At 40.0% G+C, this 126,628-nt stretch overlaps 5 protein-coding genes and 1 long non-coding RNA gene across 8 annotated transcripts; 2 read left to right on the top strand and 4 right to left on the bottom strand.

The window, feature by feature from the left end:
• Window positions 1-11,301: 11,301 nt before the first annotated feature.
• Window positions 11,302-41,835, top strand: LOC111216326 (ectonucleotide pyrophosphatase/phosphodiesterase family member 1-like). The gene is made up of 23 exons (XM_022737826.1): window positions 11,302-11,784; window positions 16,848-16,917; window positions 20,977-21,037; window positions 23,095-23,192; window positions 23,276-23,355; window positions 25,088-25,207; window positions 26,094-26,203; window positions 26,308-26,373; window positions 26,488-26,560; window positions 27,252-27,360; window positions 28,388-28,519; window positions 28,628-28,659; window positions 28,798-28,925; window positions 30,423-30,492; window positions 32,863-32,950; window positions 33,584-33,768; window positions 34,595-34,634; window positions 34,741-34,901; window positions 36,437-36,572; window positions 37,293-37,367; window positions 38,650-38,782; window positions 39,884-40,028; window positions 40,180-41,835. Exons 1-23 carry the CDS (start codon window positions 11,650-11,652, stop codon window positions 40,330-40,332), a joined length of 2,400 nt encoding a protein of 799 aa, XP_022593547.1. The 5' UTR covers window positions 11,302-11,649; the 3' UTR covers window positions 40,333-41,835.
• LOC111216328 lies at window positions 28,576-31,209 on the bottom strand. Its single transcript, XR_002664905.1, has 4 exons — window positions 31,063-31,209; window positions 30,804-30,906; window positions 30,713-30,718; window positions 28,576-28,653 (listed from the first exon to the last, which is right to left on the bottom strand). It is a non-coding gene; the product is annotated as an uncharacterized LOC111216328 (long non-coding RNA).
• A 220-nt stretch (window positions 41,836-42,055) lies between the features above and the next one.
• sytl3 (synaptotagmin like 3) lies at window positions 42,056-53,028 on the top strand. Of its 2 annotated transcripts, none has more exons than XM_022737828.1 (13): window positions 42,056-42,076; window positions 45,404-45,662; window positions 46,073-46,288; window positions 47,514-47,581; window positions 48,297-48,348; window positions 48,464-48,530; window positions 48,624-48,696; window positions 49,105-49,232; window positions 49,733-49,855; window positions 50,079-50,248; window positions 50,361-50,457; window positions 50,565-50,735; window positions 51,291-51,808. In XM_022737828.1, the coding sequence occupies exons 2-13, from the start codon at window positions 45,565-45,567 to the stop codon at window positions 51,441-51,443; spliced, it is 1,416 nt and encodes a 471-aa protein (XP_022593549.1). In that variant the 5' UTR covers window positions 42,056-42,076; window positions 45,404-45,564; the 3' UTR covers window positions 51,444-51,808. The 2 variants fall into 2 exon arrangements, with proteins under 2 accessions (XP_022593549.1, XP_022593548.1); XM_022737827.1 differs by lacking the exon at window positions 42,056-42,076 and adding an exon at window positions 52,661-53,028 and having other exon boundaries at window positions 45,517-45,662; window positions 51,291-51,366.
• A 3,658-nt stretch (window positions 53,029-56,686) lies between these two features.
• Window positions 56,687-85,756, bottom strand: ezr (ezrin). Of its 2 annotated transcripts, XM_022767604.1 has the most exons (14): window positions 85,708-85,756; window positions 83,895-84,015; window positions 77,493-77,576; window positions 72,095-72,190; window positions 69,512-69,786; window positions 68,123-68,206; window positions 67,831-67,977; window positions 64,477-64,573; window positions 63,737-63,900; window positions 62,255-62,385; window positions 61,135-61,295; window positions 59,102-59,194; window positions 58,533-58,772; window positions 56,687-57,492 (listed from the first exon to the last, which is right to left on the bottom strand). In XM_022767604.1, the coding sequence occupies exons 2-14, from the start codon at window positions 83,904-83,906 to the stop codon at window positions 57,328-57,330; spliced, it is 1,749 nt and encodes a 582-aa protein (XP_022623325.1). In that variant the 5' UTR covers window positions 83,907-84,015; window positions 85,708-85,756; the 3' UTR covers window positions 56,687-57,327. The 2 variants fall into 2 exon arrangements, with proteins under 2 accessions (XP_022623325.1, XP_022623317.1); XM_022767596.1 differs by lacking the exon at window positions 85,708-85,756 and having other exon boundaries at window positions 83,895-84,093.
• A 3,117-nt stretch (window positions 85,757-88,873) lies between these two features.
• On the bottom strand, window positions 88,874-92,977 carry rsph3 (radial spoke head 3 homolog). The gene is made up of 8 exons (XM_022737856.1): window positions 92,769-92,977; window positions 91,832-91,913; window positions 91,587-91,728; window positions 91,354-91,499; window positions 90,984-91,187; window positions 89,834-89,996; window positions 89,563-89,649; window positions 88,874-89,020 (listed from the first exon to the last, which is right to left on the bottom strand). The coding sequence occupies exons 1-8, from the start codon at window positions 92,876-92,878 to the stop codon at window positions 88,941-88,943; spliced, it is 1,014 nt and encodes a 337-aa protein (XP_022593577.1). The 5' UTR covers window positions 92,879-92,977; the 3' UTR covers window positions 88,874-88,940.
• Window positions 92,978-98,225: 5,248 nt separating this feature from the next.
• LOC111216464 (T-cell activation Rho GTPase-activating protein-like) lies at window positions 98,226-120,060 on the bottom strand. Its single transcript, XM_022738004.1, has 14 exons — window positions 119,971-120,060; window positions 115,123-115,208; window positions 108,867-109,037; window positions 106,114-106,278; window positions 104,241-104,282; window positions 103,733-103,817; window positions 103,559-103,612; window positions 103,053-103,113; window positions 102,638-102,792; window positions 101,994-102,155; window positions 101,134-101,243; window positions 100,611-100,797; window positions 100,214-100,295; window positions 98,226-100,068 (listed from the first exon to the last, which is right to left on the bottom strand). The coding sequence occupies exons 1-14, from the start codon at window positions 120,043-120,045 to the stop codon at window positions 98,891-98,893; spliced, it is 2,613 nt and encodes an 870-aa protein (XP_022593725.1). The 5' UTR covers window positions 120,046-120,060; the 3' UTR covers window positions 98,226-98,890.
• Between the last annotated feature and the right edge of the window lie 6,568 nt (window positions 120,061-126,628).

Here is a 126,628-nt window from a genome sequence, read left to right as displayed (position 1 = left end):
GTCAGCGTAACATCAGAAAGAAGTTGGACTCTAACATTGGACAGATGTTACGTTTTGATTGGAAAGGAAAATCAGATTGATGTGATAATCCAACGGTGGCTAATTGACATTGTGAATTGTGGTTTTGCTAACGACTATAGAATGTTTTTATCTTATATATGTCAAGACGGCGTAGGCGCGACACGTTTGGAAGATGTTGCACTGTGGTCACTTAACAACACAACTTAAAACCAACAACATAGCAACATCAGCTGTCGTCAGTATTCTACCTCCAATTGCCGTTGGTATGGTTTGGTCAGCTGACGTCACAACCTACATTCAACCAAACACCAACGTCTAACGACATTGGTGGCCAGCTGTGTGCCTGCAGGGAAGATATTATGTTTTCCTGCAACACCCAGGTGATCGAAAAGAAATAAGAGACCACTTTGCAATCTGCCAGACCAGCAAAAAAAATGTTTTTAATATGGTGCTCTGTTGCGCGTGTGTGTGTTATTTTTTACTCAGGTTTGCTCTGGGTCCCCATGTGAAATAAGACAATCAGTCTCAGCTGTAGAGTCCTGCAGACCTGCGGGGTTTTAGCTGTAGGCCGGTCCGCTCTCTGCATCTCCTCCACTGCGTAATCACCAATACATCCTCATGAGCTCGAGCACTTCCTGCAGCCACTGACCCATCAGACAAAATTTTCCAGTGGCAGGTTCTGACCCAAGGCTGTTTGAGCAGGGGATCGAGCCTGGACCCTCATTACTTCAATTTTGGAGAGGCTGCAAAGTCCATGCTGAAGTCAGAGCTTTGATGTAGTTTAAATCTCGTGGGTGCTCAGAATGGAAACCTCCAAAAAAAAAAAGAAAAGGAGCACACTGCTGCCGAACTGAAGTTCCCAGTGGCAAGTATCCACTGAGAAAAAAATGATGATTAAGTAAGTTAGATATTGATTTTATTGTTGTTTTATTTATGTTCTGGTGCTTTAAAAGAAAAACATCAATTTTTAAAGACTCAGCTGTAGAGGGAATCTCCGTAGTGCACACTGTAAATGTGAGGTGATGCCGCAAAGTGGCATTTACTAATTGCAAAAATAAAACCCTTTGCAATATTTACCGAATCTCTTCTAAAGCTTTTGCGACTTCTGTCTAAGATTACACTAGGAAAACCCAGCATCCATTGTAAGTGTCACACTGTATTAGCTGCGCATCTCTAAACTGTGATTTAGCTGTGATTCATCCCCTCTCACATGAACAGGCCTGTGATATGTGTCCTGTGATACACAAAGACACTCACATCATCTCAAGGCGCTCAGGAGAAAGTTAAGAGGGAGCAAACAGTAGACGCAGGCAGGTCACCAGGCACCATGTGTGACTGCGACTGAGCCGCGGGAAAAAAGTGTGACCTCGCAGTGAAGTTAGCAAACCTCATCCTCACTTTACACGACACTTCGCTCCTGGTTTTTGAGACCCTATGAGGTCCTTTAAATGCATGTGTCAAAAAGAGACTCACAGAATCCACATACTGTTTATCACAATCTGCGCTGTGGAGCATGATGGTAAGGTGTCTTTACGCTGACGGTCAAACCACAGAGAACATGGACGTCACACCAACATAGCTGGATTAACCTGCTCGCTTCGCCTCTGTGCTCCATGTATTCTGTCACGTTTGAGTAAACAAATGATTTTATTATTACTGTCTTCATTATACAGCTGAGAGTAAACAGGAAACAGAGAGAGAGCGAGATGAGGAGTGACATGCAACAAAGGGTATCTGCTGTACAAGAGCCAGGGTCATTGGGGATCGTGGTTAGCTCTTCAACCTGTACGCCACCAAGGTGCCCTGCAAGGTAAACCCAATTAACACAACCCCATGTCGGTTCTGAAATGATTTTCTGTCCTATTGACCAGCCAGTTAACAGAAAATTACTTGGCATGTCTTTTGATAAAAGAGTCAAGCAACAATGCCAAACATTCAGTAGTTCCAGCTTTGAAAACGTCAGGATTTTCTTTTTCTCTATTTTATATCATCATTGGGTTTTGGACTGTAGGTCATACACAAAAAAACGAATCTGAAGATGTCACCATGACTGATCAGTGCCATTTTGCATTTATGCATAAGTTTTACCAAGCCGCAATAGTAGGCTGAAACCCGTTGCCTGTGGTTGGCCTGGCCGTGGATCACTCAGAAAACAGTCAGCCAATCAGAAGAGAGGCTAAGAGACCGACACAAAATGCCCTGTTCTTGCTAGACTCCAGAGAGAAGCCTGAGAGAGAAGATGTAAAACCATATTGAGATGATTTTTGCTACTTAAAACCACCAATATATCTTTCTATGCATATAAAGACTTCAAATAAAACACTGGACAATTCTAAACTATGGGATCTTTAATGATGGATGGTGTCGTATGTTATAGAGATTGTAAAAGCCTCTAAAGTCTAATTTGTGATTCTGGCCTTTGTAAATACAGACGACTTGATTTGTTAAAAAATAAGATTGAATTATTTGTTTAACACTCATGAATAGAGAGAGAATAATTTATTGGTTTGTCTTTATCTGCAGCTAGTGAAAACAGAGAGGTTACAAAATAAGTTGATTCTCTTCTTCAGTCTCTTTAAACCAGTCACTGACAAATGACTGATCAGTTTTCTGTTTTCTTTCTGTCACAAATTCCCAGTTCACTTTCTTCAGTACATTATTGGCAGACTGATAAACTCTGGGCTGAAAGAAAATCCATACCTCCTGGAGAAATAATGCACATTGATTCTGAGGCCAATCAGGCAAAACAACTCCAACTCTCTCACCAACATATGTGTACATCTACACACGCACACACACACACAGCTTGATGTTAACAGTTGCACTCGTTGGCAGGCCTCAGAGTGTGTAAGCCTGACTAAACATTACTGGAGAGCACATTACATAATGCCATGATATGAGCACATCATTAAGGCAATGCCATGGAGAGAGGAGCAACTCACCCCCCACACCCCATGCCCCACCTCCCGCCCCCAATCTGCACCCCCGCCTCTTCCCTGCCACCAAAGCATCCTGGGAGGGGTGCCCTTCAGCTGCCTACATCTCATTACATGAGGTTCAACGTGGCCTGCAGCTTCCTGCTGACATTCAATTAAAGTCTTTCATTTTCCCGTCATTTGCTCCGCCTCCATGGCTCTGCTGCTGCTCCCACTGTCATTTGATAATTATTCCAAACATCCCTCCAATTAGAGGTGAATCTGTTAATTAGCCTTTGCACCTCAGTGAGTGGGAAGCACCTGTGTTGCTTTACAGGGTGAAAGTACTGGGAGAGCAGCAAATAGGCATCATGTGTCTTCACCTTTGACCTTTGACCTTTGCATATTCGTTATGGTTGAGTTGTAAACCTCTGGACCATGTGACTCGGAGTTAAACTTAAAGTCATTATGCATGAAATTGACCAATTTCAGAATTGATGGAGTTGGATTATTTATTGACTTGTCAAGATGTGGATGCTAGACAACAAAGAACCACTATACCCCGGTTCCATACCATATATACGTATGTTTGATTGAATATAAAGAGAAAAATTGTTCATTACGTTTGGTCACTGAATTCAATCCGCCTACAATTTTGTTACTACTTTGTAAACTCATAAAATCTGGGAGCAGTGTTGAAGGTGTATTAGTTAGTTTCCCGTTTTTAGTTTTCTGAGCTGTCACAAGAGATGTTATATTTATATAGTATAATATTTTGTATATATAATATTTTTTCCAGCCAGTCCATCAAAACCAAACTCAAAAAACTGATGCTTTAGTATGCATGTTGTATTTTTCAAGTTTTTGTGTTTGGGATACTATTGCCACTAGGCAATACTGGAATTTCTACAACATATGTAAACAAAAGCACATGTAGCTTGTCTGACCTGCGATTTACATAATAATGTATGTATAAATTAATGATTTTGTCATTAGTACAAATGGTAAAAAATGCAATATTAATTTTTTTTTCTTGATTAATCAATTAACCATTTAGTTTCAGAATGTCAGAAGTGAAAAACACCTCTCACAATCTGAGCACAAGGTCACATCTTCAAAGTTGCATATTTTGTCCAACCACCAGTCTAAAGCTAAAAGATATTCAGTTTACAATTACAGAAGCTGTAAGTAGAGGATACTTAATACTTAAAAATGTAAGATTTTTAATTGTTAAACTGTTAATCACTTATCAAAATAGCTTTGATTAATTTTCTGTCCGAACCCACTCCTCCTCTGCTGCTCTAACGATACACTTGTTTTACTCAGATTTAGATGAAGATATCTCCTGACTTGTCAGCCCTCAGTCTGTCCTTCCTAACAAGTCAACCCTGCTCCCCGCATTACTGCCATCCACTCTAATGAACTCTGTCACATGTCTGTTGCGTTATTACATAACACTTGTCTCTCTATATGAATATTTCAGCGGTGATTATCCACCCTGTCACCAGCTTTTGCTTCCCATAGATCCACAATAAACATTGACAGCATGACCCTCATTAAACCTAAAGTGAGAAAGGTCATGTGTCGGCTCCGAGCTATTGATTTGATTGCAAAATGGATCAATGGCACAGAAAATACCAGGGAAACATGTATAAATCATCAGCAGATGAGGACACCAGGAGCTCTCCAGGAATGATCAGGGGGGAGAATGTGGGTGATATGAAAATGCTAAAATTAACTTTGCTTAACAGGCAATTAGATATAATTAATGGTCATTGAAATTACAGCAGGTATGAATATTATCTACCTATTTCACTTTTGATGCCATGGAAAGGAAAAGCTATTTATATACAATGAGATGGATCTCAGTTTCAAGTCACTGCTCTTAATATTTTCTACATCCAGAATCCAAGGCTAATGTAATCCGACGAATAAAAGCATAAAAGAATAAGTAGCAACCTTTTCCGACATCTCAGAAAGTGCTCTGAGGTTACAGCGTTTGATCAGACGGCCCCTTCTGTAATACTGATGGACCCTAACGATTGAGAGAACAAACTTGGGGTTCCTGCTGCAGCTCGACGTCCTGCGGAGTGGCACATCTGACACATGCTAATGAGACACTTAACAGCTCCTTAGATTTCCAGCTGCGCTTCCTGTGGACTGGACATGAGAGTGTCTGTGTCTCAGGTCATTGTTCTTCACTAAAAAACAAAGAATGTCCTTCTTTGTGCTTCCTCAGATATTTTTGTCAAGAGGTTATTGCCACAATCTACAGTTCACAGTTTACATTACATGTCAGACAATACAAAAGCATCGCCCTTGACGGATGACTGCACTTAAGAGTTTGTCTTCTTTCCAGCTGCTGCTGACTCAAGTTACATTGCTTCAGTGTTTGCAAAGCTTTTTCCACAACAGAAGTAGTTTTTGCCTCATATAAAAGATTTAGATCAGTAATTCTGATCTCGTCAGGTTCTTGATCTGACAAGAACAGGAAGTGTCTTCGAATAAACTGAGTCGATCAGGATAACTGCTTGAATTATGCATCAGTTTATTCATTGGTTCATTTCACTGGAACAGAGAGCATAATAAACACTGCTGTAGATGTAGCAGTTACCCAACAAGCTAGTTTGTTTTCATCTGTATCATCTGATTAAAGTAAATTTATTCTACTTTTTGATCCCGACAACACACTTGTTTGATCCCGACTTCCTTAATGGTTCAGTGATTGGAAAAAGGTTGAGAGGACTGATTTAAATGGAAAACATCCTCAGTTCAGTCTGTGTTTGTTGTACATGGAGCACAGTGTAGAACAACATATTTTCAACAGGGGGCATCGTACTCACAGATTTCAGCCAGCTGATTTTTTTCAGTGTTTACATTTGTTGTTCTACATTTCCCAATACAGTATCTAGGAAAATTATATATCTAAGAAGTTATTATTAACTTATTATTATTAAGTTATAACAGTTAATAAATGCTTTTTAGTCATTTTTGTAAATCCCGTCACTGTTTCCAACATTGTACTGAATGAACTATTTAGTCAGCTCTGTCACTGGCAGTTTTCATTTCCCTATTTTACTTTGTTGATCTCTGCTTATTGACAGTGACCTTAAGTTCCTTCTCTAAGGACCCTGTAAAAAAAAAAAAAAAAAACTGTCACAACCACCGTCTCTACCATACGTGATTCATATAATTTTCCAACGGCAGCAAAACCATATTGAAAATAAATTTGAAGAACTGTGTGGTTAGCATCAGCATGACAAGCAGTCGTCATTGTGGCTCAACAAACCCTACAGTGCTGATTGGAGAAAAAGATCTACTGCTGAGGTCGGGTAATTCAGTGCATTAACACCTAAGACACTAAGGCGAAATACAACTTAAATAAACAAAACCCCATTGGCAGAGCATTTTGACTCAGATTCCAATAATCACAGTTGTTCCACAACTCCAAAGAAAGGCCAAGATCCAATCACCTGGTTTTGAATGTTTATTAACATCTTCCGCATCCATTCAGCTTCTATATTTACATCGTCTGATCTTCTCTCAAAAAGGGAACATCTGGAAAGACAGTATGAAACCGGTTCTTGTTCTTGTTCCATGTCGGACTTTATGCATTTTAGTAGCACCGCGGTTTATCTTATTCAATATATCATATTTTAAAACATGAACCCACTATCCAAACAGCAAATAACTAGTTTCCACTAAAAATGAGCAGTATAATCAGGATCATTCAATTCTCAGTCCTGTGTAAAAATATGCACAGAATAACAAACTCAATCATATGATTCATGGTCAATTTATAATAAACAAATCTAAATGTTCTGCCATCTCTCCTCGCCTTACTGCTCTGTGTTTGTGTTTCATGGCTGGTTGCCCTGACCTCTCTTCCCACAGTCTGGCTGTCAATCATATTCCATGTTCAGTATTTTATAAAGTCACACATGCACCGGTCTTAAGGGACCATGTGTGAGTGAGTCACACTTGTTGGCTTGATTGCTGTCTGCTATCGATTGTGCTGCTGTCCTGTTCCCCCTCATGGCACGCAAGTTCAGCACATCGCTTTCTTTTTTTTTTCTTTTCTTTTTTTAACGGCGTCACTAAATGTTCAGAGGTTTCACTGTACAAAGACTGCTTTGACTTTCTCAATCTCAATAAAAAACACTGCAGCTACACTTCTCTGATGATCACAGGCGGGTTAGAAGAAATCGTCTTTAGGTTTAGAAGCCAGAGCACTGAGGAGGCTGGATGAAGAAAGAGAACACTGAGGATGACTGGTATTAAGTATATATATAAAAAAAAAATGTTCCTCCTGAGCAGGGTTGGCAGGCCGTATGACACAATATAATCCTGGGCTGAAAATGTTTGCAGCTGCAGACACTGACCATGACTGCAAACACAGATACAGTTATGTGTGGGGAGATGTTGGCTCACCACTGTCTCTTCGTAGGTGTCCCACACTGTCACTTTGCACTGGGTGGATGTGGCGTCCTGCTGTTCTCTCTGCACTGGGGTACATTTCCAAAAATATATCTTGTGCAGTGACAGATAACTCTAGTGACATTCACCTCATAAGATTTTTTTTTCCAGTTGGGGGTGGGTGGGGGTTTCTGTTTGGTTTTATCCTGTCGTAAAACAGTATATATGTAACATACTTGCAAAAACACACATTACACATTAAAAATATATTGCATATACATTATATGGATCTGTTTAACCTTAGGGAAGAACATTGGGCAGTGTGCTTTGAAATATATTCTATTCTATTCTATTCTATTCTATTCTATTCTATTCTATTCTATCTTCTTCCTTGTGGACAGAACTGAATCTACCCGAACATCTGGAGCTCTTGCTTTCTGTTTCATCACTGTTAGTTTCAAGTTGTGCTTTCACCATTGCTTTATGTAAAATAAAACATGTCAATTCGAAATTCTAATAATATGATATTAGAAATAAAGTAGGCCGACTCGAGATGAACTGCTAGCTAATGGTAAAATTAACTAAAAGTATTTTGGTTTCAAACTACTGAAGCTGATAAAACTTGGGTAAGGCTCACACGGTCAAAGCTTTGACAGCATCTCCACAGCTTTGTCTCTTTTTTAAGCATCATGCCACCTCAGCATATTCACAGCATCATTAGCACGAACGCTGCTCACAGAGGCTTCAACACAGAGCTGTAAGCTGTAAGCACCAGCAGTCACTCCCCCATCATGTTCTTGAACAGAACAGGCTGATGTCAGCTTGAATAAATAAGCCTTTTTTTTGGGCTGGTAGTGGTGGTGGTGGTGGGGGTGGGGGGGCTATTACACAGTAAAGTAACTTTGTGAAATATATTTATAAAACATACAGTTCACATTTGTAGTGATCTGTATGAATACAGAAAATGTACAACACACCTTTGTATAAAAAAATATGTAAGACTCATGTTTTACTGTCACATGTCTGTCAATCTTTACATCAAGAGCTCAATCAGCATCCACAACAATGAGAGTAAATCAACATATACATACAGGAAGTCAGTGGGTGGGCAGCGCTATTTCATGTTCCAGTTGTGGGTGAATGTATATCAAAAGCTTTGAAAGGTGCTCATTATTTCAGGACAACAACAAAGCAAACAGCAGACCAAAGACATTCCGATCTTCTGTAAATCCTGGCTGACAGGTAGTCAGTGACAGATATGTCTGAGAAGACAGAGGCTTTCAATATAATGTGCTGAGGATTGTGTCATGTTGAATGAATAATTCATGGCAGATTTACAAGCGCCTACAGTAAATCTCACGGGGAGGATGTGCCCATAACTATCAGCTGATGAATTCTTTAAGCACACCTACTGCTGCTCTTCCCTGATGTATTATACATAAGTCACGACTCACTCTGGGTTCAAGCCACTCCACTTCGCTTTAAGTTTCGCCAGCAGCTTTGGATTGTTCCAGCAGTGACGTCTAATTGATTTTTATAGCTCCAGATTCAGATGGCAGAGACTGAAAAACTGAGAATTACTGCATCACTTGTTGCTGTCACTTGTTGCAGATGAATGAGAAAAATGAACTTTTTATGTTCCTTATGGGTGATATTATCATTAGTGGACATGTTCTTGAATAGACAGTAAATAAATAATGCAAATGCAAAAAATGCAAATGTTTCAAGAACAACAAAGGAACCACTAAAAACTAAATTAAATATGCACTACACCATAAAATATAATATATTTGCAATAAGCCACTCATGCTTTTACAATATTTAACTTCCTAACCATCAATGTTCTCAATTATTCCAGCCAGTGTTTCCTTTCTTATCTCTTCAACCCCCACAGATTCACCATTGTTTAGATTCATGCTTCACAGGTCTCCATTTGATGCAGAAGAGCAACCATAAAAACTGCATATGTTAGTGTTGTCACTGGATGTTAGCATGATATACTATTTTCACTGAAGTGTTGGAACAAACCGAAGCAGAATAATACAGTACATGTGATGTTGTCATATACTCTGGGGGGAACGAATAATCCTTTTTTTGTACCTTTGAAGCTCCTTGTAGGAAACTGAAAGAGGTGCATTCAGAGTTGAAGGTGTTGCTACTTTAAATACAGCAGCTTTTAAGTCAGTAAGTTTTTTTTTCTTATACACTCTACGACAAAGTCACAAATATAGCAAATATATATATATATATATATATATATATATATAAAATAAAATACATTTTGTTATATAATGCAATAAAATACATAGTATATACTGAGATATTGTTGTGAGGTGAGTGTCATGCCTCAGTTTGCCTTTGTTGTAATGCCAAGCCACACAAACAGGTGGACAGTGTGAGCATCAGGAGCATCATGTACAACGTGTCTTGAAAAGACCAAAAGAAACAGGCAGGAACATGAGGCCAGTAAGTGCTACATGTGTAGGTCCACATTTAAGGTCATATTGAAATGTCCAGCTGGGTTGGGGACAGCTGTAGGGAGACACTCTGCTGAGAGACGCACAGTTCACTGAGCAGGACACACACACACACACACACACACTATATCTCACTGTACCCACAGCCAGACACGAAAAAACACACTCAGACACGGACACCCTTGTAGCTTAAAATGACAACACAAAATCAGTTTTAGTTTCAAACCCATACACTAAAGGTACACACATATGTACACAGAAACACACACACACACACACACACACACACACACACACACACACACACACACATACGTACACAGAAACACACACACACACATGCATTTTGAGACAAAGTTAAACAAGCAGTCAGAACAGTTCACCCTGGGCTGTTTATGAGTGCAAGGCGGAGGTCAAAGGTCAGGGGTTCCAGCCACATGCGATCTTCATTATTGCACTGTGGGAGAGAGCACTGAATGTGAAGGAAACCTGGACCTCACAGAGCTGAAATATGGCTGTGTTAAAGCTGTCAGGGACGAGAGGCAGCATTATGTTGTATTAATAACACTTCTTTAAGTAACATGAAAACATCCCCACTGCAGGGAGGATGTTTCACCGTCACCGTAAAAGTGTTGCAACATCCCCATCTTGTGGCTGGTTTAGTAACAGTCTGTGTGAATTGATTTGTAATGAAATGAGCTGCACGTAATGCATTCTGATTCAGTTCATTTTGCATATTTGTTGTTTTCGGATTTGAGAATCATGCATGCAAACATCTGTTGCCAGTGGTTAAATTTAACAAAGTCCATGTACTCAAGCACTGTACTTACGCTTGAATGTGGTCATTTCATGCCAGTTTAAATTTCAACTATTATTCAGATTATTAAAGTTTCTCCTCCAATAAATTTATTTAACAGTTATAGTTACAGTTATATGCATACTGTACAACATGAGTTTATGAAACATGATGCATTGTTATAGATTTAACTTCCCAACAATGTGTGGTTTAAACTAATTTCAACCACAACTGTAAAATGTTACTTACAAATTACTGCATTAATACATTGAATAATCTTACTTTGCTGCTGATTGGATGGTGAATAACAGGACGACCGGTGAGTCAGTCACTGGCAAACAAACAAGCAGCATGGTTAACTGAAACTATCAGAAACACAACCGTCAATATTGCACCAATTTTTAGATAAATGGGCAACACTTCATAAAGCCTGACACAGACATGTAACTGGAAGTTATAAAATAAAAACGCACGTATTTAACACACGTAGGCTACATAAATTCTGCACAAAAGTTTTAAAAAATGTCCTTCTTCAATACTGCAGTCTGACCACAAGATGGCGGCAGCGCGCAGTCACCATACACTAAAAAGATTTCAGTTCCTCAACAGCTGGTTTGATTGTTAGTTTGTCCTTGTCTTTAAGCTGAGAGTTAAGCCCCGAGACATGACTTTTGAGACACGTTTAAAGACAAATATCCAGGGTGAGTTGTTGTGTTTTTAATTTAAAATCACACCTCGCTTCTATAGTGGCTGCAAACGTCAGATTTACTGATTAACAGAATTTCCTGGAAAATGACTCTTGAGCCAAAGTATTGCGGTCCGCCGCCTCCTTCTCTCTCTCTCTGATCAACCTCATGCTGCTGCTTTACAAACTTGTGGACGTCGAGAGAAACGAGGCGGTGCTAGTCTTCAGCAGAGGGTCATATCCCAGCTCACAGCATTTATTCCTCACCGGGGGAGCTCCGTCTTTCACTCAGTCCCTGCTGGTGAAAACAGTGGCTGGAGTAATTTTGCGTTCAGCAGCATGGAAGTAAGCAAAGGAGAGGAGCGGTCTAATGAACAGGCAGCGACTTTATTTGGGACACCAGAGCTGGAGGGTCAAAGGAGAAACACTGGACGGGAGAAGAAAAGGAGCATCCGGTGTAAAATCATTGCTGGGGTATGAAAGCAGTAACACTTACCTTTTCCCTTTATCTGACCACCTAACTCCTCTCTGACTCACCAGTACAAGGACACATGGTGTTATTTACCTCCACACTTTTACAATACAGCTGATTTATGTGTCAACGTGCCTTTATCCCATTTTAAGTGAAACTGAAGGGGTCTTGCTGTTCTTTTAACCACACAATCCAAACTAAAATATCCTTGTAAAATTCTTCACAGTAGTTGACCTGCGGTACTCAGTAGACTTCATTAATCACCTAATTATCATTTCTATCTTATGCATCTTTATAAGGCTCAAAAATGTTCCTGATGGACCTTATGAACTTGAAATGTGTCCACACTGTGTTAGAGTGATCAACTGACTAGCTGAACAACAGAAAGATAAACTGCAACTATTCTGATTTGAGTTTCTAGATTCAGTTATTTTTCAAGCAAAAACAGTGAAAAAAGTCCAAGCATTCTCTGGTTCCAGCTTCTTCAATGAGATCACTTTCTTTCGGACTGGAAAGTACATTTCTTTCATTTTTGGACTTTTGGCCAAACAAACAAGACATTTAAAAATGTTTCACAGCCTAAACAATTCATTAGGTAGCTAATCTTGTGGATAATCAGCAGATTAATTAAAAAAGGACCATAATCGTGACTTGCAGCCCATGTGATAGTATCTGACTTTATCATAATCTCCGAAAATTAAAAACCACAGTCTGCTTTTCTACACTGTTTACTCTCAGTGCCATGAGTCCACAGCTGACACACAGCCGAGACCAACGGTGTGAGAGTGGAAACTACATGTTTTCACTCCAATGCAAAGTCACAGAGGCCAGAAGTGTCATCTACAGGTGGAGATGATCTACAGTTGTTGATATAAAGCACAGACTTGACCTGTAAGACCACAATGAAATATGGCAATTGCATTAACCCAGAGCACCATCTTCAAATAGCTTGTTTTGTGTGACCAAAACCCCAAAATATTCGATTTGCTCTAATGAACAAGCAAGAAAAGCAATGAATTGTGACATTTGAGAACCTGGAACCATGAAATGTTTGTCATTTTTTGCTTGAATAATAGTTTCAGATTCATTTTCTGTCATTCAACTGTTTTGTTTTGACATCTTTAGCCACAGCACATTCCTGTGGTCAGAGAATCAGTGGGCATGATACATAAGAAGAGCACTGTAAGGTTATTTGTGGAGTTGAGGGCATATCATATAGCAGGCTTATCCTCTTTTATGAGACTTCTCTTGTTTATCTTGTAGTTAGTGGGGTTTTTAAGGTAAATATGGCTGCTTATGGACTGAAATTTGCTGAACGTCAGTATTTTGTGCCACTTTAAGGCCAAAAAACAAGCCCAGTTATCTTTTGATTTACTACTTCTAGCTATTTTATGACCGGGATGAGATTCTATTTGGACATTTGAATTATTATCCCCTTTGTATCCTGTAAAATTGTATTGTTGTCACGGAGAGCAAGTCTCAGAAAAAAACAGCAGCTTTTTATTGTTCACAGTTCTTAGTGTCTTTGAGACCAACCACACATGGACGGATGGCAGCTAAATCTGGGATACATTTGGGGATTTACAAAAAGCTGACAAAAACCATAATTGAAAGAATTGCAAGGAAAAATTTGATTATCTGTTTGAAATAATGCTTTTATGTAGCTGTGGTCAGGGATTTGTCAGAAAAAAATGTTTGTTACCGTAAAACTAATTGTATTTAAATCAAATGGCAAGTTATGAGTTAAGAGTTTGTGGAATCTGCCTCATCACTGAAATGTAAACTGTGCAGATGGGAAAATCATCTCGCAGTATACACACCTTTTTAAACTATTTACTTGCAAATGCCAGTTAAAACCACAGGACCTCGCATTTTCAGCTGCTGTCTGCTTGGCACTGATTAGATGCACATGTGGCAAAGTCTAGACGACAATCTAATCTGTCCTGTCATGTATCAGCCACCATACATTTCCTAGTAGTTGTAATATTGGTATTTGTTATACCGCTGTGTTCTTTAAAGACTAAAGACGAAAAGCAGGGTTTATTTTTAACATTTTTCAGATTATTAGTCACTGTAAGAAGACATTTTTATGCTCGTGTCCTCAGCTTGTGCTGCCCAGTCTGACTCCCAACGGTCTAATCAGATCTTTACTATGTAGACAATAGTAATAGAGTGTGTTTTCAGAGTCAGACGAGTAGGTTTCCACCAGACTGTTTACTTTCACAGCCCACAAAGACCACGTCTAAAGGCTTTTCCCAAGAAGCCAGGTCTCTCTCCCTCCCTCTCTCTCTCTCTCTCTCTTCACCTATAGCTGAAAATAAGTGCACATACGCAGAGGCCGTGCACACACAGCAGCATATTTTCATACCCGTCTAGGAATTCCAAGTGTTGCGTATGTGAATCACACTAAATGGATGACTTATGGCGGATGATGCCCACATTTCCCAGTGCTTTTGAAACTTAACTGCACAGTACTACAGCTTTCTAGTTGGGAATAATTAGAGGGCATGATTGACTACAGCATGGAAATTATCTAAACTAGTGCTGAGTCAGAGCATCTTATTTGTCTCAAAACACCAACGTCTTCATTTTTCCCCCTGTCTATATCAACATGTTTAAAAAGCTTCCTTTAAATAAGTTTTTGTTAGATTTATGTTTATTATTCAGATTTATTATAAATCTGTCAAATAGAATTCATTCAAATCATTAAAAAACTTTTTTGAAAACTGATGTATTTCACTACTGGCAGGAAGATAAGATAACGACAGAAAAGATAAATAAGATGAAACTTTAATGGTTCCTGTGACTTGCTAACAGATGGATAAGATTAATATCTTATGACCTGTGTGAGGAAACGGGGTTCTCCCAAAAGCAGGAGGCTAAAAACAAAGAAGAAAACAATGCAGAGTAAGTTAATGTTTTGTTTTTTTTTTAAATTTTTTAGGCTCGCTCTTAAATGATTGCTTTCAGTGGTGAATGTCAGTGTCATGTGGTGAGTCTGGCGGCAAGTGGTCACCAGATGAGGCGTCGCAATATGGTTTAAAGGATAAATAGAATCTATCTTATATAAACTGTGACAAAGGTGAGGTGTCACAAGCCAAAACCTTTGAAAACCACTGAGTTTTTGAGGACTACCGAATGTTTAAAACAGGGAGCACACTTTTAAATCAAGGTTTCAAACCAGCTCTCAAACGCCATTATAATTAAACAGCCATGATAACCACTGCAGGCCTGGTGCGGGTGTAGTGGGGGCTTCAAAATAAACAGTGGTGATTAGACTACTGAACAACCTCATCTCTCAATAAACTGGTTTTAGATTTAGGGCTGGACGATATAAAACGATAACGAGAATTATCCCGATATAATTTCCCTCGGTAAGTGGTAAATAAATGTTCGATGTGATTCATTTCCATGCTTAGATAGCATGCGCAGAAATGAAATCACAAACAGCCAATCACGTCGTAGGAATGGAGATATGCATTGCTCAAGTTAGGTTTCAGATTACTTAGATTAGATTTTATCATTATAATTTTTCTGAATGTCCTACCTCAGATTTGCGACATGTTCTGGCCAGAGTTTGTCATGTTCTTAACAAAAAAAAAAAAAGTTTATAACCACAGTTAACTGTCAGTTTTTTCAACTTTCACTAAGGAGCAAAAATCTGCCTTTAAACTTGAAAGAAATAATGATCTGACATTTATCCTGATAATTATGGATATCGACTGATCTGAACATTTTTATTGTGATGACATTTTTAGCCACATCGCCCAGCTCTATTCAGATTTCCTTGAAAACGCCCCTCTAATTACAAACCCCTCACCCCCATCATTTGATATAATATGATAGATAGGAGCAGCAGATAAATGAGAAACTAGGCCTCCCTCCTCGTTTTACTTTTCAATTTCAGAGGGCCAAGATCAACATTTGGACAGTTGGTGATGGTATATGAGGGAAGGTGGAAATGATTAGAGTCAGGTTTAAAGTATGAATAACAGGCCCCCGTTGCTCAGCACTGCAAGACCTTGATCCTATCTTCAATAAAGATTAAAGTCTCAGCAAAAAAAATAAGAATGAATGAGTAGATCAAAGGCTGGATGAATAAACAAAATGACAAGACTGAGAGTCGTCAGCCAGGGTAGTAGCTCTGTGAGGCTTTACTTAGGCACAGCGGTGCTTTGAGCTGAATGCTGATGGGGCTGTCATTAGTTTTTCAGGTATTTTGGTCATAAACCAAAGTATTAAAGAAAGATTTTGAGTTACTGCAATTCATCCTGAGGGGAACATGAATGTCTTTCATGGCAAAGTGCCAACCTCGTGGTGGCAGTCAGGGATCACCGAAATCATTACAGTTCATTCTCTCTGGATCATGGATGTCTGTACAGCATTTTGATTCAATCCATCCAGTAACAATCCATCCAGTAAATACTTTAGTGGATTAGTGAAAACATTGACCTGCTGGTGGTGGCACCAGTGATATCTTTACCAAATTTCACGGCAGTCCATCCAATAGTTGTCAAGACACTTCACCAAAAACCAATCATATCAACCTCATGCTGTTGCCAGGGGAAAAGACAGGGGATCATCAAAGTTATTTGGATTCAACCTCTGGGGAGCACGGATGTTCAGTCTGGACCTACAAACCAACATTACCATCCATAGAGCCAAAGCTGCTAGCATGGAAGAAAAAGAGTCTTTCTCTGTGTAGTTACAGCACACATTCTGTTTGTCTGTATGATTAAAGAAACTTATAGTTCTGCCGAATGTCCTGATTTACGTCTTCTCTCAAGGAGCCAGAAGTCTGTAGCAGTATGTTTATATTATGGTCACAAAGGCGTGTAGCTGACACTAAAATATGTCTGGAGAGCCAGTAGATTAAGCTTCAAATTAAATGACATTTTCACCACTATATCAACATGTTGAGATTTCATTCTTTTCTGTTCACTTTCGGTCGTCATTTGGAGCATTAGTCTCTACATCTTAAGTCATGTTTGTTGTGTGTGATTTATGTTCAGTAACTTTTTATGAAAAAACAAACATATCCTGACATTTGGTCTCTGGACTTTAGGTTCTGCTGTGCCTGCTGGGGGTCATCCTGGCTGTGGCGTTATCTGTGAGAAACCGCAGTGATGGGACAGGTGGGCATCTGTTATTGAACCTACATAGATACAGTTCATTATTTCTTTCTGTCTTAATTTAACTACACAGTTTGTTTCTGCATGTTTTGACACCTTGTATCTGTCAATCACCACAGTCTCCACCAGCTCAAAGTGGGTGCTCATTTGAATTAGGCCGCCATTCTATATAAAATAAATTAGATATCAATGAAGAATACAACAGTATTAAAGCGCCCCACTGTTCTGGGGAAGTAGACGCTGACCATGTAATCCAGACAGGCCCGGCTGGAGGCCTTTCTCCACCTCTCTCCCCTTGTTTCATGTCACCTCTCTACTATTAACTAACTAATTAAAGGTACAAACAGAGTCATGTTTACATCGCTGTTTGTCTGTCAGCTGCTCTGTGGGACAGTGTGAAACCATCAGCAGGACTGTGCATCATCTGTCACCAGCTTGCATATGCGTCCTTGTTGACATGCTCAAGATACTTGGTGACCCACTCTTAAAAACACTGCTCCATTATTGCGCTACTAGTGTCCACAGGGTACCTTTTAAAGCATAAAATACCCCTCAATAAATGTCAAGTTGAGTATTATGTCCATATTCTAAAATCTGTAAAGTAGTATTTTAAATTTTCCCTTTGCTCTATTTTCAATATATTATATTCAGTTCCAGGAAGAAAAAAATAATGGCATCAAACTTGACAGATAGTCACATACAAAATATACAAACAGGCGCTTTAAGTTGAAAACTCTGTGTAGTGCCTGTATATGATATGTGAAGGAAAGAGAAATTGTGATGCAACAGTCCGTGCACAGATGTCAAAATAGCCAGCTGCACATCGTTTCGCTCAACGTATAAATGTAAGAGACACCACTTACTGTTTTTCTGATTTTAGTTTTCGTGAGGCATGGATTTCACTCCTGAACATACTGTTGACAGAGAATCAAGATACTTTGGCTGCAGCAGCGAGGGACGGACAGAAATAACCATCTCAGATTACATTTTAGAGCACTTATTCAGTAAAGGCTGGTGAAAATACACACTGCACATCGCCAGTGGGCCGAGGAACAAACAAGCCTGCAAACTGCTACTGTGTGGCTACAAAACCTGCTGTTTGGACTCCCAGGAAGTCTACGTGTAACTAATGTAGAGCCTGCTAACGTCCCACTGCAGCCTCTTCAGAAACTCTAAAGTGGGAGCGTTCAGAGTAGCGGTGAAGGAGACTCAAGTTACCGAGCAGCTTCTAGAGGAAGAAGTGAGAGTGAAAGTGAGACAGAGAGGTGTATGTTAATTTCTGAGACTGCATACGATTTGTTGAGAGGATATGTTTCTCTCAGGGTGGTGCGATACGTCCTTTTCTTTGCCCACGGTTACAAAACATGTCATAAACACACATTCGAGTGAGACAGGAATGTTCACCCGGGGTTGGCATATTTCATGCAGCTATAGATTCCCTCTGGTTAGACGTGGGCAGTGGCGTCAGTGTGCGCTTTGTTGCAAACCGCCATGCCAAAACACCCCTCTTCCATTTCGGTGGCAGCCGTGGTGAGTGTGGGCAGCTGTCCCCAGCCTGGGTGGGGTGCTCTCTCTCTCTCTCTCTCTCTCTCTCTCTCTCTCTCTCTCTCTCTCTGCTGTGGCATTTCCCCTTTAACTTATATTCCCTCCCCAGCTAACATGAAAGCCATATGGGAAGAATAAATTTCGAGATTTCACTCACCCAGTCTTGGCGTTATTCACATCTATGCAGCTCTGGCAGAACTTCTACATCTTTCATAATGCTGCTTTGTTGGTGAGGTCTTTGGAAACAGATAAAAAGAAATAAAAATAACCCAAGGGCTCGACTTCTTCCTAGAGGCTGACAGTGTGTAGAGTAAAATGCTGAGAGCGGGTTTTCCCGTGGATTACAGACCACAGCAACTTGTCTCCTGAGACGGAGCATCCCCGTGTTCGGTCCAAACCGCAGCTGCCTGGCCTCGAGAGGCAGTGAGGAGGGGCTTTCTCACCAACATGCTAAGACTCCCTCTGTCATGTATCCAGCCGGCAGCAGACTTGACTGATGTGTTGGGACGGCAGTAGCTTGAAAAGCGAAAGAGGTGGCCCAAAGCTTCTTGTTTGGAGTTACCTTGTCCGTGGGAAAGTCCTTGCGCAAGACGAAGTTTGCTCAAAATCCTCCAAGAGCAGCAATAGACAATATGGAGTGTGGTCACTGGGAGTGATGAACCTACAGAGAGTTATCACCTGACTGTGCAATCTTCAGCTCTACAAGGTGTTATAGTGTCTTTTAACTAATTTTGTTCTTTCAGCCCTGCAGCTTTACTGTTTCATTTCACTCTCTCCGCTCTCATCACCATCATCGTCATTTCCAGCAGCAGCAGGCGGCGGTTTTCAGTGGAAAAGCTCAGATGAACCTACTGTACACTATTTACCCAGCACCAACCCAGATAGCAAAATTATTCTGGCCACATATCTGTGTTTCTTTTGGCCCAACAAACACCTATATGTCAGGCAGTCTGACCCACATACACACCATGATTGTCGAACGCTGCTTCCACATATGGGCTGATTCTGGCTGTTATTCGTCAGTGTTGGCTGACGGCCAGCAAGATTATGTGTCAGTGCGCCAAAATTGGTGAAGCTTGTGAACAAAGTGGAGCATTTAGCTGCTAAATATTATTATAAATAGATATTTCCCTCTGGAGGTGGTGGACTGAGATTTGCCAGTTAGAAAAGCAATCCTCTGTGTCTGCAGTATGTGTGAATAGTGCAACTGTTTTGCTGTTCACTGTAACAAATGTTAGTTTATTGCATTGACCCCATTTGACCAAAACCTCAATTAACGTAGGTTTTAAAAATCTGCACATGTTGTGTGGGATACCGTTGTCCTCTTTATTTCACTTTCACTGTCTCAGATTTAGCAAATGAAATGAGTCTGGGGGAGTGATGTTCCTTGTTTAGAGTTCATGTATGGCCTTAACATGTAAATATGAGGTGGTCACAAGTTAAATGATAGAACTGTTTGTTTTTTTCTCTTCCTACTTTGTTTCCATGAGAACAAACTCCAGATGTTTTCTATTGTGTGTGGACACATGCTGTCCAGCACAAAATCTGGTGTAAGAATTTGATGGTTGAGTGTTTTTTTATTTGTTCATGGAATCTTTCTGTGCTGTTATCCATTTGTGCCTTTATGCAAAATACCCATGACATGAGGTTCACAGAGTTGTGCTCACTGGCCAGGAAACACCGGAAACTTTCAGCCTCCTTCTGTCTTTTGTCATCCTGTGGATATGTGGATGACGCCTTGCTGCACATTTCTAAACTTTCACATCCTGTTTTATGCCAGTCAGATCACTTAACAATCCCATTTATTTTGACACTAAAGGCCGTGACAACCCTTTTACCTTGGGGTCCCAACATGTGATTTTCTGTCAAAGGGAGACCAGTGTTAGGTGATTTCTGTATTTTTTATTTCAGTCCTTGATTTTTCTCTGTTTGATAAAAGGCGGTGTCATATATATTTTGTTTTTTTTGTTTGCACCACTTTTTTTTGCACACACTCACAATGAAAGCGGAGCAATATTTAAATCAAAACGTGTGTCACAGCTGCGGAGTTGCCTGGTTATGTTGCCAGAATTGAAACCTTATCCAACCACACTCACACAGTCCTGATGAAGCAGCGTCTGTCTGCTGTTTGGTGCTGAGTAGGTCGTGTACAGTGTGACTTTTGGGCTTTTTCCCTTGAAACAGCTGCCGTCTTGCGGGCAAATACAAAACCACGAGAGCAGGTGTTGCAGGATGACAGCTAAACAATGAGCTGAAACTGACTGCAAAGCTCCAACAAAGCCGAGGGGAGCTGCAGATTCCCGTGATAATTCTTAACTGGTTCATCACTACACGCGACCGCTTTCACCTCAAGTGTTTCTAAGCACAGTTCTAACACTTTATGTTCCAAAATAATGCTGGTTCCTTTGATTTTTGGTGTTTGCTGACATCATTATTGTGTCTTAAAGTCATATCATCTCTGAAAATCGTATTATTAATGTACCTTTTTTCACTGACAACACTCCTGTTTTCCTGCAGAGGGGAAGAACTGGCTGGAGGAAGTGGCTGAGGAAACTCAACAGCCACAGTGTCCGCCTGGGTAATACAATACTCTTGTTTCACTGTTGTAATGTGAACTTCAATGTGGTTTTAAAAGAAAATAATAGCTCACATCTCAATCGGCCTAGTTTGGATTACATCAGCTCCCGTCCTCCTCTTTGTGTGATAACATTCTGCATGTTTTAGCCCTCAGAATGAAGCTATTCAGCTGTGTCGCCCACAGTTATCCTGAGTTGGGACATGATTGCCAGTAGGCAGTTCTTAGTGGAAATAAAACTGTGACTACAGAGAAAAATACAGACTTTTTTTTTTTTGTCACAGTCTGGCAGTCGAGTCTCTTTATCTTAGTTTTTTTTTAGAAATGTAAAAACAACCCAAACAGATGAGTCTTGTGTTTTTACGATGTGGTTGGTTTGTGGAACAAAAGTAACTGTCTCTATGGAAAATGGGCTAATAACTCTGAGTAATCAGGCACGTGTGGGTGAGTGGGTGTGTGTGTGTGTGTGTGTGTGTGTGTGTGTGTGTGTGTGGTCATATGTGCGTGTGTGTGTTTCTGCTTTGGTAGGGGAGTAACCCCAGACACACTTATTAGTCTATGGAAAAGAAAACCTGTGGCTCCAAATGAAGCTATTTTTGTTTTGAAAATGTATTTAGAGAAATGAATGTTGTCTGTATTTTGATATATAAAAAGTCATTCATTCTTTTGGGTTTGTTTATAATGTTACTGTTGGAAAACCACACTTTAATTTAAAATTGTGGTTTGGGCTCTACGTGCAAAGAAGCCTATTTTCTGGAAAATGGTGATTGCAAAAGTTTTTTTAAATGTTAAATTCTTAAAAATACAGATTATTTTGCAAGGACCAAGTGTCACATTAATTTTAAATGAAAACACAAAAAGGAGAGCTAGTAAAAGTAAAAACAAATGGAAAATGGAATTGCCCTCTCAATTTCCTGATGAAAGCCTTTACTGTTAATTCAGTTGAATTCAGTTATTCGACTTCATTAAAGCTGCACGTGGCAGCATAGCAACCAGCTGGTGAACATGGTGGAGCATTTAGCTGCTTAAGAGTCACATATTCTTCTCAGAAGTTGGTTAAACCCAATACAGAGTTTGAAGAGAGTGAATGTCGGCCTGAAGCAAGAATGCTAATGTTAGTTTGTGTCTGCTGAAAGTGTGAATAGGCAACTGTTTGCTAACGCATCAGCCATAACAACTAAGGTTTTAACATATGAGTGTTTGTGTTTTACAGCTTGTTCTGCTGCCCTCAAATGACCAAAAAAAATCTACTTTAGCTGTTGGTTCTTTAGGGCCGGGTGTTGTTTGACAGTTTTACGTAGTGGTGCTGATACGATTCCTGAGTTTCAGCACTGATACCATGGCAAAACTTTCTTCTCTCTACTTTCTTAGTTTGGGGAAAGTTTTCATTCAGCACAATATGCCTGACTGCTCAGTGCTTCTGTATTAAAAAAGCAATAAATATATAGTCTAAAGTTAAAGACGAGTTATGCTGTAGTGGTTTAGTTTAGGAAATATCTGACCTGACAGTATATGTAATCTGATCAAAGTGTTAGAATATGACCGAGCGCTCAGTGTCAGCTTTGGATACAATTGAAAAAATACTGAGGTTTGATCCCTACGATATGTTGCTATGATACCGTATAAATAACTGTATAAAATAATGGTAGTGTTGCAAGCCTGTAGCTCTTGCATGAAGAGGGTGGTGGAACAAATATGATTAGTTTAATACTCCCACTGAAAGGACTGGGTATGTGTTTCACTTCAGGTAACAAAGAAATCTGCTGATGCTGCCAGAACTGTCTGAGTCTTTGATTCGTCATCAGCAGAGTCACATTTCTCTTCCTCTTCTCCTCCTCTGTGCGTCTGTGTGGTCTCTGTTTTTGATTTCATTTCTCCTCTTTCAGGCTCAGACAAAGAGCTGCTTTGTATTCACTTACACACAGACCTGCTGTACAAAATGACCTCCATGCTGCTGGTGCCAGAGATAGCGGTGTCTCCTGCTGAGTAATCCTCCGCTCACAGACGCACCTCGCTGTCCCCCTCAAAGCATCACACTTCCTCTCTGTCTTCCTGCCCAGTTTCTCCAGGTCCCCTCTCATCCTGGTGTCCTTGGACGGCTTCAGAGCGGAGTATCTGAAAGATCACGGCAGCCACATTCCTATCATCAACAAGCTACGTAAGTCGCCGGCACCGTTGACTCCGCAGCTCTTTACGGTTTTACAAGGCATCCTGGTGTGACTGAAGGTTACTGTGTTGCAGGAAATGCTGGAACAACAACACCATACATGAGGCCTGTTTATCCCACAAAGACCTTCCCGAACCACTACAGCATTGTGACTGTAAGTTTCTTCTGGTCTGTTGACAGAGCCAGAAGTTGATTTATAGGATACGAATTGCCAGACTGTCTGACTTGTTTTGCTAGCGGTGGAAGAGCAACTCATTGTGCTGGTACCAATACCACAATGTAAAAATACACAAGTCAAAGCATTCATTCTGTAGAAAAGTGGCCCCCACGGCTGATATACATTATATATTACATTTATATATAAAATGACATGTACTGTTGGAGTTGGTTGAGTTGGAGCTAATTTTAACTTCTTTATATACAGTTGAGTAGATTTGTCCATTGATTCCCATGTTGGGGCTCAGGCCCCCTCAGAGGGTCACGAGATAAATGTGAGATGACAAAACAAAGTTCTGTTTGACAAATTTGTATTAATTTTCGGACTCAAATCTAATCTCCTTTTTGTGAAATATTGGATGATTTTTTTTTCTCTGTAGAAGCCATCTGAAAAGTTAAGAAGGAAAATCTTTCATGGAGCTGCTGCTAAATACTCTGAAATTAGTCCTACTTTGTTTTTAATCTTGAGCTTTGGCTCCCTCCAAAGAACCACAAAATAAATCTGAGTGAGATTATTAAATGCTTAATATGTCACTTCTGCTGTTAAGGACACTCTCAAAAACAAAACAATAACAAAATACGGAGTAAGTGACGTCAGGACATACGGTGGCAGTTGTTGTCTTCACCACTGTTGCCATCATTGCAGTCAGAAACTCCCAGCGAGGATTCCTTCAGTGTCGTTCAGGGGGTTTTTACCAGGAGCTGTATTATCAGAGGTCTCCTCCTCTCCAGAACAAATAAATCAGGTCGTGTAGGGCCTGGGAGCCAAGTTCCTGCCAAAGTTTGCTCAGCTTGTTTCTCTGACTTGTGATCCAGACGTCTCATGACTAAAATCCTTCATCCAGTTAAAATATAGCGTCAGAAATGACTAAGATCTAAAAAGTGTATCACAAGAATGTGGCTTAAAACTGGCATGACTGACCGAGGCGTGCACGAAGGGGATATGACGCCACTGACAGCTGACCAAATGAAAAAAGACCGTTACAATGATTAAAATGAAGGATTTCTCTAGGTTTGAAAATTAATGGAAACATATGGAATAATGTAAATACAAAATATATAACACAGGGCTTGTCTTTTGACATTTTAATGTGCAAAAGTCACATTTTAGAGCTTTAACAAGGTGAGAGAGAAGAAAAACAAAGTTCTGTGAAGCAAATGTATATTTCTAATAATATGTTTGGTTTTTTTTTTCAAACTACCCTAAAAAGTTTACTATTAACCAAAGCTGTGAAATACATACGGTGAAGTTACAAATACAATATTCAAGTAAAAACACGTCAAAAAAATATTTTACTGTGTAAATGTAATTACTTCTTTCCACCACTGCTGTTATCAGACGACAGTTCACTGGTGAACTTCTACATGTGGAGGCTTTTCCATGTGATTGTGAAGCCAGTGTCTCTTCATTGAGGCCTAATCACTTACATGTGCTTGTGAATTGAACCACATCAGAACTGGGGGAGGAGGGGAGGGTGGGGGCTTACAAAGTGGATTTCCCTTCTGTTGGTTGAAAACAGACCCTGCAATTAAAATAAACTGTTATGGTTACCAGTAATATTTAGGCTAGGAAGATCGAAGAGAGGAGGTAAGCACTGTAAATCCCTGCAGCCTCGCACCAAAGCATCTCACCTCGACCGTGTGTTTGTTTTACCTCTTGATTCCTACAGGGTCTTTATCCCGAGTCTCACGGCATTGTGGACAACAAGATGTACGATGTGACCCGAAACGCTCTCTTCAGCTTGAAAACTGATGAGAAATTCAACGAAAAATGGTACCAAGGAGAGCCAGTAAGTGAATCTGTGCAACGACAACATTGTTATTGCTGTTGAGCAAGAATTAATCTTGTAAAGATACAACGCCCCAAAATCAAGACCTAATAAAAACACTTTGGATCGTGTCGGCAGAATGCAGTCGTCGTTGAGGAGGGCCACAGCGGGACAGTTCAGAGAAATCATTTCATAACATTTTTCCCCACACATCTGAGAGTCGGAGCCACTTTCAGCTTGTAAAAGTTAACACACCCTGATCCTGTGTAAGAAATATCTCCCCGTAATGAGCTTCTTGATATAATTATGGATTGTGCTTGTGTTGCAATTGACAGCTTGTGAGGGCTGCGAGGTCGTGCTTGTTTAGACGCTTTGTGGTTTCCGTCTAAATGGGAGGCCTCTAAAATGTCATTCTTCAACTTCGTGACAGACTGCTCCTCTTGAAAATACACCATGCAGCGGTCTATGAGGGAAGGAGAAATAGATGATGCCGACTGAGTGATTTATTCTGCAGAAATGTAATTCCTTCGTAATGACATTTCATCCAATACAACTAAGTGCATCTACCAAAATATGCTTGTATGCCTGCTGCATAAATAAAACACATCTGATCGGTTTAATAGGTATCGACTTCACATAAAAATAAGCAGTTAGATTTCCATCAGACTTGACTCGGCTGTGATGGATCACACTTTTCTACTAATGGACTAAACGCTGTGGCAAATGAGTGAGCTATTACTCTGCTACAGTTTACTCTGCCTGAATTAATCATGAGCTGAAAGATGACACTCTCACCTCCTTCCCTTCCCTTTTCTACCATTTCATTTTCCTAATCTTGCTTTTCTTTCCCTTCCCTTTCCTTTTCTTTCCTTTCTCTCCTTTCTCTCCTCTCCTCTCCTCTCCTCAGATCTGGATCACTGCCATGCGTCACAAACTGAAAACAGGAACCTTTTTCTGGCCGGGCTCAGACGTAAAAATCAATGGCACCTACCCTAATTTCTACATGATGTATGACAAGTAAGAACGATGCCGTTACGTTACATACTTTTAAATTCATGACGAGAATTTTTATGGCATAATACGGTGGTGTAACTCACATGGTGCTTGTTTTTGTTTCACAGGAACATTTTATTTGAGAACAGAGTGTCGAAGGTGTTTGAATGGCTCAGTTTACCTCAGGGAGAAAGGTATTACAGTTTTTTTTTTTTAATTATAATGTTTTATCATTCAAAAGAACATGTTGTGAGTCACCATCAAAAAGTACTGAACATCACACTCAACTGTTCCCTCTGTGATTTTAGACCCGACTTCTACACTTTGTACCTGGATGAACCTGACTCATCAGGACATCGTTACGGACCAGGAAGCAAACAGGTTAGTCACTGGCTGAACAGTAAACCTGAAACTGTAAGCTAGTAGCATACATAAGCTAAATTAATAGTGTCAAATTGTTCATTACCTAAAAGAGCACAAGAGCAGACAGAACAAGTGAGGGTCTAGTTAAGTCAAGACTCTTGAGTTAGGATTGTTATATCAAAGTGAAATTCTGCTTATGGAGCTGTGCGATATATGACTAGGGCTGCAGCTAAATATGATTTTCATTATTGACTATTCTTTTGATTACTTTCGGTAGGTTGGACTGTTTTAATTTGGGAGGTGACATCTTCAGATTGCTTTTTTTAGTTTGTCCACCAGTAACGAAACACAAAGATCTTCAGTTTACTGTCAAACAAGACAAAGAAAAGAAAGTTGGAAATCTTCAAATTTGAGAGAAGTTGATCTTAAAAATATGACACAAATGGATAATCTCTGTAATGTAATGATTACAGTTGATATTGAGTGGCAGTTTGAGCATTTTGTAATAAATAACAGTTTTTTTTTTCATTTTAAAGCAAAGGCTGTTTAACAACATCAGTGCTGACAAAGCCATTCTAGTTCACATTATTTTACTAATTATTTCTTTGCTGAAGCAAGGTGTTCTTACATGATAGATGTACAGTATTCATGAACATTGTTTTCGTGCCGCAGTGACACATTAACTTTAACTGCTGTTGTGTTGTGTCAGGTTGTTTGGGCCTTGGAGAACGTGGACAAGATTCTGGGCAAGCTGATGGATGGCCTGACAGAGAGAAACCTGCACCACTGTGTCAACCTGATGATCGTATCTGACCACGGTGAGACAACCACACACACAGACTGTGATACAGTCTACAGTAGATTTTACAATAGAAATGAGCCAAATAATCAATAATAACAGTTTACACAACTTTAAACAGTAGAATTAAAAAGAAATTTTGACTTTTAAGCAATACAAAGAGTATTATTTTTCTCCTTTCTTTGGATTCCATTAAAAGCTGTTTATTGGCTTAAGAACAAACATGGTGTCTCCTTCCTAAATCTCTGTAGTATCACACGAGCAAGACACAGCATCGTTTTGGAGCTGCTGAGGGGACTTTGTAGGCTTAGTGTCAGCTTCAAATGTTTAACTTGGTTGAGTCACTGCACCTGTTGCAGGGGAAACTGCCGGACCATGCCAGAGCGTAATCTGATGAAAAAACGAGTCTGTTATCAGGAAGTAAATTGGTGGGGGAAAAAAAACTGTTCTCAGTTGTGTGTTAAGAGGACATTTTGTGCAGAGGCTTCTGTAGACCCGATGGACATCTGGAGACCCGATGTTTAGGCTTGTAATTTGCTATATTTAAGATCAAGGCAGGGGAGAAAATGGGAGTGGCCCAGTTCTCCTCATCAAAGACATCATCATCATCATTTCCAGGACGAGATTTTGACGTTCTATGCCAGTTATTTGTCTGCAGCTGAAAGGAGGATTCATCAGAGTTCATGTCACACACAAGGCAATGAAGAAAAATGTTACACTAAATATAATTGTACAACTCTAGCTTTACATGTGATGTAAATTTCAAGGGTTGGGAAAGTGGATATGAAAGCATAAGTGCTCACATCTTCAGGCGCATTTCTAAGAAGATTAACCTTTATAACGCTTCAGGGAAAGAAGTTAAGCAACATCACCATGGAACAAAGACATGAAAAATCATTCACAAAGAGTCATGGTCACTAATCATCATCACTAATGGTGCACAAACTCCACATTTTTTCATGCTATCACATTTTCAAATTCAAATACAAATTCTCTCCATTTATGAAAATAAACAATGGACAAATGAATATTTTCTTGTTTAACAGGCATGGAGGAGGCTTCCTGTGAAAAGGCAGCGTATGTGGACACCTACCAGGAAAAGACTGACGCCTTCACTGTCATCCAAGGCCCAGCAGCTCGCATCAGACCCGCTCGCCTCCCAGAGGATTTCTTCTCCTGTGAGTTCCTGTTGTTAACACCCAGCCCTCCCAGAAGATGCAGCATCACTCAGTGTCAGTTTGTTTGTAACCAGCGTGGCTAATCCCGTCCTGTGTTTCTTTCCTCAGTCGACTACGATGGCCTGGTGAAGAACCTGTCGGTATGCGAAGTATTCGAAATGCGACTCTTGTATTGATAAGAAGAATGAAAAATTATCTGCCTACTTAGCTTCACATCAAACAACCCCATTCCTCGCTCTGCGGTGTGTTGATTCTCCTCTTCTGTGTCTGTTCTGAAGTGCAGGGCCCCTAACCAGCCAATGAGGCCGTACCTCAAAGAAAACCTCCCCAAAAGGATGCACTTTGCCAGCAACAAACGCATAGAGAGAGGACATCTCTACATGAAGCTGGGCTGGCAGGCAGCACTGTAAGTGAAGGACCAGTTTACTTCTTTTTTAAACCATAATTCTGGTTCATTGCAGCTGCAGGTTTAAACAGTGTGTTTGTGTAGTTTTGCCATCATTCCTATTGGTAGTGAGAAATCAAATTTACCAAAAGAAGTGCTGAGATCCAACAGTGTAGTAACATCACTTCTTTATAACAAACCCTGCCTGAGCCAAATTCATTTGGAAAAGAAAACAAAGGTAACTTGATACCTGATAGAAATCAAATCCATAACTTCAAAAATAAGGACAAAGCTGTGATAAACTGGGATTATCCTTTATGTCACCTCTGTGTTAACACAGCAGTGGCAAGAATGGAAGTGAGGGCAACTTGTTAAATGCAATAGAGTCAGGGATTTGTATTGTTGTAAGCCTCTTAAAGGTCCCATATTATATAAAGTGAAACTTCCATGGCTTTTTTTGATAAAGCAGGTCTAGGTTCTATATTAATATAGTAAAGTATTGAAATGCTCAGTCCATGGAAAAACACACAGCCGGTATTCAGAGACTGAGCTATAAAATTAGTCATCAGGACTTCTGTAACTTTGTGATGTCACAACTATACAGTCACTGCCCTAGCACGGCCCAATTTGACCCACCATTCAACTTTGCAGGATTTGTTTTTTTTTGAGCGTTTACCTGAAATCTGCTATATTTTTATTTGATCACCCAGAAAACAGTCAGCCAAAAGACAACACTGTGGATCAGTAAGCCGACAGCCAACATAATAAGCTATGTTATTGTAGTACTCACTTATTTCCAAAAACAAATGTTATACTTGATAATCGAATGGAGGATGTTTGGGCAGGGATGGGCAAGTAAAACAAGCTCTGTAATTGCATGGAAAGTTGAAAATAACCTCAGCAGCTCTCCATGTTTTGGCTACTGTATTAACCATATCCTCTATTTCCCAGTAATGCTTTGTAATAACCATATGTCAATATAGCTGGTTTGTTTTGTATTCTTTAATTGAATTGATTTGAATTTAAAGAATAGTTTGAAATTTTTTGGTTGAGAGCATTGAGAAGATCGATACCATTGTGTGCTCAATATGAAGCTACAGCTAGCATGTAATTAGCATATCTTACAATCTTTGTGCTAAGCTGATCTTGACTTCTGGCTATAGCTTCTTATTTAGCGTACAGATGTGATGGCGTTGTTGATCTTGCAAAGAAAGCAACTGAACGTGTTTCTCAAACTGCAGGAAAATTGCTTCAAACTGAACAATTTAGCCCATCAAGTAACAGATGCAATCAACAATAGAATGTAGCTGTACAGTCTTACAACTCGTGTTTACTGCAGGTTACTGTGCCTGACCCTGAAATTGACATTATAATTTGGGATGAACGTTAAGAATTCAAAATAAGATAGAAAAACATGTCAATAACTATCACAGTGGTGCTTCCTTTACCTTTCATCCTTCATCTTTTTGTCTCTATGTTTATTTTGATTCCTCAGCTAAAATATTTTTATTTCCTCAGTAACCGAAGGGAGATCAAGTACTGCACGGGTGGATTTCACGGCTCAGATAACGTCTTCACCAACATGCAGGTCAGAGGAAGGAAGGATGTGTGTGTGTTTGTTAGCAATGATAAGCGTTTTCACTATATCCTGGTTCGGAAAAAAAAAAAAAAAGGCAAAAAAGCATCATAAGCCATCCTCCATCGAGATAAATGTTTAGGGGGATTCCACGGCTCAACATCTTCACCAACATGCAGGTCAGAGAAAGGAAGGATGTGTGTGTTTGTAGGCAACAGTAAATGCTTTTTACCGTATCCTGTTTAGGAAAAAAAAAAAAGAGTACTGTCAGAAAAAACATTTATAGTCTGACAAAGCTCAATAGGCATTTACGTGGGACTTACAGTATGTCACTTCAAATAGGCTACATGGTGATTAACCCTTCAGGCAGCTGATTGGACGAATGCTCACTCTGTCGTTGGCAGCCTTCGCTTCTAAATTTTCAAACTGATAAAACATTGTGAATGATTGTTAATTAGCTTCCAAACAGTAAGTGCGGAGCAGACCACTGGAGGGTCTTCCAGATAAATCAGTTACCTAAAAAGACTTGTGATATTTTTATTGATTGATTAATAACTGATACAAGCAATAAGAAAGTGTTACCTTCCAGCCTCAAGTTGAGTCGTAGTCCTCAGTCTAAACTACCTCCTGTCATTTTCTGATCAGCCGATCAGAAAAGCAGCTGTCCAGAGTCCTGTGATTGATTTGGGCAAGCAAAATGTACTTGCCACACTCAGCCCCACCCCCATCACAGGTTTGTTTGTGATTTTCCTTTTCTGGGTTGTTTAGTTTGAATTCGGGCTGAAGAGGCAGAACTGTCCAGGATTTCACAAGAACAAAGCAAATATTGGAGAAAACTCTGAACCAGTTGTGTAAGCCAGTCCCCAAGGCGTGATTACGTTGTAGCAGCTGCACATACAGTAGGTTTTCTATCAAAAAAAGGAAAAAAAAAAAGGGGAATCGTTCTCCCAGTCCCAAAAATTCAATTCAAATTCAATTCTATTCAAAAATTCAGTTAAAGTTCAATTCTTGTAAAGTGAAATCACTGATATGCTTCCATGTAGAGAAGGTCTGTGAGTACATTTAGTGCCTTCTCCTTTACATCCCCACCACTGCAGTCATTCATATATCTTAGCTCACAGGCTCAACAGCAGGTCTCTACTGCCGACCGCTACGTTCAGAGGCTCCGCGTGGGGTTAAGGGATTTGCTCACGGTCAGCTTCATGCTAGCTGAGGAACGAAGAAGAGCACTTATTATTCACTTAGTTTCATTTGAATTGTACCACGGATTCAAGTCAGTTTTACTCTTTAATGTTTAGGATGTTGTTGCAGCTTAAACTTCAGAATGACCTTAAAGCAAATCATCTTCTTAAATAAGACACCATCAGACAGAGGGCAGAGAAAAAAAGAAAATATTTTACTCAAGAACAAAGATTTTTGATTCAGTTATACTTTGGTCAGATCAGGCAAAACTACATGCCAAACACTGAGACAAAGTTTTGCTCGTTTTTTTATGCAAGATCTTATTCATTACAAGATTTTGTTTATTTTATATAGATTTTATTTTCTTCACATTTTTCTATACAAATCCTCAGTTTATAGATTTCATTAAGATTATATCTTATCTTTGACTCTTATACAAGATTGTGGAAGCAGCAGTAAAATTTTATGAAAGCTTCAAAATCTGTGTCAAAATAAGCTGATTGGTCTTGTCTCTAGATTTAGGAATGAATGTCTGAGTCTGAGGGAAGAGTTTCTGTGTTTGCTGTTTAAGTTCTGCAAATGAAACCATAAGAGCAACACATCTAAATTACTCAAATAAGCTAAATACTGTGTTAGTTTTAAAACATTGCCCAAGTACAGTAATTACACTTGTGCTAAGTTGGTCTACATCTACAAAATCTCAGCCTTGGACTGAGTTTGCTTGTGTGTTTCTGTCTGCCACCTTCATGTTAGTCATTACAATATTTCTGTGTATGTTTATGGATGTGGTTCACACTGGACTTTGACTTGGTATAATTAACTGACAAGGTTGCCGGCGTAAAAAAAAAAAAATGTCTGTGAGTCAAGAAAAGCCAACTGCTATCAGCCTGCTTTACAAACAGCAGAGGAGAAAGGCAAAGTGTGCTTGAAATAGACAGTTTACACACCTGCAAATATCTCCAGGTCCCACCTAACCAGTGACTTTTCCCAGAATATAAATCCTTAACTTCAAGGTTACGTGGGGTCATTTTACTGCTTTAGTTCACTTCAAATATTTACACATGGCCTAATCATGGTATTGAGTGTTTGACGTCTTGTTATTTACAGTTTAAATGAAGGTTTCAAGTTGTGCAATGTTGTTTGAATACTCCAGAAACACAAATGAGTGTCAGTATATTAATGTGTATTTGATTTTCCCAGGCAATCTTCATCGGCTATGGTCCAGGATTTAAAAACAAAACTGTTGTGCCGCCTTTTGAAAACATTGAACTTTATAACGTCATGTGTGGTAAGTTGCTTTGTTAGAGTATTAGTTGACTCTGACTCTAGTTGAAACTGAATGTTTAATTAAACTGTTTGTTTTTTTCCAGCAACACAGAAAACGGTGTATAGCAACAGATCTATTGCTGTTCACAATTCTAGTTTTAGTCATCGTCTTCCTCTCAGTCATGAAAGCTGAACAGAACTGCACTAAATTTCCATTTGTTGCCTGCAGCAAAAAATGGTCGCCATATCAACCAGATTTAAGAAAAGTAAACTGCATTGAAACTCGCAAAATAAGCATCAGCATGTTACGAGAGTGTGTGTGTGTGTGTGTGTGTGTGTGTGTGTGCAGTGAACTGTCACTAATGATTTACTAAAAAAGAAAAACGTAAGAAGGAAATGAGTGAGTGCTCGCCTCAAAGATTCTTAAAGGATTTCAAGACACTTGATATAAAGCCCACCAGTTGAGCCTGTTCCTTCCCTTTTTCCTAACTGCACCTCTGTATCTGTGTGATGAGGCCAGTGAATAAAACAGCGTTGTAACTGACAGAAATCTACAATGAAAGGTTGTAAAACGTTGTAAGACAGGTTGTACTACCGTCCCTCGTAGTTTCTGAAATTTATGCCCTCTTTTTTTTAATCTCTCTTCTTCCTCCAGATCTCCTCGGTATCCGTCCCGCTCCAAACAACGGGACTCACGGCAGTCTGAACCACCTCCTGCAGCATCCAGTCCACCCTCCAGTTCACCCAGCGCAGCTCTCCCATGAAACCCCCTGTGAGGCCAGTGACCCCGTCCCCACTGACGACCTGCAGTGCACCTGTACGTCCCAAAGCAAGGCAGCGGTATGTGCTAACAAGCTATTGAGGTCATGTGTTTGTTTTTAACCATAACAGCGTTGCAGGCCTAGGGATGTCAGTGTCCGTTGATCAGTGTCATTCTCGGTGCCCACTGGATGAGCTCTAATAACTTTGGTCATTTCCTTGAGACTTCAAGAGGTTAACACTTGTGGTTTGCGGAGTTTAAATGTCTCAACAATTTTTGAATGGATTTCCATGAAGAGTCATCAGAAGGAAACCGTACCTGCAACCTCATCATAAAAGTCAACATCCGAAGTCTGCAGAGCAACATCTGGATAAGCCAGAGTCATTTGCCAACTGTTAAAGCTTGAGTGTGGAAATATTCAGCTTTGGGGTGGTGTGGCAGCTGGGAAACATTGCACAGAGGGAGGGAAGAATGGGTTCCAGAAAATATCAGCAGATTCTGGATGCAAATGTCCTGCAGTCTGTGAAGAAAGTGAAACTGAAAAAGGTCTGGCTTCTGCAACAGCAAACCTCCAAAAATCCACCGTGAACTACTCAACACAAGCTGAAGCTTTTGGAGCAGCGCTAGGAGGGAAGAACATCATTGAAACTCTGTGGGTAAATCTAAAACATGCCGCGTGTGCAGGACAGCCTAAAAATATATGGGAACCTGAAGTGATCTGCAGGAAGAGAGAAAAGAAGAGAAAGTCTGTTTTTTTTTTAAGCTTAGATATCTGCCAAAGGTGTGGAGGTGGGGGTTCATGAATAAGAAGCAACATTGCATTAACCTTTTGAAGAAAGGCAGCAGGGGCTGTGTGTACTTCTTTGCCTAAAACTTTATTAACAAGAAGTGTGTGTTTCTTTTCAGGAGACGGATATGTACAGACGTCTCATAACGACCAGTTCCAGTCAGTATCTTTTTGTTTGCTGGTTTGTTTGTTCGTTTGCATTTACAATGTTTTTTTTTTTTTTCTTTTGTGTGACGTTCTTTTGTGTGATACATTTCCCCTTTAGGTGCTAAAGTCAGCTTACGTCGCCTCCACCATCCTTTCGGCACCCCTCGGGTCGTCCAAGCAGGCGCCAACTTTTGTCTCCTGCACCACTCTGACTACCTCAATGGATACAGCAAAGACCGCCTCATGCCCCTCTGGGTGTCGTACACCATCCAGCCTCTGGTGAGTGAGTCCGCTGCTTGGAGCTGTCTTCTATCTCTAAACATAGCCTGTTTTCCAGGCTATATTTCTTCAGTGGTTTGGGTTTGGCAGTCGATTGTAAGAGGTTGTTTAGGATCTGAAACCTTTCTCTAAGCAGCTGTTACTCATCCTCTCGGCTCATGTCTTTCTCATTACGTGGTTGAACTTTAGTGAAAATCATGACCTCAGGCAGAGCGATACATTCCCAGGAGAGCTTACACTGTTATGCTTTACTGTCAGAATGATAGAGCATGTGAGGATGTAGATTTATTTTCATTCAAGCTCTATTCAAATACAGTACAAGCTAAATATGGTTTGTACTGTATTCACTTTGGCTTGAAAGAACCATGGTTTACATTGTGTTTTGTTTTATAACATACAGTGTTCTGCTCATCCCACTTGCACACCCACAGATAACTTCCATGTCACAGCTTGTCAAAGTTAACATCTCTATTCAAGCTAGTCTGCCTGCTACAAAATAAGTTCATCAATGAAAAGCGTGAGGCCGTGCTGCTCATCTGCCCTCAGAACAAGCTTGCGTTTTCTAGTCTTGTTCAGGATGTTGGAAATGTGCATAGCTTTAAATGCTGCATTTTATCTGCCTGTAATCAGGGACAGAACATTTTTTAACTTTTTATTGTACCAATCTGTAATTTTCAAATAATTTCACAATATTTCACAATAAGATTCCTGGAAAGAGAATTTGTATATAAATTAGTTGTAATTAAAGGGAAAATAAATGATTGCCCCTGAAAGAAAATCTTCGTTTAAGCCCAAGAAATTATTTCTTCAAAGAAACCTCTACATCATTCAGTCCTGTCTGTCCTGCTGTGTCTGTGAATGTTAGGGCTCAAGTGAAATGATGTTCCTTAAAAGAGCTACTTCTAAGTTTCCAGCAATAGCATTAACAGCTGTTAACTTACCAGTCGTTAACTTAGTCACAACATTGCTCACCAATCAAACTTCATTCTTTTACTCACCAAGAGCTGCCAATAGAAAGCAACGCCAGTGTTACATCTTGTCTGTGTCACGTCTTTTCTTCTACTGAAGTTAGCACGCTAACCAGCTAGCCGCGGTTCGTGTCGTCACTTTTCGATAGCGACTCACTGTAGCCTCCAATCTGCCCCGAAGAGGTAGCGCTGCTCAGAGGGCATGTTATAACCTCTTGTCTTGTAAACACAACAATGGCCAAAGCTCTTGTCAAGTGACAGTCACCGCCACCTGCTCCTGGAGAGAACACACATTTTTTCCCTGTGATTGGTACCAAATTACATCCTTAGTGTTACTGAATTCAAAAGTATCACATTTATTCCCCAAAATGTAACATTTTCTTTTATGAGGGGAGTGAGATGAGACTATTGTTGTTAGAGAGCTCTTCAGACAGAGAATGCGATGCCCTTGCTGACCCACAAACACAGGCGGAGCCAAATCAAGCCAAGTGATCTTACACAACTCCCAGAGAGTTGGCCTGAAGTCCCACTCCACACTGTTCACCACTGACTGATCCTCTCTCTCAGACTGGAGCCCGACCTCTGAGCCCAGAGTTGGAGGCGTGTGTTCGTGCTGACGTCCGCATCCCACCGGCCGCCAGCCAGCTGTGTCTTCGCTATAGAAACAACTCCTATCTGTCCTATGGCCTGCTGCATCCCCCCAGTGAGTGTGTGTGTGTGTGTCCATGTGTACGTGTGTGGTAGTGGGGGTCACAGCTCTTCGTCCCCAGCTGGGTGTTGAATTCAAGTTGACGTGTTTTCAGAGCCACATTCTCATGTAAAAAATGCAACCGTGCTGTAGGGCTGCAACAGAGAAAATGTCCCACCCACCCCCCCACCCCCCCCAATTGAGACACTGTTGATTCACTGTATTTCTAATGAAGTCATGGTCGCAGGTGGCTCCACATGAGGAAGTGACAGAGTGAAAGAGAGAAGTAAAAGCTCCCCTACAACAGTGTTAAAGTCACACTCACCAAAATTAGACATTTTATCTTGATCGTCACTCTGATCAAGTGTGACTTGTGCAGTTCAGTGACCTTAGAGCACCAATTATTAGTCGATTAACAGGTTAGTCGACCACCATGAAACTAATTCACAAGTATTATGACAATTTATTAATCATTTATTATATTTTTTAAGCAAAAAATGCCAAGCAGTCTTTTGCAGTGTGAGAATTTGTGGAGTTTCTTAGTTTTTTTCGTTGTAAAGTGATTGGGGGGATTAATTGATTAATCCAAAAAATAATAAGCAGATTTTGAATCGAACATGTTAAGCTTTAGCCAGTAAAGCTTTATTCCTTATTTTCACCGTAAACATCAGATTTTTGCAACATGCCATAAGTGTTTTAAGTAGCTGACACGTTCCCATCTCTCATTTTTTACAGATCTGACTGTCGACGGACCTGAGACTGACTCTTTAATCACGAGCAATATGGCACCAATGTTCCCTGCATTTAAAGGTGGGTCAGTCTTTCAAATATTTATTGGCTGCTGGTTTTTCTGGCTGCATCCAAAGCTGGAAATGTGAGTCCTGGTGATGAATGAGTTAAAATAAAATCCCAGATCTGTCAGAAGGGGTTCATCTGCCAGCTGGATGAAAGAGCTTTTGAGCTGAACAATTTAATTAACTAGTGACCTGAAAAGGTTACTCTGGATCCCAACTAGACATGACGCCACGCTGTTTTGTGAAATTGTTAAACACTCAAGTTTTCCGAGAGCAGGTATTGTGGTTCGCCTGCTCTTGTGAGCCAATTTTTATTGCTCAATATTATACTTTTCAAAGCTGATTTCCTAAAAACAGGCTATATTTTTAACCCAATTGGTTCTTAAATATACATAACAGGAGTCCAAAGATCTAACCGCTGTGATTATATGGGACTACTGTACTTTAATTTAGTTGAGCGCTTTCTGTAAAGTACAATTAAAGGTTTAGTCAGGGGATGTTTTCCAGAGTTAATCCCGCTGCCATCCTGCTGCAGACGCCGCAGTTTCCTTCACAATAAGATTCAGTTTAAAGGTGGTTTAGTTTTCAAAGTGATTGAGCCGACTCACCAAACTGTGCTCGAAACAACACAGTCGATTAGATCCCACATGAAATCTCTTGTGTTTTAAATGGTTGAGGTTGTATATGAATTTAACTGTTGGTTCCCTCCCTTGATTTTTGTGCTTTTGCTCATACACATGTGTTGCTTAATTCTGCCTTAAATCCTTTGAGGATTATGTCTGTACCTGCACATACTACACACTATTACAAAATCACCTGTGTCATTTGTGAAAGTATGTGTGGCTCAACATGACGTGAAAATGCCGTGGCCTGCACAGCTGCATGAATGAGCCATGCATTTGTTGAAACTTGTTGATTGTGTTGGGGGGGGGGGGTTGATTCATTAAGGAGTTGTTTTAGCCAACACAGCTTTGGTTGTGTTTCCACTGGGGCCACACATGCTGTAGATGGAAACTCTTTCTCACTTGTATGAGCTACCACTGGTAGAAACACCTCCTCTAAATACTGTAGAGTGTATCTGTTGGAAACCTAAATATAAATCAGCTAACAGATGCTGCCCCCTGGTGGCACATTACTTCTTATACACTGTGTATGACCCTTCCTGCAGGGATCATTTCCACATTAAAATATATTTTCCTTTTATTTCTACATTTAAATCACATGCATATTATTATCAGTTGTGTATATATTGGTGGAGTACTAACATGTTTTTTTGTGTGTATTCTTTCTAACCGCAGATGTTTGGACCCATGTCCATGATGTCCTGCTTCCAATGTACTCACAACAGCTGAACGGAGTCAACGTCATGAGCGGGCCGATATTTGATGAAGACTTTGACGGAAACGTTGATGCATTCAAACCAATCTCAGGGTAAATGAGTCAATCAATCAGTCAATTAGAGGTGCAGCCAACAATTAGCTTTATTTATCAATGAACAGGATATTTATTGATTTAGTAATGATAATTCTTATGACAAATGAGCGTCGTATCAGATGGATCTATTAAACAAACTATCCGAAAGTCGAAGATGTTCAGTTTAGTATCACATGTAAAGAAAATTCGCTAATTCTCACTTTTCAGAAGCGAGGGACAGTGAATATTTGCTATTTATTATAATCAATCAGCAATATAAGTTAATATTTATTTTGGAAATGCAGCTCAGAATCTGCTGTCCTCTTAAAAAATACTTGGTTGAAAAATGCTTTGACATGATGTAAGGGTTAGAGAAGAAAGAGGAATCTTAAGTCATCTGTCTTGAGTAAATTGTGGTTGATAATGAAACAGGTTTCAGTTTCCCACGAATTCCTGCAGATGTAAATACTTAAATCTCAGAGCTTGTGATGGCATCAAGTAGACCAGACACATACACATGTACACATTTGGAAATGGAGGATTTTGTCAAGATCTCTTTTCGTCACGAATTACTCTATTTAGCTTTGTGTCATGAGCTCAGTAAACTTTCCAGAAATATTCGCTCTTATGAGGAATTATACTGGGCCATTACATTAGTATTTATGCTGCGTTTACCCTCTCAACACTGCTACATTAAAGGCCCTGAATGCATTTCCTCAATCAGCTTCTTACTTTAAACAGCCAGTTCCTACACGAACAAACGGTTTTCTGCCAAAGTTGGAGCAGTTTTAGTTGTTTCACTTGAGACGTCTCTGTCTCTCTTTTGTTTCGTCTGAATTCCACTCTGTTGTTTGAGTGGGTGGGACTCAGTTTCAAAATTATCTTATTGTGGCTAAGGGTTTGTTTTTGATTTTTACTTAAGCTTGGTTGTAGCAAAAAATACTTTGAAATAATAGATAATTTGAAACCACATTTTCATCAGTTTTAACATAACCAGCGAACCTGCAGTTTTGACCAATCCTCCATCAGCTTAGGTTTTATAAATGAAAGTATTCGGGTTGTTTTTTTTCTGCACGCATCACAAGTTAAAATGAGAGCTGTGATCTCTGGTCTCTCCAGGAATGAGGCTCCCGTCCCGACACATTTCTTCGTGATCTTAACCAGCTGTGGCAACTCGACCTTCAGCCCCGTCAACTGCCAGGGACCGCTGCAGGCGAAGTCCTTCATCCTGCCCCACAGACCTGACCACACAGAGAGCTGTGCTGTGAGTAACACCACAACCACGTCACTCTACTTCTGTGGAAACTCGCTGACAAATCCCACAGTGGAAATAATGATCAGACCTGATAAGTTTTTAATAGATTTCCCTTTCTCTTCATTCCTCCTCCTTTTCCCCTCTTTTTATCTCTCTTCAGACCGGGTCGGACTTGACGTGGGTGGAGGAGTGGCTACATTTTCACACCGCCCGGGTCCGAGACATCGAGCTCCTGACCGGACTGAGCTTCTACCACGACAGGTTATCAGTGGAAGAGACGCTACAGCTCAAGACGTTTCTACACACTGCGTAAAATCAGAGACATTATCAAAGTAAAGTTTAAATTTCCAAAGGAAGCCCTATTGGTCTGCACAGCAGGCCTCTGTCTATGTGGACACACAGTTAACCTGCTCTCAGCGGGTTTAACAGGTGCCTCACCTATAAACATTTCCTGTTTTCAGACCATATTAATCCCAACGTCCATCCATTTTTTTAGAAAAAAAAAAAAAGTGTAATATATCTGATTCCAATTTTACAATTATTCAATGTGTGAAAGCCATGCATTTGTTTTCGATCGTGTTTTTAAAGACGGCTGTACAGAGAAAAGTCAGAGGGTGTTTTTATAAATGAGGCTTTGAACCAAAGACAACGTCACATCCGCTGAATGACTTTCCTCACATGGGACTAAAACAAAAAGGGAAAAGGAAGCATTTATCGAAGGAAGAAGTATTTATACCACAGATTCTTTTATTTCAGGAAACGCTGATGATCTGGAAACATATACGTCTGCTGTTTTTTTTTGTTGGGGGGGGGGGGGGGGTTATTTTTTATTGAGGGAATCCTGCCACACATCTGGACAACTAACTGCAGCTGCAGGACACACACCCAATGACAATTTAAGAAAGAAAATAATAAGTTTTGCTTCTCAATAAGAAATTGTTTTGACGTTTTCACCTGCCAAATGTTGATTGTTGTTATTGTATTTCCTTTACACAGCACCAATGTTGTTCTTAGTATTGTGTAAATTTTTGGTTAATGACATTTAATAAGAGATAATTATTCAGTTGAGTGTGTGTGCGTGTGTGTATGTGTGTGTGCACGTATGTATGGACCGATATGTGATTATTAGTTTGCCCTTGGGCACAGACGTGTAAAACCCCCACCGCCACCTCTCCGACACAGGAGCCTGACACCCAGACTGAAAGAGACACAAAATGACTGTCATTTCACATCTTTTTGAGTGTGTGTGTGTGTGTGTGTGTGTGTGTGTGTGTGTTGTGTCTGTCTTTGTGGTCGTTTTACAACTTTTTGTGGACACTTTGAAGTCGTTTTTTTCTATCTCTCCATGGCTGTTTGTGTCTTTTTTTACTGCTTTTGTGCCTCTTTGTTGTCATTTTGCCTCTGTGGTGGTTTGTGTCTCTTTGCGGTCGTTTTGTAGTCGCTCTCTTCTTTGTGCGCGTCTGTGTCAGTGACGTTCTGCAGGTGAAGCAGAACTCTCAGGTTCTGAACTTTAGTATGTAGTTGTAGAGATGAGAGCTGAGAGATGAAGAGAGGTTGTCTGCGCCCGGCGTGGTCTGTTCAGTAATCTGTCCGTGACTGTGTGTGTAAATGTGTGTTTGTGGTTATTATTTGTGGGATCAACACACTCTTTGTTCAGTCTTTGATTTGCCACTTCACAGCAGCTGTTTGCAAATAATTTGTGCAAAATGAAAAACTCAGATTTAGGTATTTCCATTATGTTATATATTTTTTTCCAGTACTGTCAGAAGTGGTAGCTATGGACAAATACACAATTTCATATAAAATCTCTTCTATACTGACTGTGTGGCTTCAGTTCTTTGCAATTCTTTGTTTGACTGCAAACACACTCTCTTCACACTTACAGCGGAGCAAAATATGAATTATAACCAATCAGCAGTCGCACTCTTAACCGTCTCCAGACTGCAACTGTATGTGTGAATGCACAAGGAAGGAAACTGAGCTCTTAATGTTCTCTTCAGTAAATGCAGCAGCGACTTCCTCTGGCTGACCAAACCGGTGGTGCAGGGAGCCTGAAGGTAAGACCTTGCAGCTTGTTCGCTCTGCACCTCTTTATCTTTGCAGTGACCTATTTCTCATGTCTCAAACCAGAGCTTGTTCTCTGTTTCGACGCTGATGTAAGATGGGCTCGATTGTCACATTATTATTCAGACATTGCGGTTGAGATGTAGCAACGAATGAGGAGAGTTGAGTAAAATGTTCTTTGTAATTACAGCTCTTTTTTTTTAGTCAAGTGAGAAATCCTGTGATTTCTTTTAAAGTGAATGCACTGTATGAGTGGAAATTTCCTTTTCTCCTTATTTGCCTGCAAACATTGTGCTGGCTGCATCAGGTGTATTGACATTCGGCATTGTTGTGTAACATGACAAGAGCATTTATGTTTATAAATCTGTACATGTGGAAGAAAATATGATCATATTCATAACTTCAGGTTTGATTCATGTGTCTCAAGTGCAACTTACCTGAATTATTATTTTTATTTGTATGAATGTTTGGAAGCCGGTGTCTCTCAGAGCAGTATAGTGAAAGTGAAACACATATACTGTTGGTCATTGGTGAGTTTCTTTGTATTTCTTAACTTTACTGAGCTTCTTTTTGACTGACATGAAATTGCAGAGTTACTGTAAAGAATTTCACGCTGCTTAAAACTACATGGAAACCAACGCAGTGCAGATAAATTGTGTGTGTGTGTGTTTGTGTGTGTGTGTGTGTGTGTGTGTATGTGTGTGTGAGAAAGAGCGCGTGTGGCCATAACATGGGTTTTTAGTTTAAATTTGCCTGTGGTGATCGGTCTCAGCTGACCCGATGTGCGTAGTCATTCGCAAAGGTCTTCCAGGAAGCTCTGCTCTGGGTGGGAAACATCGTATGACTGTTTTGGTCTTTCACACGCCATTCAGATGCCATATTTGGGTCCTAGTTTAATCAGTCAGGTGTCCTTTACTGTCACTGCTGTGGTGGGCTGATATGGTTTCCCACCTTCTCTTCTCGGATGTGAACTCAAACCTCGCCACTAAACCACGGACAGCCTGAATCATTATGGTCCTTTGCATAGTTGAGGTAAGTATGAAATGACTGGGCTTGCATTGCTGAAACGATGATCAGCCTCCTATCAAACTGTCAACCTGATTTGAGGGATGTGAGTCATCAAATGATGCATCAAATCACAGACAAGCACGAGGAAATGCCCCTTACATCACAACCTTTCTCTAGCACCATCTTGCCTCATTGATATTCACAAGAATCCCTTCAGGCATGGTGCACATCAGCAGAGGACAGATAACAGCTGTGTCCCTCTGTGAGCCATGAGGCCTAATTGCAGCTGATTGTGTTCTCTGGCCTCCTGGCAGCTGTGGATAGTGACAAGAACAGGCTCTTATCTCCCACCACAGGCTGGCATTCAGCTATTCAACAGGCCAGTTCCTCTCTACTCCCAGTGCTTCATTTGTCTAATACTGAGGAGGGAAATGATTGATGCAGATTAACATGTGCACTATTTATAAATGGGATCTACTTATAAGTTGAATAAGAACTGAAAAGAAAAGTTTGACAGTTAGTGGAAATACGTTGATTTGTTTTCTTGAAGAGTAAGATGAGAAGATCGACATCGCTCTCATGTGCGTGTGTAAAATTGTGCTTAGCATCAAGGCTGGTATCAGGAGGGAAATAAAGCAAGCCTAGCTCTGTCTAATGGTAACAAAATCTATCAGCAACTTATGAAACTGCTTCATGGATGCACAAGAGACCAGAGGATGGAGAACAGAGACTGATGGACAATGACAGACGTAACTGAAGTTCCTTGTGAGTTCTCAGTTAAACCAGAAGTACAAGGCACACTCTGCGACAGACATAGTCTTTATTTTGTTCATGAATCTCCTGGGCCCTTAGATTCCAGTCACAGAGAGTCACTGCAAATGAGATATAACGTGTTCATTAACAAGCTTTAGAAGTGGTGGGTCAATTTTGTTACCTTTGGACGGAGCCACGTTTGCTGTTTCCCCATGTTTCTGGTCTTTACACTAAGCTATGATAAGCTAAGCTATGCTAACCGCCTGCTGGCTGCAGCTTCGTGTTTCACTATCGACAAGGAAGTTCCCAACCTTTTCCAACTCATGATCAACTTGAAAATCTCCAAAATGTAGGCGGCCCACATCCGACCCCGTAATAATGCGGAGACCAAATAATGCGTTCGCAGAGCACTTTTTTATTTCATTGATAACAGTTAAACATTCAAGATGAAACTGAAAGCAGGAGAAGCTCACTTTTTTCTTTTTCTTTTTGATGGGGGAGATAACTTGTCTAATCACCGTCTTTCTCTTTACTCTTTCCTTTGAATTCTTCCTGTTGCTAACCAGCTTTCCATTTTGAGGCTCCATTTTTTGCCATGGATGTAATAATCTAGTGCGCAAGTATACAATGTGGTCAGCATCATTGGCATCCTACCATTGGCTTATTACAGAGTTTTTCAACATTATTTTTTAATGTTTTTAAAGATCATTTCATTTTAAAACATGTGAAAACCTTATATGTATTTTTATTTTTTTCATGATTACATCTAATTTCCCAAATTGTTGAACTATTCCTGATAATAAAATAAAAAGCATTTCAGTCTGTATGGTATTTGCATTTCATAAAACAGACCTCTACTCCTCTTTTTGACAGAATGATGAGCTTCCTCTGCTAACAATGCATTTTTATTCAGTTGAATAAGATTTATTAATAAATAAATAGACTTAGTTAGAAATACGTCTACTGACCTTCAAAAGAAAAAAGGGGGAAAAAAAGAAACTAGAACACAGACACACGTTAGCCATCAATAATGCAAGGGTTGGCATTTGGTTTGTTTTGCAGCGCTGCCATCAGTGAAGCATCACTGCTCTTACTGCAGCTGAGGAAGTGGTGGTGTTTGATTCAGGAGAAGGGGCTGGTTACTGAGGAAAAAACCAAGAGACAGACAGGAGAGGAAGATGATGACATATTGGTAGTGTGAGAATAGCTGTGGCGACAGAGCTTAAAATATTGCTCAAACGAAACTGTGTCTTTGTTTCAGGTGTCATCAGATCCTGTGCTGCTCTGCCTGACTAACCTCCTGCGTCATCAGGTAGCAGATTTGTAACTCCTCACTTGCCTTTAGAGAGAAATATATTAGAAGATGGCATTTCCGGGGCTACTGGGGTAGAGTGAGGTTTCATCATCCAAGTGGAAATACTACCACTAGATGTATATCTGCTCAGGAGGTCTACATCCTGCTCTGACGCAGCTGGAGACTCAGAGGACATCACAATCAGGAGAGGGGATCTTGCTGTAGCAGCACGTAGAGTAATGTTTTCTATCTTTCACTCTTTCAGCGCCAGAAGACCAGAAGAGGAGGTCTGAAGCTGGGTCCAGTAAGGGGGAGTGTTCAGGGAGGAGAGAAGGAGGAGACAGTAACAAAAAGGAGACAGTGAGGCAGAGAGGACAGACAGAGAGAAGAAAGGCAGTGATAGCAACACACGATCAGAGACAAAAGATGGATTTAAATTTACTTCAAGCTCTGGAAAGAGAAAGAGTACTGGAGGTTCTTCGGAGAGACAAGCAGCTGCGTATCATTGAGGAGGACAGGATCAGGTGAGTCATTTTACATCACTTTCATATGTGCTGTGACAAATTTACTTCTGGGAATCCCTCTCAATGATGCTGAGAGGAGGCTGAACTATCTGATCTCAGTGATCCTAACGAAGCAGCAGACAATGTAAACTAGAGGTGGTCATATTGCCAGAAAAATATGCTTTTTTCTGTAACCGAAACCTGTGTTAGTTTGGTGTCTAATACTTTTAGCTGTGTGAAGAACATTTAAATAAGTCTACTGACTTGCAAAAGTTAAAAAACCAAACTAGTTTGTTTGCTTCTGTGGGCTACAGTATATTCTATTTGTAGTACAGCCTAAGTATAGTTTAAGCGTCACACGCCAGTAGTGACGGAGGTGAAGTTTTTCTTTGTAACACTGGCAGTTAAAGGTGCCCCTTCTCTCTTCTCAGGAGGATGAAGTACGAGCTCCAGGAGCTTCGAAGGAGAGGTGCCAAGAGTTACTCCCGGCAGTACGGCGAGCGGACCTGCGCCCGCTGCCAGAGGCCTCTGGGAAAGTTCTGGAACTCGGGCGCAGTCTGCCGCGGCTGCAGCCACCGGATCTGCAGCAGGTGCCGAGTAGGTGTAGGAACAGCTGACTGGAAGTGCACGGTCTGCCACGCCTACAGGTACAGGAAAGATGCTAAACCACCTGCTTAATGCAAAGAGAGCTGAAGTGTTTGAGTCAGTGGTGCTCCGGTCACAGCACAAAATTACTGTAGAGTGTATGTGTCTGAGGAGAGAGAGATGTGGGCGACAGTTACTACCAACAACTTCCTGTACTGTAACTGTTGCTTCTCACTCTTGGAGATCGGTTTCTGGATTTTTTTCTTTTTGAAAATTTGAATAAGATCATTTCTGTCAACTCTTGATTTGCCCCTTTAAATTTTACATTTTTACTTAAAAAAAACTTTTTTGAAGCTGCTTTGCATGAATTTTTTTTTCTATCATAACAAAATATTAAATGACAAATTTAAAACAATGTGAAAGGGCAGGAATTATCACCTGAATCTGCAGCGCCACTGTTTTGGTTCACGTTCACCCAGAGCTGCAACAATTGATCAAGCTGATCTGGAAAAAAAAATCTTTGGCTCCAGCTTCTAAAATTTGAGGACTTGACTTTGGCTTTGGGAAACTGTGATCTGCACATATTATGTTGTATGCATGCGTATGTTTCTAGTGAAAAAGCTCTCAAAACCCCCTGTGTCTGCTCAGCACCAAGCAGCAAACAGACACAGTTAGTGACTAGTGGAGCGTCTGGCATTTCTTTCAGGAGTTGGTGGAGACCAAAAAACAGAGTTAAACTTACATTCATCATCAAGAGTCCAGAAACATGACTCCAAATGAAAACTAATGTCTTTCTGTAACTGCTGGATGTGAAAATATACAGCTGTTTCCTTACAAATTCATCATGTCAACACAAAAAAGGTGATGACATGTCAATGTTGTGTTTACAACATGCACACGAATGGCCAAAAATCAGTTAGTGCAGGTTTGATATACATAATACATGAGTTACCCCTCTGAAATAAGACTTAAGTTATCTATAATGGGAAATAAAACTTGAGTCAAAAGGGGTTCTCAAGAAGAGATTGTGTGGACGAAGATGTGGTCAGGTCATGATCAGTGCTCGCTATCTATTTTAGTGCTACAGTTTGCGGTCTGTGGCAATCGACAAGGTTAACAGTTACTACCAGCGACGCTTTATGCCTCTGGATATTCTGACTTAACTACTCTCTGAAGTGTGAGAAAGATCATTTCTGTCAACTGTCAACTGAAGGAGGAAATGCATTCTGACGATGTGATTATCTAGTCATTCCTGTCTGCTCAGCACAGTGTTTCTCCTCTCCACAGGGAGGTGAAGATCAGGTCTGGGGAGTGGTTCTTAGAGGAGAAGGCAAGGAAATTTCCGGTCACCACAGGTGTGTTTACAATACGTGCACTGCATGTATTCACAATTGACTTGTTTCGTTTATATTGACTGTTATTTATTATTAATATTCCCTTGATATTATCCAGTTATAAAAAAACATTGAATAATAAAATATGGATGATCCAGGTTATGTTTGTTTAAGTTACTGAATTATTCACTGTGACCATTTTACTCTGTGGTAAAGTATCAGAGACACAGTGGCAATATTTAATCATATGTGTGGAGGTCTGTGACCAATAAGGATATTTAAATGTTTTTACATGTCACACACACACACACACACACACACACTCAAAAAGATGTGAAATGACAGTCATTTTGTGTCTCTTTCAGTCTGGGTGTCAGGCTCCTGTGTAGGAGAGGTGGCGGTGGGGGTTTTACACGTCTGTGCCCAAGGGCAAACTAATAATCACATAATCGGTCCATACATACGTGCACACACACATACACGCACGTACACACACTCAACTGAATAATTATCTCTTATTAAATGTCATTAACCAAAAATTTACACAATACTAAGAACAACATTGGTGCTGTGTAAAGGAAATACAATAACAACAATCAACATTTGGCAGGTGAAAAACACACACATAAAAATATATTTTCTCCTGTCGTCAACTTACCCATGGTGATATCAATCATCATGTGACTTTCACACATGTACTGCCATGTGTCATTCATTTTATTTCTCTTCTTTACAGACAAATATGAAACAGTTGGGGAGAAGCTATTAAAGACCTGTAATGTGCTGAGGTATGATGAATCTTTACGTGTTGATATCAAGTGTGTGGCGCTGCTCTGATTCATTAAACTCAATACTTGAAGATGAACCATAAAGTAAAATGTTTTTGTCCTTATATTTTCACAGTCACATATCAGTTGTGCCACCGACTCCTCCGCCCCATTTGGATCATCAGTTTCTGAGCAGATCTGGGGTAAAGTGCCGACAAAATTCCAGCATTATTTTATGGTAAAAGTGTAAAAATGTATAGAAGTGAGTTTCAATGATTTTGTGTTTTGTTCTGCAGGATTTGAAAAACACAAAACCTTTTACCAAATCAGTGGAGGATCTAATGGTTTCGTTCACAAGTCACATCAAAAGTAAGTTGTCACAAAACAGTCAGTAGTGGTCAACATTTAAGAGGAATTCTTTTGTAAGCAGTGCAACATTTAACATGACAAGCGGTGCGAACATGTGTGAGAAACATCACTTCCTCTGGATTATATCATTATCACAATCTGATCTCTCTCAATGAGCTGAATACATGCAAAGTAGTGACCACAAAGGAAACTTGCCTGAAAATAACAAGAGGCAATAAATAAATAAATAAAAACCCTCTTACCTCATAAAAATCCTAAAAAAACCCCTTTAACGTCTTACCTCATAAAAGTGCTATCATCAGCAGAAGTTGTTTTTGATCATGGTCACAGACAGCAATGACATGCATGACTTGGGGTTTTTTTTTTTTTTTCTCTTCTGAGATTTCTGTGACTCTTTTCTCCACACAGAGATTTCAACTTCTCAAAACGATGTGCGAGGAGACCTGCTGAAAGTTGACAACGGCCGCAAAGGGTCGCGCTTCATCTACAGCACCCAAAAGAGCCTGTCTGACACCGACATCAGCAAAGCATCCCATGTAAGTCGGCTACGGAGCTCATACATACACTCCCACCAAAATCAAGAAGCCGTGAGAGCACAGGGTCTCCCCCCGTTGCCATCTCAAGTGAAGGAAGATTAATTTCAGCTTCATGTACAAAACAGGAAATAAAACTTATCATACATACACTTATCATATCTTACATAAGTCCTGCCATTAGCAACAGACACGGCCACACAGAGGCTGCTTCTTTGTCCCTGCACACCTGTTTAAACCGGGTTGAGGTGGACCTTTCTACACGAGGGCCATTAAAGTAATCTAAGACGTTTTAGTGATCCCTGCTGGTGGTTAGAAGGAATGACAACTTAAAGTCTCAAAGTCTGTGATTTTTTTTTTTTTTTTTTGCACCACAAATTACAGCACCTGGCAAAGTGATAACATAGTTGGTATTGTTTATCAGCCTGAATCCCCTGTGATAGCTTCCATGGTTTTGGTGTGTAAAAGTATAGTAAAGAAAACGATCCCTCTTCTTTTTGCAGCTCTTCAAAGTCCCAAGTCTTCCAAACCTGTTCAAGAAAAACAAAGACAGCGACCAGGAAGGCTCCTCCACCGGGGCAGAAGAAGAAACTTCCTTCAGTTCTGAGTATTCTGGAGGAAAGAGAGTGAGTACAAGCTGACGATGAGAGAGAGAAAAAAAAATCCCCAAGCAACATCCTGTGGTTGAAATGTCAGATTGTGATCATTTCAGCGTCCTAGCTCGTATATAAACTCCCTTTCTTCTGTACTTTCTTTACTACTTTAAGTGAATTGAAGTCTGTCATTTTGTGTCTTTCTTTCTGTTTAAACATAAAATATTAAGCTGCAGCCTGTGTTTTGCTCCCTCAGGGCAGTAACAGCAGCATCAGCACAGAGTACGGCTTCTTTGACATCGTCAGCATAGCAGGAGAGCTGGAGCTGGCTCTGGCCTACAACACCAGAACCTCCTGTCTGGAGATCACGGTTGGCGGATGCAGAAATCTCGCTTATGGAGACGCCAAGAAGAGGAAGTGTCACCCGTAAGGATAATAAATACAGCAAGGGGGAATCACATACAGTATGACGTCATTTTAATGTGTGATACTTTATCTAAACCTCAGCATCCTGTATGTGTTATCTCTCTGTGTGTAGATATGTCAAACTCTATGTGCTGCCGGAAAAGAGCGGCAAAATGAAGACGGCCGTGAAGAGAAATACGACTGATCCGGTTTATAATGAGCTTTTGAAGGTAAAAAGACACAGATGCATTTACCCAGCTATTCTGATAGTTTGGTGTTGTATCATATTTGACTTGGCCAAATTATATATATTTCTCTGTCAATTTTTTTTTTACAGTATCAAATAGAGCGGCACCTGCTGTTTGGAAAGAGACTGCAGGCCTCTGTGTGGCATTCAGGGACCCTGAGAAGGAAGGTGTTTCTCGGTGAGATCCTAATTCCACTGGATGGCTGGAGATTTGAGAACGAAGCCTCCCAGTGCTTCAACTGGTACCCGCTGTGTCCAAAGGTAAAACCAGAGTATTACACTGTCTTATTATACAGATGAGGAGAAAAGTTAAAAGTTCTTACATTATACCGTGTAATAAATATAATATATATACCTTAGGATCAGATTATATTTTAGCCATGCTAGCAGCGTGGCTCTACAGATGGCAGTGTCCATCTGTTGGTCCATCCACCACATTAAGTCCACATTAAGATATCTCGACAGCTTCTGGATGGATTGCCATGAACTTCTGTACAGGAGTTTGTTCCCCAGATGACGTGTCATTATGACCTCTGACCTTTCCTCCAGCACTATCATCAAGTCAAGATTTAGAAAATAATAACGCTGGATATTTTTCTTTAAATTTTCTTTCAATCCCTAATAGTTTTAGCAGTTTTAGAAATATATTAGATTATTTCATGATTATATATTTTTTTTCTATAATGAATTATTCACATTCATTATTCAAAGGGTTTCATGGCGTGATGTATTGATCATTAAATGTGAACATTAAAAACATTAATATGGAAGTTGTCTTATAATTTTTCCTCTTTCTTCAATTTCTGTGTCACGCAGGCTGAGAGTCCAGACGGAGGCGCTATGGAGCAGGACAGAGGAGAACTGCCGGTCAAGCGCAGCTCCATCAGCCAGGGTGAGCTCCTGCGGCTCAGCTCCCTTAAATGTCTCCAAGAAAAAGAGATGCATCTGACTGTTTGCCAGATTAGATAAACCTATTGTATTCTTATTTAATTTATTTAAGAACTTAAGAACTTCTCTCCATTTCAACACGGTGAAAATGTTGCTGATCATCCCCAGGTTTGCAGCAAATCTTGCAAATGGAGAACTGTGCAGTTGTATATGATAAGCACAAAAACATCACATAATGTCAGCTTTTAGAGAGAAGCCGCGACAGCCTTGTGTTTAGCTTACTTTTTTTTTGTTGTTGTTGTTGTTATTTATTTATCTATTTATTTATTTTGACCCTTACTTTCTCAAATCATGCGAAGCATTAAATCTTTAATCTGAAATAAAACATAAATATCACAAAAAGCTACTTTTTAATGTGTTTTTCAGAGAGCCCAGGCAGGGTTTGGATCCCCTGATGCCGTGTCTTGTAGCCCATTGATACATTATATCTGATATTAGGCTTTACAAATAAACTTGATTAAACTTCAGTTGCAAGGTTTCCATCCTCCACCAATGTCATATTACATATGAAAAACAATAAGAATTCACTCAAGAAGAATTCCACGGCTGATATTTTTTGTCTCATAAACAAGAAGTATAGTATAGTTTCTAGTGTTCAATAGTTGCATTAAGAGAGACTCCTAAACTCCAACACCAATATAGGAGATTATAACATATATTCTGGTGTGGCTATCATGTGGTTCAATGTGCCACAGATGTTCTGCATGTGATAACCAACAATTCGAGAGTTGCTGTTCAACTCCTCAACGCTTTTCAAAAAACATAAAATGAGCTTTACAGATAAAAAGACGATAAATAAACATCCACAGTATAAATGATGCTTTTACACGACATGACTTGAAAACAGTGTTTAAAAGGAATAAAACACGCACCGTGTTTCTGCAGCATCAACTCTTGGTTCTTTAACTACAGCACTAGAGGTCAGGAGAACGTCTCTTTTGGACACTTCCATGACAGCCAGAGGTGAACACTGGGCTACATGGCAATGATCGACTAGCTGTCCTTATCAAAGGTGCCAAACACCTTCCCATTAATGCAAACACTAGTCAGGGCACCTGCGTCAGAGTGTAAATACACCTCATTGTGGCCTTGTGTGTCTCTTTGTATGTGCATTTCAGTGTCTGCAGAGGTGTGTTATGTGTGTTCTGGTGTGTGCTTGAGAATGCATTAAAGAGTGGAAGTGTTTAGAAGGCTTGAGGGTGTGTTTATATAGCTATTTGTGTGTGTGTTGTGTTTAGGTGTCTGACTCTGGGAGTAGGCAGAGAGCCTGTCCAGGCGACGCCCATTTCTGAGGGTGAGACCAGGCGTCTCGCCAGCTGCTGTTTGACAGAGTCTCTAGGATGTCTCTCTGAACCTGGAGCCTGGGGACAAAGCCCCTCCTGCCTCTGTGAGGGACACCTGGGAGGGGCTCTAATAGACCAAGACATCCAAGATTTCCTTCCTTCCTTCCTTCCTAATTCTCTGGTAACTCAGCTCTTTCACATTCATAAGCAGTAAATAAACAATTAATTAATGTTTTATATCACACTATAACTTATGTGTAAGCAGGTATAATTTTAGGTGATTAGCAATGTATTAGTCAACAATTACAGCTCCTCCTGTGAAGCACTTGTATTAGTTTATGAATGATTTGTATTTTTTAGGAACATGAATTGTTATGTATCTATTTATTTTATTTGTAAATTTTACTCATATTTATCAATAAAGTATTTATTTATAAAAAATTCTATCCGATAATAAGTGGACCTGGAGTTTTTGTTTAACTTATATGAATTGATTTTTTTTTTTTGCCACTTGCGGGAATAGCTGTAACACTGACATGTCATCACATTATAAAATCAACACAACAAATGTGATAGCAAACAGTTGTTTATTTATAACCAGCAGTAATGGAGCAACATTCATTCATATAGAGTTGTGTACTTCAAGCAACACCTTTCACAATACATGTACATCCTTGGTCATGAACCTTCAAGCTCCACAGATTTAACCCAACCTGTGAATGATTATTTTAGGTGTATAAGCTGTTATAGATCAAATGTTTTATAACACAGTGTAAGATTGTGTATAACCATATATCATTAAAGGAATAGTTTGACATTGTGAGTAGTACACCTATTCATTTGATCTCTTCTTCATGCTAAGCTTAGCTAACCAGCTGCTGGCTGTACAGCAGAGGTCAGCAAGTTGTTGCTGTAGTTGGGGAGCCTAAGTTTTATGGGCCCAATATAAACACATGCCTATATATATATTATTTTTCTTGATGTTAATTTATTTATTTTATTTCATGTTAGAATAAATCAGAGGTCATCTAATTCTCTACAAGAAAGGGAATAAGCTTATTTCCCAGAATATTGAACTGTTCCTTTTAAATATAATTACAGATATGTGAACCATTTATTAACTTTTCATACACCAGTTATGAGTGCTTCATAGTAGAAATTATAATTGCTAAGAAATATTTTAATAAACACTTAACTGCCTCTTCTTTCAACTACATTTTTGTGTTGTGTTCGGTTTTAAACTCAGAATACAGACTATTTTGTTGCCTTCAAGGCATCTTTCAACTCCATTTCCTCTTTAATGTGATGTTCTATCAGAGGAGTCAAGGAGCCAAACATCCATGCAAATAAAATTATCGGGAAAGACACTTAGGTCATGTTTCTAATAAATGAAATTTGGAGCCACGCCCGCCTGTCAGGGGAAGTGGTTGGAGTTATATCAGTGAATGAGCCATCCAGCGTTTCCTCCTGTACAATGAAGCCTTTCTTGTCTCCGTCCGAGCAGCGTGTGAAAGACATGCTCAGTCTCTGGTTTCACAGCTCCATGAAGAAGAAGAAAAAAATGTTCCTGTGGAAGGAACAGTGATGTCACTGACCTGGAATTCTGTGTTAACCCACTCTTCTCCAGGGTCTCCATGGTAACCGGTGTTGCAAACGACTGACACGACTGACAAGCGTCCGTCCGCGTGCCCGTTCTGGCTAAAGTCATCGTCAGGAGAACGTGACGACACTGTACGTCTCTGCCCATTGACAGACTCCGCAAGTCAACTTTAATCGTCTATTTTATTGTTTATTTATTGCAATAACAGTCAGCTAGTCATGATTAATTCAGTGTATGTTACACATGGCACGTGAGTGTATTTTTATAAACTGAGTCATGCAGTAACACAGGCTACGTAAATTTGTAAAGAAATGTGTTTTTAATTCATTTCTTTGACAAACTGAATCACTCTAACATTCAGATTCCTCAAGTCTGGAACGTCCATCTTCTCAAATTCACTACCTGGTCATAAGTATGTGGATACCCAGACTTGATATATGATGGGTGGGTACCACCTTCATCATAAGGCATTATTTACAGAGGTTTTAATAGCTGTTAATAATGGCTTTATTAACGTCATCTTTGTCATAATTGAGCAACTTTTTGGTTGCCAGGTTGGGGAAAATCCACCTACAGCATAGCACTTTGCTAGCGCTCAAATTCATTAGGGAGACTCCAAGACATCAGGTTTGAATTTATAAATCTTAGTAAGTCATCAACAAAGGGGACAGTGTTTCTCACTTTCTGTCATCTTGTATGCACTTGTACATTTTATTAAACCATTATTAAAGAATAATGGGTTTATTGATTTGTAATAATCCATTAGGAACAGTCAGTTACATGTAAATGGTAAATCAATAATAGACAACAACAACCATCATTTATCTATAGTTATAAATATCAATAAGCTCTTTATAAATTGATTTTCAGTAGTAAAGCATTAATTCCAGCTTACAAGTCCTTAATAAATGCTGCCTTATCAGAAAGTTGTACTGAATGTTGAATAGCTCACTCAACAAGACTGCAGCACCCTTATGAGGCCTTTTTTTTTTTGGCGTGTTTGCCCTTATTTGATGGACAACAGTGAAGAAGAAGACAGGAAACACTGGGTGGGAGATGGAGTATGACATGCAAGAAAGGTCCACGGCCAGAATCGAACCATTGACATTGCAGTTTTATGGCTGTAACCATTTGGACACCAGAGCGCTCCACAATGTTAACATCTTTATGTAGCTATTGTTATCACCTTTATTCAGCATGTTAGCATTTGCTAATTAGTACTAAATACAATATACAGCAAGTCATAAATACTACATAAATGCTTTTCATATCGGAGAAGTTGAAATTTTCAGTTCATCCTGAGGGGAACGAGAATATGTGACACTGAAGTTCATGTTGATCCATCCAATAGTTGAGATATTAGGTTCAAGGCTGACATCACCATCCTTAGAGCCACGTCACCAGCATGGCCATGACATTGAATAAGAGCAAACATAGTTATTGTACACTAAGGCGCCTAACCCAAACCATAAAAACTAAATCAAAATCAAATTGGACAGAGATGTCTACATAATTGGTTGTTGTGAACACATAAAATACACAATGATGTGTAATCATAGATTTTTTTTTATTGCCAATATGATGAACACCTCATTATAAAATCCTGTTCATATACAAAGGCCAGCAGAGCTGTGTGTTTCCATTACAGTGTAAGTAGATGCTACTCTAGTCCATGTCCAGAGAGAGGAGATTGAGATGTTGGTGTTTAACTGTCTGGGTCAGTCCTTTGTGACCAAGCTGCGAAATGAAAATGCTTTGTAACGTTCACCTCAACCCTCATTTAACCTCAGTGGAGGTCTAACACTAAAAAAAGAAAAAGAAAAAAAAAAGAGGTTTTTCAAAGTTACATCCATATTTTTTGTGACTATGCACCTTGGCTAAGAAGTAAAGACCAACTGTCTGGGACTGCACCCTGCAGAGGCTCAGCCAGAGAGAAAGGCCACTTGGGAGGATAAAAATGCACAAAATGTGCTCATCTCTCACTCAACAGCAACATGACAACAGACAGAAATAAAATATATTAAACCTAAGTGTCCCAGTCAGTGCTCTGAAGATAAAGACATTCCTCAGCATGCTGTGAACTGCACGGCAAAAAAAAAACAAAACAAAAACAAAAAAAAAACTAATCAAAAGTACCTAGATAGATAGCAATCTCCTTAACTGATTGAATGGCATGCAGCTGGATATTTCCTACAGTAAAAAATAATAATTTACAATTAAATCTCTTTAATTTAGTGATCTAAAGGAAAACATATGGAACATAAGACTGCTATTATTTTGGTCAATATATAAAACCTTTGAAACATATTAAATGTTTTCATTATCATTAGTAGATAGCAAAATAGCAAAAATATACAAACCAAGATGAAATACCCTTTTTTTTTTTTTTTTTTTTTAAATGTCCCATATACAGTATAAATATCTAACTAGGCATGATTTAAACTACTGTATAGCAGTATTAAACATAAATGGAAGTGTTCAAATATAATGGAAAACAAAAACAAACATACATTTTTCTGCCTATACTGTTTTCCCCTTTCTGAGTGGTCGCCATGAACGACAAACTGTCCTTTTCTTCCTACACAACAAATGACAGACATCAAAAAGAAGCCAGGCTTTGATTACATATATTCTATGTGCACATCATGAAATAATAATAAAAATTTGGCTAGCCCCACTACTTCATCACACCTCTGGTTAAAAACAATAATGATTTGGTCTGAATTGATCAGATTACACAATCAAATACACAAATAAGATCTGAAACACTAAGAAGAGAGGGGGGGGGGGTTTGGCACTAAGTTTTCTTCGAAGGATTCGCAAAGCCCTGCATCCTGCCAGACAAACCCATAACACAGGTAAGTGATGCTTCTGCCGTGCTTATACTGCTCCAGTTAAGTCTGCAACTTGTGTGTGTGTGTGAGTCGTTTGAGTGTATCGGGTGTGTGTCAATGTGTGTCAGCCAAGGAGCGAGATGTAGTGACCATTCAGAAAGGGTACATGGCCGAGGGCCGAGGGCTTCTTATAAGGCCTCGAACTCGTCGATCCTCTGCTTGGTGTTGCCCTGCCTGATCTGTCGCAGGGTTTTGTATTTGTCTCGGCCGGCCCGGACGTTCTCACAGTGAAGAAGGTCGTTCTGGGTATTCTTGGATTCATCACGCGCCTGAGCCAGCTCTGAGGTCAAGGCCTGAGGGCAGAGGAGGAGGAGGAGGAGAAGCATGAGATGAGAGAACAAACAACACCAACAACAACACTGCTGCTTCTACAATTCGAGTATAAAAGCAGCCTTCAGCAGTGCCGCCACGGCACTGTGACGTCCCTCCGCTGTGTCTCATGGGCTTAAATCACTTCTCCCTATGCTACCTACCATAGTTTACTTTAAAGTGAGGAGTGAATTGAGATTTTGGACACTTGTAAATCATTATCATTGTGCGTGATCATTAACTGCTGTCATTTTTACATCTTTAAAATGTGAGATTGTTTGCAGAAAGTCGAGTACATGCCGTGGTCATTGCTTTTTTCACTCCATCGTAGGAATTTTTGAGGGTGGACAAATTTTACAATCAGAATTTAGACACTTAAATAAAATGGTGGACAGTAAATACTCAGCCACAGCCCTGCTCAAGCTTTTGCTGCTGCTTTAGTTGTGACGCTCACCACTGTTTGACTTTGAGCACATACATTTAAGTTGCTGCTTCTATGAGATTTTGAATTAAAATCTGTTGAAAGCATTTTTTTTTTTTCTCAGTCAACTGCCCTTTTTATTGTCGGAGAGTACGACCTCAAAGAGTTGAACAAATTCTGCACCATTTGTGGGAAGAAAGTAAAGTAAATATAGTACGAATTTTCATAGGGGCGGAGATTATTTACACCACTTATGAAAAGAATACAGGTATAACTGCATAAATCCTAAGATTATGTCAAGGTAAGAATTTGTGGTCCACGGCAGGAAGTTCAGAAAACATCAAAGTCGAGGCAAGACAACCTGCCCCGTCATAATTAATGGTGAGAATGGATCAGAGCAGTTTTAAACTGTTCACAAACCACAGTCGTGTAGTGTGTTTGCTTATTCAGTTTGGTTTGTTTGAGCTGGTGTGAAAGCCGTTGATCAACCCCTGATGTGGACTAAAGAACTGGACCCAGACCGCCTCAAGTAGTTTCCAGGCTTAAATATCTCCCAATGGTTCACAAGGTTCTCTGAAGGTCCTCGGATTGCACTGTGCTCACCTTCAGCTGTTTCTGGACGCGCTCGTTCTTCTCAGCCTCAGTCAGGCGGTCCTCCTCATTGCGGTGGTCATTGATGCCTTCGGTCTGCAGGTCGGCGCTGTGCGTGCTGGCGTTCTCCTCGCTGTCGCTGTTGTCGTCCAGGTGGTCGTACATGGGAGGAGGGGGAGGCGGTGGGGGCGCCGTCATCACCATGTGCAGCTCCTCTTTAGTCTTGACCAGATCGTCCTGGGCCTCCCTGGCCTGGTGAGAACAGTGGGATGAGTAACAGAGAGCCAGTCAGTTTACTCTTGTTTGTCTCTGAACTCTGGTACAAAATCTGAGTTGTGTTTGTTTTAAAGCCACAATCACAAGCGCTCACAACTCTTCAACAAAAACAAATGGAGTCACAACTGCCTTGTTTTTTTTGGACAGTTTGAGAGCGGAGAAAGAATCTAAACTAACCTCATTCCAGTCCTGGTTATAATGTTCTGTGCTTATCTACTGTAAATGAAATTTCTGATTTCCCCACCAGACAGAAAAGACTCTCAGTATACTGCACACTGCAGGTTACCCTCAGTTAAAGCTCTCACCCTGAGCTGCCATGTGTCGGCCTCCTCCTCCTTGCGTCTCTTGGCCTCCTCCAGCAGGGTGATCTTGGCTGTGTGCTCTGCCAGCTCTGCGGCCTGATACAAAACAACAGAAGACAATTATTAAAGAGCTCAGATTTAATACACACGAGTGGATAAAGATGCGAAGAATGTTTGATTTTTTTCTTTCTTTGCAGACCGATCTTTTGGTCTGTGTTGCTAATGTCACATTTATGGCGGATTTGCAGTGTCAAATGCTTCGTTCAGCAGGTGAGTGACATCTGAATTGTGCAACAAACACTGACGATATCATATTCTGCACTATTGTTTTCATCGACTTATATGTAAACACTGACAACTACTAGAAACTTGATCCTGATCTGATATGAGCTTTTATGACAGAGAATGAAAAGCACCTGGAAAACTTGGCCAAGTAGAGTCAAAGTTAGTTAAATTGTTTATATTGCATTTTAGTTATTTTAATTTGAATTAATATTTGAATAGTGTCCAATGTGCAAGAGGGTATGACTTTGAAAATTAAATGTCAAACAGCTTTTCCATTTTCATTTTGATATGGTCACAGAACGCCTGTACGAGTAAGTGAAAATGCAAATTGGATTATTGCATTTTCATTTTTATTTTTACTCAAATGAGACATACATATGTGGAAATGTTCATTTTCAAGTTTACGTTATCATTTGATTATGGTCCCTTACAGGCTTCCGTACAACGTATCTGTTTCCACAAATGAATATGAGGAGCTGCAGTTTGGGCTCCTAGTGTTGCTAAGATGGACACACAGATATTTCAATTATTGTAACCACTTGTTGACATACATGTATATAACAACTCAAAATAAGCATCATTTAAATCAAATGTTAAAATGCATGACACATTTGTGTTATTTTAATTTTTATATACATTTCTGTCATTCAAGATTGTGACTTAAAGTGATTTTTAAAATCTAAAAAGCTGAACTGAGCTAATCAATCACTGTAGTTTCCAATGGTGATTGAACCTATTCAAATTGTGGCACTTTAATCTGGTGGTTTAAATGATTTAAAATTTGATAGTACAGTGATTTTGGCTTTAAAAAGCTTTCTGGGTTTTATTCCCATCAGAAAAAGCACAATAATGTGAATATGAGGCGAGTGCTTTGAGGAGAGGCTTCCAATGAAACGTAACCCGACTGTGAGCAGCCGCTGTGGGTGTTGTGGTTCAACCCTCCTGACCACCACAACAATGTGAACAGCCTTTCTTTCACCAGACTGAACTAACCAGAGGCTCAGTATTAAACAGTGCACCTGCTGTAGTTGTTCAGTGTGTGTGTGTGTGTGTGTGTGAGTGAGAGAGTTGTAAAGACACTGAATGTGAAAGGTCTTCAGCTGGTCACTCAGTGAAAACACAGGGACATTGTTAATGAGTTACCGTTTGTGCTTTCAAACATGTTGGTGACACAACTCCCTCACGTCTTTTCCCATCACAGTCAGTGGAAGTTAATCCATTGCACAAGCTTCTTAGTAAGGTTTAAATATAAAGGTTGTAGCAGCAAGTGTTTTGTCCGATAAGAATGGTGCGACAGTCAGTGTCTGAGTGTGTCATGGGAACCACAGCCTTTCAGTCAGGACTGTTAAAGTGAAAACACACACTCCTGTGGGTGGTCCACAGCCGAGCAGCTCGGGGTGAGGGGGCGGTTAGTCTGAAGTAACGGGGTGTGGTCCAGCTGGACGCTACAAAGTGGTTTTGTCTGGAGCTGCAGTAGCCAGGCACTGCTGAATACACCACCCTGCAATGTGCCTGGTACAGACCTGACAAATTAAGAGCTACATGTGACGGGAGAAACCTGGAGAGAAAGACGGTTTTCATTTATCTTATCTTATCTTGACATTTAGTTGATGAATCTGCAAGATTTTTCTTCTCATGTCCAGCTTTCTTTTTCAGTTGTGTGACTGCTGGAGATTCTTTAGTGTTGTTTAAGTTTAAATTATTGAGGAAAGTCACGGCAAAGCCTGGTTTTAAGTCATTAAAATACTGACCAGCTGTTCCTGACTCTTCTTCTGGTCCTCAGCATGGCGGGCGAGCTCCTCTTTAGCCAGCAGGGCAGCCTGACGCTCTGCCTCCAGACGAGCCGCCTCGTCCTCGGCTCTCCTCCGCTCCTGGTCCAGCATCATGGCTCTCTGCAGCTGGTCCTGCAGATCTAAAATACACAAGACACATGAGACGGCTGCTGAGCTGCTGCACACAGAAAAACCTGAAACTACTTCATTTGTTTGATCAGAAGGGATGCAACTTATGTTCATTTATGATTGATGTCATAATTATTTTGATTAATCAATTAATTATTTAGTCTATGAAATGTCAGAAAATAGTGAAAAATATACTGATTAATAAATGGCCACAGCAGCATTTATACCAATGAGTGTTGTGCTTCCACTGAAAACAGAGATACTGTAGTGAATCAGCAGATGATAGTTTGATTAGATAAAGTTTCAGGAAAGTACAACACACCCTGGCCATGAAACTCTTTTCCCTGACTACCATCTGTTATTTCTATCATTCAGGCTGTCAAACCATAATCAGCTGGTATTTAAAGCATTTTAAAGACAAACACTATAAATCATTTCGCACTCTTTTATGAGCATGGTAGTAAAGCAAAAGCCCCACAGTCACTTTATTAAGTGACTGCGGGGCTTTAATAGCCTGAAAACTTTCTCTCTGTAATTTTGTCAACAGTAAGTGACCTACTTCCTGAGGATGATCAGTTAAAAAAACACACCAGTGCATCTTTCTGCTTAAATGCCTGTAGACAAGATTTCACCAGCAGAAACTGGTATAACTAGAAGTGAAGCGGGAAAGGCCTCAACACTTTTTCCTGTTTTACACGAAAGAGAAACAGAATATTATGAAGAAAAATACTGATGACGAGGTTTCATATATACAGACTGCATCACAGCCAAAGTCAACCGACAGCTGTGATCATCCTGTTTACAAAACAAGTAGCCTGCATCATCGCATATGTTCTAATTGTGCACACACACGCACACACACGAGCACGCACGCACACACACACACACACTTTTCCATTCTCAGGATGAAGTGATGGTTGAGCCGCTGACAGTCCCTGAGGTCCCTGGATGCAGCGCCCCCCCCCCTCACCTTTCTCTGCCTTCTTGGTCTTCTCCTCAAACTGGTAGAGCCTCATCATCAGATCCTGCTTCTCTCGCTCCATCTGCTCCTTCTCTTTCTCGATGGCCTCTCTCTTCTTCTTCTCATTCTCCAGCTGGGCCCTGCAGATAACACACAGCTGCCGGTGAGCCAACAAAGGGAGCTGACACAGTTGATACATAGTGACCTCTGACAGACAACAGTCTGTGAGCCTGCTGCTCACATGTGCGCGCACACACACACACAGACACACACACAGACACAGACACACACAGACACACACACACACACACAGACACACACACACACAAACTGAGACTCAGCACACCACTTGTACCACTGGCTTTGCATCTGTCATGGTCACATACAGTTTTACTAAACTTTTGGGCAAATGTCAATTATCTCACATGATTTGCAGGTGAGGCCGAGTGATTTCAAATTGCTTCACATTCACAAGCGTTTGGCAACACAGTTACCTGTGATTACCCTCCGTTTACAAGATCACGAGATCCCATAAAAGGTGGCATGACAACAGCTGATACAGCTGCAGCTGCAAGATGTAAGTCTGGTCAACGGCAACAGGGAAACATTCTTACTCAAAAATGACTGCAACTATCGGTTCATCATTGATTAATCTGCCAATCATTTAAATGATTACTCAACTATTGAGTTGAAAATGTTGTTGAATAATTTGGTGGATGTGGATTAATCCATCAATCGTCTAACCATTTAGACCGAGGATGTGAGCTTGTTCAAAATGAAAATGCTACACGAATACAATACATGATTCATTTAAATCCTTGCCTCTGATTTACTACACATCCAGTTCTTGTCTTGTATTAAGTGCATTTTTTCTACATTTTCTGTCATTACTTTTGCTGCAGCAACAAGCTGATATCTCCCTGACAGTTTCTTTATATTTCAATTAGAAACCCTTTTGTCACTGTGTTTGGACACAGCCTGTTCCACAGACACTGACCACTGAGAGCTACTGTGTGTGAACCCTAACTCTGTGTGCTGGGGCCTGGTGATCTAATGGCTCTCCCACTGGTATTTACTGTGTTGTCTGCTCGCCGTTACATCACCATGTTTGAACAGCTGTACGGGACAGACAGTGGGCGGACAGCTGTAGCTGAGACCAGGGTCAACAGCCATTCACTTTCAGTTCAGGCAGTTCAGGAAGTGCATTTCCCACACTTCAAAAAGGAATGCTGCATTATTACCCAATTAATGGTAGTTTCACTTTACATGTTCTGGCATTTTATTGACCAAATAATAATAATAATAATAATAAAAAGTTAAATTATATAAAATCACATTGCCGAGTCGTAGCCAAAAACCTCCACATGTTTAGGCTGAGAAAACAGCAAGTGGCTCAGATCATAATTTCAACGGTTTATATCCCTGTCATTCATAATTTTGTGATTGTAACTTTTTTTCTGAGCGAACTCCACTTGGGAGATATCTGCGTACCTCTCCATCTGTTTCTGCTGCTTCTCCTCTCGGGCCTGGGCCTTCATCTGCTGCACCTCAATCGTGTCGGGCTTGCGGCGGCGCATGTACAGCTCGTGGTTGCCCATGCACAGCTGCAGGATGCGCTTGTTTATACGCAGTCTCGGAGCATAAAACACAAAGTCCTGACATTTGGAGAAGAAACAAACAGAAGGAGTGAGAAAGAGGGCGAGGAGTGAACTAAATAAACCTCCTGCTCCATGTCCATTGTGCTTTGCTGATAAAGGACAAAGACTCCAGGAGTGACTCTGAGCAAGTGCAGGGAAACTTTTAATACAGTACAGATAACTGCTAGAAACACCTCTACTCAGACTGATCCACTTAAAGCAGCCTGAGGGGCCCAGATATACCGCTCACCTCTATGTGTGTGTTTGGAGTCCATCAATAATAGCACTACCTGGAAACTAGCCCTGGCTAATGTATATGCTAGATCGGACTGAGGATATGTCTAATGGTTCTTCTCTCCACCACAGGGAAAAATGATACTGCCGGTAGAAGGGAAGCAGAGAGCTTAAACATAGACTCACACACTGCAACTTAATAAGCTCTAAAGAGCAGAATTCAGCCTAAAGAGGAACAGTGACTCCTCAACCGGAAAAGACTGTCATGGAAAAGGAGACACTTAAAAGAAAAGGGGGGACGTTTTCAGATTTAGAAATGTCAGAGAAGGGCAAATCTGACGCTTCAGAGTTGTTACTCACCGGAGATTTTTTGTCAATGGGCTTGATGATGAACTTCTTATCGTTGAAGGAAATGTTTCTGATCTCACTCCAGGGGAAGCCGATCTTCGGGGTCAATCTGAGGAAGTGACCACATGAACACGAACATTATCCTGTGATACTGAGCTGCGTAATGAGGAAAAACAGATTCATTCTGAGGAAAGCACACTTGTCAGTAAAAGCACATTTTTCCCCACTTGAGAATTATTGTAAGAGTTTGACCATATCTTGCTCTTTCCAAAAAAAAAAAAGAAAAGAAAAAACAATCAGTCAACAGACTTCAGCTTCAACAAATTGCAGGTGCCAACATTTAAAAGAGTTCACACCCATTTCAGCATGTTTGCATTGGCTTCCTGTCTCGTTTGATATCGATTTTAAAATTTTATTACTAGTTTATAAAGCTTTAAATGGTTTCGCTCCACTCAGCCGACTGTCTCTCCCTCCACTGCCTTAGATCATCAAATGACCAGGAGTTAAACTATTTCTAAGGATGTGTTTCTTCTTTGTCTTAACACTCAACTTTTAAATTGTGCTTTTAAATAATATCTGTTCTTGCTTTATATCTCTAGTTTTTATTTTTATTTAAAATGTTATCCTTATCAATCTACCCTGTTTTATTCGATTTAAATGTTATTTGCAGGCTTTTATTTTGAAGTTTTAAATGTTTTTAATACACTCGTAAAGCACTTCAAGCTACACTGTATACATGAAAGGTGCTATACAAATAAAGTTTATTATTATTATTGTTACTTTTTTAGAGCTGCGATGACAAGAAAAGAAAAATTATCAGCAACTATTTTGATAATCGATTTATTGTTTCAGCAAAAATGCCAAATAGTCTCTGGTTTCAGCTTCTCAAACGAGAGGATTTTCTGCTTTTCTTCGTCATATGTGGCGATAAATTGAATCTATTTTCAGAGAATGAACCTCTCAGTCTGACTGTGAACATGGATTTCTGTACGTCCACTGTTCAAGTATGAGGGATGAATCTGGGGTGTGGCTCACCGTTCTATTGTGCCAGGCGAACTGAACGGATGCCAGTCTCATTCAACACAATACAAAGTAGTACTGTAAACACTGACAAACCGATAGTGTTGTAATCTAGAAAAGCAGCCATCCACCTCGAGGCGAAACTCTACCGAGAAACTGTTGCTGCTTGACTGGAATTTCATTGAGTTCCTGACCCTGACACATTCTTGTGGAATTGAGAAAACAATGTGGAAGTTATCATAACGATTGAATATTTCTGTCCGAGTCTTGTGGTTTATTGAGCTGCCGTTAATCAGTGGATTCGTGCTAGCTCTTAATTTCCAGCCCAGGCTAGAAAGTAGAGACCATGGCTGGTGTAAAGCGTAGCGGGATTTCATTCCTATGCGTCAGTCTTTCTGTGTTAAAGTTCACTAATGTACTGTATGAGAATAACGTATCGTGGGGAATATTAGCAATTGATAGCAATGCCTAGTGGAAACAATATGTCAAAATGCAGTAGTAAAATTGAAAAATTATTTTTCAAGTTCAGTTACTGTTGCAGTCTGGCTAAATACCAGTCAAAAACAGTGAATTGCGATTGAGTTAGTTGTTAATATGTTTTGTTGAATTATGATTGAATTGAATTATTACTCAGCTAATTGTTTCTGCTGTAAAACACTGTGTCAAAAAACACGTGTGTTTGACAACGGTTGCTAAGAACAAAAATCTGGGCTCAAGAAAATCTCCAGAAACTTTGTCCTAGAAAATGAGCAGCGCTGTGGTTAGAGGAGCAGCAGAGCACAAGGAGTTAAACCAGCACCAGACTGCGCCTTGGCGAAGCCTCGACTGCACTACTGCATTGTGGGCCGGCTGCCCTCATTGGAGAGACAGTGTTGTAGGTTAGCCTCACATTCTTAGGTGCCGCACAGCTTGAAAAACCAGTCGGCGTAGTCATGGTTACAGCAGAGGGCACAGTGGAGGAGAGGCATTTCTTTGCTGATCCCAGGGAGCACATAAAGAGACAGACTCACACAAAAACACAAGAACCCTGTATGTTCCTTTACAGTGTGTTTCCCAGTCCTGTCGGAGGTTTCGTACCAAAGTAAAGTTACAATCTGGACAAATGAGTCACCAGATGAACTTTCACACAAAAGCAGTTAAGAGTAATTAAATCATTTAGACTTGAAAAGAACCTCCTGTGCTCATATAAGACAAAGAATCTTACATTTAAGCTTCAATTAGAGGCCTCACGGGGCAGCTGATTTGCTAAACCTTGTCATTACCCTGCCACCAACTAGCTGTACTCACTTCTTCCACTAAGGCAGACAAAGTAGACCAAACTGCTTTCAACAGAAGCTGGCATGAAAGCTGACACAGTGCAGCCACTTTAATACGGGAGGAGCGACAACCTGGCAGCGGACAGCACAACTCAGCCAGAGGACAGCTGGAGGGATTTCCAGCACAGGGTCAGTGACTGAAAGGCCAGTCACCTGGGATGAAGTGTTCCTTTAACACAGTGTACTTCACTCCAGTAACCCCACAGCCCGGGCCACCAGCCACAGGAGAGCTCAAAACTCATTTCACCAAATAGAGGGTGATTACCTCCCAAACTGTCTTGTCCTATAAACAAAGTGGCAATCATAAGCCAGACTGGGCTGGACGCTGGTAACACCCTGCCAGGTCTCAAAAAGTAGGTTTCCCTTTGACCATAATACTAAAATAAAAAAAAAAACCTAATCACCTAAACAAAGAAATACAAAACAATATTTATTTTTTGCCATACTGTGATTAACTTTCTTTTTGAGGTTGGAATCAGCAATAAGTCAAAAATTAAAAAAGGGAAAATTAAGGTCTGCAAAAGTACAGTTCAGATTTTATGTAAACCGTCTGTAATATAAATATTATGCGCTTCAGGTTTTTTAATCATTCAGCAGTGAGTAGTAACAGCACCAACTGAAGTAGAGGTGTGAACAAAATAAACCCTTTATATCCTACAAGAGGCCGTGACACACTCACTTCAAGCAGGGGCACAAATCATAAACCATATTATGTGACAAATCTGTGTCCAAAATCCTAAAAACCGCAAGATAAAAACAGACGATTTCCATGTAAGACATAAGTGATTAAAGCAAACTGCTGAGTTTGAATGTTACCACTCCTCTGTATCCATCTGGCCTTCATTGTTATTCCTGTCATACCGTCTGCTGAGAAACAGGAACAGTGATTAAGTGCAGACATGGACCTGGCCCAGCTGGTTTAGCTCTGTGTCACAGGGCTGCAGCTAGCAACAAGCACAAAACAAGAGCCAGAACAGACACCGACAACAGGGCTGTCTGCTTCAAGGGTCTGTCTCAATACAATGCTTACTTGTCGTCCTTCTCATAAATGTTGAGTCCCAAGGCGTCCACTCCAAGCCACAGCTCTGTTCCCTTCTTATTCTTGATGTCAAAGTAGTTGACGCCGTACATTTCCAGGTCCTGGGCGATCTTCAGGTACTCCAGCATGGCGTCCTCCCTGCAGGGATGAACAGAGATCAGGAAATGGCACGATCAATAGATTAAAGAGTATCTTGAAATCAAAGCAAAGTTGTGGTTTACATATGTTTTTTTTTGTAGTGCATTAATGCAACCAGTGACGTTATATAAAAACACACACTCACTTCAACATGCCACGGTGCTCCTCGTGCCACACCTGAATCCTCTCCTCCCACTGCTCTCTGGATAACTTGTGCTGCTCCAGGACTCTACAGACAAAGAGGCCAAGATCAGCTAGACCACCTTACAAACCACTAACAGACAAGACAATCGGGATACCTTTGATGTGTTAAGTAACAATATGGACTATTTTCATAGAAGCGCATTATGCAAAGCATCTTTATGTTGGCAAAGTGATCATTTCCCTGAGGTGTAGTGTTTTCCTTGTCTGCACTAGTTTGGAATTTTGGTTTCTTCTCATGCACCACAGTGGGAGGAAAAGCACAATAGGGGGGCGTGCTACTGGCAAATCAGCAGTGCACTGGAATTCAGTGTCAAACTTTTTCTAGCCTGGTTTAGATACATCTACATGCACATGACAATAATGCCATGAAGGCAGAGAAAGGTTTCTATTTTAAGATTATTAGCATCTGGCGTCCAACAGCTAGCATGAAGGATGTCCTCACTGATGCAGCCATTTGAAGGGGACAGGCAGTCAAAAAAAAAATAAAACCTCACACAAACATCTGTCCTCTTCAGTACATTATATGAATTGTTTAGGCTTCTTTGTTCAAGTTTGCACGGATCAGAACAACAGCGCTGCAGACGGTGACAACCCCTAGACAGACACAGTTCACATGGGAAAGTGCGATGACCTCCAGATTTTTGACACATTCGGAAATGTGGACTCGCTGCTTGTTCCTGACAAGGCAGAATAGTTTCCAGTCAGGACAAGCTGATCCAGACTCTCCTCTCCAAACTCAATGAATGACAGCTGAATGGAGCCGATACCAGTCCCTGACACACCCAGCTATGATGAAGAAATGCTTCCAAATCGTATCTTATTTATTAAACCGGATTTCAACTATGACAATCCCAAAACGACGCCTCCAATACTTGATTTAACTACTTGATGAAAACTTGATTCAACTTTGTATTCGTTGCTCTGATCAATGATGTAATGAAGCTTTGATCTCCTTCTTGAATGCTGTGGAGCAACCAGCGAGCTACTCCGTTATCTTTGTTCTCTCTCTCCCGTTCTCTTTTAAAATTGAACATGTGTATGTATCAGTGCCTTGAAAAGAAATAATCTGAAAAGATTGCACATAAAACAAATTATTATTTTCTGGATATCATAATTGGTACATAAACTTAAATAAACCTCATAATTTGTTTCTGGAGGGTGAAGATGGTGGTTTTCTATGCGACAAATTTCCAAAAACCACCTTATGTCACAAAATGATTTGTGCCAGTGCCACACCCAGTGGCTTCAGTCTAATACATATATTACTAAATAACACTTTGCTTTTTGATCTAGATGTTAACACAACAACATGTGATTCATTTTCCTGCACCTGTGTGGCAGCAGTCGTTCGGACAGCAGGTATCCGGGCCGGTGGACCTCTTTGTTGTAGTCCCCGAACTTGGCCTGGACAGAGTAGGAGGCGAGCAGCACGGCGGTCTCTGGTGGACAGTAGACCTCGTCGCTCAGGATGCCCTCCTTCACCTGCAGGAAGAAGAGCTTCTGGGTGATGTCCTGGATCAGCTCCTCTGCCACATCCTCTGGGAAGAACTTGGCCCGAAACTTAAACTGGAGTGGGTTCTCTTTCTTCACGTCCTGGGACGACACCTGGGGATGAATTAATACATAAAACATAATTCAGTCACATACGATATTACAAAGTTATGTCAGCATTAAAGGAATACATAGACATCAAATATAGACTGATTTCTCGCAGAGAGTTAGATGAGAAGATCGACACCTCTCTCATGCTTATATGGTGAATATATAGCTGCAGTTAGCTTAGCTTAACATAAAGTCAGGGGAAAACAGCTAGCCTAGCATTATACATGTTATATCTCGTTTTTTTTAAATCAGCAAAAAAGTCGCCGTATCAGGTGGTTATGTGGCGGACTATTTCTTGGCCAGGAGCAATGATCTTAAACCCTCAGATGTTTGGCAACTGTTACCACTGGACAGAGCCAAGCTAGCTGTTTCCTCCTGTTTCCAGTCTTTATGCTAAGCTAAGATAGCCAGCTACTACTGTCAAACTATTCTATTAATGTCAAACTGAAGGTCTGGATCACACAGAGAGTCATCGTGCTGTAAAATACAATTACTGGAGTAGATAAGTATAAATAATGTCCTCTATATAAACCTGTGTACTGTATTATTGGCTACTAAAGAATCACCATCCGCAGCATAAATACTGTCTGTCAACACTTTACGAGTAGGAAACAATAAGTTCTGCAGTTTCACGGGCGCCCTTCCCTTTCCAAAAGGGGATCTACAATTCTCGCTCAATGGAAATACACTTTAATAACTCCCAGCTACAGTATGTGTTTACACAATGTGCCTCTTCCTCTAATTTCAAAGCAGGAACCAAGCGGTCTTGATAGAGAGAATGGGGCTGTGCACGACCGGGAATATTCCAGTTTGAGCTTTGCATTGTGCTGATGAGCTGCAGCGCAGTGTCAGCACACAGTGTACAGTTTACTGCTGCTGACTGAGGCAAGCATAACCTTTTCTCTCGCACTGTGACCCTCGTTTATTATTAGAAAATGCAAAGGGGCCAAATTTGGAAGTTTCTCTAGATAGAGTGACGTGGTTCCCTACATTTGTTTCACTCAGGAAGGCATTCAGCAGAAAATGTCTCTTTAGCCCCATTAGATGGAAATAGTCTCAATCTATTCACTAGATTATTTACAGTCTGTGGTTAATGCTGCAGTATTACACATTAGAGACAGTAGAGTCAGGTGTATACTTTTTAAAATGCTGCAGGGATTTTGCCTTGCAGTCCTGTAACATTGTCTTTAAAAATTGTTTTTTTTTTTTGTCAAAACCTTCACCTACATTACCCACAATGCAACTCTACCACTGACAGTTTGGCTGGAGATTCAGGTGTTATGCTGAGCTGCAGAGGTCTAGTAACTTTACTTTTTTCTATTTTCTTTTTTCTTTTTTTCATTTTCAAACTTGTAGTCTTCAGCCCAAACTGACACCGACTCCCGTGACATCACATGAACACAACAGGCTTTATTTCTACAAAACCTGTTCCCCTTTAAGAGATCACTAGTACAGAGCCAACTGGTCTAAAAAGCTGAACATATAGAAACTGTGCTACCAAAACAGCCTTAAACATCTGGAATTCTTCCTATTTCCTATTAGACTTTATTCTTCTTTGCTTTTCTTGTCACAGTTTGAACTAGTTAGATTATGACTAACTCCGGACTAACAGTTAGTGAAGTCCAGCTAACCTGTGTTTACTCAGGGAAAACACAGAAGAGCAGAAGCAGTTATGGTTCACAAAGAGGTCACGCTCTTGTCCAATGATCCACCTCCAGCTGATTACATAAAGAGCTCTAACCCCTCAACAGCACAGACACAAACCAGAGCAGGGATTCAAAATCAGCTGCCATGTCCGAAGTGGAACCTCAATACAGCATGTGAATATGTACATACTGTAATATGGTGGCTACTGATTGACTTAAAGGCAAACACTGGAGGTCTGATTGTATCGTCCCTTTAGAAGAATGCATTCTTTCTCTATTACTCCATAGTACTCCATAGAGAGCGGTGTTGCAAAAGCTGCGTTGTTGGGACTTAATCTACTGAAGAAAATGAGCTAGTAGGTATGCAGGCGGAGGGTATAATGATATGTAACGAGAGTGGAATATCACTTTATAAAAAAGGGAAAAATGACATCAATAACTTTGAAAACAAATGATGTTAAGTAACTAGCTTCAAAGTACAAATAACATCATGAGGTATCATTTTTTTAACAGTATCATGGCTGATTCATGACGGGGTATTACAACATACTGGAAAAAGCCTAATGGCCCACCCGCCTTAACAATTTGAGCATTGAAAAGACTGGAGGATTAATATGAGACAAAAATCAAACAACATACTTTGTTTGATTTCAGCTTGATCTTACCTTTTTGTCCAGTTTCAGCCAAGTGTAGTAACCTTTGCCGTCCATATACTGCAGTCCGAAGTACCAGACCTCACGTAAGCCAATGGTTTTCACCACCTGAATAAAAAACAAAAGAGTATTTTCATCATCAATTAATCTGCAGTTTAGTTTTTGGATTGAATCCATTCACAGTTTGGTCTACGAAACAGTGAAAATGTTAATCACAACTTCATAGGATTAGTTCTAACCGCAGCGGCCATGGGTTCGAATCCGACCTGCGGCACTTTGCTGCATGTTTTTTAAGAGAGATGCAGGATTTTCACTACTTTTGACCAAATTTGACCAGAAATCTGCTCATTATTTCTTAAATTAATTGGTTAATTGTTTCCCAGTAACATGATGCTAAATTTACTTTTACATTTAAAGTAAAACACGTCATTTCTCTGTCTGTTGCAAACAGGTCTTGAACAAAGTGGTCCTATTGTTTGTCCAGTGAGGGGGAGTGACACTGCATGCTGAATGACTAGCATCCTGTCCCTGACTCCAGGAACACACTGAGAAGACTGGAGGCGAGGGCGAGGGGTGGGTGTCTGCTCCAGCTTACAAGGCCAGTTACTTTCTGGCAAAACTCCTCATTATTATTAACGTCTAAAAGGCAGATTATGAGCGCAGTTTTAATTTCAACCGCACTGGAAACATCTAACCTTAGAAGAATGTCTTCACATCAGCAACCCTAAGACTTTTTCGACCAATATTTTTGACTGTGTAGCTGAGGCAGAGAGTGAAAACCCAGTTATAGATCTGGAATAATCACTTGTGCTGCAGGAGGAGCTGCCATTTTCCACTGGCTTCTGAGAGAAACCTCAACGACCAGAGGCTCTTTATGGCCTTCAGAGACGCAGAGCAATTTTCCAACAGCATCGTGCAGGAATTCATCTTTTTTTTTGTGTGTGCATGTGTGTGTGTGTGTGTGTGTGTGTGTGTGTGTGTGTGCGTGTGTGTGTGTGTGCGCGTGTGTGTGTGCCATTAAGTTAGACAATCTCTGTACCGGGCCCTTTCTGAATGCATCCCTGCCACATTCCCCACCCAGTCACCAGGTGAGGTGCTAAGTTTCCTCGATAAACTGTGAGTCAACACTCTGGCACTCCGACCAAGCCCCATTCCCAATGATAAGCTCCAGCCAAGGTTGAAATTAAAATCAAACTCGCCCCCCTCTTCCCCTCTCTCCCTCTCTCTCTCTCTCTCTCTCTCTTAGTGGCCGATACAAAATACAGGGCAGGCTGACCTGTGGGAGTAAAGATGAATGGCTTTTCTGATGGATTGCATTTAGAGCAACAACAACAAGCACTAGAATGGGGCTTGAAATGAGAGCGCACTCGAGGCTGCATCTCACCTGTAATGAAACTCATAAGGCCTCTGAAAACAATCAGCCTTTTCATGGGCGCTTTTTGCTTTGGGGGTCCGCAGAGTGGGAGGCAGAGACACAGTGTGGGTTACCACACAGACACCTAAACGAAGTACGAATAAGCTGCTGCAGAGAGGCTTGCTACCACGCCGGCACGGTGAGAGAGGTAACCAATTTCCTGAGTGAGCATTCCAGCCTTCAATAACATTACACTTCACTTGACAAATAAATAAACTACCTTCAATAATGGGCTGTACAAGTTATGAAGCCCCGCTGACAAAGGATACTGAAAATAATACAGTTCATTAGAGGAGGATTAAATCTGAATCTGGGGACACAGGTTCAGTAAACTGACATCGCAGCAGGCTGGTTTGGCAGGCTGCCTCGACTTTAATGGGTTGCTAGTTTGCTCCAATGTACGTCAAGAGCTATTAACACCTCAGATATTCCTTCTAGGTAAGATTACTGAGAGCAGAACACTCCCATGCAAAACTCAGGGTTTCTGCAGGGGTCACCAAGTTGAATATAAGATCAATTCAAACCTTTTTAAGACTTTTCAAACCATGCAGAGCTGTGGGCTGTTTGCAAAATCTCTTAGTGACTGTATCCGACCTTGGAAGAAAATAATCCCATATATGTCAAATCTGGAGGCCAAACTCCTTGAGGGCAGCTTTTTATGAGCTGTTATAAGCAGAAGCACAAGTCTAACTATATCCTGGCAATGATTAAAAAAACTGTAAACTAAGTGAAACATTTGCAGTCGGGTTGAAGAGACTAAATCTTTACAGATTCCGTGTCACCGGTTGAAGGGGCAAAAGTCAGTTAGCGTGACTTCAGTCTGCACAATCGTGCCTCACACTCATCTGTCAAGAGAGTGAAAGTTTCCTGTCTCGGTTTAGGGGAGCTCGGGCCCTGTGGTGAGTGAGAGGAATGCCACTGGGCTGAAACAGCATTACTCACTGCATCCTCTGGGCTGAGTAACGTGGAGTCCTCCAGCGGCTGAGGAGGGGAAGGGAGGGGTTCACCCAGTCGGGCCCCAAATAGGGACCTACCGGTACAAAGATGAAGGAGTGTGTCAGAGGAGGAGGGGGGGGGGTCTATTGGTTTATTGCTGGTCCCAAAGGAAACTGGTCTATAGCTGTCAGACCACACATTCATTGTGACTGCAGTGGACTAAAGGGAGTTTACAAAAGCAGAACAGTACAGCTAACAAGAAAAGCCATCGTGCAGCATGTTCCCTCGCTTGACTTTGCAGCTAATTTTTTTTTTTTTTGAGTGTGGTTTTGACATGTGGGTTGGGTGTCTAAGTGAACTAGTTTCATATTTTGCTCCTGGCACCTGTCGGCCACATAACTTGGACTTGGATTCAGTTCAAGACTTTTTTAAACTGTTGCCATGGTTTCTTTTTAATCCTTCTCCAGCTTTTAACCAATCCAAACCATTTTAAAAGCTTTAAAAGCTTGTCAACGCCACATTAACACATAAGATTGGCTAACAGGGTCCGGACGAGGCAAACGCACCGATGACAGATATAAGTAGCCACTACGTCTAATGCAAACCACGGTGGCTGTGATTTTTCGAATTGCAGCTCAAGGCAAAAAGAAACGAGCAGACGAAGCTGCATATGGAAGTGAAACTGTACGAGGGTGTGTTGGGGAGTGGCAGGCGTTTTTCTTTGAGAGCGGCATGACAGGAACTAAAGCTATGATCAGCGCTGGCTGACCACAGGGGCCACACCAGGCCTCACACTCGCCGTGAGAGTGAGCTCACTGCAGTCACTCAGCATTTCCATAGAACCTGTCGAACACACTGTGACTGTGTGTCTTTGACAGACACGGTCGTGGACACTTGAACCAAATTTCAGCCAAATTAGTCCGTGGCCCGCTGCTCAGATTTCAGACGAGGTGTGAAGCTGAATTGCATCTTTGCACTAAAATAGAGCTCTGAGCTTTCTGACACCATCACAGCGAATGAGTGATTATCTGTGGCACACCTCACCGAGGGGAATTCGTCAGCACCCATAAATAGAGACAGATGTCAAAGGTGAGCAGCTCTTCCTTCCTTTAACAAAACCACATATTAAAACACTGTAAAAACAGTAGCCCTGCTGCCACTCTGCAGAACTGCTGACCTGGTCAAAATTGCCCAAAAGACGTCCAGCAGTGACAAAATATACCAATAACTGAATATGACTGTTGGGTTTTAATATTCTACTTTTTAATTATACTTGACATGATTCCTTTCAAATCTGCTTTGACTAAAATATTCTCTACATAGCCACACACATGAAGGGTGAATCCCCTGACGTGCAGCCACACAGTCGGCTAAACATGCTACTGAAAAACGAGTTATACAGGAAGTGGCTAAAACAATGCCTTTCCTCCCCCAGTGCTGTCATTCAGCCTCATAAGAGCTCACGCTAATGACATGTCATTGACATTTGGACTGAGCTTCACAGCAGCTCTGTACAACAAGAGGAACAGTGCAAATTAAAAGAAAATTCCTCGTCTGGCAATATTGCAAGTGACCCGCGGTGGGGAAAGCAGGGGTTAATAATAAATGTATGTTTAATATTAAACATACTCCTAGTTATTACATCACCGCATCCGCTGTAATAGGCAAACATTAATATACTAACTTTACAGCCGCACACATCTAAGGTCAAATCATAGCTATGTTAATTTACAAAAAACGTGTTCTAAAATTATTTTACTATAAATTATGAGATATTATAAGAAAATGTGAGTGAGATTTTCTACCACGGTGTCAGGCAACATAAGAACAAAGGGATCGATATCTCCTGATCGTAAATTAGCCGAAGTCCATGGTAAAAAGGTTCCTATACTGGAGAGCAACAACCACAAAAGGAACATTTTCAGGTTTCCTTTATTGTCGCCACGCCTTTCACTTTCTCACAGACTTCGTTCAGGACTTTAAAAATCACTAACGCTATTAATAATTTGTTTAATAAATGTCCCAAGTTCTCTTTGTTCACCTCAGTTGTGTTAACCTGACATTACTCACCACCAGTCAAGTCGGGCGCCAAATCACAACAGAAGTTATCTCAAGGCACTTTTCACTTAGAGCAGGTCTGGACCGTACTCTTTATTAAAATCCAGAAACCATTAACCTCTCTGACTCTCACCGGGAAGACAGAGACTGATAAGGACTCTTGAGGCCAAAAGCTCCTGTAATCTCGTCTGTAGGAGATAACTTTTCAGACCTGGATGTAATGAATGGAAAGAGCTTTGGAGGGGACAATAATGAGGGCAGTCACTTTCTCCTAACACAGATCTTTCTCAGTGACGTCAGTCCAGTTAACTGCCTCGATGACGACGGCTGCAGCAGTCTGTGAGTGGTTTGTAGCGATGACAGCGGAAATATAAAGCAACGGTGAAGTATAGCTGGATTTAAACACAGATTTGACACTTCATTTCTTGCACAGAGGAAAGTCTGAAATTAAATTGAAAGAAAAAAAAGCATTTGAAGGAATAGCTCGACATTTCTGGGAAACACGGTCACTTTAATCATGTGACTGGAACCAGCAGCTGCTTAGCTTAGCTTAGCTTCGCTTGAGATAAAGACAGAAAACAAGGGAAACTGCTAAACTTGTTCTAAGTGAAAGGACCAATATCCACCTACCTGCACCTCTAAACTCTCCAAATAACACATTATATCTTGTTTGTTTAATCGGAATAATTTCCCATTACCATAACCCCCATAAAATTGATCGTCTCTATAAAAGTGACTTTATTCATAATGATTCCACACTTCTTTTTTTTTTTGCTTTTTTCTAAAGTAATTTTTTGGTCAGTTTTTGCCTTTATTCATATCGGGACAGTGAGAGAGTGACAGGAAAGTTGGAGAGAGAGATGGGTGATAAGTGGTACCCGCTCTACCAGCTGAGCCACCGGGGCGCCCCACAATTCCACACTGTTAATCTTCCCACATTGTTTCATTTCTAAAATCTTATCTCCTTATGGAGGTCAGCACAGAAACTGATGTCCACTGTACCTGGTCAAACAGCTGCTTTCCTGTGGTGCTGGGCTGGATGGCAAACTCCAGCTCAGCGTCCATGGTGGTGACGCGAACATTGACCTGTGGAAAAACATGAAAAAGCAGGAGTTGAAAACCTGACCCAAAGCAACAGGGAGGCCCTCGTAGGTGAGAACCAATACGTGGTACTGCAGAGCACTGCTTTGCTTTGCGTGTGTGTGTGTATGTGTGTGTGTGTGTGTGTGTCCGTGTGTGTTTGGTAGAGGGTGTATTTGCAGAGTAAACACACGGGGCTCTGTGTTTATCTCTGCTTTCTCAGAGACAGACGGGCTGATTGAAGGGAACTCAAGATCTTTGGTGTTTTGGATGTAATATGAAGCGCTGGATCTAAAACACATGAACATGAAGGAAATAATTCATCGCCCTGTAAACAACATAAGAGGCATATCTGACACTACTTTCACAAGCTAGTAAGAGGCACATGTTATTCTGTATAGATAAAGTGAGGGGAAGAGGACTGAATGAGGCAGCTCCTTCAGTCACTCACTCCCATTCACAGATAAAAAAAAAAAAGGCACATCATTCAGTTCTCTGTTTAATGATTGATCAGAATGACCTGTGCGTACAAAGAGAGGCAGTCCATCGCAGCGAAACATGCCTTATGGGCAGAGAATTTAATGTCCACAAACAGGGATCCACCCCAGTGATTAATGCACAATTTCAAAACCATTACGGATAGAATGACTGATGCAGGACACAGAATAATGAGAGCTGACGTCAACTGTGTCCCATAATGGGGAGAAACAATATTCTGTATTGTAGGTTCTGTCAGTAATCAGCAAATGGCATCTGAATTTCACACAAAGGCCATGCAACAATGCAGAAATATTTACAATAGCTGCTTTGAGGTAATGCACATACTGAATCTCTTCTCTGGGAGTATAATGTCAAATGTCTCTGGTATTTGCGTGGGGTTATGAAAAGACACAGACTCTCCGAGTATTGAGTGAACTTATTACTGCTCAGTGACAATGATACAAAGAGGTTAGTGGACACAGAGTGAAGAGAGAGAAAGCGCGCTGACACAACCCTCCAGTGACATCTTTCAACTCCAGCCCATTGTGAGCAGCGCTGAGCCTCAGCGGTGAACAAATTCAATGAAGCCCTGCTGCAAAAGGGAATGTCTGGGCTGCAGCAGAGTCTGGTTAGTTGGAGCTCCATCGACTCCTGTGAGGCTACACAGGCTGAACAACTGACTGACAGACTTAAATCCTGTCACAGAGAAGGCAAATCCTATCACAGCATTGGATGGGAAGCGCCTCACCACTGCGCAGTCCAGGATATTGTAAGAACACAGTAGTCTAGACAGTGGATATTCAAGGATGTCCCATTTTCTCATCCATGTGTCTGCTGCTGTTAAGTAAGGTTAGCTGAGTTGACTCGCCTGGGGATTAAAAGCCAGGATCTGTGACAGAGCAAACTTTACCAACAGAAATCAAAATAATGAAACCCTCAGAACCTCGGAGTTTGTAGCTCAGGGTTTGTAGCTCTGCCCCAGTGCCACATGTGCAAACAATTTTAAACTTTTGGAATCAACCGTCCAACAGAGCGACTTATACCAGCTTCAACTCACAGCTAGAAGGCAGAGGAAGGAGGGGGAAAACACTGCATTTACTTTACACAGCAAAACAAAGCTCCCCTTTCAGCTGCAGTGCCCCAGCAGTCCCTCGCTATCATCATCTACATCCTAGTGGAGCCTGATCACCAAAAACAACCACGATACAGCAGCAGAAGTGATATTCTGAGACTTCCCTTGTTTAAAAGTGATTGTGTGAATTGGTAGAGGCAGCTCTGACAGTTTGGGATGCTTCTCCCAATATCATAGTCTATATTTTACAGCAGTTGCAGATGGAGCACCAAGGGAAAAAAAAACACACCCTAACAGGCAGAGAATGGAACATGTGAATGTGTGCAGCAGACGAGCCAACAGAAACCACTGAGTGAGTGATATCTGATCTCAAAGAGAGGTCCTCCAACAGCAACTCACAATAAACTGAGGCCATTCACAGAGGTAAAGAAAACATGACACATATGCTAAAAATATACTGGGCAAGGACCCAGAGTTCCACAATGAGCAATTTTAGTCAGAGGAAAGTACAGCCGTTCATTTTGACCATATAAATCCCTGCTTCACAAGTCATTACTGTAGTGAGTGACTCAATCATTTTAGCTACCGGAGCACTGGAGCCCAAACCTAACCTGACATAATGACACACAAACACATTTTCACACTTTTGGTCGAGGGTACAAAACTTTGGTAACCAAGAAACAACAACAACAATAACACAAGCTCCATGGTAACGCAGGCAAAGCAGAGGAAAATCTAAATTTATGTAACACACATACACGTCATCAACAATGTGCAATCAAAATTTAAAAAAACAACATATTTATATCCAACTCACTCATATAGGATCCCTGGCGTAATCAAAGAGGTTTCAAAGATCAAAGATTTTCTTGATTAATCGTTTTTTCTATAAAATGTCAAATAATTGTTTTTTTAATACAATAAAAAATCAGTTTCCGGAAGCCAAAGGTTACCTCCTGAAATTGCTTCTTTTGTCTGACAAAACCCAAAGATTCTCAGTTTATCAAACAGATAAAACGAAGAGAACGCACACAGGGATTTCAACTTATAGCTTAGCTTATAGCTGAGACAATCCCTTTGATTCATTGACAGAAAAGGGTACTATTCTGTAAGTTAATCAATCAAGTCATTCGCCAAGAATGCCAAATATTTCCTAGTTTCAGTCCCCATAGTGGAAGTAATCACCACCCTTGCCCATATATGATCATAAACCGAATAGCTTTCCTTCCGCCTTTTCAATGGTGAGGTTAAGGAGCCACTGCAGGTCAGGTTAAAGAAATGAGGTGGTCATCACTTCAGTAGTTAAACTGTGAATAGGTTGTACTGCATTCTTCAGTGAAGACCATTCAATATTTAACCCTCTGCATAGTTTGCATGGCTTTAGAAGAGTCTTTTGCAAAGTGAGTTGCCATGGGGACGCCACTGAAAATGGTCTGAGAGCAATATAGCCATAAATGAATTTTTTTACCATTTGAGTGTAGAGCAGTAGCACAACAAGGATGGAGAGAAAAGGCCTATTGTGTCTCTCAGTGTGTTTTTTTTTCCCCCACAGGCTCTGTAAACATTAAACACACGTAACTGAAGAACGACAATCAAAGGACTTGTGACCATTTTGGGATTCGTCAATCAGGACTGGAGGGCTTTCCAAACATGATTGAGTTATCAATTATTCAAAGAAAGAAATACTAACAATAGGACTGGACATGAAAAGGAAACACCCATCCATGTTGACTGTGACCACGCCTTGAAATGGTTTGTGACATGGGGCTGAGAGCGCAAGGGAACAGAATTCTGGGAGAGCCGAGGAGCGCTATCCTTTACTTCTGACAATGTTTCATTCAGATAAGTGAAACATGAGTCACTGAAGCACCAGTGCAGTAGTATTCACTGCTCCTCAAATCTGGTCCAACCTCCTGCCACTGGGCATCTTGGTCCTCTGGGATAAAACCAGTTTCTCTTTTCCAAACACACCATGGTGGAATGTTTGATATCATGCCAAGTTTCTGAACTGTAATAATTCAGACTGTTAATGTGCCAGTCGGGATCAAATCTAAGACTGGTTAGCACTTTTATCCTCTTTGATCTTTGATTACCAGGGTGACTACAGTTACTTGACCAATACTTGTCAATACTACAGCAGTCTAATGTAAGGCAGCTTTTAAAGACACCGATCACTTGTTTTGAAGATTTTTTGAGGGAATTGCATTTGCGTTGTGTATTGGATGAGAGTTGCCATCCGAGGATGACAGAAAAGGTCAGGAGAGAAATGGGGAAGACATAGGATGACAATGCTGAATTCAAACCCATAACATCGTGTCCATGGCAGTTATCTCACCCCCACAAATGTCTAACTCACATCAACTCCTCTGTAGATAAAGTATCTCTTTTCCACTTATTTATAATGCTTTAACACAACACTATAGCAATCAGTAGAGAATTAAAGGAAACTATTTTGCTAATCAATCAATCGTTCTATCATTTTTAAAGCAAAAATGCCAAATAATTTCTCTCGTTTCAGCTTGTCAAATGTGAAAATGTATTTCTAACAACAATGAATATAATCGTTAGCTACAGTTCGTGTGTAACATGAGGCTCATCTCACTGTAGCTTTTTGGGAGTTGTCTCCTAACCTCCCACCATCCACTACCTTCCCCACTTCTGGCTACAGGCTTGAGCCACTGACACTCTTCAAACTTGAAAATCCAATTTTACACTTTTCATCGAAGCCAAAACATGAACCCTCATTTACATATCTCACCAATGCTAAAAGTGTGAGACTTAGCATTTGCAGGGATTAATTTGAGAGAAGGGGGCTCACCACTTTCTGGTGCAAACAGCATCAAAGGAATAACTTCATTAAAACAGACTTAGTGTCCTGTTCATATCTTTCATGCCATGCTGTAAAAGCTGGGTCGGTCATGAGGCCACATGCTGAACAGTCTGTAAACTGAAGAATATAAAAATAAAAAAAATTTTAAAAAAAATCTAACTTGAGGCTCGGGAGTCTTTGATATCATGGAAAGGAAAACAGTCAGACATTATCGTCTGAAAAGGCGGTTTTGTGGCAACTGGGCAGCTGCTATCAGACAGTTATGATGTCATTTCCACGGCGACGCTCATGACAACCCTGAGGCTATTCTAAACAAACCAACAACACACTTTATGACACTGACCTGGGCTTTAGTCACTGTCATCACAACACGCTGCTCTGTTCAACAGCAACATGTGTCTGTCATGATCTGACCAGGATTCTGGCAGCAACTCCTGACTCCTGTTTTTGGCTGTTTTTGACTAAAATCTTTCCCAATTTTAAATGTGTTACTTATAAACTTTAGCAATTGTGTGTTTGAGCTAGGCGTCTCTGAACTTCCTTTCCTACTTTTTTTAAATAAAGAAAAGAGGATAGAGGAAAAAGTTGTATTCAACACTGAAAAAAATGTCAATGTTTGATTCATTTCCATCACATTTTCCTTCATACTGTAGAATATACATACGTAGGCTGCTATACGCCTACTAGAATTTTCCAAACAGTGATCTGAGGGAGGGACCTGTGCCATGTGCCACTGTGCAGTATGTAATAGCTGGGGTGGGGCATAATGAGTCCAGAGTAATTGAGGGCAAAAAAAAATATATAGGACAACTTAGTCAAATTATGTCTTTAGTGTCTTTCCTTTTGCTTTTCTGATGATGAAAAGCCACTGATGTCATAAATACTTTGAGTCACTGTTTCACATTTTTAACAAGTCTCCATAATGACTATGAGAGCCCAACATTGAGGGGAGAGCAATCCCAAATTTCAGCCTGTAAAATAACCTCTAATGACAGACACAACCCTGTATTCATCACAAACTCCTGCCGACGTAAACAAGAGATTTCCCACCCCCCTTGTTTATGATGTAATGTTGCGCAAGTGTATGATAATGAGAATGATTTCAAAGATATGCATCTTGTGACTGTGTCCACCTACACTGTGAACACATTAGAAATGATGCTTATCTGTATGTGTTTCTTGCTCCTAGCTTTGCAGTGTATGATGTTCCTATACACATGCCCCCCCACCCCACCCCAAATGTGTGTGATCTGAGCGGCATTCCCCTTTAACAAATACTTACTGGTACTGTAAGTTTCAAGTTTACATATGTGGTCATGTAAAAAATGTTATAGCTATGTTTCTGATTCAGTCTGTAATGGTTTCCCCTTTCATTTTAAAGCCCGGTGTTTTGTGTTTCTGGGCCATTCATTGAAAGTTTAAAAGAAGCCACCTGTTAAAAAATGTAATTAACTGAACGTGTCAAGTGGGTCACAGTAATCACTCAGCTTGAACGTTGAGGAACTGATAGCATCCCCTTCAACACTGGCAATCCACCCCTGCCAAGAAGTGATTTAAGATTTTTTTTTCTCCAACTGAACAACAAAGAAGATTTAATTATCACCTCTCAGATAAATTTTGAATCAAAGACTGCCAAAGCTTTCACAGACTTATGACATTTTTACACTAAATAATATATTCTGACATCAGTGTTACAAGAGTATATTAACGTTACCATTCACTGTACCACATATTTAAGTTTACCAAAAAAAGTACTCTTAACTCAGTCTAAACTGGATTAATGTGTAAAAGGTGATACAGTTCTGTAACTGTAAATAAATACACAGAATTTAGGGAAGCTAATCCTCCATTAACGCCCCTTGACATGTTTCAGTCAACAACTTTTAAAGGAGTGATACAACAAGCAATGAGTGAAAATATCAATAAACCAAATGCTTCTTACCGCTTTAGGCATTTTTCTGTCCTTTTCCTGGCTCTGTGCGAGGAGCTGTTAAATTAAAAAAAAAGAAGTTTCCAGAGAAGAGACCTGTGCTCCGTGTGGCTGTGCGTCTGGTGGTGTCTTTCTGAAAACGGAAAAAGAGGAGAAACGAGTTTCAGCCACTTCTGCGTTACTTAAACCCGGCCGAGAGCAGCTCGGCACTCCTGCAGGCGACAGTCATCAGGATGAATCACCGCGAAAAACCAACAAGCTGACAGCAGGTAGCACAGGAACTTGACCTGACTAACCTTCAAAATAAGAGCACGAGTCTGGTCGATTCCGATAATTCAGGGTGTCTTCTGTTTTCACAATATCACTTAATATATATCTTAAGTAACTGTTTTCCTTTGGGCTAAAGACTTTGGATTTCCTGGAAAAAAGTCAATTGATAATTTGTAGCAAATAGTTGTTAGGTAGGTTTAGACAAATTGTAAACCATCAGTTGTTTTCATCTTTCCTTTTATATCTTTGTTTAACTATTCTTCTAAAGAGTATATTTTGTTGTCTTTGTTCTTCTGTTCGGTTTTACTTACATGCACTCAGTGAACACTTTATTAGGAACAACATACTAACAGTGGGTAGGGCCTCCATTTGCTCCCAAACCAGTCTATTCTTCATGGCATGCTGTGTATATGTATGGATGTGTGCATTCATGCCCATACAAAACCTGTTTTTTGTTGCCGTTTTGTATGTTCGACATGTACTCAAAACAGAATAAATACACTCAACTTAACTCAGTCATTTATAGTGCAAATTTTCAGAATCAGAATGAGTCCTCAATTTGTTTTGTCTGACCCATACTCAAAAACAAATACAAATACAAAACAAAGAATCAAAGTAAATCCTTACATCTGAGGTGCTCAATATTGCTCAATATTCAGACAGCCTATTACTTTGATTTTAAGGGTGTGTATTACAGCCCAGCCCCTTTGTTGTCCGTTACTTAATGATAGTTTTATTGTGAAATTTAGCACCGGAAACCCCTATATTTTTATTTCACCTTGACACAATTGAATCATCCAGGCACCAGGCAGGTTAAATATGGTACTCAACATGCCTCACCCACTAGCTATGATAAAGTTATAGTCCCCACCCTGTTCTGTTTTAGCCTTTTCTTTTGACGTCTTCATTTCTAAACAAACGCACACCCCAATTCAGGTTGACGAAAGCCAGTTAATCTGTATCGCTTATTAAATCGCTTTTGGAGACACAGAAACAGTGTTGAATAAAAATACAGGTAACCATCAACAGTCAAGACAACTGTCCACGCACACTGTCACCTTTAGAGGCTGTTACAATGTAAAAACATGCAACAAAGTGCTGATTGTCAGTGTATATTCCTCGGTAGGGCTGCGTCTATGCTATGAGTGAAGTGAGTACACACCCACAGCGACAGGGAAACGAGTCAAGCCCAGCGAGCGACAAATCCCACCTTTTGAAGCTTTGGACGACACAGACAGAGGATAAGGATTTCACAAGAACACAAATCGTAAAACTGTTTAAAGATTCAACCTCGGGTTCCTTCATTCAGGCTGTACTAATGTTGCCCTTTGTGCAGGAGCTACCTCTGTAGCCTACTGCAGTCAGCCACATCCTCACTATAATCCCACAGACACCTGTTGTGAGATTTGTCTCCTTTGTGCAGAGCAGCAGAAAGTGCGCGGAAAAAGTGCAAAAAGTATATGCATATACGTTTATTTAGCACAGCTTGGAGCTCGCTGGACCGCAAGCTTCGGTCACTACAACATATATGTGGTCCACTTAGGGAAAGTCTTACCGGAGCTGGTGAGGCTGGGAGACGAGGTGATGATTATACCGCGGTCCCAAGCTCGCAGCCGTAGGTTTCCCCTCCCTCTGTTCAGCCAGGCGCAATATGGCGCTCATACATCCAACCGAGCCTGTTCCTGCTGTCGCCGGTAGGCTGGAGGGTTTACAACCCAGGGTCCAGGGACCTTTAGGGGGCACTTGAGGGGCTTTACCACAACACCAAAGATAGTTTCATAATTGTGTAGGGGACATTTTAAATGAAGAAGGTCTTTCCCCCCACCTACAGCAGGGCTTTTGTAATTTTGAATCTAGCACCACAACAGCTCTCAAAGGTAAAAAGAAAAGAAAAGAAAAGAATCAGACATTTATTTGATCATTTTTGGGAGTCCTTAGCATGGAAAATGAAAGTCAAACTTGATCAACTGTACATTACCATTATCTCCAATATTATGTTTATTAGGGGACAGAACCCAAAACACAACATATCAGGTGGAGGCAGGCATCACAGTTTCTGCTAGGACAATACATAAGCACTGGAAAACACCCAAGAATGAAAAGAACAGGCAAAGTCGACAGTTACAATAACTTCACACCAGTGTATACCTAACAGGATAAGAGTAAGGCACAAGTTTGGGATCGTTTTTGGAAATTATATCACACTCACTGATAGGCCTGTAGTGTGAACGCTGGCTCCTTATAGTAATTAGTAAAATAGTAATTAATATACTGTATGCTGCATGAATATTCTTCCTAGTCATAAAAATGTTCTGTATCTTGTTGATTTTTTAAATTTTGTATTTATTGTTTTAGTTCATACCCCTGATGTTACAGGTATTGTAAGCAACAGGAAATGTCTCACAGTGTGATACAATGTACTGTCATGTACCAAAGACAAAAGTAATAAAAAATTTGAATTAGAAAAAAACAAGGAAAATGAAAGTCAACTGACCATTTGACGATGCAACCTATATGAAAACATACTATGGCTATTGTTTCAAGCAAATAAAGGCTATGGCTAATCACTGGTACACAAATCAGTCTGTGTTTGATATACATTAATGATATACATTAAACATACACATCATGTTTAATGATGTACATGTATTATTTTGTATTTTCTTTCACTCATATGTATATATATTTTAAGATGTTGGTATGAAGGATAAACCCATTACCTATTTATTTATTTAATATTATTTTAATACTTTTTTGTTTTCTTGTTATTGTGTACTTCATCTAAGAATTTTATTGTTTGAATCCTATCATTATTATTATTATTATTATTATCAGCCTATCATTTTCTGATTTTAACAGACAATGAAACATGACAAACCATAACATGACATAACATTCAAATTACACCTACGATAACAAAATAGGTCAGGGGTGTAATGTACATATCCTGCAACCTAAGTTAATCATATATCCTATATATTCTACAAGTCTATGAATCACACCTTTGAATGTAATTGGGTTTTTTTTGTGTATATTATGTATTTACTTATTTCTTTCAAGTCCATTTTGTATGCTGCCGTACTTGCCTGAAAATGATGTGTTAAATTTTTTTTTTATTTATTTGTGTAAGCCTCTTGAGCTGAGGAAAGTAAATTAATGTGAATGCAGTTATTTGAGCAATGACTGTTATAATACTGAGTAAATACATTTAAGCCTCATCTATCCGCTGTGTAAAGACTGAGGTGTCACCTTTCCTTTACAGTGGCATCACAGCAGAAACTTTTTTTTTTTGTTGCACAGTATTTCACAGGGGAAATGAGCGTCATCCGCCCTTCACTGAACCAAGGAAGCACCGCCGAGCGAGAGGGGAGGCGTCATAGGTGACCTGACCAATGAGAAGATGGGATTAAAATAGAGCCGTATATATCGGAGGTTAGACCTACTTCTCACCATAATACGAAAGCAAAGAGTGATGTGACAGTCGTACCTGACACTTTGTACTACTTAACCAGCTATGACGTTCATCATCATGGCCATTGTCACCACTGCCATCGTCATCACAATCCCTTCGTTAACTACAATAGTTTTTGAGCCAATTGAAAGGAAAAAATACGTTGAAAATATGGCCAAACCAAACACCAAACAACATTATTAGAGGGCTAATTTATCAATTAAAGTAGCCTATACAAAGAAACCCCTATAAAGAATAAGAAATTAAGATGATAAGACAGAAATCAACTTATGTAACCTTATTTTTTTGTTTGTTTGTTTGGGTTTAGTCAGATATTATAGATGAGTCAGTCAGAGCAATGCAAAATATTCCAGAATTTGCCTGTTAGGGCACCTGAATGAACTGTTTGCACAGCAATACCAGATGCAAATAGATAAAGTCACAGGAAAGCACTTTGAATGGTCCTTCAAATATTTAGAGTTCCTAAACACGGTTGCTCACCTGCTGTATAACTGAAATGGTTTTTTAGATAAAACTTTTTTGGTCAGATTTTCTTTGGCTGGTGTTCTGAAAACTCGGTAACAGGCAGGAACTTCCTTCTGATAAGCAGTAAGATGTACAAATATACTGCATACCTGACAGAAAACAGACTGTTTTGACTGATTATCACAAAACTGAGGCAAATGATAAAGACTCAGACAACTAAGAATGACTCAAGATATAAAACATGTCCACATTTAATACTACAACCGCACTGCTCTGGTTTGACTATAGCCATGAAATATCTAGCAACTAATAAAAAATAAAAAAAAAAATCACCAAAAGCCTATATAGGCCACAATATGTGATCGAATGTTTCAGAAAAAATATCTCATAATGCCTCATCTATGAAGTGCAGCAAAAAACCCAACTGTTTCAAACCCTGAAGGAACTGTAAAGGTCAACATTCATGGAAAATTTACATAAACTTTTATAAACAGAAATCCTAGATAGGCAACATACGAGAGTGCAAATGTGGAAAATGGATAATACAAGACAGCATTTAAATTTTCAACTATTTTACCAATTTACCACAAATCATGAGTCATAATTCTGATTTTAAGTTTTAAGAGAAAATAACTTGTGATCACAGAATAATCATCATTACGCTGGTGTCAGATGTTCCTTGATGTATCAGTGTCATTGCATTGATTCACCATGAGCTAAATACAGATACACTGGTATCATGTTATCAAAGAAACAACTCATGGTAATTTTGTCAGCAAAAGTTTATTTTTGATAATAGATTAATGCCATCGACTCATCTCAGTGAATTATTACCACTGAGTCTTTCAGTGCTATATGTCAGATTTGTCTGGTTGTGTCTCCAGCTCCTTGAACATCTCCAGTCTCTTCTGGGTGACATCATGGATGATAGCTGAAACAGACAGGATGAAGGTGTTTCAGTCACATTCTGCTCTGTGAACAATACTGTATATCTGACAATGGTGACCTCTTCAATGTATGTAAAGAGCCACTAGATGGTACTCCAACAATGTCTATGACTTGATGACCCCTGGAGGAGGACTCGTGAAATACCTCCTAGTTCTCAAGGATAATAACAGCGGCTAGAAAAGGTTGGTTAGCTTGAAACAACTTAGAAGAAATTTATATTTATACAAATCATGTTTGGTTTTTAGAGGGAACTCTCTAGAGGGTACAAATAGATTGGCTTAATCTGTAACATCAGGATCAGATGTTTATATTCTGTGGAGACCCATATCTTGGATTTTGCCATCAGACAATTATGGTTTATGGGTTCTGATGTGGGATCTTGGTGGTGAACAGCACTTGGTTTGTTTAATGCTCAGTGAGAAAAAAGAACAAACATTTAAAAATACAGATTTTTAAATTAGATAAATGTTCAGATTGAACACAGGAGTGCCTTAATTTAAAAAATATTATACTATCTTCCCTTACTGTCCAGCATCTCTCTTGCTATGTATCTCTTCTCCAAACTGTTGTTAACCTCATCCATCAGCCATGGGAAGAAATCAGTCTCAATATCTGGAAATCAAACCACAAATATGATAAAAAAAAAGTTAAACACCCATATCAAAACTTTCACACACAGAGTATGAATGGGATCGTCTATTAGGCTACTAGTCGCAGGTCACATCAGAGTTTTTATAAAGTGGAAATGTCAGTGGAGTGCAGTGATGTCCTCATGTGTCAGAAAGGGGTAGCTGACCTTTCTCCACAGGGTCATAAAAGTAGCCGTGGCTTCTCAGTGAGGTGAAGACTGCAGGTAGAAGATCAGCCAAGTACTGCTGAGTATATGCCCGGGCAGCAATCTTCTCTGCAGTCTCTCTTTCTTTCTTCATCACCTCCTTCTGCTGGGCAATTCTACGCTCCTGAGATCAGAAAAAAAACTTCTTTTGTTTAAAACAAGATTATGGGTCTCTTTTCAGCATAATCTTTTTTTGTGATGTGGTTGATCAGTTGTTCTGATATGACACATTACTACTTCACCCTACATGCTTTTTATCAAAGATGTTATATTTGCTGTCCGAAATGTTTGGTGTTTGATTCCTTCTTTGGAAAAAAGTCTCTAGCATTCAAAAACTATAGCATTTAATGACTGTGACAACAGAAAGTTTGCATGGAATGATTAGAAAAAGAACTGAGTCGTTAGCATTTAAAGAACACCATAAAAAAAGAAAAAGAAATCATTAGAGGTGGAAATACTGTTTGATTGACAAGTAGCTTCACTAATAGCTACTGGGTAAATAAAGCCCCAAAACCTGAGTATTTTCTGTTACATAAAATATTTATGACATGTGATAACCAATAATCAAATTTTTAAGCTTAATTAGTTAAAAATTAATAAGATTTAATTGCTCAAAAACGTATCTTATCTGCATCATGAAGACTGAGAGGTTAAAGTTTGATTAGATCTGAATGACGACGGTGTCTCACTGACAACATAAGAAGAAGAAAGTGTCAAATGTTCACTTTCTGAAACTTTTACTGTTAAAATCTGACTGATGCACTTGATATGACCTTTTTCCCCACACAGAGAGAAGTGCTCTCCTCACACCAGAGAGATGAGCACAGAGAAAACACATCAATACAGATATCTCTCTTGTGAAGTAAGTATTACACTTCTAACCTGGCCAGATAACAGTGTGCTCTCATAGGGTCAAGTCTTGCAGTAAGAAACTAAGGATATGAGTTTTCAGTAGTCTGGTTTCAGATGTCTAAATCATCGCCCACTGGGTTAAGATCGTTCAGCCCTGTCCCAGCTGTTTGTTCAGGACTGATCCATTCATGGCATCACTGCTTTTTCCTGATTTTCCCGACCTGGATAAACTTATTCCTATTTTCTATCATTTGCGTACTTTCTCCTCACTGTGGCGTCTCTCCTGCTCCTGAAGTCGGTGCACTTCTGCCAGCTCATTATTTCGGAGCTCTTCGAAAGCCCTCTGCTGGGCCCTCAGACAGGCCAGCTCCTCCTCCTCCATCACCTCCAGCAGAGACTGCTCTATTGTCTTCCCCACCAGGACCTCCAACATCGGCTGCACCTCCCTGTCAAAGTCAAACAACTGCAGAGGATACTAGTCGTTAAAACACAGGGTTTAATTTGATCAAACCTGCAAACATTTCCAAGTGACATTTTTGTAGACTCTCTCCTCTTGGTAATCACCCATGTCTTTTAAACACCACAACACTGGGTTTATGTTTACTATAAAATGACCTCTGGTTACCCACCTCTCCCTCCTCTATCTGTGTTTCAGCATCTTTGCCAGATTTGGCAGGTATGAAGAGTGGGGTTGCTGGTTTATCCAGGAAAGCCTCAGTCTGGCATTCAATATCTGTTGCCACTATAACATCACTCAATTCTTCAAGATAAAGATCTGAAAATAAAGTTAAGAGTATTGAGAAAAAGTGCTTCTGGTTTCCAAGAGGTAAAAGTTCTGAAGTTGTCAAGAGAAATGCTTTACCTGTTTGAACATCAATGTGTTTTCTGCCCTGCAGGGCTTCAGGAGTCTTGGGTTTGAGGTGCTCTCTGGCACGTCTTCGAGCAATGGCTCTCCTCCTGATCTCCTGTTGTCTGAGTATTTCAGCAGGGTCTGGATGAGCTGTCTGTCAACGGTGCATGATGAAAAACATTTTTAAGACAAAGTGATGAATACAAGGGCAAACCTGTCAGCAATGAAGCATAGCAAGATGAATGTTTCATACTTACAGTTGGTATGATGTGTTGAGCGTAAGTGTTTCCTCTGACAACGCGACGGTCATACATAATGTTTCCATAATTACTGTGTGTTCTGCATTGTAAAAACAAAAAGAAAAGTCAGCTGATCCTGACACTTGTTAGCCTCGAAGATGAATTGTTTATCCATGATGGGCCAGTATAAGGTAGTGGAATAAGGCAGTATTTGAGATATTTTTCAAGAATTTTCCTTCTGTCTGGTGGGCGAAGAAGTACTGAGAATATTTCCTTTAGTAAAAGTAATGATACCATAGTGTAAAACAATACAATTTAAAGTGAAATTTCCTGCATTCAAACTGTAATCAAGTACAAAAGAATTATCAGGAAATTGTACTTAAAGTAACAAACTACTCATTATGCACTTATATTATTATATATTGTGTGACTCTAATTATGTAGCTGGCTGAGCTAGTGGAGGTAATTTTAGCTAACTACTTTAACCACTTTAACTTTAACAGGTTTAATTAACTGTAACAATGTATTATATTCCATTTGTAGCTAAAAGCTTTTGGATAAATATCATGGAGTAATAAGTGCAATGTTTCCCTTTTAGAGAAAGATAAAGTGCCATGAAGTTGAAGTACTCAAGTAAACGATAAGTACCTGGAAAGTGTGGAGTACTTGAGTGAAGGTACTCATGAATTTCTCCTAGGGGATAAATAAAACATCTATCTAGCTATCTATCTATCTATCTATCTAGTTACTTTACAGCACTGTAGATATAATATTTCTTCAGAAGGATCATTTGAAATATTTTCAGCATTTTCTTGCTATTTCAATCCTTGTAGACTACATTACACTGATTTGGATGGGTTAGGTGACTAACTGCCTTAATTAAAGCTGACGCAACGGTAGCACCTAGCAAAAACAACATTAGTGCTAACAACACAGGTTTCAGGGCGACGCATACTGTTCAGACGGAGGCTCTCTGTACTTAGAGCGGTTCTCTACTGGTCTCGGGCGACTGGAGAAGGTGTAGGTTCCGTTTGGTTCCCTGTGGCTGTGCGAAACAAAAGCCATCTGTCAGAAACGGTCAGAAAACCATCAGACACTATAGTTGTGATAGTTAACGTTGATGTTTGGTAGCGGACAGGCTGCTAAAGCAAACTAGAGGAAGCAACAAGCTGTTGTAGCAACCGTATCTAGGAAGTGTAGGCTAACGGCCCTTACGTCACTTCCTATAAAAACTGGAAATTAAAAGCATTTATTTTTAATTACAACCGTTGAGCCGTTAGTACTACTAGTAGTGTGTCCATTACTACTTCTGTTGCTGCTGCTGTTACTACTACTATTGCTGCTGCTGCTGCTATTTAAGTGCTACCACTGCCATAAGACCACTAATATCAATAATAATACTTTTATCTATTTCTATTTCAAACAAAATCCTCAAGGTCATTTAGTAGCTGTTTTGGAGCTTTCTATCATACCACACAGTCTTCATCAGATGATTGGAGTTTGCTGTGTTGATGCTCATTTTTATGACTACTTTAAGGATTTCTTGCCCATATCGGCTAAAGGATTGAACTTTAAAATTGTTTGCACAGTCCAAAAGCTTCAGAATAGTTACTAAATGGACCTTGTAAAGATTCTGTTTTTCTAATGATGTTTTTCAAAGTCAAGAATGATTTTTCACTCTCAAAACATACAAACAAATGAATGAATGAATGAATAAACAGATAACACGTGAACAAACTTTTTTAATGTACAAAAACTAGAATGGTCAGCAGACACGGAGTTTAGTTTCACAAGGATGCTGAAGCTAATTGAAAAAACGTTCACTGACTCTAGTGTCTCGTTCCGTGTTACAACACAACTGAGAAGTTCTGAGTATTGATGCAAAGACCACTTCCTGCACAGATAAGTCAAAAGGTGACAAAGTTGAACGTGTGCTGTTCTTTGAATACTCACTTAAACATAGTGAAACAATGATTTTAAAAGCTGATATTCAATTTAGACATTTCTACTGATATTACCATGGTGATTGCAAGACAAGACAAACTGTTATTGTGGACTGTGCTGCAGGCCTGACATCGGCTAACACCTTAAACAGAGCTGGATTTGTTTTGCTCACAGGTGACACTGAAATGTGGGTTGCAGGAGGCATTTAGCAGAGGAAAGCTGAAACTAGACTGACGATGATGTTAACCACAAAGAGCATTATCAGCTTTACGAAAAGCCTGAAAGTATCAGAAAAAAAAACAAGGCACCTGAATTTACACAGAACTGTGTCTTTGAAGGAAAAGGTGACGGCTTGGTGGTCAGAGTGATGGCTGAACTGGCACCTGTGTTTGTTTCCATATCATAAATTTTATTCCAAAGACAATTATGCCACCATTTTGCATGTTTACATGTTTCATTTGTTACATAACAGATGGATCTATTTAAACAACCAAACAAATGGTGCTTGTATAACATTTCCATAATAATAAGATTAATAATAATAATAATAATAATAATAACTTAATAACCACTCTCTACTATTACTACTACTACTACTACTACTACTACTGCCACTACTACCTTGACTACCACTATTGGTCCTGCACTACTAATATTAGTACAATCACTATCAACAGCCAAATATACTACTACCACCACTATGACTACTACTACTATGATGATACTACTATGCCAGTTTTGCATACTAGCATGTCTGATGTGTTACATAACAGGCAACACTGACACTATTTAAATAGACAAACAAATGATTATTATATAACATCTCCAGGAAAACTATATTTTATTCATAACGCAAACAGCCAAATATAGCCACAGCTGTAGGACAGGAGCCTGCTGGAGTTATGCCATGTGCTTCTGATCTTTTTTTTAAAAAGAATAATTAATGTCTATTCAGATGAGTGTAGAGGTCTCTGTGTCATAAAGGGCTGGGATGTGCTCTCCTCTCTGCATGTTATATCGTTTATGCTTCAGCTGTCACAAATCATTACTCTTTATTGAAGGGAAAACCGTTCAGCTTGCCACTGTGTTAGCCTCTCCTCATTAGTGTTGACTGCCAGCCATGAGATTATGCAACCAGCAGGGCATGCATCCACACATTCATATTCTTTCAGTACAGTAATGTACTCACTACATCTTCTTTTCTCTTTTTTTTTTTTTTGGATTTATTGCAGACTTACAGCCTTGATTCCCTTTTACACCATCCACAAACTTAATTACTCTACTTATAACAATACTTCTAACTTTATGTAAACACAGTGTAGAGGAACACACTTCCACAGCGTGTTGTCACGCTGACTCACTCGCTCAGCCTTTTTAAAACAGCAGGTGGAAACTCACAATTAGGTAGCTGGGTGGTAATGAATGCAGACAGGTAGTCAAGTGGAAAAAGTAGCTTTTAGTGAAGCAGTAATGTACATGTACAGTAAGAGGTAAACAGGTGGTAATAAAAAGCAGTTAGAGAGGAGAGGTTGAGACAGAGGCAATTACTGTAGACAAGAGAAACATACAGTACAGGCAACATAGTAATTTTAAAATGTACAATGGTAATGGGGTGGACACAGTAACAGGTACAGTTGCACAGTTTAATGGAATCCAATACAACAGGCCTAAATAACTACCTCTGTGAAGCTTACAATGCTGAGTTTGTGCCAAGACATTCATTCAAGTCTATGGTAATAACTTGTATTCATTCAAGTTATCTCACTGTAGTCTGATTCCATCTGTAGATCATATGATGACGACTTAACTATCTCAGTAACAACTGGGCGAATGACATCTGCTGAGGAAGTCCATGAGATCTGGCTGAAAGATTTTGAAAAACCAAGCCTATACTGAAATTGTGATGAGATTTTTTTAAAGGCTTTTTTATAGCCTGAAAGACTATTTCTGACTGAAAAATACGTCCGTCCTCCCTCTGTGGGGTAGTAACAATACAGCAAAAGTAAACACATGGAGCAGCTTTTTTTAATATATATATTTTTATTTCTTGTTATACTACTATTAATATGGAAAAGTATTTATAAAGTATATTTCTAAGTATGATAATATAATATTATAAAGTATTGTTTTAACGTTTACTTTTAGCTTTGTGATTTATTTCATTCATTTGGTGCAAAGCACAGCAAGGTATTCAGTATTAAGTTCAGTCAGTGCATGTATAACACGTGTTTCAACAAACAGAGAAGATAATAAGCTTATGAATAAAAAACACATTATTCTACGCTCGCAAATGCGTCCACGTTATTATATTCAACCCCTATATGATGAGAGAACATACTCTCTGCTTTGTTAAAGAATCCACACCTGACACGTGCATGCACTGTGACATCAGTTCACATTGAGCAGCGCTGATTATTGAAGAGTTTCTCACAGTGAAAACACTGACATGCTCTCGCTCTCATAATTACAGAGTGGTCACAATGAGCTGAGCAGGAACAACCTCGACAGATGAGAGCTGTACAATGGATGAAAAACAGCTAAAGAGACTCTGTATGTCAGCTGGCTGGACGTTTGTTGATGACCACAATATATACTGTACATATATGAATGTAAACTCACAATTGTTCTTCAGGTCTCACAGTACAAACTAAGATAGACATTAAAAGTAGAATTCAAATGAAAATATCAAATTATGTTCTTGGAAGCTGCCATTTTTCAGGGATGGTAATGTCAGTCTAATAGTTTTGTCAGCGGGTCCAACACTTTGGTGATGGTGAACATGGTAGACATGACACCTGCTAAACATCAGCAAGTTAAGACTGTCATTATGCGCTTGTTAGCATGCTGAGGTTAGCATTTAGCCCAAGGTACTGCTGTGCCAAAGTCCAGCCCATCAGAGCAGCTAGCACGGCTGTAGACTCTCAGTCTTGTTCCCTATTTTTTCATACCAAACATGTCACCAATTAATCAAGAAAAAAATTAATTAATTATTATACTATTATTATTATTAGTTGCTCCTGTAGTTAAATATAACACACATAACACAGCATGATAATAAAAATATAGCATTGATGTAAACATAGAAGGTAAATTAAAACAATTCCAAAACTCTCACTTTAAAAAGCATTGTTTTCTTTGGTCTCCAAAGTTCTGGTTTCCTCAAGAGTTCACTAATAAATCAGACATTCAAATTTCCTCAGAGTTAAAGTTGCAGACTGGAAATTACCTGCAACACAACCTCCATGTTTGGGCAAAGGTATGTCAACAGTTACCTCAAAGATAGATGCAGTAGGTCAGATATGTCACAGATGTGAGCTGTTGACTCAAGTTCCTTCAGATCCTGTTGTTTGATAACAGTGTTTTGACATTTCTTTGCAGATAAAAAGAAGAACCAAAAAAAAACAGCATCAACATGCAATCTGCACTGATTCACAGCTCCTGAGTGTAGGATTTACAAGTGTCATACTTTCACATTTTTGACCCAGCAAAGGTAACAAAACAGACCACAATGCAAGCTGCTGACCTGATGCTACTTTCTAGGACTTCTACTAATGATTGGATAAATCATGTGACATCCATGAATTAATGAATGTCAGAGGCTGCAGAGGGCGAAACATGATGAAAGCAATATCTCTCCGAGACAATGCACTTTATCACAACATAACTGAAATGAATAGTAACTGTAAGAAACTGGTACCTTTTTTTTATTCTTGCTGACATTGTGACTGAAAGGTGCTAATTAAAGTTGTGGTGGTGTTGTGTTGCTTGTGTTGTAAGATCTTCCTGTTTTTTGTCGCCCCCCCCCCGTACATTATGACAGTGAGTACAGTGCAACAAACGCCTCTGAGTCATTCCTGCTGACCTTCTGAAATGGATTTCTAAATTACAGATGCTGCTTTCTTTGTACCTACCATGTGTAATTGATTCTTTAAGATGAGCATTATCAGAGTTTGTCAGGCTATCTTCAAATTAACCATAAATTGTTGCCTAATCTGGCTCAGTGTCAATCTCATTGAAATCTTTGGATGAATTAACTCAGCTTGTTGAAGAAGGAAACGGGGTGCTAAAATACTTCAAGAGAGGAAGGAAGACGAGGTGGCATCAACTCATCTTGCAGCCAGAGACAAGAACAGCAATTCAGAGAAAAACCAAATCCGTCCATGTGACCACGTCTGGTTTCCTTCTGTTTTAGCATATGTGCCAGAACATGCTGTTCTCTCAATGAGGCCTGTTAGCCTCTGTTATGCAACACATCCAGCAAAGAGAAGTTAAACCAGATTAGCTTTCTAAAAGGTCTAACAGAGACAGAGAAAGAAGACACTTTTCTTTTACTTTGTTATAATCTTTTATTGAATTGCATCCATTTTCTTATGTGGTTACCTAAAACCTTTTCACCCTGGTAAAGTTTACAAATCTATATCTATGTCACATTATTTACATTTTTAGCATACAAGTCAACAAAGCATAGTTCATCATCCGGAAAGTGCTTTAATGTAGTGGAAGAAGGAGACCATGCAAGGTGCGGAGGATTTACAAAAAGCAAAAATAAAAGTGTGCTCAACGTGCCATCCTGTACATAATCACTATATCAACAGAACAGAAACTCATAGCATATTTGATCCACAGCTAACTGTGTTTTCATAGCTTCATTGTGATAGACTATCTATCATGATAAAAACATATATTATAACATTTGTACTCTAAATAGTACTACATAGACAGTGCAACCAGAGGCTGCACATAGCTGACATTCAAAGTGAAAAAGTGAAAAATGAATAGATTGGACATCTTTATACAAACATCGCTCTGACACAGAGTTGGTCAGTGGACAGGGCCTTAAAGACACGTCTCTCTGTCTAACTGACCACAGGACAGAGAAAAAGTGTGAATTAGGGTAGGAAGTGGCTGCTGTTATAAAGCCTAGCATTCTTACTCTTAAATCAAAACATGCAATCAGATTAACAACAACAAGTTCTCTAAGTTAGGGGGTCAGCCTGGCTAACCATGCATGACCCAGGCCCTGGAGAAATAAAAGAAAAAAGAGGCTTGGTGGTGAGTGGCTAAATTGCAGTTCTGCCTTCAAGAAGTGCCTGTATGACTAAAATCCCATCTATGAAACTGTTTCAAAGTGAATCAAACGCAAGACTCCTTGGCGTAAGAAAACTCCTCAAACACAGGCTGGCTACATCTCCGTGACAGGGTCTCTGGACGGCCGGCAGACACAGACTCAGACATGGCTCTCTGGCGGAAAGGCTGCCGCCGCTCCACAACGTTGTCACTGTCCTGTGCCGCTTGAGCAAAGCTGTCCATGTTCTGAGTGACAGAGCAGCGATGTGGGAAGTCATAATTTACAGAGGATGGGCGGGATCTCCTCTTCAGCTCTTTGGCGTCTCGTACAGTCATTGCTCCATACTGTGGAGGGAGACCCACCTTGTACTGTACTGCCTGCTGGTATGATGGAGGCCTGCAGGGCAGCTTGCTGTCCACCTGTTTAAATACCTCAATGGCCGACAGAGGGCGCGGTCTTTGCAGAAGCTCAGCTGGTGAATCTGCTTCACTCTGAGAGTCCTCCTGGAGAGTTTCACAAGGAGTGATTGTCTGAGAATCTTTCTTCAGGCTGTTCCTGCTGAAGGCTCCTAAACTCCTGGTCCTCATTAGGACTTTAGTGGTTATTCTCATGGACTGTGAACGCTTCTTCTCATCTGAATTTGGCCTGGCAATGTCCTGTAGACCCTTTGCAGCCACTGAAGGGTGGTTGGTGGTGTTTTCTCTCCTGGGGCAGGCTGGTGACCCCATTGGGGAACTGGTGAAAACAGAGCCCTCCGACTGGTTTGAGGCTGCGCTCTCTAGAGAAGAGCATGAGCAGCCCTTCACATGATTACCATCCATGTCAGGCAGTGGGTCCATGTTGGTGCTGCTGCTCAGTTTTGGAAAAGACAGAACTGGCCTGGGTCCCCCTTGTCCCCTGAACAAGAAAGAGTCATCGGATATGGGTTTTTTCAGAGACTGCTTCTCAAAGTCCCCCCTGTCCACGGAGCAGTCCTCGTGGCTCCTGGCGTGGCCACACAGGTTCTCAAGATCAGGCGAGATGACGATGATGGGCTCAGAGCAGCGACGGTTGAACGGTACCTTTGGGTTGAAGCCAGTATCAGACGCCCAAGAAGAGGAAGAAGAGGTGGTGGTGCAGGGACTGAGAGAGGAGGATGAGCCACAGCCTCCATGTGTGGAGCTGGTACTCTCCCCTGCCTCCCCATCTCCGTCTGGGTCGGTGCTATCATACGCAGAGTCGTGATGCTGGGAGGACAGGGAGTCTGCAGAGTGAGAAAAGGAAGACATGATTAAGATCTCACTAAAGGAGAGATAATAACTCCGCCCTCCCTTAAAGGCAGATAATAACTCCCTATCGTCTCCCTAAAGGGAGATAACAAGAGAAATTTGAGTGACGTGTAAATGTACCTTCATCAGTATCGAGCAGGTTTGGGATATTTTCTCCAAGTAGCTCGCAGTGCTTGATCAGGAACTGAGTCAGCTCTGTGACCTGCAGCAAATCAGAAAACAAACACAATAGGTCAAATTAAATTACATATTATAATAAATATTGAAAACTGAAACTGAGAATTAGATAAAGAATTCAAATAATCAAAGCTGACATTCAGCGTAGACACACTCCAGACGCAGCTCAGCGCTTCACATAGCTTGTTTTTTTTAGTAGCACCTGACTAAACAAACAGCAAACAAGACTGTGTGCCTGTACACCTTTACTTATGAAACCTTTTGAGGTTTTCTGCAATGTGAACCACAAAGCTTCAAAGCACCAAAAATGTGAAAGTTTACTCATAACAAGACTTTCTACCTTCTCCATCTTTTCCTTCTGCTCATCCAGCGGGGTGCCGTCCAACTGCAGCAGCGTGGGGGCGATGCACACCGCCAAGTTGTAGGCGTCCATCTTGTTGATGTCAGCTCTCTCAAGGATGTGATGGAGGACGCAGACTAGATGCTGCAGGAGGAGTCTGTTGTGCACCGGGAGCACATCCACCACCCTGATTGTCAGGTAGCAAAAAGGGGAAGGAAGAAAAAAGAGAACAGAAAAATTAGCTTGGCGGCCTTTTTTTTTTTCTTTCTTCCTTTTTTTTAAAACAGAAGACAGATTAAAAAAAGAGAAGTGTTTGTGTTCCGACCACAGGTGGAGGAAAGGGGATTCTCTGCAAAACTCCACTCAAAAAAACCCATCTATTTCATACTGACCACAGAAACTTTGATGAACATATCATACCATTTCCCTCTATGTATAAATTTCAAAAATAAATACAAGCTGAGGGTGAGAGTTGCAGGTGAATGGCGCTTTCTAGACTCATTAGCAGGTATTGATTACTTACTTTCTGATTTCCAGAGCTCTCTGCTGAGTGTCCTCATTACCCAGAGCCGTCATCCAGCTGTCATAAAGTTCAGACACCAGCAGGCTGCCAGGAAGTTCCTTCAGAAAACTCTGCAATAAACAAGAGAGGGACAATAATGAGATGTGATGAGTAACAGAAATAGCTGGGTGTGACACTTAACTGTGGTGTCAAGTGCAGTTAATCAAGTATTGTGTTTGAGCACAGTTTTGAGGAACTTTTACTGAAGTATTTCCATTTTGTTTTATTTAATACTTCCACTCCATCACATGTTTTAACAGCTTTAGTTTCTAGTTACAATGCAGATTAAGATTATGAATAATAAAAAATATAACCAGCAAATAAATTATGTTGTATTAACATAGATTAGTTAGAATTAGCATGTAACATTTAAGTGATTCTTCTGTATTACATATATTATTCTCAAATTGGCCATTCTGCTGAGGGAGTACTTTTACTTTTGGTACTTTAAGCATATTTCAATGCTAATGCGTGTAGTATTTAGTAAAATCTTGAATTTTACTTGTAACAGTGTATTTCTACACTGTTATTGTTGCTCTTCAGTAAAAGATACTGTAGCAGCAGCTGCAGCAGTGGTAGTATGGCAGTAGTTGTTGAGGTTGTGGTACTAGTAGTGGGAATGGTCACAGTAACATAGTAGGTGAATCAGTTGTTATAGTTTTTTTCAGTAATGCTAGTGGTGCAGCAAATGTTGTAGTAGTAGTGGTTATCATATACTTTTAATATTGATAGGACACTAGTCGTAAGATGCAGTGAACACTGCTTTAACATATTCTGATATATTTAGGAGGTGATCACAAAGAGCAGGTGTGGGAACGTACTTTGAGAAGCCCGATGAGCAGAAACACCGGCTGGTCCTCCATGTCCACCTCCACACCGCTGTTGAGCTGCTCTCTGATGTCCTTCATGTTCTTGTTGTTGCACGCCTTCCGAAACACTCCCTCTGTGGACGGGCCTTTCTTCCTCAGCAACACCAGCAACTCCTGGTGAGAGGAAAGGTTAGATTTTCATGGTAAAAAAAAAAATTAAAAAAAAAGGCTCTGTGTATGTGTGTGTGTGTTTGTGTGTGTGTGTGTGTGTGTGTGTGTGTGTGTGTGTGTGCGCTGAGCGGATTTTGAGTGGGGACTAAACAACATGCACCTCAGACAGACTCGCAGAGTTTCCTGTTGTCATTAAAAAAATTCGGAGAACTCAGCTAAGTAGGTACGTGTTTATTATTCATGCTCACAGAAGAATTGCATCTGTCTTAACAGGCTGTCCTACATTCAGCCTTCAGTAGCTATATTGCTTAAATAAGAGCACATTCTACCAAAGACCAAAGACATAACTCTAGGAACAAGGAAATCACACTTGATTCTGGATGTAAGAAGTTTTGTTCTTGGTCTTGCAAATAGCAACTTGACAGGAAGGCAGACGGAAACGATCTGACATTAAATCTGACATTTGAATTTGAAAGGCAACTTACCATGACTGGTTTGGGAAGTGAGCAGTCGTCTGGGCATATCTTGCAGAGGGGCTGTCCAAACAGCTGCGTCTTGGCGTCTGTTTCTGATCGGCTTCCTTTGTTGATGAAACTAGAGCCCTTTCTGAGCCTCTTCACCACTTGGTTCCACTTTTTTTCTGATGGAAGCAAAAATGTTTTATCCATCAGCTGATTCAACATTTTTTATTGAACGATTTCGTATTTGTGCAACATTGGAGAACAAGACCAGATGTGCATGTGTCAAAAGCCCCAGTGCCACTTTGTCACTTGCTCACTCTTATCAGTAGTGAGATTTGCTTTCTCTGTGCCTGCGGTTGTTCTCTTTAGTCTCATCTCCAAAAATGGCCCCACTAATGAGGCCCTCCCTCCAACAAAGCCGACAACCTGTCAAACTCACCAGTGGGCTGTGTCTGCTTCTCCTCTTGGTTATTCAACTGCTTCGCAATCTTTGCATCGCCCTGGAAACAAAATAAACAAAAAAGTGATGTGGTTATGCTTATGCAAGAGGGACATGAGCATGCAAACAAGAGGAAAGTCGGAAGGGGTTGTGTTTTTGCTTCTTTTTTCTCAACTGCCATGAACCACACACCCTAGCTCTTTATGCCTACCAACAACTGATTGACTCAGAGGGGTATAATCAGACTACAAAAGACACTAATAGCAGCCAGAGATCAATCAGATTCACCATTACTTATTGTCCTTAAGTATAAGATCCCTTTCTTAACATAATTGTGTACACTTGTGAACTATGCAATTTAACTGTATAATTTGCAGCAATGTGCTTTTCAAAAGGTGTATATATCCGCCAAAAGCTGCCTCCTTTCAACATGTTTGGAAAGGCGCAGGTGTCTTTTGCCAACATGAACACTCTCAATCTCAAGAAGCCAGTGGAACTTTACTCACATCAAATGGAAACTCGATGATTTGCTCCATGCCACCTCCTGTTAGAGTTTTAGTCTAAAAGAGAGAAATGAGAGACAGTGAGAGATCTTATTTAGTAATAGCTCTTTCTTTTTTTTTTTAATATATTTTGTTTTTCTATTGGACATGCTAGCGTGAGCAGGGTTAGAGACTTACTGCAATGCTTCCACTCAACACCTTCATGAGGACGTCTGGAGGTGAAAAAGCACAACCAGCCCTCTCTTTTGCGTCTTTGATCTTTCTGTGATAAGAAAAAAAACCATCATATAATACATTTACTTTGTCAACACAACCCTAAACCCTCCTTGGGTATTCACATTTGTTAGTCTTTAGTCATTTTGATTTTACATAACTACCGCTGTTTGAAGTCACTGTGTATCAACCTAGTAACAGCCACAAAATTACGAGAAGTCCCTATTGTTTAACGATGCTATCTTGATGTTATCAACTTTACATTATCTAAAATTATAGATTAAAGCATAATTTGTCTAAAATCCTTTAAACATAACTTAAAGTTCATGCTGATCAGAATTTGTGCAGGATTACTGTGCCAAACAAAAACAAATATAGGTTAAGTAATGTCCAGCTCCTACCGGGACTGAAAGATTATTTATGATGATTTGTTGGTGTAAACAATGACATAAATAATGATATTGTTTCTTACCTGTGAAGAGTATCTAACCAGCGTTCTTTCACCTCAGGCGAACTGCAGGCAAAATAACAGCATGGTATGAGTTACTAATCCACAGTGAGAATCAAACAGGCCAGCAGATACAGTGGGAGGAATGAGACGACTGAGCAACCACGCTCTCTTTTAACAACTCTGTTGGAAAGTGTAACTCAGTCATGGGAACAGGAAGCAGCGTCACGGCGGGCCCCCGAACAGACACCTTCCACTTCCTCCTAGTCTAGGTATGCTGTGGCTTAGTGTCCACCAGTGGAAACATGACGAAGACGACAACAGAGTGCAACACGCGTGCTTACGTATACACCTGTAGGACTTAACCTTTTTTATAATTTGCAATATGCTGTGGTCTCATTAATGCCTTGCACCCTGAAGTATCAAACGGGTGACAACAAAAGCGTCAACAAGCACATGGTTTCTCATAGGCTCGATGATCACCTTCATGTGAGTGAGAAGGAATGAAACTTTAACACACAGAATCATTACCAGAGCCAAACAACCAATCAGAAAGTGGCATCTCATTTTCAGATAAAACAACTCAAAATCCACCGAGGGATTCATCATCTTCTTGGAAAACAATAACATTTGAAAAAAAGCTTCATGGTTTTAATACTTTGCAAGAAATGTGGGTGTCAATGATCAACACAAAATGACTGGCAAATATGTACCATTTCCTATCTAGTGCCATTTGGTGCCTTTGATGACATGTCACATACTGTAGAGAAGAATAACATGCAATTTTTCATTTCAACAAGTACGAGACCATTTCTCCTTTTATTTTACTGTAAAAGCCAGTCTTTCTAGAAAAAGACAGCTGAGGTAAATCCCATCACATGAAGACTTTTTTGACAGCCAACTTCGTATTTCCTATTTTGCAACCACTTGTCTTGTGATGTCGCTGTGAGGACTTTCTCTTTGCTGCTTCCCTATTTTTTGTGAAGGCCCACAAATGACCATTTACAACATTTGTGAATTGGAGGCTACAGGCTAGCTGGTTAGCATGCTAACTTCAGTAGAAGGAAAGACGTGATAACAAAGAGTTAACATTGGCATTGCTTTCCACCACTGGAGACAGCGCTTGGAGAGTAAAGACATGAAGTTTAATGCTGAACTTGTAATGTTTCTTCTGGACTGGTAAGTAAACAGCTGTTAATGCTAACAATGACTATGTAGCAACAGCAAAACTTTCAAATAGTTATTTTAAAGGAATCATTTTGGTTATTAGCTTGTTGAGAGTTTGATGAGTAGATTGATAACCCTCTCATTTCTATCCTTATTCTACAGCCAACAGCCAGTTAGCTTAGCTTAGCATAAAGACTGGACACAGCTAGCCTGATGAAAATTGAACTAAGGTTATTTCAAGTCAAAACCCTCAGTCCTTTAAACCGTGGAGCGAATAAATACCAACGACAGATGCTAGCCTTCTGCAGCCAACTGCAGATATCAGAGTAACATAAAAAACACAAACAGCTGGAAGGTGAATCAGTGTGCAGACTATACAGCTTCAGTTGTGCTGAAACTAATTAAAATCATAAATCATCCTCCAACCTGTGAAAAAAATGACCCTGACCTACTAATAAATGAATCCCCCAAAAATGGTAAACCATTAATTTAAATTGAAATCTCTTTCTCGTTACATCTTCAAGGGTTTAATTTAGGTTCTGGTGTATAGTATTCCTGTTGACAGCATGAGTAGGGCATAAGAGGAAAGATACCAATCATCTGAAGAGCATCACAGCCACACATATATATGCATGATCATGCCTCAGTGTGTATACAAGCATGTAAGCACAAGTGAATCAAAACATGTGTTGCTGTTTGTATGTGAATCATCTGCTGTGAGACCGCTCACCGAAAACACACCAAACAAACAGTGAGAGCCCAGGCCAACACGAGGGTCACCCGGAGGTCAATATCCACCGTCGTTCCCTCCTCTTCTTCCACTTCATCTTCAAAGCCGTACAGCCAGATGTCCTCGAGGCGCACTCTGTGCTTGAGGCGGTAGCTGGCAGTCGACCTGTTAAAAAGAAGCAAAAAGAAAAGCAGTGATCCTTTAAATAGTCCCTTTCTGTCTCCACCTCTTACTGCCTTTTTTCAATATTAAAATCACGGTTTCAGTTCCATAAATTTTTGTCAGTAACTGATTTTTCCCCCCTCTAAAAAAATATTATTGATTTTGTGATACAGTCATAAAAACCTGACTTTCCTATTTGTGAAAAAGTTTGTAAGAACTATCTAATGGAAAGAAATGATCTACACGTACTCAACAACTCCCCCTTACACTGGAATTGAAAATTAATTTCTGCTCATGAAAACATCATGAAACAAGCAACAAAAGATTGTAATGCTAATATTGATTATCAAGGATAAAGAGGCAAACACCTTGCTCTTTGTCTCCTGGGCAGTGGGCCCTGACAGAGGTGGCAGAGGAGTCTGGAAGAATGCTTTCATTAGTGGCTCAAAAACAACTTTCACAAAAGGTGATGTAAAGTAAGTAAGGGGAATGCATCTTTTCCCGCCACACCTCCATAAAGCCACACTTCAGGTTTCAACAGCATTTGATGGTGACCCCACTGACCTCTGCGTGTTTGCAGCAGAGGCATGCTGACTGTATCCTGGGGCGCTGATAGATTGGAGGAGAAAAGAAATGGGGGTCATAGAGGGATGAAGACAGAATGATGTTGGGGATTCAGGAGGTGTTATGGTACAGAAATAGACAAGTGACGCAGAGGGGAGAGATAATATAGACTATAGCTGTGAGAAATAACCATGGATGAACTAACACACTGGGGCTATGAACTGAACAATACGAACGAAAGAGGGCCCCAAATGACCCAGTGTGGATTGTTTATGTTCACATGGTTTACATAGAACCAGGAGATTATTGATAGCTTTGTTATATTTTCCAGATTACAGTTAATACTCAAATGCTGGAGTAGGTTTCTACCTGTCTGTAAATTATTAAACCATTTACCATTATACCAGCATAATGTCAAGATTAGGTAATACCGACTGCCTTGAACATCAACATTTTGGAAAATACATTTATTTGAGTTATTTTTGAGAGTAAGATGAGAGCATCTGTGTGTCGTACTGGGCCGGACTCAGGTTGAATTTAGCCTAGCTTAGCATAAAGACTGGAAACAGGGGGAAACAGTTAGCCCCTGCTCTCTCAAAAATATTCATACCACGACCTCCATTTCAAGGCTAGACTTTATGGCCTTTACAATTCTGTAATTTGTGTAGCCTATAGATAAACAAAAGAGAGACAAAATGATAATCGGTTAGCTTTAGAGGTAGATCTGTTTATCTCGGGACAGAGTCGAGCTAGCAGTTTTCTCCTGTTTCGAGTCTTTCTGGCTTAGAGCCAGCTGTGAGGAAAAAGATTGCATTTTACATTTCTGTTTTTGTGCTGATTAAACAAACAACATACAAGGTGCTAATTATTGAGGTTGATAGGCATATTTTTAAACTTTGGAGAGCTAGCTGTTTTCCACTGCTTCTAGTCCTTATGCTAAGCTAAGCTAACCAGGTGCTGGCTGTAGCTTCATATTTATTGTACAGACAAGACAGTGGAATCAATTTTGTCATTAAAATCTCAGTGAATTTCCCAAAAGGCTGACCTACTTTTCTAGAGCTGTCTGTTATCATTGATATTGTGATTTTCTGGTGCTTATTCCCGCACCAGTTTGTACTTCAAATTATCACACTTCCCTGGTGTTTTTCTGTGTCTTCTAGAGCTCTGGTTGATAATCCAGGTTTGGGAAAAATATTTTTCCAGAACTAAGAAATCTTAGTAAACTGAAACTTGATATACAAAAAAACGTGGTGCCTTTTAAATGTTTCTCGACAACAGCCTGTACACTAAATAGTACCATACACACTCATTTTTGGAAGTAATGAATGATCATATACATAGACTCAAAAGACTCGAACATGTGTTTACTGTATTGTATTGTATAGTCCCAGTTGTGCTACCTACTGGAACCGTGGGCAGGTTGTGGTACAGAGATGAGTGTGACGACTCCCACTCACGAGCTATAAAACTTCCACTGGCTTTGACAAACAGCTTGAATCTGACTAGGCTGAGCTTCAACTTCAAGCTTGTTCATATTAATTTGTCTTGTTTAATGGCAACAGAACTTCAGTTTAAGTTTTGTTGAAATTACTTTCTGAGATAAACATATTTCAACAGTTTGAGTTTCCCCTCATGTGACTCTGCTCAAAGGGAACCACCATAATTTCTCTTATTCTTTTGAAGTCAGAGTGACTTAACACAAACAGTCCGTGTGCTGGGAGATTCCCTTAAAGCCCGAATGTGCAGTAAAAATATACAGTTTATTTTTACTTCCTCTTTCACTCTCCTATTCCAACTATACAAATATGTGTCATTTTTTCAGCAGACAGTTACTGAAATACCAACTTCAGCATTATAACTGTATTTCCCTGTATTGTTTTTATATTTTCTGTCAGTCGATTCAGTTGTTTTCCACTGGTAAAGTTTTGTTCCCTGCTCATATATTTGATTTTCTTCTCACTTTTCTTGAAATAACTAATAATCACCATCTATACATTGGAGTATAGATTAATATCTACATTACTTACTTGAGTTTGGCGAAGACAATGACGTCGCTGAAGAGGAACAGGTGTCTGTCTCCCGTCTTTGTGCCCTCGGTGACCTGGACACACTCTTCCAGCAGCAGCTCTCCATTCTCGCTGGTGAGGCCAAGGACAAATGGACTCTGCTCCACAGACACCCAGCAAGAAGCCTCCTCCCTGAGCAAGTGGACACACACAAAAAGGGTGGGTGACAGGGACTTCCCACAGCCAAACCAGTCTAGTTTTGGTAAGTACATCATGTCTCTGATAAATTGAAGGATTGCATGCTTTTTAATGGGTTTAAAAGATCTGCTTGGAGCCAAAGACTGTTCCTGGAGTATCTCAAATATGTGTTTTCTACACTTAGAGAGGCTGTTTTTCTCACCTCCTACAGAGTTGATATTTTAGAGGTGTAGTAAATGATGCACATGATCTTCAAGTTTGAATTTGATGATAAAGCATAAAGTAAACAAGAACCAAAACGTCTTGGTTGACAGTGAGATTCAAAGATCATCTAATTCTAATACAGTGGTACACTTTTTCTTTTTCAAACTAAACTTGTTATGTTGTCTTTTTATTTTTTGCCCTTTTAGAGATGATGATATGAAAATGATGCCAGTCACAACTTGAGAGAACAGGTTCATCATATAGTTTCATAGCTAACCACACCAGCTGTTTTCCACATAAATATAAATATTAACTATTTCCCGAGATGACATTTACTTTGAAATCTCAAATACATACTGTATGTAACACATTGCATTTATTTTGCATGAGAACCTTATGAAAGTAGATGTTTAAGAACCAAATTGGTATTCAGGAAACTGCCTTGTAGCTGTCAGAACAAAGTTAACACCAAACTAATATTCAAAGACATTTGCTCTTGATTGAAATGTTAGAAAAGACTGGAGAGATTATAGCTCATTTGAATTCAAAGCAATGATATCATGAGTGCAGAGAATTCACATTAGAGCCGACTGACCCATCTAGTGTGTCCTCCTTAAACCTCTGGCGTCTATAAAACTCAGATTGTTTTATTTAAGTAATTGTTCAAGACCTAGACAGGTCAACTGATCTCTCAAAAAAAGCAAAGATTAAAGATAAAAATTCTTATTTATATAAGTAACCATTGTTGTTTTTCCTTTTTCCTTTCTTATCAATCATCTCATGAATTTCTCAGTTTTATTTTGGCAGTGGCTCAACCCCCAGATTGGGAATTACTGGTCTAGATGAATGCTCTCTACAACATAGAGGTCAATACCCCAACCCCCATATAGCGGTGAATCAGAGGTAGACCTTTAATGAGGCACAGGTTAAAAAGTTTGGTATTCACACTGGTCTAAATGACTAGGTGTGACACTGGAAACCACCAAACATCTGCAATGATGATGATGTGCAACCGATCCAGGGTGTTAACTGCCGTTGTGGTTTGGCGATTAGAGAAACCACAACTTGTTTTGTAATATAAACACATTCACCAGCTCTAATCAGTGGTCTCCACCACCGATGATCCCTCAATAAAATATCACAGAGATTGGGGAATAATGTTTTAATTTGAAGAAAAATGCCATGTCTGTGTATGAAGGCATCACCATACCCAAAGGGATCAATATCATGTCCACAACCTGATCTGATTTCATTATACTGCAGGCATCACAGAGCATTGTGCTGGGATTAACTCTCAAGACTTAAGCTTGGTTGTTTATTTAGCTGAACTGTACAGGGAGGAAAGTCAGTCCTCTTGGATGCAAGTTTACAAGTTATATGTCCATGTATTTGTACGCCTGCTTTTCTCTGTGACATCTTTGACCACCGTCTTCCCACACAACAGCCAAACAGATTTTCTCTTAAACAAGAAAACGACAACGATAAACAACTGCGATGTTGTTTGTCTTCTTTTTATTATTGGAAGGATTAACTCTCACCTAACATGACATTTTATGATGCCTGTTTACTGCCTGACTGAATTACTTTTTTCAAATAATAAAACAATCTGTATCTCTTTAAAAAAAAAAAAAAAAATCAATCTCGACGTGTTGTTGTCTCCAAAGTGCTGAGCTTGCAAGTCGAGGTGTCAATGAGACAAGTAAGAGTTGTTGTTTTTTTTAAATCATTGTGAAACCAGTTTTGGCCACTGCTCTTCCCACTGACTGTGGGTTCAGGGCAGAAATTCAAATGGGAGCAGCAGAGGTACTTTCCCTGTTACCATTCTGGCCTACTGAAGATGACACATAAAATACCAGCAAATGAAAGAGTGGGGATTTGTCTGACTGGTGTTTATCATTCTGTGTATCTGCAGACAACATGAAACAACTCAAATATAAAATGACCATGAACCGCTGCCACTAATTTCTGATTAATTGTCATTACCCGTTAAAACAATAGTTCATCATTTCTAGAAATATACTTATTCACTTTCTTGCCAAGACTCAGAGGAGAAGATTGATACAGATATAATCTCTCTCCGTTGAACAAGCTATAGCCAGGAGACGGTTAACATTAGCACAGCAGCTAGCATTGCTCTGTCTAAAGTGTGAGATACTATACGTCAGCGGCAGTCCCACCACAGTGAAACTAACACCCATGAATCCCCCCACTTAAGGAAATAAATAATGTGTGAGCGTTAAATGGGTGGAAGTGTGAAAGTGAGTTGTGTCTGACATTTCTCTTTTTTGCTTTGCTAGATTCGCCCACTGGGTGCTCTGGTGGTCTTTGCGCAGCTACTGGGATTACAACTGTAAAAGGTTAAAGAGCCTACACTATTACACCCCTACAGAACCTGTAGGTTTGTTGTGACGTCTTCTACCTGAAGCAACAGCTGAATGTTTTCCTTTTTAGGGTTAGTTAGTCTAGCAAAGCTGCCTCTCTAGAGATCAAAGACAGCAGATTTCCAAAGGAGGTTTTGTATTGATTTTTCATAAACATGAATGAGCACTGTGGCTCTAAATGTAGCTTTAAACTTTTCACCTCTGGTTGGAATTAAATTCTGATAGAGAAATACAGATATTTTTTTTTTATATATAAATTTATTTGTTGCCCTACTAAATTTAAATATAATGAGTGTAAAAAAATAAAAAATACTGGATGTAGCCAATAAAATACACACAACAGTGTTTTAATAGTAAAGTAAAATTCCCCTAAACTTCCAGAAAACACAACCTCAGTGTTACACTCAGCCACACCCTAGAATGAAATCTTCTTTAAAAGTACTGAAAGTTCATTCAAGTCAAGTTCAAGTTCTTCCCATATGTAGAATAATATTGCAAATGCATCAGAATTAAAGGATCAGCTATGATACTAAGCATTATTTTACAACATACCTTTTTTAGACTTGTGTGAACCTTGGCCTTAAGAAAATAGTTTTGTGGCTAAATGGCTAAAATTAGAACCACAAATCCTGATGTGTTTTCTCCACCTTAATGATTAGAGTGAATTTGACTGAATTTGAATGTAGAATGCAAGATCAGAAATTAGATAAAATGTACAGTATATTAGGAAACTGATTTTCCACAGCAAAGAAATGCTCTGAGGGGGTTTAACTTGACACTGCAATGTTTTGAGCTAAATGCTGTCAGCATGCTAACGTGCTCCCAACGACAGCGCTAACCTGCTAAAGTTGAGCAGGTGTAATTTTTGCCATGTTCACCATCTTAGTTTAGCTTTCTTTGCATTTATTCAGCATCTTAACATTTGATAATTAGCACTGAACACAAAGTACAGCAGGTATTTGGTCATAAACATAAGTACTGGACAAATAAAAGTTTGTACCAAAGCTAACTACCTCATAATTGGTATGATTAGTTATAATTGATGAAAATGCCGCTAAACATGTGGCAGACTCTTTAGCGTTAACCATAGTGTGCTGTAGTGGTTTCCAACTCAAAGGTTGTGGCTTGGCATGGGGTACCTATGAAGGGTCACAAGATTATTTTTTTATACATTTTATATTTTTTCATATATGTCTCTAGTGTTATTTTTTATGGATTTTCTGTAATTCTTGCTTCTTTGCTTGTTGAGATATAGGAGATTTTCACATCTTTAGATTTCTAAAAATCCCTCACATGACACAATCCGAGAGGGAAAATTACTGCTCAGGTTGGAGGACTTGTACTTGTGAGGAGTCACAAGCCAATAAGTTTGGAAACTACTTAAGTTCTATATGTATTCTACTCTGCTCTTATGTATAAAGTTTGTTACTGAATAAAGATGTAGGAATTTGTGTGCGTTGGTCTGTGATGTTGTTGTCGCTCTATCATTGTATAATATTGAGGTACTTGTACTATTAAAAGTGTTGAGGGTGTTAGAGGTTGTCTGTATAAAAGGCCCACAAGACGACCTCTTTATGAACTTGTCTAACATGCGATCACACTCAATCTGAAAAGGTAATGCTAAACTTTCTCATGGTACAGGGCTGAACATGATGACCGGTTAATCAGGACTTCTGGAGCTTATGATCTTAGATGGAAGACAGATCAGTATCAGCCTGTCAGTCTGATCCTCAGTCAGTGTGATTGTGGTTCAGGTTCATGAGTTTGAGTTTATGTTCAGGTTACCGTCTCAAAACTCCACTCTGTAAATCCCCCACAGGGACATCTGTGTTTGTGGCCTGAACAGAGCGGGCTGCGTGGCCTGCACATGGCAGGGGACAGGCTATCATGATACCGTTAAACACATGGTTGTTTCAGGATGTGGGGAAACAAGGTTTTGCTTTTTAAATGTGAAGTGCTGCTCTGTGACGACAACTGAGACGATTTGAGATTGTTTTCTTATGTGCTGCCATCTGTGGGCCGGAGGCTGCAGTGACGAGAAAGTGAAACTGGCTCGGAGCCATAAAGATTTTCATGTTTAAATGTTCCTTTGCATGTAAACAGAAAGTTGCTACAATATTTAATACAATATAATTATTTAATAAATAAGGCATTTGATGTGAGTAATACACAGGCTACAGTTTCTTTAAATCTTCAACTAATATGCAGTTTCATTGTTGCACTCTGCCTAAGCCCACAGTGACATCTTCAATTGAAAACCCAAAGATATTCAATTTACTGTCAAGAGAAAAAAAACACAGCAAATCATCACAAGAATGGTAGGGCTTTGGCTTGAAAAAATATTCAAATCATCAACTGATAAAAATATATATAAATATATATATATATATATATATTATATACCCTTATTATAGAAAAAAATATATATATATTTCATATTTAGTCAATATTAAACGTTAACTCTGCAGTTGAAAATCATATAATGAAATTATTCCAACTAAAGAATATTTAATTCGGTGTAGTGTATAGTACAGGTCATTTACCTCTGACAGTAAATATGTTGGTAATTAAACCAAGATGTAATGTTCCCAGAGGTTCTCAAACCTTAAGGCTTGTGAACCTTTAAAACAAAGCAAGGTTAATAGTGACCCTTGTCAATGGTGACATATTTTAATGAACTATGAGCACTGGAAGCAAAGATAGATTTGGCCTCAAAATATAAAACTATACAGTATTTCGCAAGAATGTACGGCAACTGAAATGTCTGGAAAAATTATGTAATTTTATGTAGCAGATATTTGTTTGCCTTTTTTGGGGTTTTTTAATCTTTCATCAATTGTGAATCATCTTTTGACACCTCATGTCTATTTTAACCCTCAGGTTTGGAACTGCTGCTCTAATGTTAGATTTTAAAAATAAGATAATATAACACGAATATGTGATGATTTTCATGAAATTTTTTGTTCCTTTTTTTTTTATGGTGCTGTGTGATTTGAGCTACCTACCAAACGCCCGAGAGAAAATGATGTATATTCACAAATCCTGCTGCTGCTTTAAAGCTGATGGGTAACTAGGTCTCCAGGTTAGAAGCAAACACTTGGACCTTTGATTACAACGGGACATACAAAAGGTGAAACAACCTTTAACTACATGGGGGAAATCGTCGCTGTCATTCTTTCATCTTGGGGGAAATTATCCTTATCTGAGTCTGTATGGCGCACGGTAGGCGTGACCTTTGACCTCTTTGACATTCCCAATGCTCAAAGTTTTAGATTCTACTGAAAAATCTGTATAATCTCAACATTTCCTCGCTCGCTCTCCCTTGTGTTTGCTACATTCATCTCTTCCCTTCATCCTTAATGTTGTTTGTGCTGATGGTTGCGTTGTGACTGGAAATTACATCCTGACTCTCATTAGGATCATAATTGGTTCAATTACCGGTTTCATTTTGCAAGTCAATCAATATAATCAATTTAAAATAATAATGTACACACCTGATAGGAGACCAGGGCATCCCCAAGGCCTTTCCAAAGACCAGTGATGGGGCAGAGCGTCGTCTCTGAGCCAAGTGTCTGAGGTGCTGTGAGAAAACAGAGAACTTGTGACAGTGAAACAAAATGCAACACATCTACATGTATCTATGTATCTTCTATTCATCCATCCATCTGTATTTATCTATTCATTTTTTAAAGTGATATCAGCGTGTGAGCTTTTCAAACACTTCACTCTTGTCAAACCACAAGCTGCTACCATACATACTATTTTCACACTTGCTTTCACTCATAATAGCTTTAAATGAATATCTCTGAGGTGTTTGACACTGTTCTCTGTGACTTTGTTAAGGTTAATGAAGGACAGGGAGAAACCAACGATTGCTGGACGTTGCTGGGGCAGCAGTCTGAAATTAAAAACTAAAAAGATGCTTGCACTGAACATTATCAAAACAAGATAGTATAGCACAGTGCACTTTGTGGTAAAGATACAAAAATAATTATTTATCAGAAACTATCAGGTATTTATGAAAGTGATTGTAGTTTCATTGCGCCCCACCCCCAACCACTTCAGCCCATCCATCCCCCCCATTAACAGCAGAGTTTGCCACTCTAGAATAATACACTTTCCTCCTTTGCACCTGTCTTCACCGGAGGGATTTGTCACTTGAACATAAACACGTTTCGGGGCGGTCACTGAAATGACTGATGGTGTTGTTTTTCTTTGGATTAAAGTGTTTTTAATTCATGTCACTCACGTGAAAGCTTAAACCATCATTTTTTTCAACAATATGCATTCTGCAAGCCTGAGATTCCCAACGTTTGGTGACCATCAGCACATTAAAGAAAAAAGAAACATTCAAAGGTCACATACAGCAACAGTTAAATTTCCAACCGTTTATATGATCTGTATATTATGAGACATAGGTCGTGGACACACTATATGTGATCAGACGGTGCGGGAATATGTGACTATTAAACAACTATTTCATGCCCCACTAAACTACATCAAGGCTTCATTCTCAGGCTTGTGCATCTATGGTTTTTGCCAGACCACAACAAGCAAAGCAGAAACTGTGGCAGGGCTTCCTTTAGGTAATGGAAAAATAATTGAGGAAACGAATACTACTTCTTTTACACACAGAATCATATTTTTGCTTTGTTGATTTGGTCCTCAGATCCTTGCAGCCCAGACTTTACACAACTCATTTTTCAAGCGCCAGAGTTCATTGATCTGAACTCAACTCAATGAAGAAAAGAGCAGTTCAGTGAAATGTGCATGTTTTCCTCTTCTATAACCATAGAGGAGTCAAACGTGTACTCTGTTGTTCGTCTCACTACTGGGTACAACAAAACAAGACGGATGTCAGTCAAAGAGGAAACCCACAACAGCAGAATAGATGCTTTGCTATAGGGGCAGATTCTACCGAGGACATACTGTATCTTACAGTGCTATCAGAGGCGTAACCATGCTCAAACCGCACATCTGTTTGGGTTATTTTTAAAGCAGTATTTAAAAAAAAAAAAGAGGGAACAGCAAATGCCTTAGTCTGAAGCAAATGATTTGTATTCCTGACCATGTGCACTGCAGCCAAATCTACACTGAAACGACTTCAGATAAGAAAGTCCATCTGTGAAATGACTCGAGATAACTGCTCGTCAACAGTCTCTATCAAATCAGACTGAGTTTAAAACACATACGAAGAAAAAATAGAAAATAATCAATCCCCCCTTCAAAGGACACATTTTCCCCTGAATTCCATAAAGATTCCTTCCAGATTTGTTTGAAGGCGAGAAAATACTCTAACAACATATTTTTGTCTTTCGCTTTGCCCAGAAGAAAAAAAAAAAGTTTGATGACCTTGTTGATGAATCTTAAAATTGCATCGGTTCCTTCTCCCTCGCTATATAAAAAAAATAATAATAATAATGTTAGCAAATGAATGCGTCAAAATATTTCTCAAATAATTCTCAGTATATGTGCACTAGAGGTTCCAAGTTTCCATGTCACGGTCGTGTAAATCACAAGGTTGGTGTCACAAGATCCTACCAACTACATACATGTGTTAGAGGTGAAAACAGAGAAAGTTTGTCCTTTGGCTGATGAAAGTGAAAACACTGTTCTGCAACTAAATCTGCACATTTATCATTCTGCACCGTGAGGGTCAAACATAAAGAAAACACATTTATGGGTCCTTCAACTAAAGGAAAGTGGCAATGTCAGAGAGAAACTTTTTGAGAAATAATCTATTCATTAGTTTCTTGAAAAAAATTCCATGAACTTAGTAAATGCAGCATCTTCAAAAGCAAAATGTTGCCTTCACATAGTTTTTTTTCTTCAAAAAAAAAAAAAAAAAAGACACAATGACAATCAGAGTTTTGATGAAACTTCAGTTGCCATCAGTGGTGGATGTATAATACTCACGACTAAAGATATAGAAGTTTTAGACATCTGGGCCGCAGCTCGCTTCATTTGCCAAAACAGATTGAGAAACTGTTTGCGTTCACTCTGCTGTATAGATAAATACATGCAACACTGCCACGGTGTGATGGATGAATCTCCCTGAAGCCGCTCGCCCATGACAATAACACAGGGAGTCCCTGAACGTAGAGCTGCTGTTGCTCACAAGTGCAGATATGATTGACAGCTGATTACATGTTGCCTAGCAACAACAAGGCCAACACACTGCAAAAAAAGAAAAAAAAAGCTTTAGTGTGATCTGGATCAATGCAGACCTTTGGTTCAAGCCATACATCAAATTGTAAATAAAAAATGGCTTAGGTCAAAATTTCAGAAGTAATCCTAAAATGATGAGAAGATCTGGCCAGAAAAAAAATGTCAGCACAGGTGAAGAAGGTAAATAAAATAAATGGAAAGTGGAATTTAAAGAATGGGAAGGAGTTTTCAAATATTTCATAATAACTTCTGATTATGTATCAAGAGTCAAAATTATGACCAGTAGAAGTGGAAGTTTAATAATGAATTACTGACATTTAAAGAAATAAAATGAAATGAAACAAAATTGTATAAGACTCAGAGCCTACAGACATGCTAGTGGCTTTGTGAGGCTGTACTTTACTCTACTGCTGAATGCTCACTTTAGCAAGGATACGTGCTCAGAATGGCAATGATGCAGATCTCAAGCAGGTTTCATTTTCACCGTGTTTACCATCATAGTTTTTGGTTAATGTTAGCTAATTAGCATTAAACTCAAAATATAGGTGACGTTGATGAGATTGTCATTAGTTTTGCAGCCAAACCAAAATATTGACCAATTAAAATTTGACCTGATGACGGCGCTAGAGGAAAAGTTAGGGGCTCACCAGCGTCATTAGGACTCATCCTCTGGGGACTGTGAATGTCTGTACAAAATTCAATGATAATCCATCCAATAGTTGTTTGAGACAACCTCGCTAGCACAGCTAAAACCTAACTTTCTTTTATCAATCCTTAATTTTTTTTTCACTTTCCCGGCAGGAACAATCTCACACACACACACACACACACACACACACACACACACACACACTGTTTTGTTCATTTGTGTGAAAGAAAACAAACAGATTTTCCATCTTGTTGTGGCTGCTCTTGTGCTCTAATTGCTGGACAAACTGAGAAATTGGGTTAAACAGAATTTAAGATGGAGGGAAAAACTGCAAAACAAAACAAACAAAGGCAGGAACACTTGACAAAGCATCTCTTTCTGGCCCTTTTGTCTCTGTAGCCGGAGCCAGGCTGGTGCACAAAATCCACTGACTCGTGACGGACCAGGAGGTGACCTATCTACAGCTCCTCTGAGTCCTGGGTACAGAAATATATGGGAGATATGAATCCTCCAGTACAATGTTGTTGTATGGGATGATTTGTCCTGTCATATAATTTTGTATCTTGAAAACGATCCATCAGGATTGACTAACATGAATGTAAGTTTCTGTTCAGCTTCAATATATCACTAAATGAGGTATAAGTTTCAGATTACCCACATTTTTCCAGTTTAGGTCACCAGAAACTGAAAAAATAATATTAAAATTTCATAGGAAACAGGCCTTTTTCAGTGATTAAGAAACTGGTTAACAGTTTTCAGTTTGAGGTAACGAGAAACACAAATCAATGGGGAAACAGACAACACTAAAAAAATCCCACGGATATTTCTGTGGCTGACAGTTGGCCGTTACACCGGACAGAAGACTTTATGATCCTACCTCAGGAGGTTTTGCGACAGTATAACCATTTTTTATGACTTATGCCTTTACTTTTGAGAGAGTTCAGTCATTATGTGCACAATCACAGGAGTTTGGTTGCCAGGGAAACAATTGAGCGGGCTGTTCTAGGTGTCGTTTTTTGATGAGGACAAACTAAAATGACCTACCAGTAAATGGAAGAGTGAAAAGAAAATTCATGGCAGATGAATTTCATATTTTCCCAATTTCTTCCACTGGTATTTTAAAGCATCTAATGGACTGGTTGTGTGGTCGCAGTGTACAAAAGCTTCGTGTCTGGATTGATGATCCTGGCTCTCTCTGGTTTGTATCCTTACATTACTCTACCATAAATACTCAGGGTTGACACTTCACCAGTTTCCTCACACCATATAGGCTGGAAAAGTGTTGCTCTTCTTGTTCTTGATGATTAATGTCCTTTTCTCCCCCGACTCATAAAACACAGCCCTTCAAATCTCTAATACACACAGAGCACCTAATGAAAGAGATGCAACAGTGTGCAGATGTACGTGTCAGATTCATGAGTCTGGAACAATTAAAAAGCAGCATCTCACACTGACTCACACTCAGCGGTCGCCACCAACAGGACCTTTTTCACCTTTTGCCTTTGGATGACGGATCAATACTCACAGGACGCAGAGAAGCTGCAGCATCATCATAGCTTCCTCTCCTCATTGCTGCAATCCCATAATCTGGAGTGTCCATGCTGACGTCTCCAAGTGAGCCCTCAACCTCCTGCCGTCCTGTGCTGCAGTTTGTGTAGTCAGTTGGCAGGTTGTAGCTCCGCAGAGTAGAGGAGAAATGGTTTGCGTCTCAGTCTGAAGGCACTGCTGTGAATGAGCCGGGGAGCGGCCGCAGAATGACGCCTCCTGTCCTGCACAACAACTTCTTCAAAACTGGTGCTAATGAGGTTTTGAACAATGGAGGCCCAGCTGGCACACAAAAGAGGAGAGGGTTTTGTTTTTTTTTGTGCCTGACCTGGACCTGCAGTGCCACTCTGATCCGAGCCAGCCCCTCCTCCCAAAACCCTCCTCATCCACCCCTCACACCCGGGCCTGTCCCGTTACGCTCCAGTTGGGCTGCTTCCTGTCATAATGAGATCGACCTGCGTCCCATCAGGGCCTGCCGCCTCGTCCCCGTTTTCCAGGCTAACGAGGGTGAGATGCCGTGACAGCCAGTGCATGTGAAAAACGGGGTCTCGCAGATCGGCCCCATCCCCCTCATACGTACATGAATAGGTGCACACACACAAACATACCCAGATTTACCTCTAGAGTTGAGCTTGTAAGGCTACGTAGAGTTTAGCTAAGGCTAATTTTTTTGTGATGGAAACTGGTTAATAGTTAGAGTTACAGGTATAAACTTCAAGTGTTTCACCGACGACAACAAGCAAAGGAGCTCAAAGGAGAACATTTTTTCAGGGGTGAAATGTGTGAAATGTAATTCTCTCTGCCTAATTCAACAGTAGTGGTGACCTTTAAAGAGAGAAATTTCATAAAAAATTTTCATTACAGCGGGTGTGTCAGTGTGTGTGAATGTGTTTAATACTTGACAGTCTCTCTGTGCCTCTAGAACATTGGTGATTATTAGCGTCAAACGTCCTCATTGGTGAAGCAGAATATCATTGGACAGAGGCAGAGTGGCACCGCGAATGTAAAAGAGTAAATTGGCAAACTGAAATAAAAGAACGGCCCTGAATCTTTAACTCAGAGTGGCCAGTCACACTGAGGACATGGATGTTTAGGAAAGAGTATTAATTAGACACATAAATCATATGGATTTACATTCCTCATAGTCTAATTGAGGGGCGGTACGGTGTTGCAGTGGTTAGCACAGTCACCTCACAGCAAGAAGGTTCTGGGTTCGAACCCCTGGCCTGGGGCCTTCAGGTGCTCCAGCTTCCTCCCACAGTCCAAGCACATTAGGTTACCTGGCAACTCTAAAGTGCCCATAGGTGTGAATGTGTGTGCAAGTGGTTGTTTGTCTCTATATGTCAGCCCTGTGATAGACTGGCGACCTGTCCAGGGTGTACCCCGCCCTTGCCCAAAGTCAGCTGGGATTGGCTCCTGCCCCCACGCGACCCTACAAGGATAAGTGGTATAGAAAATGGATGGATGGATGGACAGTCAAATTGAGTGTTCACAACACTGGCATCAGGGACACCACAAAAGGGTAACAAGATAAATTATAGCAGTCTTGAGACAATTAATAACATGAGAGACATGTAGAAATCAAAATTAAAAATCAAAATTCTCTTTTGTTATTGTTATTTTTTATTTGTTCTAATCTTTGCTGTTTTTTCGTGTGAATTCTTCCTCTAAAATCATTTTAAAAAGCACAAAAAAAGATTTAAAACACAAAAATATGAGAAGGGAAACACATTCCTTGGTTGAGCACAACATAGACGCATGTAAGTTGTGTTAGGGCACTCAAGTAAAAGTTGGAATTTAATATAATTTAAAAAGATCTAATTTACTTAAATGATGTAAGATACAGTAAATGAGGAAAATGTATGCAATGTATACATTATTGTACCAGTCATCACCAAAAAACACAAAAGCAACTTCTCCTGTCCATAAACAATTTGAAAAAAGAACAGAAAAAGGAAGGAATAACCTTCAGTCTCTCCCTCATAGATCTGAGGTCCTTCTTCACACATTTTGTATTTTATTACTCTAGTGATTCAGCTGTGGGGATGAATTTCACACATAAATAAGAGTGCAAATTATTATGACAACCGGGGGTGGGGGCAGTGCAGGCAGGCGCATGCTTCAGTGAACTAAAGTGTTACAAACCTTACAGTATCTCACTTGCTTCTAAACTCTATATCGATTATAATATATAATATGATAATGATAAACTCCAATATCAAAATGTAACACTAACTCTTTTGTCTCACTGCTCATGACGGCACCAGTGTTTGCTGAAATTAGAGACATTTTATATTGGTAATGAAATTTCAAGCAAACATTGGAAATGAAAGGGTGCACTATCAGCTAGTTAACATGACTTACCCAAACTGTACCTTAAGGCAAAACTTAGAAACTAGGTAATATTAGTTAGTTAATCTGTATCTTAAGGCAAAACCTAGAAACTAGCTAACATTAGTTAGCTTAACTGCTAGGCCCTCGACCTTACGTCCTTACTCCGCGACCGTTTGAGCTGCAGACTTGCCGTTTTTTTCTGCTTAAACTAGACAGTCGGCGCTTTCTAACAAGCCCCCGGTCGTCCCGTGAGTCGATACACTAACATAAAAGGTATGAAATATTTGGAGTAGTTTTACCGTTTTTCTGGCACATTACTGCTTCGTCTGTTTATTGATCAATTCTCATCCGCATTCTTTGCCAGTGACGTCTAGTCACGTCACTCAATTCTACATTCCTATTGGCTCCAGTGGGTGCTGTCACAGCCAATGAGAGTGTCTGATTCAGAGGCTTGGTCTGCATTGGCTGTATTGTATACCCAGACTAAGGGCTCAATCCTACACCCGGCGCAAAGCAACGCAAAGCGCAACGCAAGTGCATTTGCTAGTTTCAGACTGACACAGTTGTCATTTTTCCATTCAGCACCCATGTGGACAGTGGAAGGTGATTGCAACGTATACGGGCGCACAGAGCGCAAACATCTGATCTGAAAATGCTCCTAGATGTTTGGATAAGTCAGGTGGCACATTACATTACAGCCTCAGAAGGTCAGAGCTTCTTTGTGATGTGTGTTGTATAATGTCATGTAGCCTATGTCTCCTGCACGAGGCTCTGCAGAGAAGCCTCTTTCTTACTACCTGGTAAATCCACCACAGTGTTTCTCATCCATCACCTGAATTTGTCCACCACAGTTTCATAACGAACCGAAAATTTGTTCACACTTTTCATCATACTACAAAACATTTCTGACGTTGTGATTTGTGCTGTTAAGACCCAGCAGTTTGTTTTTCCCTATTTCTTTACATTTTGAAGCTTTGGTCACATTAATCTAAAATTAAAACTAAAAGTTCCTATTTCTTGATTGCTTTTGAATTATGCTATTGACCTGATGATCAAGTCGACCAATCAATCAACAGAAAACCAAAAACCAATTTGCAAATATTTTGATAGCTGCAGTCTAATACAACATTCCTGCAATAAATTCTACCTTCATGAAGGTTATAACGTTCAGTTTGTGTTGAAACTGATTCAGAGAGGTGTTGATTCAACTTTTTGGAGGCTGCAGTTTGTGGTGTTATTGAACTGTACTGTTGAACTGACATTTCTATTCTTAATGAACTAAACATTTTATTTGAACCATTTTTATTCTGTAATTCCAATTTTCAAATTAACTTAATGACATCTCAAAATTAAAAATACTCCTAGAAGAAGGAGAGAATGCGTATCTCCAAGTGTGAGAGAGCACGCAATTTATCTCACGGATTTTAGAACATTCAACAGATTCTCTTTCTTTTCATACTTAAAGTGATAGTTCGGGTTAATTGACGAGAGGTTGTATGAGGTACTTATCCATATTAAGTGTATCTGCAGGTTAATGTGCTGCCAGTTTGGAGAAGCAGGCAGTCACTACACTAAAGTTAAAACTAAAAACTAAACATATAGCGACAAAGTTGCCAAGTTTGCATTGATGAATTTGCTTCCTTTTGTGATCACACTGGTTATTTATCAGCATCATAACATTTGTGTGAAATAACTCAAGTAATCTTGCTGGCACAAAAAACATGCCAACTGCTAGCCGCTACCCTCAGCTACCATGATAATCATTCCCACGACATGTGAAAGAACTCGAATGTTTCTACAGTAGGTTGCAGATAAACTACTCACATTTATGTCTGTGGGAAATTCAGGGTCTCCATTTCACCTGACCTGCAACTATTTGGACTAAAACATGCAAACTCCAGTAATAACTTGTCAGCAGGGGAACATAGAAACAAACAAACAGCACTTTTGCCCTTTTGTTAACAGTGTTTTGAGTTGGCCCGGGTCCTGGAGAAGTCTATTTAGCCCGGTTTAGAAAAGTTAATGGTTTCCATCTAGTTTTCAAAAGCTCAGCATGGAGCCAATTCAGAGCAGGTTTGATCTTGGCTGTCTCTTGCAGTGGCAGTGATGGGCTACACTTACTCCACAGATGTATTCAATCACTGTCACTCCTACAATTGATGTCATTTCCTGCATGCTTTCTTCAATAGATGTACCTTCGAGGCAGGTTTCCATTTTAGGGGGCCGGCATGTGTATTTTGATTTTGCAGTGAAAGTAATTCAGCTTCCACAGACTGAAGTGTCTCTCTGTAAAACTTTTCCCATTCCCAGAAGTCGCTTTTTCCTTCCAAAGTAAAACATTTAAGCACACTAACCTGAGGACAGCACTGCCTCTGATCGCTTATTAACATTCTTACCGTGTTTCTAAAACCATTTGTAACTTTGTTGAGTCTATGTCACCGCAGTAAATTCTTGATGGAGGCCGGTGGCGAGTTCATCCAGGGATTTGGACGACGGAGGAAACACTGCGTTGCTGTGTGGCTTCGCTCATCAATGCACCCTATTGTCAAGAGGTTACATAATCAGTAGCACATACACAAACCCCGGATGAACATCCCACTGCTCAAGACCTTTAACCAGAACAGACTGACATCGTATCTGTAACCAGGACTTTGATCTGGCGCGTTTGGTTTCTCAATTGATCCCTGTAGTTTTGTCTGCATAGATGTGCATGTAACTGCCTCATTCATGGATGGTTTGTGGATACTCTGGAGGTCTGCTCACATTAGACAAAGCCCCCGGGAGAAGCCCCTTGATAAACAGACCCACAAATTAATCAGGAATTTCCCTCTCTGCAGTTTTAAAATTGGCTGCTGACAGTGATCACGTTGCATCATCCAACATTAACATATCATCACCTTATTAAGTTGTTGTGGTGAAGCTGTTAGCAAACAATTGCTTATTTCCACATCCAGCAGATAAAGAGTGACACAGACATTCATCTAAAGCTGTGTTTCTGTCCACCTGGTCAATGTAAGTCCAGTATTGACTCTCTTTTTAGCTCTGATTTTGGCCACTACCAACTCCTGAGGGGAATATCTGGCTCTTTAGCTGCTAAATTTTCCACTATATCCACCACCTAGTCTCTAACTGTGTCTGCAAGCTGAAAACATAATCATAAAAGTATTGACCATAGCAGCAAACCAACAACTTTCATCAAGCGTACAGGAGGGTTCGCTCCTAACTAGCTAGCTAATAGAGTACAAGGAGCTGTTTAAATTGTGACAGCGGCAGACAAATTAACCGGTCTGCCATTAACATGCATGAAGCAGTTAAATCGCTCAGGCTGAGGGTTAAGAAATGAGATGAAGCAGATTCTGCTCTGTGAGGGAATTTTATTTCCTTCCATTTATGCAGCTGTTGAATCACCAGAGAATTAGACCATGAACTGAATAGAAATTTGAGCATTTTGAGCTGTGAAATATTAACAATCACAAGATTTCTTGGTTTCAAACAGTTAAAATGGATTTGATATCATACTGCAGTTTTTTTTTTTTTAAATCATTTAGTTTAAATGTCACAAAAGACATCAGACTGTTAGAAAAATAAACCTTTAGGAAAGCTTTAGAACACAAGGGAGATGAAAAATGACTACAAAGGATATATTCGCAGCTCAGTCAAATATCTGATTCCTAAAAACAGACAGACAAACACAGTCAGCACATGTGCATCAGTAGTTTTCAAATAAATACTTCAAATGTTGGATAATTCATGAATTTGGAGTGAAACAAGCATCACAGATTTGACTTTTTTAGCTGGTAAAATTCAGAAAATTCATGAAAAGAAACGCATCATTGGTATGAAGAAACATTCAAATATCATGAAAATGTAGATAAATTCGTTAAGAATAAAATCAAAACTTTAGACAGAATATTATATATCCACGTTTGCTAATTCAGTATACTGTCATTAGTACAAGTAGGCGCTGAACGACAGAAACACAGTGTACAAAATATTACAAATACAATACAAATGTGGAGTTCAAACAGTTCACACTCAGGCACGTAAACACACACACACTGAACCGGTGTAATTGCAGAGGAGTAGATGGCATTGTAGCTTTCAGATGGATTTGTTTAAAGAGCGGATTACAGAGAAGACAGCAGATGATTGTGTTCAGTTACATTGAACGACAGTCTATGGCTGATATGATAAATCCATATTTGTTTGGGTTTCAGGCATTTCTCTATTATTAAGAGCCAACATCAGACATGTCGAAGCTTTATCCCAGAGACAGCGTTTCCCTGTTGTAATTATGGCTTGGA

The sequence above is a fragment of the Seriola dumerili genome, unplaced genomic scaffold (genome assembly GCF_002260705.1).
Source record: "Seriola dumerili isolate Sdu_G_001 unplaced genomic scaffold, Sdu_1.0 BDQW01000025.1, whole genome shotgun sequence".
Classification (NCBI taxonomy): domain Eukaryota; kingdom Metazoa; phylum Chordata; class Actinopteri; order Carangiformes; family Carangidae; genus Seriola; species Seriola dumerili.
Note: the sequence above shows the minus strand (reverse complement) of the source record. Positions and strands in the feature narration are given on the sequence as shown.

Coding starts and splice junctions, on each gene's coding strand:
- rsph3 (XM_022737856.1), bottom strand. CDS start 92,878: ATGGCTTTTGTTTCGCACAGCCACAGGGAACCAAACGGAACCTACACC. Junction 91,188..91,353: donor CACAGATAGAGGAGGGAGAG/GTGGGTAACCAG, acceptor TATCCTCTGCAG/TTGTTTGACTTTGACAGGGA. Junction 89,650..89,833: donor TTATGACCCTGTGGAGAAAG/GTCAGCTACCCC, acceptor TTTGATTTCCAG/ATATTGAGACTGATTTCTTC.
- LOC111216464 (XM_022738004.1), bottom strand. CDS start 120,045: ATGGACACTCCAGATTATGGGATTGCAGCAATGAGGAGAGGAAGCTAT. Junction 115,209..119,970: donor CTGCAGCTTCTCTGCGTCCT/GTGAGTATTGAT, acceptor GTTTTCTCACAG/CACCTCAGACACTTGGCTCA. Junction 106,279..108,866: donor ATTGTCTTCGCCAAACTCAA/GTAAGTAATGTA, acceptor TCTTTTTAACAG/GTCGACTGCCAGCTACCGCC.
- ezr (XM_022767604.1), bottom strand. Junction 64,574..67,830: donor ATTTATGAGAAGGACGACAA/GTAAGCATTGTA, acceptor TCACTTCCTCAG/ATTGACCCCGAAGATCGGCT. Junction 57,493..58,532: donor GCGTCCAGAAACAGCTGAAG/GTGAGCACAGTG, acceptor CTCTGCCCTCAG/GCCTTGACCTCAGAGCTGGC.
- sytl3 (XM_022737828.1), top strand. CDS start 45,565: ATGGATTTAAATTTACTTCAAGCTCTGGAAAGAGAAAGAGTACTGGAG. Junction 49,233..49,732: donor ACATCAGCAAAGCATCCCAT/GTAAGTCGGCTA, acceptor TTCTTTTTGCAG/CTCTTCAAAGTCCCAAGTCT. Junction 49,856..50,078: donor AGTATTCTGGAGGAAAGAGA/GTGAGTACAAGC, acceptor TTGCTCCCTCAG/GGCAGTAACAGCAGCATCAG.
- LOC111216326 (XM_022737826.1), top strand. CDS start 11,650: ATGGAAGTAAGCAAAGGAGAGGAGCGGTCTAATGAACAGGCAGCGACT. Junction 21,038..23,094: donor CAGCCACAGTGTCCGCCTGG/GTAATACAATAC, acceptor CTTCCTGCCCAG/TTTCTCCAGGTCCCCTCTCA. Junction 38,783..39,883: donor GCATTCAAACCAATCTCAGG/GTAAATGAGTCA, acceptor TGGTCTCTCCAG/GAATGAGGCTCCCGTCCCGA.